The sequence below is a fragment of the Eleutherodactylus coqui genome, chromosome 2 (assembly GCF_035609145.1).
Source record: "Eleutherodactylus coqui strain aEleCoq1 chromosome 2, aEleCoq1.hap1, whole genome shotgun sequence".
NCBI lineage: Eukaryota > Metazoa > Chordata > Amphibia > Anura > Eleutherodactylidae > Eleutherodactylus > Eleutherodactylus coqui.
Window position 1 is genome coordinate 332,834,278 of NC_089838.1, and position 144,179 is coordinate 332,978,456.

The window sequence follows — 144,179 nt, forward strand, 5'->3', positions numbered from 1 at the left end:
GGAGTGGGGTTGTGACAGTGATTTGCCGCGCTGGGGGTTGGCTGTGGGGCTGTCACCGTAATTTTTCACACACGGTGTAATCCTGTCTGTGCAGGGAGGGGAGGAGGTGAGCTATGTCTGTTGTGAATGGTGGATCCTGTGTTATCTATATATAGGTATCACTGTACTTGTAGGGGGGAGGGGCAGGGGGTGCTGTTAGTGTACTTGTGTGTAGGCACTGTAGGGGGGGCACTGTGAAGGGGGACTCTGTGGGAGGGTACTGTGGAGAAAGCACTGTGGGGGAGGTCATGGGGGGGTTACTGTGGGGGGGCACTGTATAGGGACGCTGTGGATGGGGGGACTGTGGGGGGCATGTGGAGGGGGGCTACTTTGGAGGGCACTGGGAGGGCACTGTGGGGGGGGCATGTGTAGGGGGGTACTGTGGAGGGCACTTTGGGGGGGATACTGGGGGGGCACTATTGAGGGGGGACTGTGGAGAATGCTGTGGATGGGAGGAATGGGGGGGCATGTGGAGGGGGGCTACTTTGGAGGGCACTGTAGGGGTGACACTGGGAGGGCACTGTGGGTGGGACTGTGAGGGGGGGCATGTGTAGGGGGTACTGTGGAGGGCACTGTTTGTGGCACTGTAGGGGGGGGACTATGGGAGGATAATTAGGGGGGCACTGTGGGAGAGTGCACTGTGGGGGGGTCATTGTGAGGGGGGCTCATTTTGGGGGGGCACTGTGGGAGGGGCACTGTGGGGGCATGTGTGGGGAAATGTTTTGTTTTACTTTACTTTACTTTAGCTTGGTGGGGGGAGGGGCAGGGAGTGCTGTCACATTATAGTAGGGTTGGGGTGCTAATAACTAGTTGCCGCCGGGGTACTGACAACTAGTCGCTGCCGGGGTGCTGACAACTAGTCACCGGTCGGGGTCGGGGTGCTGACAACCGGTCGGGGTCGGGGTGCTGACAACCGGTCGGGGTCGGGGTGCTGACAACCGGTCGTGGTCGGTGTGCTGACAACCGGTCGGGGTCGGGGTACTGACAACCGGTCGAGGTCGGGGTGCTGACATCCGGTCCGGATCAGGGTGCTGACAACCAGTCGGAGTGCTGACAACCTGTCGGGGATTGGGTGCTGACAACCGGTCGGGGTGCGGACAACCGGTCGGGGTTGCGGTGCTGACAACCGGTTGGGGTGCTGACAACCGCTGTCGGTGGGTGGGTTCCCGGTCGGGGGGCTGTTAGTGTTACTTGTGGTGGGGGAAGGGTGTCTGTCAGTGTTACTTGTGGTGGGGGCGCCTGTGGAGTGGGTAGCCTTGCAGTGGGGGGGCTGCAGGAGAGTTCTCTCTCGGCTCTCCCCCGCCCCTCTCTATTCACTATACACAGTACTGCTGTTTACTCTCATGGTAGGATTTTATCCTGAACCATGAGTGTATAACAGACAGTCTTCCTTGGCCACGCCCCCTCTAAGTATAGTGTGCAGCAGGGGGCGGGGCCTGTGCGGGGAGAGACTGTATATCAGCTCAATAGAGGTGGCGTGTCGTGGGCGGGGCTAGGGAGGAGCTGAGGGAGGCCAGAAAATCCTGCCTTTTCATGCCTCTTACTGCTATCGGGAGCACGCACACAGAGGAGGGAGAGCGCAGAGCATTGTGGGAAGGCAGCACAGAGGCGCCATCTTTGAAAGCTGCAGTGAACATCAGATTCTAAAGTAAGAAACTGACATTCCAGCTGATCTGCCTGCTGGTTTGAGCCCCTGTATGCTGTGTGTTACCATGCTTACTGAAAGGCAAGCAGCATTTTTATAAAAAATGTTACTCTGTGTGGCCGGACCACCCCTTTAAGACTGTCTGATCACACAAAATATAAATACAAAGATGTTACCACATATCAATCAAGACCTGCATCCTGAGCTCCAATGCATGTTTCACCTCTGCTTTCTCAAGGGGGTCCCCAGTCAACTACAACTACTTTTACCCTGAAGTGCACCCCTCAGTTGTTAGTGGACATCGGAGTAGCTATATCAGTTTTAGAAGCATCTGATCTACCAACACAGTTAGGTTTGGGGCAGGGGCGTACCTAAGGGCTCAGGGGCCCGGGTGCAAAAGTTCAGCTCGGGCCCCCCCCCCCCCCCCTGGGCCTTCACCCCACACTCCCCCATACCCATACCTATATCGTGCTGCATACATGATCTGCCCCTTGGCGTAATCCTTCCAAACATGACGCATTTCCTGCACATGAACATTTGTTTGTAGCCCCGCAGGCCACTCTCACACACACCGCTTTTTACCACTATTAACGCGGTGTCCCGAGCGCCGTACTAACCGCGGTACAACACTACCAGAGATTTTAATGAGCTTACTTAAACCTGCGCTCGAACACGGTGTTTCTAACGCTGTGATTTTCGAGAGCTGTCTGTTCTATTTTTGCGTTGTCGTGGTTTTTAACACACCTCCTCACAACGATAGGGTGCAATAAAAAAGCGCTGTCAGACGCTGTAACCTGTGTTCGAAAGCGCTGCTCGAAATTCCGGTAAAAATGCCACGATTTCAAGCTGAAACACGTGTCTATTAGAGATGAGCGAATGTACTTGTCCGAACGTGATACTCGTTCGAGTATTAGCGTGTTCGGGATGCTCGTTACTCGTGACGAGCACCACGCGATGTTCGAGTTACTTTCACTTTCATCTCTGAGACGTTAGCGCGCTTTTCTGGCCAATAGAAAGACAGGGAAGGCATTACAACTTCCCCCTGCGACGTTCAAGCCCTATACCACCCCCCTGCTGTGAGTGGCTGGCGAGATCAGGTGTCACCCGAGTATATAAATCGGCCCCTCCCGCGGCTCGCCACAGATGCATTCTGACAGAGATCAGGGAAAGTGCTGTTGGTGCCGGAGCTGCTATAGGGAGAGTGTTAGGAGTATTTTAGGCTTCAAGAACCCCAATGGTCCTTCTTAGGGCCACATCTGACCGTGTGCAGTACTGTGGAGGCTGCTTTTTGCAGTGTTGCACATTTTTTTTTTTTGGTATATCGGCCGTGCAGAGCATTGCGCCCTGCAGTAATACTCCAGGGCCAGAAGTGGTGGTTAGGCAGGGACAGAAGACATATTGATTGAATATAGGCAGTGGGCCTTTGCAAAAACATTTGGGAAAAAAATCTATTTGGGTTGCCTGTGACTTTCCTCAGTGTACTGGGTCTCTGCTGGGTGTAGTAGTCCTCCTAATTCATACGCAGCCAGCTAAGTGTTACAGCAGGCTTGCGCAAAATTATTTCCTGGCGTTCCGTAAGCGAAGTCAGCCTCCAACCACAGGCCAATAAGCGGCACATTTAATTACAGCGTTCTGTTTCTGCACTACTGGTAATACACCATGCTACGGGGTAGGGGTAGGCCTATAGGACGTGGACGCGGGCGAGGACGCGGAGGCCCAAATCAGGGTGTGGGCACAGGCCGAGCCAGTGCGGTGGCCAGGGGTAGAGGCAGGGCCAGACCGAATAATCCACCAACTGTTTCCCAAAGCGCCCCCTCGTGCCATGCCACCCTGCAGAGGTCAAGGTGGTCTACGGTGTGGCAGTTTTTCACAGAGACGCCTGACGACCGACGAACAGTGGTGTGCAACCTTTGTCGCGCAAAGATCAGCTGGGGAGGCACCATCACCAGCATGCACAGGCATATGATGGCCAAGCACCCCACAAGGTGGGACGAAGGCCGTTCACCGCCTCCGGTTTGCACCACTGCCTCTCCCCCTGTGCCCCAACCTGCCACTGAGATCCAACCCCCCTCTGAGGACACAGGCACTACCGTCTCCTGGCCTGCACCCACACCCTCACCTCCGCTGTCCTCGGCCCCATCCAGCAATGTCTCTCAGCGCAGCGTCCAGACGTCGCTAGCGCCACTGTTTGAGCGCGAGCGCAAGTACGCCGCCACGCACCCGCACGCTCAAGCGTTAAACGTGCACATTGCCAAATTGATTAGCCTGGAGATGCTGCCGTATAGGCTTGTGGAAACGGAGGCTTTCAAAAGCATGATGGCGGCGGCGGCGGCCCCGCGCTACTCGGTTCCCAGTCGCCACTACTTTTCCCGATGTGCCGTCCCAGGCCTGCCTGACCACGTCTCCCGCAACATTGTACGCGCCCTCACCAACGGTTACTGCCAAGGTCCACTTAACAACGGACACGTGGACAAGCACAGGCGGGCAGGGCCACTATATCTCCCTGACGGCACATTGGGTGAATTTAGTGGAGGCTGGGACAGAGTCAGAGCCTGGGACCGCTCACGTCCTACCCACCCCCCGAATTGCGTGCCCCAGCTCGGTGGTGGTATCTGCGGCGGTGTATGCTTCCTCCACTAAACCACCCTCCTCCTCCTCCTACGCAACCTCTGTCTCGCAATCAAGATGTGTCAGCAGCAGCACATCGCCAGCAGTCGGTGTCGCGCGGCATGGCAGCACAGCGGTGGGCAAGCGTCAGCAGGCCGTGCTGAAACTACTCAGCTTAGGAGAGAAGAGGCAGACGGCCCACGAACTGCTGCAGGGTCTGACAGAGCAGACCGACCACTGGCTTGCGCCGCTGAGCCTCCAACCGGGCATGGTCGTGTGTGACAACGGCCGTAACCTGGTGGCGGCTCTGCAGCTCGGCAGCCTCACGCACGTGCAATGTCTGGCACATGTCTTTAATTTGGTGGTTCAGCGCTTTCTGAAAAGCTACCCACACTTGTCATACCTGCTCGGAAAGGTGCGCCGGGTCAGCGCACATTTCCGCAACTCCAAGACGGACGCTGCCACCCTGCGGACCCTGCAACATCGGTTTCATCTGCCAGTGCACCGATTGCTGTGCGACGTGCCCACACAGTGGAACTCTACGCTCCACATGTTGGCCAGGCTCTATGAGCAGCGTAGAGCTATTGCGGAATACCAACTCCAACATGGGTGGCGTAGTGGGAGTCAGCCTCCTCAATTATTTACAGAAGAGTGGGCCTGGTTGGCAGCCATCTGCCAGGTCCTTGGAAACTTTGAGGAGTCTACCCAGATGCTGAGCGGGGATGCTGCAATCATTAGCGTCACCATTCCTCTGCTATGCCTCTTGAGAAGTTCCCTGCAAAGCATAAAGGCAGACGCTTTGCACTCGGAAACAGAGGCGGGGGAAGACAGTATGTCGCTGGATAGTCAGAGCACCCTCATGTCTATATCTCAGCGCGTTGAGGAGGAGGAAGAGGGGGAGGAGCATGAGGAGGAGGGGGAAGAGACAACTTGGCCCACTGCTGAGGGTACACATGCTGCTTGCCTGTCATCCTTTCAGCGTGTATGGCCAGAGGAGGAGGAGGGGGAGGGGGAGGAGCATGAGGAGGAGGGGGAAGAGACAGCTTGGCCCACTGCTGAGGGTACACATGCTGCTTGCCTGTCATCCTTTCAGCGTGTATGGCCAGAGGAGGAGGAGGAGGAGGATCCTGAAAGTGATCTTCCTAGGGAGGACAGCCATGTGTTGCGTACAGGTACCCTGGCACACATGGCGGACTTCATGTTAGGATGCCTTTCTCGTGACCCTCGCGTTACACGCATTCTGGCCACTACGGATTACTGGGTGTACACACTGCTCGACCCACGGTATAAGGAGAACCTTTCCACTCTCATTCCCGAAGAGGAAAGGGGTTCGAGAATGATGCTATACCGCAAGGCGCTGGTGGACAAACTGATGGTAAACTTCCCATCCGACAGCGCTAGTGGCCGAAGGCGCATTTCCAAGGGCCAGGTAGCAGGGGAGGCGCAGAGATCAGGCAGCATGTACAGCGCAGGCAGGGAACCATTCTCCAAGGCCTTTGCCAGCTTTCTGGCTCCCCAGCAAGACTGTGTCACCGGTCCCCAGTCAAGGCTGAGTCGGCGGGAGCACTGTAAAAGGATGGTGAGGGAGTACGTAGCCGATCGCACGACCGTCCTCGGTGATGCCTCTGCCCCCTACAACTACTGGGTGTCGAAGCTGGACACGTGGCCTGAACTCGCGCTGTATGCCCTTGAGGCGCTTGCTTGTCCTGCGGCTAGCGTCTTGTCAGAGAGCGTGTTTAGTGTGGCTGGGGGAATAATCACGGATAAGCGTACCCACCTGTCAACCGACAGTGCCGACAGGCTTACACTCATCAAGATGAACAAAGCCTGGATTTCCCCAGACTTCTCTTCTTCACCAGCGGACAGCAGCGATACCTAAGCAATACGTAGGCTGCACCCGCGGATGGAAGCATCGTTCTCTATCACCATCAAAAACGGGGACCTTTTTGCTTCATCAATCTGTGTATAATATTCCTCCTCCTCCTCCTGCTCCTCCTCCTGAAACCTCACATAATCACGCCGAACGGGCAGTTTTTCTTAGGCCCACAAGGCTCAGTCATATAAGTTTTGTAAACAATTTTTATACGTTTCAGTGCTCATTAAAGCGTTGAAACTTTCACCTCAACCAATTTTTATTTTAACTGGGCTGCCTCCAGGCCTAGTTACCAATTAAGCCACATTAACCAAAGTACATTAGTACTGTTGGTACACCAATTTTTGGGGGCCCTTGCCTACAGTGTAATCAAATGAATTTTTAGCCCACCTGCATTACAGCTGACGTTACATCAGCTGTGTTGGGCACTGCAATGGGATATATTTATGTACCGCCGGTGGGTTCCAGGGAGCCACCCATGCTGTCGGTCCACACGGAGTTGTAACTGCATGTGTCCACTTCTAAAGAACCCCAATCTGACTGGGGCATGCAGTGTGGGCCAAAGCCCACCTGCATTAAGCACGACATTACCTCAGCTGTATTGGGCACTGCAATGGGATATATTTATGTACCGCCGGTGGCTTCCTGGCACCCATGCTGTCGGTCCACAGGGAGTTGTAACTGCATGTGTCCACTTCTAAAGAACCCGAGTCTGACTGGGGCATGCAGTGTGGGCCGAAGCCCACCTGCATTAAACATGACATTACCTCCGCTGTGATGGGCAATGCAATGGGATATATTTATGTACCGCCGGTGGGTTCCAGGGAGCCACCCATGCTGTCGGTCCACAGGGGCTTCACAATAGGGAGTTGTACCTGCCTGTGTCTATGAATTAAAAGCCCCGGTCAGGTTGGGGCATGCAGTGTGGGCCGAATCCCACCTGCATTTAATCTGACGTTAGCTCAGCTGTGATGGGCACTGCAGTGGGATACATTTATGTACAGCCGGTGGGTTCCAGGGAGCCACCCATGCTGTGGGTGCACACGGAATTCCCATTGCGGAGTTGTACCTGCCTGTGACTATTTATAAAAAAACGCGATCTGACTGGGGCATGCAGACACCTTGACTGAATGAATAGTGTGTGGCACATAGGTTCCCCATTGCTATGCCCACGTGTGCAGCTCCAGATGGAGGTGGCACAGGATTGGATTTCTCATTGCTTCTGTACAGCATTGTGGACTATCGCCCCGCCCCTTTTAAAGAGGGTCGCTGCCTAGCCGTTCCAACCCTCTGCAGTGTGTGCCTGCGGTTCCTCTGGCAGACGCACTTATAAATAGACATGAGGGTAGCGTGGCATGAGGGCAGCTGCAGGCTGGGCAGGGACAGTTTGGTGTGCGCTGTGGACACTGGGTCGTGCGGGGGGGGGGGGGGGGTTGGGCAGCATGTAACCCTGGAGAAGTGGAAGCGGAGTGTCATGCAGGCAGTGATTGTGCTTTGTTGGAGGTAGTGTGGTGCTTAGCTAAGTTATGCATTGCTAATGAGGGCTTTTCAGAAGTAAAAGTTGTTGGGAGGGGGGGGGGCACTCTTGCCGTTATTGTGGCTTAATAGTGGGACCTGGGAACTTGAGATGCAGCCCAACATGTAGCCCCTCGCCTGCCCTATCCGTTTCTGTGTCGTTCCCATCACTTTCTTGAATTCATCAGATTTTCACAAATGAAAACCTTAGCGAGCATCGGCGATATACAAAAATGCTCGGGTCGCCCATTGACTTCAATGTGGTTCGTTACTCAAAACGAACCCTCGAGCATCGCGAAAATTTCGTCCCGAGTAACGAGCACCCGAGCATTTTGGTGCTCGCTCATCTCTAGTGTCTATCTATCTACTATCTGTCTCATATCTATCTCCTATCTATCTCCTATCTATCTCCTATCTATCTCCTATCTGTCTCCTATCTATCTCCTATCTGTCTCCTATCTATCTCCTATCTATCTCCTATCTATCTCCTATCTATCTATCTATCTATCTCCTATCTATCTATCTATCTCATATCTATATCTTATCTATTTATCTATCTATCTATCCCATATCTATCTATATACTATCTATCTATCTATATGCCCCACAGGCCACTCCCACACGCCGCTTTTTACCACTATTAACGCGGTGTCCCAAGCGCCATACTAACCGCGGTACAACACTCCCAGAAATTTTAATGAGCTTTCTTAAACCTGCGCTCGAACACAGTGTTTCTAATGCTGTGATTTTCGAGAGCTGTCTGTTCTATTTTTGCGTTGTCGTGGTTTTTAACACACCTCCTCACAACGATAGGGTGCATTAAAAAGCGCTGTCAGACGCTGCAACCTGTGTTCGAAAGCGCTGCTCGAAATTCCAGTAGAAATGCCACGATTTCAAGCTGAAACACGTGTCTATCTATCTATCTATCTATCTATCTATCTATCTATCTATCTATCTATGTATCCCATATCTATCTATATACTATCTATGTATCCCATATCTATCTATATACTATCTATCTATTCATCCATCTATTTATTTACTATCTATCTATCTCATATCTATCTATATACTATCTATACACTATCTATCTATATACTATCTATCTCATATCTATCTATCTATATACTATCTATATACTATCTACCTATCTGCTATCTATATACCATCTATCCATTCATTCATCTATCTATATACTATCTATCTATATACTATCTATTCATCTATCTATATATCTCATATGAGATAGATAGTATATAGATAGCAGATAGATATGAGATAGATAGATAGTATATAGATAGATACGGGATAGATAGATAGATACGGGATAGATAGATAGTATATAGATAGATATGGGATAGATGGATAGATAGATAGATAGTATATAGATAGATAGTAGATAGATACATAGCAGATAGATAGTATATAGATAGATATGGGATAGATAGATAGTATATAGATAGCAGATAGATAGATAGTATATAGATAGCAGATAGATAGTATATAGATAGCAGATAGATAGATAGTATATAGATATATATGGGATAGATAGTATATAGATAGCAGATAGATAGATAGTATATATATATATGGGATAGATAGTATATAGATAGCAGATAGATAGATAGAAGATAGATAGTATATAGATATGGGATAGATAGATGAATAGCTAGATAGATAGTAGATAGATAGCAGATAGATAGATAGCAGATAGATAGTATACAGATAGCAGATAGATAGATAGTATAGATAGATAGATAGATAGATAGCAGATAGATAGATAGTATAGATAGATAGATAGATAGATAGATAGATAGATAGATAAAGGAGGGAGACAGACACACACATATGCACTTACCCAAGGGCCCAGTCCACTTCTCCTCCATGTGACAGCAGCAGGAGAGGCAAACTCAGAAGCTTCCCGTTCAGCAGGAAGCATGGGGCAGCACATGATCACAGTGCTCTGCCGCCCCATGTGACTTCTTCCCTCCTTCCCTGCCATCCCATGTGACTTCCTCCCTCCTCCCCTGCTGGCCCATGTGAGTTCCTCCCTCCTCTTCCCTGCTCTGCCGGGCCTTCCTCTCAGGCTGGCCATTCTGGCTGCCACATGATGAGAATTTTGCTGCAGTCAGAACGGTCAGCCATTAATGCACTAAATGTGCATGTTGGTATTGTGGAGGGCGGCCTCGGGGCCCCCTGAGCATAGGGGCCAGGTCGCCATGGCGACCCCAACACCCCCTGACGCTACGCCTATGGTTTGGGGGTATTTAAACACAGAGCTGTGTCTAGGGGGAGTGAGATTAAATTGCAAGAGACTAAATGACTATCTCCATATACGCATGTGAAAGTTGGACACTCAGGAAGGCAGATAGAAGGAAAATCAATGCTTTTGAAATATGGTGCTGGAGAAGAATGCTGCCTCTACCATGGACTGCAATGGTCATCAACAAGATGGCCCTAGAGCGTATCAAAGCAAAAATATCTCTAGAGGGCAAGATCAGCAAACACCGGTTCTCCTACTTTGGACATATCACGCGAGCCAATTTTCTAGAAACAACACTGATGCTCAACACAGCTAGTGGGTCATGAAGAAGAGAACGGCAAAGAACACACTGACTAGACACAATCAAGGCTGATACAAACATGCACATGGAAGAACTGAAGAAAGTGGCCAAGTATAGGAAAAGATGGAGAACGATGATCTATAAAGTGTTTGGAAGTTGGCCTTGACTGAATGGATAATCATCATCATCAAATGACTAACTGCCACATTACATAACATGCAGAAGCTAGTGGGATGGTTACTAGTCTCAGGGCACTATCCTGTTAGTCTTTTGAGGGCAGACATACTAACTACAGTACAAACAGTCATTGAATGTACTTCAAAAGGTATTACGATTACCAGTTTCTTAACAAATTACCAGTTAATCGCCATTTGTGTACTTCTTATGGTTTCAACTTGTAATGGCAGTTCTTCCCTGTGTTTGCAATAACATTTTGACAGGTACCAGAGTTATTGTGAGTCAGGAACAAGATATATATGGGACTACTAGCTGATATACAACTTAAACCGGTTGCACAGCCACCCAACATCAGACATAATGCACTTATTGCTGCTGAGGAACCCAGCATTAATGAACAAGCCCAGCCCTATTTATGTAAGAAGATTATAAAGGAATGTCATTCCCCTATACACCCCTGTATTTCCGGTCAAGAAAAGACTTACAAAGGGACAGCCTTAAACTTTCCACATGGTCCATGACCTGTGCTCGGTCAGTACTGTCACGTTTGTTAACACTCCACTGGTACCAAATTCCTTGGTTATGCACTGTGTGCTTACTCAAAAACATGGACACAAAAGTAGAAAGAAGAAACTCAGTGAAACAAGACCGTGTAATCCGGGAATTGCCAGTCCATCCTTAGGGCGCCCACCCACTGGCGTTTTTTTACCTGCGTTTTGCGTTTTTCCTGCACAGGCATAGAGATAACATGTGTTCCTGTCCACTGGCAGTTTTTTTGCGTTGCGTTTGCGTTTTTAACATAGGAACTGTCAGTTGCATATGTGTCCCTATTTTTCTCCTAATGCACCCATGAATGTCAATGGAAATTAACAGAAAAGCTGCGAAAACGCCGCGAAAAACGCGCGGAAAAATCGCGGGAAACGCCGCGAAAACTTGTAATGTTAAAATCGTGATCGCGCAAAATCGCGGTTTTGCGCGATCGCGATTTTAACATTACCAGTCCCATAGACCCCTGCAGAAAAAAAAAGCTGCGAATTTTGCAGTGAAAAAAAACTGTAGTGGGTAGTCACCCTTAGCGTGCATTCACACAAGCAAATACACAGCGCATAAAAACGCCCGTGCGTATATACGCGACAATCGTGCCTCATTATGTGAAATAATGTTGTACTCACGAGCGAAAATACGGCGTGTAAATACGTCGCTAACAGTAATCTAGCAGCAACGTAACGTAACCCACTGGCGGTGCATAAATAAATCCCATTGCAGTGCCCCGGATAGCAGAGCTAACATCAGATAAAATACAGGTGGGCTTCGGCCTACACTGCATGCCCCAGTCAGACTGGGTTTTTTTAATTAATAGTCACAGGCAGGTACAACTCCTATGGGAATTCTGTGTGCACCCACAGCATGGGTGGCTCCCTGGAACCCACCGGCGGTACAAAAATAAATCCCATTGCGGTGCCCTGGATAGCAGAGCTAATGTCAAATAAAATACAGGTGGGCTTCGGCCCACACTGAATGCCCCAGTCAGACTGGGTTTTTTTAATTAATAGTCACAGGCAGGTACAACACCCTGTGGGAAGTCTGTGTGGAGTGGACCCACAACATGGGTGGGTCCCAGGAAGCCACCGACGGTACATTAATAAATCCCATTGCAGTGTCCCGGACAGAAGAGCTAACGTCGGATAAAATACAGGTGGGCTTCGGCCCACACTGCATGCCCCAGTCATACTGGGTTTTTTTATAAATAGTCACAGGCAGGTACAACTCCGCAATGGAAATTCCGTGTGCACCCACAGCAAGGGTGGCTCCCTGGAACCCACCGGCAGTACATAAATAAATCCCATTGCAGTGCCCTGCACAGCTGAGCTGACGTCAGATAAAATACAGGTGGGCTTCGGCCCACACTGCATGCCCCAGTCAGACTGTTTTTTTTATAAATAGTCACCGGCAGGTACAACTCCCCTATGGGAATTCCGTGTGCAGTAAAAAGTAAAGCCACAGAACAAAAGTGGAAGCGACAACAGCTATGTGGAAAAGCTAGTATTTTCTGAGACAAGAGGGGCATTTGATAGCAATGAAAAGGATATTCTAGGAACTAAAAGTGGGCACTCCTCCTCATCTCAATCAGAAATATGGAAAGGCTTCATTCATATGTTTTCTGTTGACCATTGCAAAGTGTTAGCAATGCAAGTTTCTGGCTATACCACTCATCTTTGTCAGGAATTACCAAAGATGATCACAAGTAAAGGCCTCTTCAATCAGTCCAAAATCAGACCGGGAGTATGTGGCTCTCAGCTGGCGTGCTTCCACCAAGGATATGTGCCTGCTGCTACTCTGTCCCCAGCCCTGCAGGGATGCTGTGTTCGAGAGTCGGCTCTATTCCTACCTCAGCATGACACAACACCATGTAATTATTATCTGCACCAACAAGATGGAAGCCACAATTGCTCTACCGCTCGGCTGAATGCTTCAGCTAGGGATAATCGAATAGCACCCCGGTTGTATTTCTTTGGTTTTTGGAACTGTGCCCAGGATAAAGAGGGACGGGGGGGGGGGGGCTGCCGATTGAGGTGAAATTCTTGTACTGCCGCAAGAGGGACCAAAGCTTTACCATTTGCCAAGAATGTTTGCATTGTTGGAGGAGGAGGAGGAGGGGGGAGGGTTTAAAGGAGGTAGCATTACAAGGACAAGACAGCATGACCAGGACCCGCTATAGTCTGTGTGGGAACCACGTTAGCGGTCCCAGGTTCAGGCTGGGTTCCGGGATACCACCGTGGATTTTGTCTCCATGGGCAAAATCAAAGCTTCAGATACGAATAAGAGCCAATGGACAACAGTGAAGCCTCAGAACAAAAGTATGATATGAAGCTGGGGACCCCAAAAACTTTCCTCTCTCCTAATCCCTCAGCAGCCGGCTGCAATTCACCTGAACCAGGAACTCGGTCTGTGCCCACACCCTCACTTGGACCTCCGTGTCCTCGCCCACGGCCACGTCCTCTAGGCCTACCCCTACCCCTCAGCATGGTGGATTACGAATACAGCAGACACTGAGCGTTGGTAAAAATTAGGCGATTATTGGCCTGCACTTGGAGGCTGAAAGCGGTACTGTAATGCACACAGTAGGCCGAAAAAATAATACGCTTGCCTGCAGAAAGGCCAAGCTGGCAAAGTAAATCAGTCACGTTTTCTTTCCCTGCTACAATGACTGGATTAGCCTGGAAAAAGTTGCACAGCCCCAACCTGGCGTAGTTGCAGTTCCCACGGGACATAGACCTCGGCATACAGCTCCAGCAGTCGTAGGCAGGAAGCGGACTTTCACTGCACCGAGGACATAGGCCTCTGCACAAACCCTCAGCAATCGCGGGCCTACAGCGGACTCCAATCCTAGCGTAGCTGTGAACGTCTCATTAGGGCTGTTTTGCTCCTCTTGTTTGTCACAATGCAGTGCCCCAGGTAGTTGTGGTAACGTGAGATAAAATACAGGTTGGCTTCGGCCCACACTCCATGCCCTAGTCAGTCTGGGGTTTTTTTTGTATTTTTTTTTTTTGGTTATGCCCAGATACTTAGAACACCGCGGTGGGAAAACATAGTACACCCATACTATGCACTGACTCCTGTAATATTACTGTTGCAAAGGTATAAGCTGACCCCACTAACAGTTATGATGCAGAAGTCGTCTAGGGAGACCCCAGTAACATTTCAGTAGTAACAGTATACACAGACCCCTGTAACATTTCCGTAGCAGCAGTATAGGCATAGCCCAGTATTAGTGACTTTTAATTTGCAGCAGTATACACAGAGCCCAGTAACATTTCAGTAGCAGCAGCGTAGGCAGAGCCCAGTAACATTTCGGTAGTAACAGTATAGACAGACCCCAGTAACATTTCATTTACAGCAGTAAAGACAGACCCCAGTAACATTTCATTTGCAGCAATATAGACAGACCCCAGTAACATTTCTGTAGTAACAGTATAGACAGACCCCAGTAACATTTCATTTGCAGCAGTATACACAGACCCCAGTAACATTTCATTTGCAAGTGTATACACAGACCCCAGTAACATTTCAGTAGCTGCAGTCTAGGCAGACCCCAGTAACATTTCAGTAGTAACAGTATAGACAGACCCCAGTAACATTTCAGTAGTAACAGTATAGACAGACCCCAGTAACATTTCATTTACAGCAGTATAGACAGACCCCAGTAACATTTCATTTACAGCAGTATAGACAGAACCCAGTAACATTTCAGTAGTAACAGTATTGACAGACCTCAGTAACATTTCATTTGCAGCAGTATACACAGACCCTTGTAACATTTAATTTGCAGGTGTATAGACAGACCCCAGTAACATTTCAGTAGCTGCAGTCTAGGCAGACCCCAGTAACATTTCAGCGGTAACAGTATAGACAGACCCCAGTAACATTTCATTTACAGCAGTATAGACCGAGCCGAGTAACATTTCAGTAGCAGCAGTATACACAGACCCCAGTAACATTTCATTTGCAGCAGTATACACAGACCCTAGAAACATTTATGTAGTAACAGTATAGACAGACACCAGTAACATTTCAGTAGTAATAGTATAGACAGACCCCAGTAATATTTCATTTACAGCAGTATAGACAGAACCCACCAACATTTCAGAAGCAGCAGTGTAGGCAGAGCCCAGTGACATTTCAGTAGTTGGAGTATAGACAGACCCCAGTAACATTTCATTTACAGCAGTGTAGACATAACCCAGTAACATTTCATTAGTAATAGAGATGAGCGAACGTACTCGGATAAGCACTACTCATCCGAGTAATGTTCTTTATCCGAGTATCTCTCTGCTCGTCCTGAAAGATTCGGGGCGCTCCGCTGCTGACAGGTGAGTCGCAGCCGGGAGCGGGGCAAAGCGGGCGGGAGAGAAGGAGAGAAAGATCTCCCCTCCGTTCCTCCCCGCTCTCCCCTGCAGCTCCCCGCTCCGCAGCGCGTCCCGAATCTTTCAGGATGAGCACAGCGGTACTCGGATAAGGCACATTACTCGGACGAGTAGTGTTTATCCGAGTACGTTCGCTCATCTCTAATTAGTAACAGTATAGACAGACCCCAGTAACATTTCATTAGCAGCAGTGTAGGCAGAGCCCAGTGACATTTCAGTAGTTGAAGTATAGACAGACCCCAGTAACATTTCAGTTGCAGCAGTATAGACTGACCCCAGTAACATTTCAGTTGCAGCAGTATAGACAGACCCCAGTAACATTTCATTTACAGCAATATAGACAGAACCCAGTAACATTTCATTTGCAGCAGTATACACAGACCCCAGTAACATTTCATTTGCAGGTATAGACACAGACCCCAGTAACATTTCAGTAGCTGCCGTCTAGGCAGACTCCAGTAACATTTCAGTAGGAACAGTATAGACAGACCCCAGTAACATTTCAGTAGTAATAGTATAGACAGAGCCCAGTAACATTTCATTTACAGCAATATAGACAGACCCCAGTAACATTTCTGTTGCAGCAGTATTGACAGACCCCAGTAATAGAGATGAGCGAACGTACTCGCCCGAGCTTGATACTCGTTCGAGTATTAGCGTGTTGGAGATGCTCGTTACTCGTAACGAGTACCACGCGATGTTCGAGTTACTTTCAGTTTCCTCTCTGAGACGTTAGCGCGCTTTTCTGGCCAATTGAAAGACAGGGAAGGCATTACAACTTCCCCCTGTGTCGTTCAAGCCCTATACCACCCCCCTGCTGTGAGTGGCTGGGGAGATCAGGTGTCACCCGAGTATAAAAATCGGCCCCTCCCGCGGCTCGCCTCAGATGCGTTGTGAGATAGCTGAGGGACAGTGCTATAGTGTTGGAGCTGCTGTAGGGAGAGCGTTAGGAGTTAGTGTAGGCTTCAAGAACCCCAACGGTCCTTCTTAGGGCCACATCTAACAGTGTGCAGTAGTGTTGAGGCTGCTTTTAGCAGTGTTGCACTTTTTTTTTTTTTTTGCTATATCGGCCGTGCAGAGCATTGCGCCCTGCAGTAATACTACAGGGACAGAAGTGGTGGTTAGGCAGGGAGAGTGTTAGGAGTTAGTGTAGGCTTCAAGAACCCCAACGGTCCTTCTTAGGGCCACATCTAACAGTGTGCAGTAGTGTGGAGGCTGCTTTTAGCAGTGTTGCACTTTTTTTTTTTTTTTGCTATATCGGCCGTGCAGAGCATTGCGCCCTGCAGTAATACTACAGGGATAGAACTGTGTAGGCAGGGCCAGAAGACATATATTATCGATTGAATATACGCAGTGGTCCTTTAGAAAAAAATATTTGAAAAAAATCTATTTGGCCTGCCTGTCACTGTGCTCAGTGTTCTGGGTCCGTGTCTGCTGCGGGTTGTAGTTCTCAAAATAAATACGCAGCCAGGTAGGTGTTACAGCAGGCTTGCGCAAAATTCTTTCCTGCCTCTGAAATCACTGCTCTGTTGCACTTAATAACAGTGCAACACTGCAGTTCCGTGACACACATCAGGGACAGAATTGTGTAGGCAGGGCCAGAAGACATATATAGATTGAATATACGCAGTGGTCCTTTAGAAAAAAATATTTGAAAAAAACTATTTGGCCTGCCTGTCACTCTGCTCAGTGTTCTGGGTCTGTGTCTGCTGCGGGTTGTAGTTCTCAAAATAAATACGCAGCCAGCTAAGTGTTACAGCTGGCTTGCGCAAAATTCTTTCCTGCCTCTGAAATCACCGCTCTGTTGCACTTAATAACAGTGCAACACTGCAGTTCCGTGACACACATCAGGGACAGAATTGCGTAGGCAGGGCCAGAAGACATATATAGATTGAATATACGCAGTGGTCCTTTAGAAAAATTTTTTTGAAAAAAAACTATTTGGCCTGCCTGTCACTCTGCTCAGTGTTCTGGGTCTGTGTCTGCTGCGGGTTGTAGTTCTCAAAATAAATACGCAGCCAGCTAAGTGTTACAGCTGGCTTGCGCAAAATTATTTCCTGGCGTTCCGTAAGCGAACTCAGCCTACAACCACAGGGCAATAAGCGGCACATTAAATTACAGTGTTGTGTTTCTGCATTCCTGGTAATACAGCATGCTGAGGGGTAGGGGTAGGCCTAGAGGACGTGGGCGCGGCTGAGGACGCGGAGGCCCTAGTCCGGGTGTGGGCACAGGTCGAGCTCCTGATCCAGGTGTATCGCAGCCGACTGCTGCTGGATTAGGAGAGAGGCACGTTTCTGGCGTCCCCACATTCATAGCACATTTAATGGGTCCACGCGGTAGACCCTTATTAGAAAATGAGCAGTGTGAGCAGGTCCTGTCGTGGATGGCAGAAAGTGCTTCCAGCAACCTATCGTCCACCCAGAGTTCTGCGCCGTCCACTGCTGCAACTCAGAATCCTCTGGCTGCTGCTCCTCCTTCCTCCCAGCCTCCTCACTCCATGAAAATGAGACATTCTGAGGAGCGGGCAGACTCCCAGGAACTGTTCTCGGGCCCCTGCTCAGATTGGGCAGCAATGGTTCCTCTCCCACCAGAGGAGTTTATCGTGACTGATGCCCAACCATTGCGAAGTTCCCGGGGTCCGGGGGATGAGGCTGGGGACTTCCGGCAACTGTCTCAAGACCTTTCAGTGGGTGAGGAGGCCGATGACGATGAGACACAGTTGTTTATCAGTGAGGTAGTAGTAAGGGCATTAAGTCCGAGGGAGGAGCGCACCGAGGATTCTGAGGAAGAGCAGCAGGACGATGAGGTGACTGACCCCACCTGGTTTGCTACGCCTACTGAGGACAGGTCTTCAGAGGGGGAGGCAAGGGCAGCAGCAGGGCAGGTTGCAAGAGGCAGTGCGGTGGCCAGGGGTAGAGGCAGGGCCAGACCGAATAATCCACCAACTGTTTCCCAAAGCGCCCCCTCGCGCCATGCCACCCTGCAGAGGCCGAGGTGCTCAAAGGTCTGGCAGTTTTTCAATGAGAGTGTAGACGACCGACGAACAGTGGTGTGCAACCTTTGTCACGCCAAGATCAGCCGGGGAGCCACCACCAGCAGCCTCACCACCACCAGCATGCGCAGACATATGATGGCCAAGCACCCCACAAGGTGGGACGAAGGTTCACCGCCTCCGGTTTGCACCGCTGCCTCTCGCCCTGTGCCCCAACCTGCCACTGAGATCCAACCCCGCTCTGAGGACACAGGCACTACCGTCTCCTGGCCTGCACCCACACCCTCACCTCCGCTGTCCTCGGCCCCATCCACCAATGTCTCTCAGCGCACCGTCCAGCCGTTGCTAGCGCCACTGTTTGAGCGCAAGCGCAAGTACGCCGCCACGCACCCGCACGCTCAAGCGTTAACCGTCCACATAGCAAAATTTATCAGCCTGGAGATGCTGCCGTATAGGGTTGTGGAAACGGAGTCCTTCAAAAGTATCATGGAGGCGGCGGCCCCGCGCTACTCAGTTCCCAGTCGCCACTACTTTTCCCGATGTGCCGTCCCAGCCCTGCACGACCACGTCTCCCGCAACATTGTACGCGCCCTCACCAACGCAGTTACTGCCAAGGTCCACTTAACAACGGACACGTGGACAAGCACAGGCGGGCAGGGCCACTATATCTCCCTGATGGCACATTGGGTGAATTTAGTGGAGGCTGGGACAGAGTTAGAGCCTGGGACCGCTCACGTCCTACCCACCCCCAGAATTGCGGGCCACAGCTCGGTGCTGGTATCTGCGGCGGTGTATGCTTCCTCCACTAAACCACCCTCCTCCTCCTACGCAACCTCTGTCTCGCAATCAAGATGTGTCAGCAGCAGCACGTCTCCAGCAGTCGGTGTCGCGCGTCGTGGCAGCACAGCGGTGGGCAAGCGTCAGCAGGCCGTGCTGAAACTACTCAGCTTAGGAGATAAGAGGCACACGGCCCACGAACTGCTGCAGGGTCTGACAGAGCAGACCGACCGCTGGCTTGCGCCGCTGAGCCTCCAACCAGGCATGGTCGTGTGTGACAACGGCCGTAACCTGGTGGCAGCTCTGCAGCTCGGCAGCCTCACGCACGTGCCATGCCTGGCCCACGTCTTTAATTTGGTGGTTCAGTGCTTTCTGAAAAGCTACCCTCGCTTGTCAGACCTGCTCGGAAAGGTGCGCCGGCTCTGCGCACATTTCCGCAAGTCCCACACGGACGCTGCCACCCTGCGCACCCTGCAACATCGGTTTAATCTGCCAGTGCACCGACTGCTGTGCGACGTGCCCACACGGTGGAACTCTACGATCCACATGTTGGCCAGGCTCTATGAGCAGCGTAGAGCTATAGTGGAATACCAACTCCAACATGGGCGGCACAGTGGGAGTCAGCCTCCTCAATTATTTTCAGAAGAGTGGGCCTGGTTGGCAGACATCTACCAGGTCCTTGGAAACTTTGAGGAGTTTACCCAGGTGGTGAGTGGCGATGCTGCAATCATTAGCGTCACCATTCCTCTGCTATGTCTCTTGAGAAGTTCCCTGCAAAGCATAAAGGCAGACGCTTTGCACTCGGAAACAGAGCCGGGGGAAGACAGTATGTCGCTGGATAGTCAGAGCACCCTCCTGTCAATATATCTCAGCACGGTGAGGAGGAGGAGGAGGAGGAAGATGAGGAGGAGGGGGAAGACACAGTTTGGCCCACTGGTGAGGGTAGACATGCTGCTGGCCTGTCATCCTTTCAGCGTGTATGGCCTGAGGAGGAGGGGGAGGAGGAGGATCCTGAAAGTGATCTTCCTATTGAGGACAGCCATGTGTTGCGTACAGGTACCCTGGCACACATGGCTGACTTCATGTTAGGATGCCTTTCTCGTGACCCTCGCGTTACACGCATTCTGGCCACTACGGATTACTGGGTGTACACACTGCTCGACCCACGGTATAAGGAGAACCTTTCCACTCTCATACCCGAAGAGGAAAGGGGTTCGAGAGTGTTGCTATACCACAGGACCCTGGCGGACAAACTGATGGTAAAATTCCCATACGACAGCGGTAGTGGCCGAAGGCGCAGTTCCGAGGGCCAGGTAGCAGGGGAGGCGTGGAGATCAGGCAGGATGTACAGCACAGGCAGGCCAACATTTTTTAAGGCCCTTGACAGATTTATGGCTCCCCAGCAAGACTGTGTCACTGCTCCCCAGTCACGGCTGAGTCGGCGGGAGCACTGTAAAAGGATGGTGAGGGAGTACGTAGCCGATCGCACGACTGTCCTCCGTGACGCCTCTGCCCCCTACAACTACTGGGTGTGGAAGCTGGACACGTGGCCTGAACTCGCGCTGTATGCCCTGGAGGTGCTTGCTTGTCCTGCGGCTAACGTCTTGTCAGAGAGGGTGTTTAGTGCGGCTGGGGGAATCATCACAGATAAGCGTACCCGCCTGTCCACCGACAGTGCCGACAGGCTTACACTCATCAAGATGAACAAAGCCTGGATTTCCCCAGACTTCTCTTCTCCACCAGCGGACAGCAGCGATACCTAAGCAATACGTAGGCTGCACCTGCGGATGGAAGCATCGTTCTGTATCACCATCCAAAACGGTGACATTTCTGCTTCATCAATCTGTGTATAATATTCCTCCTCCTGCTCCTCCTCCTGAAACCTCACGTAATCACGCCGAACGGGCAATTTTTCTTTGGGCCACAAGGCTCCCTCATATAATTTTTCCAAACAATTTTTATACGTTTCAATGCTCTTACAAGCGATGAAACTTAAACTTGAACCAATTTTTCGTTAAACTGGGCTGCCTCCAGGCCTAGTTACCACTTAAGCCATATTAACCAAAGCGATTAATGGGTTTCACCTGCCCTCTTGGTTGGGCATGGCCAATTTTTTCTGAGGTACATTAGTACTGTTGCTACACCAATTTTTTTGGGCCCTCACCTACAGTGTAATCATAGTAATTTCTATGTTCTTCGCCTGCACTCATCGTACAGAAAGGTGTGTGGGGTTGGCCTACACTTTTGCTACATAAATGTAACTGGGGCCTTGTCTATACTGCAGCTACTGAAATGTGAAAGAGACTGTTATCTCCCTAAACTGCTGCAATGGGAATTGTTACTGGGGCTTGTCTTGAGTGCTACTATTACTGAAATGGAACTAAGACTGCGCTCCTCCTATAATGCTGCTTCGAAATTGTTACTGGGGCTTGTCTTGAGTGCTACTATTTCTGAAATGGAACTAAGACTGCGCTCCTCCTATACTGCTGCTTTGGAATTGTTACTGGGGCCTGTCTTGAGTGCTACTATTACTGAAATGGAACTAAGACTGCGCTCCCCCTATACTGCTGCTAGTGATATGTTAGTGGGGCCTGTCCCTAATACTACCGCTGAAATGTTAATAAATCTGGGCTCTGCCTATACCGCAGCTAATGGTATGTCACTGGGGTGTGGAAACAGAGGCTTCACAAAGACATGATGGCGGCCAGGCCATTTCCCACCAACGCTGTTACTGTTAAGGTGCATATAACCACGGACACGTGGAGAGGACACATAGTGCCTCCAAAACATCCCCCTCCTCCTCCAACAATGAAAACATTCTTGGCAAATACCTTTGCATTGGTCCGTCTGGTGGCAGTCCAAGAATTTCACCTTTAACGACACTACAAGAGAGCACCACCACCATCCCCCCGCCACGGCCCACTTAATCATGGCCACATTCCGAAAACCAACTACATAAAACCGCGCTACTAGGTCCGCAGTCACCACCACATTGCCACCAGCGAGGTTACTGTTAAGGTACATATTACCAGTCTGACTGGGGCATGCAGTGTGGGCCAAAGCCCACCTGTATTGTATCTGACGTTAGCTCTGCTGAGTAGGGCACTGCAATGGGATATATTTATGTACCGCCGGTGGGTTCCAGGGAGCCACCCATGCTGTAGGTGCACACGGAGTTTAACCTACATGTGTCCACTTCTAAAGAACCCCAGTCTGACTGGGGCATGCAGTGTGGGCCGAAGCCCACCTGCATTAAGCACGACATTACTACCTCAGCTGTGTTGGCAATGCAATGGGATATTTTTATGTACCGCCGGTGGCTTCCTGGCACCCACCCATGCTGTAGGTGCACACGGAGTTTAACCTACATGTGTCCACTTCTAAAGAACCCCAGTCTGACTGGGGCATGCAGTGTGGGCCGAAGCCCACCTGCATTAAGCACGACATTACTACCTCAGCTGTGTTGGGCAATGCAATGGGATATTTTTATGTACCGCCGGTGGGTTCCAGGGAGCCACCCATGCTGTAGGTGCACACGGAATTCCCATTGCGGAGTTGTACCTGCCTGTGACTATTTATAAAAAACCGCGGTCTGACTGGGGCGTGCAGACACCTTGACAGAATGAATAGTGTGTGGCACATAGGTTCCCCATTGCTATGCCCACGTGTGCAGCTCCAGATGGAGGTGGCACAGGATTGGATTTCTCATTGCTTCTGTACAGCATTGTGGACTATCGGCCCGCCCCTTTTATGGGGGGGGTCGCTGCCTAGCCATGCCAACCCTCTGCAGTGTGTGCCTGCTTTTCCTGTGGCAGACGCACTTATAAATAGACATGAGAGTGGCGTGGCATGAGGGCAGCTGAAGGCTGGGCAGGGACAGTTTGGTGTGCGCTGTGGACACTGGGTCGTGGGGGGGGGGTTTGGGCAGCATGTAACACAGGAGAAGTGGCAGCGGAGTGTCATGCAGGCAGTGATTGTGCTTTGTTGGAGGTAGTGTGGTGCTTAGCTAAGGTATGCCATGCTAATGAGGGCTTTTCAGAAGTAAAAGTTGTTGGGAGGGGGGGCACCCACTCTTGTCGCTACTGTGGCTTAATAGTGGGACCTGTGAACTTGAGATGCAGCCCAACATGTAGCCCCTCGCCTGCCCTATCCGTTGCTGTGTCGTTCCCATCACTTTCTTGAATTGCCCAGATTTTCACACATGAAAACCTTAGCGAGCATCGGCGAAATACAAAAATGCTCGGGTCGCCCGTTGACTTCAATGGGGTTCGTTATTCGAAACGAACCCTCGAGCATCGCGAAAAGTTCGTCCCGAGTAACGAGCACCCGAGCATTTTGGTGCTCGCTCATCTCTAGTGGAGACATATCGTGTATGTCCAGCAGAGGTTGACAAACCGGATATAAGGTTCCTATCATGCACGCCTCCAGAAGGGATTTTAAGGACCTATTTTTGTTTGTTTGTTTTTCCATAACACTCCATGATGGGATATCTGAGTCTCGTAGCCAGGCCATAGTTTGACTTAAGACAGTCGCTTGATAATATGCATGCAAGTTGGGGGCCCCCATTCCTCCCTGTTTACGGTGCTGGTATTAAATCTGAGCAGCCACTCTAGGCCTTTTTCCGCTCCAAATATAACTCATGAGCTGTGTTTGAAATTTCGATATAGTTGCTGCGGGATTGGATAACTTAATGTGCGGAAAAAATATAGGATTTTCGGCAGCAATAACATCTTATAAAGGACAATATGCCCTAACCAGGAATGTTCCATTTTCTTTAAGCGTTCTAGCTCATTTTGGAAAGCAAGATGGAGCGGGCCCAAGTTTATTGGTATGATGTTAGATAGAGCGTAGCACAGTTTTATGCCCAAATATGGTATCTCCGAGTGCCATTGGAAGGGGAACTCCCTCTGGATATCTGACCTTAATTGTTTGTCTATGTTAATGCTCAGTATTTGTGATTTATCCACATTTAGTTTATAATAGGAGACCTTGCTAAACAACTCTCTACACTTCATTGTTTTCCTCAAGGAATTCGTGGGATCTGACAGAAATAAAAGAACATCATCAGCGAATAATCCTATTTTATGTTGTCTGTCACCTAAATGTACTCCTCTGACTTCAGGAGAAATTCTTATTAGTTCCGCTAGAGGCTCCATTATCATGATAAAAAGTAAAGGGGAAAGAGGGCATCCTTGACGAGTCCCGTTTGTTATTTTGAATGGGGAGGACAATGCTCCCCCCACCAATACCCTTGCGGATGGAGATGAGTACAGGGCTCGAACAGCTTGTAGAAACCTGCTCGTTATTCCGAACTTTTGGAGAGTTGCAAAGGCAAACTCCCAGTGGAGTCTATCGAACGCCTTCTCCGCATCAGGGCAAGGAGGAGAGAAGGCGCCCGACTCGACCCCACCTTTGAGATTATATTCAAAGCCCTCCTCGTACCATCAGCTGCTTGTCTCCCTTTTATAAATCCCACTTGGTCTTTATGGATCACCTCCGGAAGAACCTTTAGGAGTCTTGTAGCTAAAATTTTTGAATACATTTTTGTGTCCGAATTGAGGAGGGAAATTGGTCTAAAATGAGAAGGGACAGTAGGGAATTTACCTGGTTTAGGAATCGTCGTGATTGTCGCCTGTAACATTTCTGTAGGTAAAGAACCATTTGTCATTGCATCATTTAGTATTTTTCCTAAATGCGTAGTTAGGTGGGAAGCAAATATTTTATAATATTCATTAGTGAAGCCGTCTGGCCCAGGAGATTTAAAGTTTTTAAGTTGGTTGATAGTTTTGGTTATTTCCGAGATAGATATGGGTTTATCTAGGTCCTGAGTTCTAGTACCTAGTGTGGAGAGGGACATTTTGTTTAAAAAAGCATCAATGATGGAGGAGTTAGGCTGGGGAACATCAGGATCCTCTCTCAAGTTGTATAATTTGGAATAGTAGATTTAAAATGCCTCAGCGATTTTTTTGGGGGTGGCAAATTTTGAGAGAGGGGTCATTAGTATCAACCAGGTACAGAATTTTAGTTTTTGCTCTTTTGGGTTTTGTGAGATTAGCCATTAATTTTGATGGTTTATCTATGTTAGAATAGAAATTGGCTTTATAATAGATAGTCTTTCTCATAATTTTCAAGAAGAGTTGTCCTGAGTTTACGTCTAAATATCATCAGGTTGTTTGTATATAGATTTTTTTCTGATGAAGTTTGTATTTCCTGTTCTAATTTTTTTATTTTATCTAAAAGTTCTTCTACTTGTTTTCTCTTCTCTTTTTGTGTTGGCTACTGATTTTTATTAGTATTCACCTTATGACTGCCTTGTGTGCATTCCAGATTATTGAATTTTTTATTTCTGGGTCTGAGTTTAAAATGAAATATTCGTCTATCGCGTCTCCAATTATTTTTTGTTTTTTTGGGGATTTAAGTAGGTTGACATCGTTACGCCATATCTTTAGGTTACTATGAGAAGTTCCAAGTTCGAGCTTCAATAGGATGGGAGAGTGATCTGACCAGGATGTTGTTCCTATATCTGAAGTTCAGACATGAGGGAGCATCCATCTATCTGCTAGAAAAAGATCTATCCTGGAAAACGTTTTGTGGCGTGGGGAAAAATATGTGAATTCTCTAGATAAAGAGTTTAGGCAGCAAAATGTGTCATATAAATTTTGTTTATGGAGCCAGGGGGTCAATGTGGGTGCTGTTCTACTACAGGCCGTGGAATCAATAGATTTGTCTGGGATGATGTTGAAATCTCCATAAATCAGTAATTTCCCCTGTCGATTATTTTCTATTTTTTTATAAATTTTGTTCAAAAAAGATATTTGTGCATTGTTGGGAGTGTAAATATTTACTGAAGTAATCATTTGTCCAGATAGATTTCCCACCAAAATGATAAATCTACCATGTGGGTCTAAAAACTGTTTATGAAATACAAAATCCGTATTTTCTCTGAAAGCAATGAGAACTCCAGCTTTCTTCTTTTTTGTATTTACTAAAAAAATCTGCGGAAATTTTTTGTTAGAAAACTTTGGACCTGTTGATTCTGTAAAATGGGTCTCTTGTACACATAGTATATCGGCATTAGTCTCCCTCGCTTCTCTCCAAATCCTTGCTCTTTTAAAAGGTGAATTTAGGCCCTTAGCATTTTGTGAAAGAATTATGACTGTCATTTTACATAATGCAAATATTTGCTAGTAATCTGAGTTAGTGGAATAGCGACAAAATTTCTAAGGTCAACATATATAACAAATAGCAGATACTTAATAGCTTGTTCTTCTTCTGTTGTCTCCGCTGTTAGACGAAGGTGCTCTTTATACCTGCAGAACCAAAACAAAAACAAAAAGAGAACAACAAAAGGACAACATCGAACAAGTAGCAGAGCAGGTTTTAACACCTGTATGTTCTTGAATGGGGAAAGAAAAGTTCGCCTGAAGTTTCTTCAGCCTATTTTTTTCTGTTGGTTTAAAGAAATACCAGCAGCAGTTAATTTGGCTATATATTGGTTAAGCATTGTAGATCTTAGGTTTGATCGTCAGGAGAGGTGCGAAACGCACGAGATGTTAGGCTTTGCTTCTTTTTTTGATGTGACGTTTTTGTGTTCGTTGGCTTCTCAACCATCTGGATTCCCCATTTTTGTAACAGGGATTCTCCCATTTTTGGTGATGAGATTACATGGAGCGAGTTATCTTTATGGACTAGTAGTTTGGTGGGAAATCCCCACCTATAAGAAATGTTCATTTCTCTTAGTGTAGTAGTAATTTTCGCAAAGGTCTTTCGGCTTTGAACAGTGAATGCAGAAAGGTCTGCAAATAGGTGAACCTCAGAGTATGGGCTAGGTAGAGTGTTTGTTTGATTTTCTTGCTGTATACATGAGTGCCTCCTTAATGTGGAAGAAATGCACTCTCGCTATAACATCGCGTGGAATCGCATCAGATAGAAATTTCGGTTTAGGCAGTCTATGAATTCTATCAATTATGCGTTCATTTTCAGAGGTATTTGGCAGGAGAGTCTCTATAAGTTTAGAGAGATAATCTTTTAGCTCAGATTGTCCAATATTTTCTGGAACACCTCTAAGTTTGATATTATTCCTCCTATTTCTATCCTCCAAATCCGCTAGTTTATGTTTAATAGATGTTACTTCTTCCTCCAAAGCATAGTGCGCATCAATTAGGTTGTTATGCGAGGTTGTGAATTCTGCCATTTTGCTTTCAATATGTTCAGTACGGTCGCCTATTTCTAGGAGCGATTGGCGGAATGAGGAGGACAGTTGTTTCATGTCATTTTGCAGCGTGTCTCTGAACGCTATAATCATATTCTTTATAAAGTCCTCTGAAGCAGGGGTATTGGATGTGGGGACATTATCAAATCTTCTTCTTCTTCAGAACTTAGTTGTGAAGAATGAGTTGTGGATAGTCTGGGTTTTTGTTTTTCTGGGCTATTGGATGGTGATTGAAGCAGAGGCGAGTTACTAGAAAATAGAGTAGCAGCCATTTTGTGTCTCCCTGAGTCTCCTACAGGCATCATTGTGGAGTTTTTATCCCTGTGTAAATTCTCTCCCTCCTCTCCTGTCACCCACAGCGCTGTTTTCCTCAAGGATTTTATAACCTTTTGGTTGCTTTATTTAAGCCGTTTGTTCAGCTTCCCTGAGGAGTTGAAGGAGGTGGGGGGGGGGGGTTGGGGAGAGCCTAGACGCCATGATTGGAAAGCTCCTGGTCAGTTCAGTGTCCCCCCCACTCCTCGTGCTTACCGCTTCTCTCGTCGGGCTCCTCTGCACTGACGGCTGCTGTATGGAGTTGCTTGCGGCCAGCGCTCCGGTCTCTGCAGCCGCTGTATCAGGTATCACCTCCGTCCTTCTTGCAGGTGCTGTGACAGTGGGAGATGACATGTTCCCAGAATGAGCGGTCCGCTCTCGGTCTTCAGGGCGCATCGGTAAGGAGTCCGATACCCTCTGCGGCGGTGCTTTGAAAACTTTTTTCTTTTAGGCATGATGCCTAGGAGGCTTGTAAGGTAGGGATTTGTGGATTTTATGCTGCTGGATGATTTTAAAGGTAGCTTTTTAGGCTAAAGAGAGACGGAGCTCAATCCGAGATGTCTGTCTTCTCTCTGTCAGGCCACGCCCCCAAACTGCTTCTTTTTGATACATGCCGCTTTCTAAAAATATAGCCTCTCTTATCTTTGCTACCAAATCTCCTGCTTTTGTAAGGGGCAGGCTGCAAAATCTATTTGACCACGAAGGATGAAGTGCTGCATCATACGGCATTTCTTCCACAACCACCCAATCTAAGCCCAAATGAAACTATTTGGGTTGAGTTTGACCGCAGGGTGAAGAAATAGCAGCCGACAACTGCTATGCACCCCTGGAACTCCTTCAAGTCTGTTGAAAAGCTATTCAAGGTGATTAACTCATGAAGCTGAATAAGAGAATGCAAGAGTTAATAAAGACATCCTTACTGCAAAAGGTAGCTACTTTGAAGAATCTAAAAAATAAAACATGTTCAGATTTGTTTAATTTCTATTTTGCTTACTACTTAATATAGTTTTCGTGAATCTACAATAAAAAAAATAAACAAGAAAAGGCATGGAATGAAAAAGTATGTCCAAACTTTTGACTGGTACTACATCAAGACAACTTCACAACGGGATTGGTCCCTAAAAGGCCGATCTTTGAAATGTTCCTCAAAATTTGAAGAACCATTGCTAAACTTAAAAGCCTTCTCAAATCCTGAAAAAATAAAATAAAAGGATAATTTAAAAATGATGCCAAAATAAAGTAGATATATAGAAAATTTTATTCATTAACTATTTTGTGTGTTATGGCTTTCTCAAGCAGAACATGACAAGTTTTAAATTGCAATTTAAAAAAAAAATTTCTCTTAATTTCAGATTTTTTAATAAATAAACACTATATATAGGACAAATATCACCGAGGGAACCACTAGTATTAAAATTTAACTTTTATTCGAAAATAAATTAAAATGCGTGAAGGCCTCGTTTTTTATTTTTATAATTAAACCTCTATTAAATTTGTGTGGTGTTCTCAATTGGGTTCATCAATTGCTTGTATATATATATATATATATATATATATATATATATCTCATCTAGGAGATTCTTTTATGATCAAGAGGGTATCTATCACTATTTAGAAGGTAACTAATAGCGTTTAACACTAATAGTGCCAATTAATGTCAGTGATACGTTATACCCCCAAGTCTGTCTCCTATTACAAGCAGAGATTGTTTTTCTAAAGAATCTGGTGATAAGATTTACATCCACTTAGTCACCATGTTAGATTTGGCTCATTGGGATTGCATAACAGATTCTTTTTGTAAGAACCAATTGGACAAATATAAAAATGGAAAAGAATCCAGCATCTGATGTATAGTGCTGAGTATTTTTCCTTGCAGCGGCAATATAAAACGCCGTCAGTGCTCTTTTAGATTTATGCCTTTATATATCAGAGTGATCAAACAAGTGGGTAAGGTGAGATTCCTCTTGATTATACAAGGATATCTCAGTACTTTAACCCCTTATAAGTGTTTGTCACCCACAATATCTGGGACGCATTAGGTTTTGATGGTTACATTTTTCAAGCCCATCAAAGACATATAGATGTCTAATGCTAACCCTAATCCCACTCTGACAGCCCCATCGACGCGTTTCTACAGCCCAGTTGAACACAGCCGTCAGGCTGTATGTGTCTGCACCTTAGACAAACCATCCTGATGACACAGTTATAAGAATTGAACTGTAGAAACGTGTCGATGGGGCTGTCAGAGTGGGATTAGGGTTAGCATTAGACATCTATATATCTTTGATGGGCTTGAAAAATTTAACCATCAAAACCTAATGCATCCCAGATATTGGTTCTTACAAAAAGAATCTGTTATGCAATCCCAATGAGCCAAATCTAACATGGTGACTAAGTGGATGTAAATCTTATCACCAGATTCTTTAGAAAAACAATCTATGCTTGTAATAGGAGACAGACTTGGGGGTATAACGTATCACTGACATTAATTGGCACTATTAGTGTTAAACGCTATTAGTTACCTTCTAAATAGTGATAGATACCCTCTTGATCATAAAAGAATCTCCTAGATGAGATATATATATATATATACATATATATATATATATATATATATATATATATATATATATATACAAGCAATTGATGAAACCAATTGAGAACACCACACAAATTTAATAGAGGTTTTATTATAAAAATAAAAAAACGAGGCCTTCACGCATTTTAATTTATTTTCGAATAAAAGTTAAATTTTAATACTAGTGGTTCCCTCGGTGATATTTGTCCTAGAATCCATTTTGGGAATTATTCTGTCACGGTGACAAAACACTATATATAGACTAAAATGTACCACTAATAAAGTATAAAGTGTCATGAAAAAACAATCTCAGAGTCACTACAATAAATAAAAACATTCCAAAGTTAATATCACATAAAGTAATACTGTATATCACATTTAAAAAAGGTGAGGAAGGTCAAAACTAGCTGTGGTGGCAAAAAATACCCTAAACCAGTTTATAATATTAACTCCTTTTTCTTTAGTTTTAATTAGTATATATTTTTTTCTATTTTCTGTTATGTAACCCTATAGTCAGGCATATGTGGTATATTTCCATACCATACAGCACTTGTAACTATCCACTTCTTTTAATTTACCAGATCACACTGTTATAAAGTCCTTGCTTTATAGCTTTCTTAATGTCCTTATTTCTCAGACTATATATAATGGGGTTAATTAAGGGAGTAAATACAGTATATAGCAGTGATAGAACTTTACTTATGGAGAGTGTTAGACCCTTTGATGGAACAACATAAACACTGAACATAGTCCAGTAGAATATTGAAACCACAATGAGGTGGGAGCTACAAGTGGAGAAGGCTTTCTGCCTACCAGTACTGGATGGGATTCTTAAAATTGCTAAAACAATATAAGAGTAAGAAGCTACAATGATTGTGGTTGGGAATATTACAATTGGAATGCCCATAAAATAAATCTCCAAATGGATAACAAAGGTGTCTGAACAGGCCAGATCTAGTAAGGGGACAATGTCACAGAATAAATGGTCAATAATATTGGGTCCACAAAAAATTAGCTTTGCAGTTTTTATAATATAAATCAAAATAATAGAAAATCCAAGCAACCAACAGGTTATAGTCAGAATCACACAATGTCCACTTGTCATTATTGTGGAGTAATGAAGGGGATTGCAGATGGCCACATATCTGTCATAAGCCATCACCGTAAGAAGAAAACATTCAAATGCTTCAGAGGCACATAAAAAATATAACTGAGTAATACAGCTAATAAATGTAATAGTCGCCCCATTGTTCAGCAGGATGTGGAGCATGTTGGGGACAATATCAGTGATCACCAAAATGTCACCAAAAGACAGTTGTGAGATGAAGAAGTACATTGGAGTGTGGAGGGTCTTGCTGGTGGACACCAGGGTGATGATCAGGAGATTCCCACATATTGTCCCGCAGTAAACCACCAGGAAAAGAAGGAACAGCGAATATCTTAAATATTGGCTGATTTGAAATCCTAAAAGGAAAAACTCAGTGATGGAAGTTAGATTGTTCTCCTGTGTGTAGAATGAATAATAGTTACACTACAATAAACCAAAAACAGCGAAATACAAAAGTTGGAGAGTTACAAATTCATTCTCTAGTCATAACTAAATCAATGTATTTTACTAAATGCAGCATATTGTTATCTACTTTACATTTTTAAATAAACAAATTACGAAGTAGTTGAACTCTCTAAAATTCCATGTTTTTGGATAATTTTGCATATATAGTAGAAAATTGAAATAGTAGTCTAAAAGAGTGAAAAACATTAAAAATCACTTAATGTCAATTATCAAACATTATCATCTGAAATTCAAATTTCTAATTAGACAATAATAAGAAAACTTTTGTCTATTTTTCAAATAATTTTTTTTCAAGAAAATTAGAGATGAATCTAAGAATGTTTCCTTATGTATTATTACTTAACGATTACTTACAATACTTACATCAGATATTTCTTTCTTCTTGATATTCATTTTCAAATATATGTATTCATTTTTGGGAATCCTAGTTCATTTCTGGAAAACATGTCCCAAATAGATAACATCACAGTTATGTTTTGTCATCCATAAAAACATGAAGATGAAACATAATTGGCTTAAATCTAGATATTTATATACTAAAGGGAAGGCAAGGTGTTAGATAAAACAAGTCTTGGGGGATCTTTTCTTATTGTCTCATGAGTCCCGTTTTTTTTAAGCAAATAAAGAATATGAATATGAAACTATATTTAACAGTTTGTTTTCAGGAATATCCAAATCTAAGGATTTGGTTTAAAAATTGTACAAATAATAACATCTAAAATGTAACTTTGGTTCAAAGAGTAAAACTTTTGCATATCAAATGTTATTTTTAGTGAAATGAGTATTTTTATTCTTCAATTTAACCATTTTATATTTGTATTGTTTTATTTCCTATATAACAGGGATGCAAAGTTTGGAGCCTGCAATACCATTTTATGTTCTCCCCACCATTGAGACACAGATATGGATCAAAAATAGGGATAGACAAATACTAATGGAGCAGCATGTAATGTAGTAGTGCACTGTGAGGCCTTAGTCAGACGGGCGTTTTTTCGTGCGATTTGCGCATGCGCATGCGTCCAGCGATTTTATAAAACCATTGCTTTGCAATGGTATCGGACACATGAGCGCTTTTTATGCGCTCGTCCGATAAATTATAGAACAGAAATCGCAGATCGCACCTATCTGCGATCTGCGATTCCTGTTCTCTTCTCTATATGCGCTCAATGGGGCCGGCGGCAGCAGCGCCGACCCCATTGAGAACATATAGAAGACAAATCATTCTTCTCTGCCACAGCTGTAACAGCTGTGACAGAGAAGAACGATGTTTGCCCATACAGCCGGCTCCATTGAAAGAAATGGGCTGCCGGACAGCGCTGGATGAATTGTCGGGAAGGGCTTAAATATATAAGCCCTTCCCTGCAATTCATCCAGAAATGTGTTAAAATAAAAAAAATATATATACTCACCTTGTCCCGGCAGCCGATGTTCAGCGCGGCCGGCCTGCAGTGGGTGTGACTCAAATCTGCCCCTGATTGGCTCAGCCTGAGCCAATCAGAGGCAGGTCTCACTCACACCCATTCATTAATTCATGAATGGATGAATGGGTGTGAGTGAGACCTGCCTCTGATTGGCTCAGCGCTGAGCCAATCAGGGGGCAGGTCTGACTCACACCCCCTTCACACCCACTGCAGGCCGGCCGCTCTGAACTCCGGCTGCCGAGACAAGGTGAGTATATATATATATATTTTTTTTATTTTAACACATTTCTGGATGAATTGCAGGGCAGGGCTTATATATTTAAGCCCTTCCCGACAATTCATCCCACACTCGCCCGCAGCGCATTGCTTTCAATGGAGCTGGCTGTATTGCCGGCTCCATTGAATGCAATGCGCTGAACAGCTCCGGCCCGTTTCTAATGAAACGCGGCTAGGAGCAGATTTTCGGGCGATTTTCGGGCACCGTTCACGCGATTTGCGGATGCGCATCCGTCATGCGATCCGCAAATAACGCGAAAAAAACGCCCGTCTGACTAAGGCCTAATCGTGAATTAACCTGCATGCTTGTTCTCGGATGTTAATAGCCCTTTAAGTTTTATTGTGGTTTAGAGGATTGGTTAATTGTGGCAATGTGTCCCTCTGACAAGAAGAGGTTGCATACCCTGCTATAGATTGTCCTTAATGGATATAATTGCACACTTTCTTCATAGTCATGGAATAGTTGACAGCCACATCAATGGCGTATTGACGTATCCACAAATTTGCTAGATGTTCCTATATGTCATCCTCATTTATATCACAAAATTTAAGAAAACTGTTAGGTTGTGCTGTTGGGACCTGTAGTTTTATGAGCCAGCTAATAACCTCTGGTCAGGTACCAGCTTCTCTGATTAGAGGATGCTGTTCATTTTACTCCTTCTATTTTATTCCCACACAGAACTGGGTGTTATGCATGCTAGTCTGAAGTGTTTCTCTCACCTTCCCTGAGGGCGGTCTGAAACCTAATTCCCCCGTCTGCATCCTTTGTGAATCCTCACTCCCTTCCCCTTTGACAAGTGCGGCCTGCAGATGTCTGATGTCACAGACTCTGTAGGTCAGCAAGGTGGTTGACTGTCTTTCCCCTTGGTATGAGGACTGTTGGACTAGCTATGTTTTTTATATGTATGCATGTAAGTTCAGAGTGGGATTCCTGTTCAGTGTGGGATGCATTACCATTATCTGGTATGTTAGTTTGAACAGTGGCTCTACGCGTTTCACCACCTGTCTTGTGGATCTTCATGAGATATGGATGCGGGGGTTAAGGCCGACTTAGATAATCAAAAGATTGTGGTCTGAGTCACCAAACCATAAAATGTTATGGGCGCAGCAACATTTATGAAGGGGTGGGGAACAATCTCTTTGTAAGATATATATAGATTTCTAGTCTGACAGCGATATCCACTGTCACCAGACGGACTATATACTCTTTAAATCCCTACCACCCCAGCGACCAAACCAGTTCCCCATATGAGTATAGTGACAGCTGATCACTATTGAGTGTTGGTCCCTGACCTATTTTCTCGTAGGGTGACTGCATAAATGTTGCTGCACCCATAACATTTTATGGTTTGGTGACATAGATCTCAATCTTTTGATTATCTCAGTCGGCCTTATCCCACACATCCATATCTCCTGACGATCCGCCACACAGGCGGTGAAACACGTAGAGCCTATAGCAATGCTCATTTGTCGACAATAATTAACCCCAATGCATTTCTATTCAGACCCTCTGCTCCTTATCTATTACACGCGGGATACTGATGTGCATTTGGTCTTCCTCTCATATCGCCATCTTTAGCCCTTGATGGGATTCTACTGGAGAGCTGTGTCTCTCCTAGTTTTTCTTAGTCTAAGTCTGTTTTTGTGTGTTTTTCACACAAATCTCTGTGTGCGGTGAATTAAGCCACAGTTGTCAGTGCTGTACAGTGGGGTAATTTATTTGGGCCTTGCTCTATTCTTAATCTGCCATGATGAGGAGTAGAAGTAAGGGTCGAGGACGCGGACGTCCAAGTGAGGGTGTGGGCACAGGCCGAGTTCCTGGGCATGGTGAATCACAGCCGGCTGCTGCAGGATTAGGAGAAAGGCAAGTTTCTGGGCTCCCCAGCTTCATATCACAATTTACAGGTCCACATGGTAGACCTTTATTACAAACAGAGCAGTGCGAGCAGGTCCTGTCTTGGATGACAGAAAACGCCTCCGGCAATATATCGGCCACCCAGTCTTCTACGCAGTCCACTACTCCCGGCCGAGGGACTGCAACTCTGAATCCTCTGGCTGCTCCGCCTTCCCTCCCAGCCTCCTCACTCCATGAAAATGACATATTCTGAGCAGGCAGACTTCCAGGAACTGTTCTTGGGTCCCTTCCATGAGTGGGAAAAAATGGTTCCTCTCTCAACTGAGGAGTTTGTCGTGACTGATACCCAACCTCTGGAAAGTTTCCGGAGTCCGGGTGATGAGGCTGGGGACTTCTGGCAACTGTCTCAAGAGCTTTTTGTGGATGAGGATGATGGGACACAGTTGTCTGTCAGTGAGGTAGTAGTAAGGGCAGTAAGTCCAAGGAAAAAGCACACAGAGGATTCGGAGGACTGACCCCACCTGGTTTGCTAAGCCTACTGAGGACAGGGCTTCAGAGGGGGAGGCAAGTGCAGCAGCAGGACAGGTTGGAAGAGGCAGTGGAGTGGCCAGGGGTAGAGGCAGGGCCAGAGCGAAGAGTCCCCCAACTGTTTCCCAAAGCACCCCCTCGCGGCAAGCCTCTGTGCAGAGGGCTAGGTGTTCAAAGGTCTGGATGTTTTTTAGTGAGAGCGCGGATGACCGATGAACAGTGGTGTGCAACCTGTGTTGCACCAAGATCAGCTGGGGAGCCACCACTACCAACCTCACCACCACCAGCATGCGCAGGCATATGATGGCCAAGCACCCCACAAGGTGGGACGAAGGCCATTCACCGCCTCCGGGTCACATCACTGCCTCTTCCCCTGTGCCCCAACCTGCCACACAGATCTAATCCCCCTCCCAGGACACAGGCACGAGCGCCTCCCGGCCTGCACCAACACTCTCACCTCCACTGTCCTCCACTCTATCCGGCAATGTCTCTCAGCGCAGCATTCAGCTGTCGCTAACACAAGCATTGCAGCAAAAGCCCAAATATGCCGCCACCCACCCGCACGCACAAGCTTTAAACGTGCACATTGCCAAATTTATCAGCCTGGAGATGCTGCCGTACAGGCTTGTGGAAACGGAGGCTTTCAAAAACATGATGGCGGCGCAGTCCCACACTACTCGGTCCCCATTCGCCACTATTTTTCCCGGTGTGCCGTCCCCGCCCTACACCAGCACGTCTCCCGCAACATAAATTGTGCCCTCACCAATGCAGTTACTGGGAGGGTCCACTTAACCACGGACACGTGGACAAGTACTGGCGGGCAGGGCCACTATATCTCCCTGACGGCACATTGGGTGAACTTGGTGGAGGCTGGGACCGAGTCAGAGCCTGGGACCGCTCATGTCCGACCCACACCCAAAATAGCGGGTCCTACCTCGGTGCTGGTATCTGCGGCGTTTTATGCCACCTCCTCCAAACCCTCCCCCTCCTCCTCCTCTGCCACATCTACGTCTCAATTAAGAAGTGTGAGCACGTCGCCAGCGGTCGGTAGTGCGCGGTGTGGCAGCACAGCGGTGGGCAAGCGTCAGCAAGCCATGCTGAAACTAATTAGTTTAGGTGACAAGAGGCATACGGCCCCCGAGCTGCTGCAGGGTCTGACAGAGCAGACCGACCTCTGGCTTTTGCCGCTGAGCCTCCAACTGGGCATGGTCGTGTGTGGCAACGGCCGTAACCTGGTGGCAGCTCTGCAACTCGGCAGCCTCACACACTTGTCATGCCTGGCTCACGTCTTCAATCTGGTCGTTCAGCAGTTTCTGAAAAACTACCCCCACTTGTCTGACCTGCGCCGCGTCAGCGCACATTTGCGTACTGCTACCCTGGCACACATGGCTGACTTCATGTTAGGCTGCCTTTCCCGTGACACTCGTGTTAGACCCATTCGTGCCATCACGGATTACTGGGTGTACAGCCTTCTCGACCCATGGTATAAGGAGAACCTTTCCACTCTTATTTCCGAAGAGGAAAGGGGTAAGAGAGTGATGCAATACCACAGGGCCCTGGTGGAAAAAGTGATGCTAAAATTCCCATCTGACAGCGCAAGCGGCAGAAGACGCAGTTTAGAGGGCCAAGTAGCAGGGAAGGAGCGGGGATCAGGCAGCATGTCTAGCGCAGGCAGGGGAACACTCTCCAAGGCCTTTAACAACTTTATGGCTCCATAGCATGACTGTGTCAACACTCCCCAGTCAAGGCTGAGTCGGAGGGAGCACTGTAAAAAGATGGTGAGGTAGTACGTAGCTGATCGTACCACCGTCCTCCGTGATGCCTCTGCTCCATACAACTATTGGGTGTCAAAGCTGGACACGTGGCACGAACTTGCGCTGTATGCCCTGGAGGTGCTTGCCGGCCCTGCCGCTAGCGTCTTGTGAGATGTTTAGTGCAGCTGGGGGAATCATCACGGATAAGCGTACCCGCCTGTCAACTGCCAATGCCGACATGCTTACTCTCATAAAGATGAACAAAGGATTTCCCTAGACTTCTCTTCTCCAGCGAAGGAAAATTATTACTCCTCCTCCTTCTACTCCTCCTCCTAAAACAGCATGTCATCACGCTGAACTGCCACCTTTTCTGCCGCCCAAAAGGCTCTGTTTAAAAGTGTTTTACAATTTTTCAAAGTTTTAAAAATATCGATACTTTAACAGACACCAATTTCTTTCACAGGGCTGCCTCCAGGCTCTGTTACAAATTAAGCAACAGCGAGCTGTATCTTTAAAAAGTGTTTATGGGTTTCACCTGCCCTTGCAGTTGAGCAATTTTTCAGGGGGGCACTGTACTCTTGGCACACCAATTTTTCTGGCCCTCGTCTATACTGTTATCTAACTAATTTTTCCGGCCTTCGCCTACACTCACGGTAACCAAATTTGTTTCAGGGGTTCGCCTATACTCTTGGTACACCAATGTGTCAGGGGTTCGCCTATACTCTTGCTACAGAAATGTTACACGGGTCTGCCTTTACTTTTGCTACTGAAATGTTACAGGGGTCAGCCTATACTTTTGCTACAGAAATGTTACTGGGGTCCGCCTGTAATTTTGCTACAGAAATGTTACTGGGGTCCGCCTATACTCTTGCTATAGAAATGTTACAGGGGTCTGCCTATACTTTTGCTACAGAAATTTTACTGGGGTCCGTCTATGCAATTTCAACTGAATGGTTTGAGGGGTTACGTTTTACTTTTGCAACAGAAATGTTACTTGAGGGCCGCCTATACTCTTGCTACAGAAATGTTACTGGGGTCAGTCTATACTCTTGCTACAGAAATGTTACTGGGGTCTGCCTATACCTTTTCTACTGAATGGTTTGAGGGGTTTGCCTATACTCTTGCTACGGAAATCTTACTGGGGTCCGCCTATACTCTTGCTACAGAAATGTTACAGGGGTCTGCCCATACCTTTGCTACAGAAATATTACTGGGGTCCGCTTATGTAGTTTCTACTGAATGGTTTGAGGGCTTCACCTATACTTTTGCTATTGAAATGTTACTGGGGTCCATCTATAGTCTTGCTACAGAAATGTTACTGGGGTCCGCCTATAGTCTTGCTACTGAAATCTTACTGGGGTCTGCCTCTACTTTTGCTACAGAAATGTTATTGGGGTCAGCCTATGCAGTTTCAACTTAAAGGTTTGAGGGCTTCACCTATACTTTTGCTACGGAAATGTTACAGGGGTCTGCCCATACCTTTGCTACAGAAATTTTACTGGAGTCCGCTTATGCAGTTTCTACTGAATAGTTTGAGGAATTCACCTTTACTATTGCTATGGAAATGTTACTGGGGTCCGCCATACTCTTGCTACAGAAATGTTACAGGGGTCTGCCTATACCTTTGCTACAGAAATGTTACTGGGGTCCGCCTATGCAGTCTCTACTGAATGGTTTGAGGGTTTCGCCTATACTTTTTTTACCAAAATGTTACTGGGTTCCGCCTATACTCTTGGTACACCAATATTTCAGGGGTTCGCCTTCACTCTTGCTACAAAAATGTTACAAGGGTCTGCCTATACTTTTGCTTCAGAAATGTTACTGGGGTCTGCCTTTGCTGTGGGTACACAAAGACTTCCCATTGTGGTGTTTTATCTATCTGGCACAAATACACTGACTGACTTGGGCAGAAATGTGGGCCAAGGCCCAGGTCCTTTGCGGGGTGAAACTCTGCCATGTTTGGGCACTTCGATTTCTTCCTGTGTAATACCATCTTTGTGGACCGACATAGGTGAGCCCAAGGAACTCAAAGACTTCCCATTGCGGTATTGAGCTATCTGACACCTACACAAAATGAAGTGTGTGGGGACCCATGGATTTCCCATAGCTATTTAAATCCCGGCACCTTGGGTCACACAAGTTGGAGGCTGGGACCGAGCCTGACCCTGGGCCCGTTCACAAACTTCCCACACAGAGTATTATGGCCTTATTATGCCACCTCATCCTCCTGCTTGGGGTCTGGGGATCAGCGCTGGGCAACCACAGTTATCTGAAACTTAGGTTTGGGCCAAACAAAAGGAGTGTTACTGCGTTAATGGAACGTTCATAGCTGCACAAGCATCCGAGTCCGCTTTATACCCACGATTAATGAGGGTGTGAGCCAAAGCCAAGGTCATTGGCAGGGTGAAACAGCCATGTTTGAGCGCTCTGATTTCTTTTTGTTTAATACCATCTTTAAGTTCCTTGGGCTAGCCTATGCTGTGGGTGCACAAAGACTTCCCATTGCGGTGTTTTATCTTTCTGGCACAAATACACTGACTGACTAGGTTTGAAATGTGGACCGAGGTCCTTAGTGGGGTAAAAATCTGCCATAGGCAAGCCCAAAGAACTCGAAGACTTCCCATTGCGGTGTTGAGCTATCTGACACCTACACAGAAAGAATTGTGTGGAGACACATGGATTTCCCATTGCTATGTAACTCGCGGCACTTTGGGTCACACAAGGTGGAGGCTGGGACCGAGCCTGACCCTGGGCCCGCTCACGTGCTTCCCACACACAGTATTGCTGCATTGTGAAGATGTGTAGAAGTGTTGGCACCTGAGTCCCCTTATGCCCATGTTTGCGGCTCCTGACAATTTTGTGACGGAGGTGGCACTGGATTGGAATGATGATCGTACGTCAATTTATTATCAATTCTCAACATCATTGTGGGCTATGGCTCACACTTTGGAAGAGGGTCTCTGCCTGGCCCTTCCAACCCTCTGCAGTGTGTGCCTCCGGTTCCTCCTCATCCAGTACGCACTTATAAATACACATGAGGGTGGTGTGGCTATGAAGCAAGTGTGTGGCATGAGGGCAGCTGAACTCTGCACAGGGTAACTTTTGTGTGCGCTGTGAACGCAGGGTCCTGCAGGGGGGTTGGACAGCAATGCCAGCATGTATCCCAGGAGAAGAAGCAGCAGTGTCACCCACAGGCAGTGATTGTCAATGGTTGCAGGTAGTGTGGTGCTTAGCTAAGATGGGCCAGCACGTGTGCCTTGCTAATGAGGGTTTGTCTGAAATAAATTGTTAGGGGGGTGACCACCAGACTCTTGCACCCATTTTGGCTTCATAGTGGAACCTGGGAGCCTCAGATGCAGCAATGCATGCTTTCCCTGCCCTTCCCTATCCGTTTATGTGGTGTTTCCATGACTTTCTGATGTTTTCTGGTGTTTGACAAGTCATCAGCTATGCGGAGCTCGGTCCCTTACAAAAATGCTCGAGTCCCCCATTGACTTCAATGGGGTTCGTTACTCGAAACGAACTCTCAAGGATTAAGAAAAGTTTGACTTGAGCAACGAGCACCCGAACATTTTGGTGCTCGCTCATTTCTACTCAGGTGTGCTTCAACTCAACATATCTTGAGATATAAACATAAAAAACATACAATAGATGCCATTCATCTGCTGTCTGTCACCGTAGACTCCTATGTTAAATAAAAATGTTTAACATATATTTTTTGCTGAATGGCTTTAATGCCTCAAATTGATGTTATCTGTCTGCCTTCCATTTCTCTTAGGCTCATATTTTAAAATAACATATTTTTTACTGGATAGCTAGAGATTACTTCTATTTTGTACCTTGAAGAACTTGTAGTACTTAACAGAATTCAAGGAAAGTTAAGAGAGAACAAATCTGTAACTAGGAGGTGTAGAGGAAGGGTAGTACCAAAGATGGGAGGTGGCACAGGAACAGGAGACACACACACTGCTGAGGGTTGAAATTGTGGGCGATATCCCACTATGCTAATGATAATTAATGATAAATTACCATATGATCAGAAGTGCAATCCCATGCCACCTCGATCACAATATTGTCTGGAGCCACAAATGCAGCCCAAAAGGGGGCTCAGATGCCAGTACTTCTACCCATCTCCACAATACAGCAACAAATTCTAAAACCAAAGATTGATTTGAAGCAGGAGGTGTCACAGAAGTACCTACCACAGGTCCATAGTGACACTGTGAACGTCCCATTAAATCAGTTACACTTCCTGTGAACGCTCCAATCCAGTATCTCCGAAAACTGTGGTAAAACACAATTTAACAACGCATTCTACTACTAAAGATTGGTTTGAAGCAGGAGGTGTCACAAAAGTTGCCACCACAGGTCTACAGTGAAACTCTCAATGTCTCATGAAATCAGTTACACTTCCTTTGATCGCTACAAGGACAGTATAAACAGTGAAGAAATTTGAGTGGCCAAAGCAAAACAATTAATTCTGTCTAGGTGTCAGATAGCGGGCCACTGTGCTGGGAAACATTTGTGGACTCTGTGGGCGTATCATGCCAGAACCAGCCCGTTTGCTGGACTGTAGTGGTGAACCCCTTCAAGATTAGAAGCGAGAACCTGGAGGCGGCCATCCGAAAAAAAAAAAAAAATTGACAGAGGCTTGAGGCAGCCCTGCTAGAAAAATAGCCTATGGGGCCCTCTGAAGAATTGGCTGTTCAGCATGCTGACAGGCAGATTTAGGTGGAGGATCAGAGAAGGATAGACCAAGCTACTTCTATCAACAGGACACACACACTTGGGCCTATTATGCAGATGCTTTCAGCAAAAAACAAATAAAGAATGAAAAATGAGCAGAGTTGTTAGTTCCTATATAGTCTGTGTACACCAGTAGCATTATACTGTATAGAACCAGTAACACTATGCAGTATACAGCCGGGATGCATGTGAATGCTTTGTGCGCACTACTGGTCGCAGGCAGTCAAACTGATGAAGCACAAAAGTGGAGTTGTTGTCCTATAAAGGAGTTCTGGGTTCCAATTATTCCATTCCCATGCCACCTCTGTCACAAAATTTCATGAGCCACAAACGTGGCCCAAAAGGGGACTCAGATGCCAGTACTTCTACACAACTCCACAATTCAACAACCCATTCTACAACAAAACATTTTTTTACCCAGAGTGCAGGTGAACCACAGAAACATTTGTTTACCAAGAGTATAGGCGAACCCCTGAAACATTTGTGTTCCAAGGGTATAGGCGACATTCTTCAGCGCTGTTATCTGTCTTCTAGTAAAAGAGGGAGACAGAACCTTGACTGCATAAATAAGCGGGGGTTTAATACTGGTGAACGTCTATTAACCAGTTCCCTGCCATAGACAGTCAGCCTTTTCTTTATATTTACATAGTTTGTCTCCATATTTTTAATCGGATTTAATAAAAGTTAGTTTTTAGATTCTTTTTCTGTGACAGACCAGAAACATTTGTATACCAAGAGTATAGGCGAACCCTGTAAAAAATTGTGTACTAAGAGTATAGGCAAACCCCTGAAACATTTGTGTACTAAGAGTATAGGCGAACCCTGTAAAAAATTGTGTACTAAGAGTATAGGCAAACCCCTGAAACATTTGTGTACCGAGAGTATAGGCGAACCCCTGAAAAATGCATTTACTAAGAGAATAGGCGACCCCCTGAACAATTTGTTTACTAAGAGTATAGGTGTACCCCTGAAAAATTTGTTTAAGCAGACTGCAGTTGAAATCCAGAATTTTTTTTAATTTAAATACAGCTGGTACTTGCTTAATTGCTAACAGAGCCTGGAGGCAGCCCTCGGAAGAATTGGCTGTTCTGCGTGCTGACATGCTGGTTTAGGAGGAGGAGGAAGATCAAAGAAGGATAGACCAAGCTACTTCCACTCTTTTTTGGGGTGATAGAGGGTACATGGTTTTCCTGTTCCAGCTTAAGGAATTTTTATGTTCTGCTGCTTTCCACTGATGGAAAAGAGAAGTCTGGGGAAATCCAGGCTTTGTTCATCTTATGAGTGTAAGCCTGTCGGCACTGTCGGTTGACAGGTGGGTATGCTTATCTGTGATAATCCCCCAGCACCACTAAACACCCTATCTGATAACACGCTATCGGCTGGGCAGGCCTGCACCTCCAAGGCGTACAGCGCAAGTTTGGGCCACATGTCCAGCTTTGACACCCAATAGTTGTATGGAGCAGAGGGATCACATAGGACGTTAATATAGTCGTTTATGTACTCCCTCACCATCTTTTTACAGTGTTCCCTCCTACTCAGCCTAGACTGGGGAGTGGTGACACAATCTGGCTGGGGAGCCATAAAACTGGCAAAGACCTTGGAGAGTGTTCCCCTGCCAGTGCTAGACATGCTGCCTGTTCCCCGCATCTCCCCTGCTAGTTGGCCCACTGAAGTACGTCTCCTACCACTAGCGTTGTCAGAAGGAAACTTTAACATCAGCTTTTCCAGCAGGGCCTTGTGGTATTGCATTCCTCTCACACTCCTTTCCTCTTCGGGAATGAGAATGGAAAAGTTCTCCTTATACCATGGGTCGAGAAGGGTGAACAAACCAAGTATTCCGTGTTGGCCAGAATGTGTCTAACACGAGGGTCACAGGAAAGGCTGCTTAACATGAAGTCAGCCATGTGCGCCAGAGTCCCAGTACGCAACGCATTGCTGTTCTCACTAGGAGGATGACTATCAGTCTCCTCCTTCTCCTCCTCCTCTTCAGCCCATACACGCTGAACAGATCCTCTGCAGTGTGGGCAGCAGTCTCTTCTCCCTCCTCCTCCTCCTTCAATACGCGCTGAGAAACACTCCGCCAGCCATGTTGCAGCTGGTATTCAACAATGGCTCTATGCTGCTCGTAAAGCCGGGCCAACATGTGCAGCGTTGAATTCCAGCATGTGGGTACGTCGCACAACAGTTGGTGCACTGGCAGCTGGAAGCGATGTTGCATTGTCATGAGGGTGGCAGCATCTGTGGGGGACTTTCTGAAATGTGGGCACATGCGACACACCTTGCTGAGCAGGTCAGACAAATAGGGGTAGTTTTTACGAAAGCGCTTAACAACCACATTGAACACATGGGCCAGTGTGTTAGTCTGCCAAGCTGCAGAGCCGCCACCAGGTTACGCCCATTGTCACACACGACCATGCCTGGATAGAGGTTCAGCGGCGAAAGCCACAGATTGGTCTGCTCCGTCAAACCCTGTAACAGCTCTTGGGCGGTATGCCTCTTGCCTCCCAAGCTGAGGAGTTTCAGCACGACCTGCTGGCGCTTCCCACGGCAGTGCTGCAGCGCCTCGAGATACTGACTGAAGGCGACGTGCTCACACATGGTAATTGAGAGGTGGAGGAGGTGGAAGAGGAGGGGGTGTTTGGAGAAAGTGGCATAATAGTCTGGAGAAACCATGACCGAAGAAGAACCCGCAATCCTCAGTGTGGGTAGCACGTGAGTGGACCCAGGGTCAGACTCGGTCCCAGCCTCCACAAGGTTAACCCAATGTGCCGTCAGGGACATGTAGTATCCCTGCCAGCCAGCACTTGTCCATGTGTTGGTGGTCAAGTGGACCTTCCCAGTAACCACATTGGTGAGGGCACAGTTTATGTTCCGGGAGACAAGCTAGTGTAGGGCAGGGACGGTGCAGCCGCCATCACCATCAGGTTGCGGAAAGCCTACATTTCTACTAGCCTATATGGCCGCATCTCCAGGCTGAAATATGCACGTTTAGCAAATGCGCATGCGGGTGTGTAACAGAATATTTCCGCTTGCATTCCAATGCTTGGGTTATCGACAGCTGAACGCTTCAGTGGGACACATTGGTGGATGCAGTGGAGGACCATGGAGGTGAGGGTGTATGTGCAGGCGGGAGACACAGCGCTTGTCTTCTGCATCCTCCCCTGGCAGCGCAAGGTGATCGCTCATCTTGAGATATCATCTTGCGCTGTAAATGACACAACGATGATCACTCAAAAGTCGCTTGAGCGACATCTTTTGAGCGATTATCATTGAGTCTAAACCAGCCTATAAGTGGGCCTTCTTTTGTTTTCAGTTACTATCACTGACCTACACCACTGTACACTATTTTGATGAATTTTGAGGAGAAGCATAGTATACCACAGATGTGTGGCTGTATTTTCATGCAATTTCAGAGCTTTGACTTAAATGGAAGTCGGAATTAATTTACTATGATTTTCATGAAATTTGCCCAATACCAACACAAAGTGATTATTCCACTAATCACTCATCATTAGTTATTCACACCTATTGGATGGCAGCATTCCTTCAAATCAATGTACAATTCTTTTAAAAAGTCTTTAAAACAATGATTGGGAATAGGAAACCAAGCCAGAAAACCACACACAAACAGCTATTTCAGGGTGTTCGCCTCTCATCAGAGTGCAGTAGGTTTCTGGCTTAGTTAGTGGGAGGCCTGTGGCGTGGGTCTGAAGGGGTGTCGTCTCTCCTTAAAGAGAGCACCCAGAAGGTGTGTGGAGACACCTATTAGGTGATTGGGTCGGGGGGAGCATCGTGAGAGACTTACAAGGCCATGCATGCTCCTCTGAGTAATATATGCAAATAAGGAAGATGGAAAAATACCTCTGAGGTGCCACCTATTGGATGGCAGCATTCCTTCAAATCAATGTACGACTTGACTTTCCATAGCCCTTCTGGGTGCTCTCTGTGGGGTATGGAGAGATCACATCCCCAACCCACTCACCTACTAGTTGTCCCTACAAACCTTCTGGGTGTTCTCCTTAAGTAGAGACAACAACCCTCCTGACCCTAGTTATTAACAGAAACTCATTTCCTTTGTCTCACTTACATTCTAGCTGTTCAGAGCCTTTCTTTAAGTCCGCACAGGCTGCCACTCCACCTGCTTCTTTCTTTCACTGTAGTGCTACCAAGAGAGGAGGAGGAGCAGCCTGCACTGACTGATAGAATAGTATGCCGAGCAGCTAGAATGTAAGTAAGCCCTGTGCTGCTGGACATTCAAGGAAAGGGGAGGCGATTGTGTCCATGCCCCATAATAGTCACATTGTCTACCCATGTTGGCAGCTCAACACTGGTCCTGTGTTGCTCTCTCATCCACAATACAGCCCCATCAGAGATTGCAATAGATAGCCAAATACACATTCTCAGCTATTTCTAACAGCTGTATTGAAGTGGTAACATGCATGCTCATCCACTACTCTAGTCAAGTTTCTCTACGCTGCAAGATGAAGGGTACAGTCGGGAGGAGAGAAGGACACTACCCGCTTGTTATCGATGGGGGTCTCAGTGGTGAGACATCCCTCACATCAGAGTTTTAGCACCTACTCTGTGGGCAGGTGATAAAATATAATTTTAGGACTGAGGAACTTTACATTACACTCAATGTCAAAAGCAATCCAGCACCTAGTAGGAGTTCTCATCTTGCTCCAAAATGTGGCATACAATTACATCTCAGTCAAATGATTATTTCTTGTGGTGGGATTAGATGAATGGTCTTGCTACCTGAAGCCCTAAAAATAGTTCCACCATTGGCCTATAAAAGGTTCTCAGAGGCTCCTTGTGTGTGGTGACCTCTTCTTCTGCTTGTGTAGAGCTTGTTGACCACTAGATTTCTCTTCAACACAGAGAAGAGATTTCACCCAGCCAACAGAGTTTGAGAGGGGGAGCATTGTTGAAATACCAGAAGCTGAATGTTTGAATTGACAAATTGCCCACCACCTAGGTCATTTTAACTAGATTGTTCGGAAGTGTTGCGACCAGTGGATACTTGAGGGCATACAAGATGACTGGGCTTTGGATGCCCCTGACAGATCATCGGTAAAGAGGATTGTCTGATCATCCGACACAAATGAGCAGCTCTGATTATTTTGTTGTCTGCCATCCAGGCACAGGTGATACTATCATTACAGGCCCTGTGTTTATCCGAACTATTTCCAGGTGCTTAGCTGAAAGAAATTAGGTCTCACAGTGCCTATTATGTGAATTGCTTTTGACACCCATCCACTACTATCACCTCCATTTGCAGTAGTCTGAAAGATGAAACTGGACTTCCATAGAGTAGAACTGGGTTGTCTTCAGCAACTACTCCAGGTTTAGTTTAGGCACTGATGGCCATGATCTCCACGTATGGATACCTTGTGGTGAGCAATCCTGCCTTTGCTGTAGAGCAACACACTGTCCCCACTGCTGGTGTGATGTTCTGGGGGAAGAACCATAGCAGAGGTACAAGGGAAAATGATATCTCAGTGATATTTATGGGACACACTGCAGCCACATGTGTTGTCTCTCATGGCGGCTTCCAATAGGCATTTAGAAACAGGATAATGCTTGGTTGAACACAGCAATGGTGTCACAGGAATGCCTAAACAACATTTTCACACTTTTGTGGCCTGCCGGTCCTTGGATTCATCAACAATAGAACATTTATGGGATTATCTGAGATGCCAATAGCTTTAATAGCTGATGAGTTTGCATAAACTAGAGACTTAGTTGCAGCAAATGTGGACCGATATACCACAGGATACCATATGGATCCTGCATGCCTCTATGCCCGCCTGTATCACATCTTGTATCTAAGCTAGAGGTTGCCCAACAGGGTACTAGAGCCTCCATGCCTACCCGTATCACATCTTGCATCCTAGCTAGAGGTGGCCCAACAGGGTACTAGAGACTCCATTCCCGCGCGTATCGCATCTTGTATCCAAGTTAGAGGCGGTACATCAGGGTACTAGAGCCTCTATGTCCGCCTGTATCACATCTTGTATCCAAGCTAGAGGTGATACAGCAGGGTACTAGAGCCTCCATGCCCGCCCATATCACATCTTGTATCAAAGTAAGAGGTGATACAGCAGGGTACTAGAGCCTCCATGCCTGCTCGTATCACATCTTTCATCCAAACTAGAGGCGGTATAACTGGGAAAGAGTTCAGCTTTCCGCGATAAATGATCACTTTGCTCTGATATTGTAATCACTTACTTATATCAATGTTACAATCACACAGAGAAAGTTTCATTTGATTCTGACAACTTATTTTGAAATGAGAGTAGTTTTCTAACAGCATTTAATTTTCCTTAACTTTTTTTTCTTGAAATAAAAGTTTTACTTTTTTTCTTTTTACTTTACTTTAATCTCTTGACATCAGTTAATCGTCTGGAGCTTTTCTCCTCAGTGATTCATAACACAGGAGACACACGAGGCAATGGCAATGCTTTTCAGAGTGTTTTTTTTCACAGCCTATTCCGTTCATTCGGTTTATCCAGTGTATATATAGATGCAGCTACTATGTGCCTGATCACCTCATAGAGGATCACTGCATTGGAAAGCTGCTACGTTCTATTCTACATCTGATCAATTACTTTATATTTTCTTTAATTTATACATAAGAAACTTTTCATGAAAATAGAAGAATGAAACCTGCATTCCCATCAACACAGAAATGATTTGGCAGGAGAATGGAAAAAGCTGATGCAGAGTAAGTTAATTCCTGTAGATTGTGAGAATATGTCACTCATTTCAGGAACATTGGTTTATTATCAGCATGCGCTCTCATATTTAGTCACATTGAATACATGCTATGAAATAAGCTGATTAATTAAATGTACAAATTCAATTAATAAACATACAAACTGCAATTAACCAAATACAATTAAGTTATGCTTATGCAAAGTACAGGCAAAAAACTGGAAGAAGGAAAGCTTCAATTACTGTTGTCTGCAGCACTTTCGGTTTCCTGCACTAATCATAGATCTAAGCAGCAGGTCCTTCACAATCATCTATTGATCACCTGTCAGTCAACAACAAAAAACATTTTTTTTAAATCCCAGAACACCTGTTTAAGATCAGTAGTGGAGATAAAGATCCATTCCTGATCATCAAGCCAGACACAGTTGTATTCTGGTCAGTATTTTGTGTCAGCATTTGGAGTAAAAACACAGAAGAGATGCAAATCATTCCATTAGAGTTTTTCTCTTTATTTTCCTCTTCTGGTTTTGCCTTACAAATACTGATGCATTATCCAGAGCAGTTCAACCAACGCTCCCGGTCGACCATTTCAGATTTCAATGAAACTTTGCACAAAGATAGACCCTGACTAGAGATGAGCGAGTATACTCGCTAAGGCACTACTCGCTCGAGTAATGTGCCTTAGCCGAGTATCTCCCCACTCGTCCTGAAAGATTCGGGGGCCGCCGCAGCTGACAGGTGAGTTGCGGCGGGGAGCGGGGCAGAGCGGGCGGGAGAGAGGGAGAGAGATCTCCCCTCCGTTCCTCTCCGCTCTCCCCCGCAGCTCCCCGCCCCGCGGCGGCCCCCGAATCTTTCGGAACGAGCGGGGAGATACTCGGCTAAGGCACATTACTCGAGCAAGTAGTACCTTAGCGAGTATACAAGCTCATCCCTAACCCTGACCCTAAACTAAGATAGCCAAAATATTATGCTTCAAAGTGCTTTGGTTCACGAGCTACAGGTCTTAATCTAGGGGGTTGTCATGTGATTACAGCGTGCAACCTGAAAAAAGTGGCGATTTCAATCTATTGCCAAGCCAGTTCCAATGACTCTAGAGCAATGAAACTTCACACTCTAGGAAAACTTTTGGTGCTGAATCCAGCTAAGCTCCTCAGACTGCCCCTCTTATCATCATTCTGCCACCATTGCATGTCAAAGTAGCTGAAAAATTCTATTGCGCAAAAAAACCGTCATATTTTAAGCAGTAATAACTCCTAATCAATGCAATCCAACTCAGGTATGAATTTATCAATGTGTACTCCATAGAAATGGTTCTCATTATTCCCATTATGGACCCAAAAGGATGCATAGCTCTTAAGATACAATGAGTCAAAAATGGCAAAAAAACACTTTTTTGCAAATTTTTCCCTTTTTCAAAGACGAAAATCGGAATGTACTCCATTTTTTTTTTTTTCATTTTTGTTCTATTTGGAAGAGAATTTTTTGCTCTACAAGATTCGATGTTTTTCATTTTGTTCTTAGACCTTCTAGATGGGAAAATATCAATGCCTGTGAAAGTCCTATGCACTCGCGGAGGTCAAATAATAAAATAAGTGTAAGTTTTGCATGGATGTATAATTAGTTTAGAAATCATGAGAAGGTAAATTATTTTTGGAATGAGACAACCTTTTGTGCTCAAGAAACTTATGTGATCAAAAATTGCCTGGCGAGTTCAGGTGAGCCCCAAGCTTTGGCCTAAGATGGTCAGAATATCATTGAGTGTTGCATAATGATTGTGGTATATTCCAGTGATCACTGGGCTTATTTAGCACTCTATCCATATTGGATACTAAGATTATCTAAGGCTAGCATTTGTGTAATAAATAACTAGTGCGCGAGTGCATAGGACTTTGACTGACATTGATATTTTCCCATCTAGAAGGTCTGGGAACAAAATGAAAAACATCGAATCTTGTAGAGCAAAAAATTATCTTCCAAATAGAACAAAAATGAAAAAAAATAAAATAAAAATGGAGTACATTCCGATTTTTGCCTCTGAGAAAAGCTAAAAATTTGCTTAAAAAAGTGTTTTGCCATTTTTGACTCATTGTATCTTAAGAGCTATGCATGCTTTTGGGTCCATAATGTGAATAATGAGAACCATTTCTATGGAGTACACATTGATAAATTCAGAGCTGAGTTGGATTGCATTGATTAGGAGTTATTACTGCTTAAAATATGAGTTTTATTTTGCGCGATAGAATTTTTCAGTTACTTTGACATACAATGGTAGCAGAATGATGATAAGAGGGGCAGTCTGAGGAGCTTAGCTGGATTCAGCACCAAAAGTTTTCCTAGAGTGTGAAGTTTCATTGCTCTAGAGTCATTGGAACTGGCTTGGCAATAGATTCAAATCGCCACTTTTTTTAGGTTGCGCGCTGTAATCACATGACAACCCCCTAGATTAAGACCTGTAGCTCGTGAACCAAAGCACTTTGAAGCCTAATATTCTGGCTATCTTAGTTTAGGGTCAGGGTCTATTTTTGTGCAAAGTTTCATTGAAATCTGAGATGGTCGACTGGGAGCTTTGGTTGAACTGACATGTAATGACCCCTATGTGAATGAGCCTAGCATGTTTGATGGCCGCTGCATACGGAGGTCATGCTGTAAACTTTCCATTTAGGTGTCAATATTAACCTCTTAACGATGCGGCCTTTTTTTTCCCCATTTTCGTCCCCCCCCATCCTTTTAAAAATTGTAACTCCTTCATCTATAAACATGGCTCTATGAGGGCTTGTTTTTTGTGAGACGAGTTGTATTTTTCAATGGTGCTATTTAATGTACCAAATAAGGCACTGAAAAGCTTTTAAAAAATTCTAAGTGGAGTAAAATGCAACCCCCCCCCCCCAAAAAAAAAAAAACCAGTATTCTGCCATCTTTAGGTGCATCTTATTTCTACGGCACACAAACTGCAACAGAAATGACATGATAACTTTATTCTATGGGTCAGTATGATTACTATGATACCAAACTTATATAGGGTTTTTTTTAACTGTACTTTTATTTTTTTTCAAGTGATTTAATTTAAAATTATTTTTTTTTTGCTGCCATCTGCGCGCAATATTTTTTTTAAATTTTTCTATAGACATAGATGTAAGGGGGCTCATTTGCAAGACATCCTGTAGTTTGTTGGTGCCATTGACTGCGTATGTCTTTTTGATCGCTTTTTATTGCATTTTTCGGTGGAGACAGTGTGACCAAAAAAGTGCATTTTTGGCATTTTTTTTCAGACAACGTTCACCCTGCGGGGTAAATAAGGCATTATTTTGATAGATCAGACTTTTATGGATGAGGCAATACCAAATATGTACTTTTGTTTAATGATTTAGATACTTTTCTTATAGATATGGCAAAAGGGGGGTGATTTAAACTTTTATTACTTTTTTTTTTTTTACAATTCATAATACTTTATTGATCTTTCTTTTTTACTTTTTTTTTAGTCCCCCTAAGGGACCACAACATGAGATGCTTTGATCACTCCTGCAGTAGGATGTAATTCTATAGCATTACATCATACTGCAATTGGGCAAACAGTCTGTCAAGCCACCCCACGGGGATAGATTGATAGGCCCCTGGCTGCCATTACACCCACATGACTCCCTGCGATCTCAGTATTTGGGGCATTTAAAGGGTTAATAGCGCCGATCAGCTGTGCGGCTTATTGCAGCTATTGCCCGTGGGAGTCAGCTATAATAAACAGCTGGCACCCATACTATATGAAGAGAGTTTATCATTTAGACCTGTTTTTCAACTTTATCTACAAAGTTTCCCCAACAGGTGATGTTTTCAGGATTTCTTTTTTCTTGCACATTTAACATAATTCTTTTTAGAGCCTCAGGATGTCTTCTCTATGGAATTATTAAAATCATGAGATAACCCTATTAATCCCTTTAAGGACCAAGCACCGTAAATTTATGATACTTAGTCTTGGGCTTTAATCTTGCCTGATCGCAGAAATACGTCACGGGATAAAAGCCCCTGCTCCTCCAATCAAGAAGAAGCAGGTCAGATTGTCAGCTGTAAGTCACAGCTCAGAACTCAGAGGAGAAGGGAGAAATGTTTTTTAACCACTTCCGCCTTCTTCTTTCCCTGGTACATAGCTCTCAATGAGCGCTATGTACTAAGAAGTGAAAGTATTTCTTCCACTTTGTGACCCGGCAATCACGTGACCCTGATCAGCTCTGACAGTGACTATTGTCACTACAAGGGGATATTTTACACTGTAACTGGGGCTCCTATGGATGCCCCAGCTACAGGGTAAAACTGTCACAAAAAAAAGACTATGTGAATGTCCCCCAGAGGTTTGTATGACGTCACGAGGCACATAGATGGAAAAAAAATAGTTTAAAAAAAATTACAGAAGAAAATAAAAATCTATATATATAAAGACGAAAGCCCTCACTGACTCACTCACTCACTCACTCACTCACTGACTGACTCGCCAAAAGTTCTCCAACTTCCCGATGTCGTAGAAACATGAAATTTGGCACAAGCATAGATTATCTCCAAAGTAGGAAAAGTAATTGGGTCCCAACTCAATAATTCAATTCTAGCGCAAAAGAATTGGCGTCAAAATTTTACGTACATAATCTAAATCTGTCACTTCCCAATGCCTTAGAAACTTAAAACTTGGCACGAGCATTGATTATGTCATAAATAGGAAAAGTTAATGGGTCCGAACTCAATTATTCAATAAAATGCGCAAAAGAATTAGCATGCAAATTTTATGTACGGAATCTAATTCTCTCACTTCCCGGTGTCATAGAAACTCGAAATTTGGCAGGAGCATTAATTATGTCATAAATAGGAAAAGCTAATGGGTCCCATTACGGAATGTATTTTTCTCACTTTCCGGTGTCATAGAAACAGGAAATTTGGCACGAGCATTGATTATATCATAAATAGGAAAAGCTAATGGGTCCCAACTCGATTATTCAATTCTATGCGCAAAAGAATTGGCGTCGAAATGTTACGTGCGGAATGTAATTTTCTAACTTTCCAGTGTCATAGAAATGGGAAATTTGGCACGAGCATTGATTATGTCATAAATAGGAAAAGCTAATGGGTCCCAACTCCATTATTCAATTCTATGCGCAAAAGAATTAGCGTCCAAATTTTACGTGCGGAATGTAATTTTCTCACTTTCCGGTGACATAGAAACGGGAAATTTGGCACGAGCATTGATTATGTCATAAATAGGAAAAGCTAATGGGTCCCAACTCCATTATTCAGTTCTATGCGCAAAAGAATTAGCATCCAAATTTTACGTACATAATCTAAATGTCTCACTTCCCAATGTCATAGAAACATGAAATTTGGCACAAGCATTGATTGTGTCCTAAGTATGAAAAGTTAATGGGTAACAACTCGATTATTGAATTCTAAGCGCAAAAGAATTAGTGTCCAAATTTTATGTATGCAATCTAATTCTCTCACTTCCTGATGTCATTTTATATGAAGGAAATGTCACATGATTGCCTCCACGTGGGGTTTCCTGGGTAACGCAGAGAACTATGCAAAATGGGGAACATACGTTTTTCCTCAGTATCTCCAATGTAACCACGACTTCATAAGATTTTCCGTGTGAACACCAGATAAACACCAGTACCAAATTAACTCGGGCGAAGCCGGGTATATCAGCTAGTATATACATAAAAAAGAAAATGACCCAAAGCAGACACCAACCAAAACTGTCACTGTTAGCGTTCTATAATTCAAAACCATACATAATCTATATCAAAACGTCTGATACAAAATGAGGAATCAATTCTCATACTTAATTTTAGCATACATATACTACAAAAAAAACCCACTATAAATATCTGAAAAATTAGCTTTTTACTCCCAATAAGGCCTCGCTTACACGAGCATGTATTTGTGCACGTTTATGTGCGCACATAAACACGCATCTTTTAGAACCATTGGTTTCCAATGGTGTGTTCACATGTCTGTGTTTTACAGGCGTGCAAATGTGTGCACCTGCAAAAGATAGTGTTACGATTGTGACCAAAGAAGGACTGGGTACACACACAGGTAGCCCACGGTAGTCACACGGGTTTCTGGCAAACTGACCCTATGCTACCGGGGAAGTTGACCTGGCCCTACCTAAGCGGGGACATTGCCCCAATAAGGGCAGCCCATTGGTCTTCGGATCTGGGCCCTAGCTGATCCTAGGAGCCACGCATCAGAACAGGATGCATTCACATGCCACATGACAGGGACTGAACAACAGGACACACAGAGCCAGGATACACAGCATACAGCAGCCACAATGCAACCACTAGTGACAGGTAGGAAGCTGAATATAAATGCGAGGTGTTAGTTTGTACATTGGCCAATGAACTTAAGCTGCAAGCCCCGGCAAGGCCCCTTGTATCTTGCAGTCCCTACACTAGCAAGCCACATCTGCTAGAGGGCCCTAAGGGCCAACCTAGCGCAAAAATAGCAAACAAACTCAGCAGACAAAACTGACACAAAATAAACGTACAAATGGACCTGAACCACAAGGCACAGATCGCACAGGAAGCTGCAACAAAACACAGATAGCAGGTCACACAGCAAACTTCAACAGACAAGGATTCATAACTGCTCACCCTGAACACCAGACAAACAGACAAGGAGCTAGGTTTATATGTGAGCACAGACCCAGGAGATTGGCTATCAGGAAGTACCACACCCAGACAGCTCAATCAATAAACCCTGTGAGAGCTGTGCTGCTAGGAAGCTTATTACTACAGATCCCAGCAGCACACGGAAAAGATAGGACATCTGTGCCTCTCATGCGCGCCGGCAAGGTCCGTGCTGCACGTAAATATTCTCTGCGGGGAGTTCCCTCATCACTGTACACTGTGATAGCACTGTCATAGTATTAAGTGACAAGGGGTTTCCCCGCTGGGAGTAAAGAATCCCCTGCCACAGCTGTGACAAAGGATCACAATGTTCTCCCATTGCTTTCAATGGGGCCGCTCAGCCAATCAGACACAGCCCTTTCAGGAGGTGGTGATTTTAAATCCCTGCCTGCTGAAAGAGATTCAGAGCAGTGATGAGAAACAAGTGCCTAGAAACGCCAAGCCCCGATAGTGGCGGAGAGGTGAGTATATGTTTTTTTTATTCTTTACACCAGCTAGGGTTGATTTTCAGGTAAGGGCTTATTTTTCAAGCCCTTCCCCAAAAATCACTGTGATGGTGCCTGCAGCCCATTGCTTTCAATGGACATAGAGCTTTGTTCACAAGTTTTTTTGCACATCTGTGCAGCGCTGCTTTTTGCGCAGTACTGATGCGTGCAAAACAACGCTCGTGTGAACGAGGCCTAAAACTTAAAAACGGATTAAAAATCAGTGAAAAAGATATTTTACAAATAGCCCAATATGTCACGTGGAAAAAACTGCTGCAAAAATAATTTTGGCAGCTGAAGGAAAAAAAAGGCAGTAAAATCACCACATGGGTAAAATCCCTAAAAAGTGTCTGGACCTTAAAGGGGTTGTCCCGCGCCGAAACGGGTTTTTTTTTTTTTCAACCCCCCCCCCCGTTCGGCGCGAGACAACCCCGATGCAGGGAGGTAAAGAAAGCTCACCGGAGCGCTTACCTTAATCCCCGCGCTCCGGTGACTTCTCTACTCACCGCTGAAGATGGCCTCTTCCTCCGTGGACCGCAGCTCTTCTGTGCGGTCCACTGCCGATTCCAGCCTCCTGATTGGCTGGAATCGGCACGTGACGGGGCGGAGCTACACGGAGCTACACGGAGCCCCATAGAAGACTGCAGAAGACCCGGACTGCGCAAGCGCGGCTAATTTGGCCATCGGAGGCCAAAAATTAGTCGGCTCCATGGAGACGAGGACGCCAGCAACGGAGCAGGTAAGTATAAAACTTTTTATAACTTCTGTATGGCTCATAATTAATGCACAATGTACATTACAAAGTGCATTATTATGGCCATACAGAAGTGTATAGACCCACTTGCTGCCTCGGGACATCTCCTTTAAGGTACAAAACAGCCTGGTTCTAAAGGTGTTAATGAACTTGAACCACACTTGCTTTAAAATTTTTTCGAAAAATATAGTTTTCTAATGGGAAACTTGTAAATTAAAAGCTGCGGTTACAAATTTGTATTGATTTTGATTTAATGAATACAGACAACCTTGTTGACCACTGTTGCTCTCCTTCTGCCCTCCTCATGTCTCTAGACTTGACCATAGGAATAATGAATTGTCCTGTGTGCTCTCTGATTATCGCCAGCTTTCTTATGTTTCCTACAGATTGGCTCTCTTCCTCGGGTTTTGTCTCCTGCTTATATATATGAAGCCAATCAATTTCTTCTTATTGATGCTATTATACATTGAATGATATATTTGCTCCACCTGCAGCCGTAATAAGCTACATCTACTCTTGGGACGTCGTCGTGTACATATCTCTACTGGTCTTTGTACTTCTCAGATCAATACTAAGAGAACTCATTCATTTTCATCATAAGGAACATGAACAGATCTGAGGTGAGTGTTATGAGAAACAAGGCAGCTCACACATCACGGTTGGTGGGAGCGATAGTGCAAGTCTGCAGCAACGTCCAGTAGCCCGCTTTAACAAACGGGATTTACAAAGTGCAAAATAAGATTCCAAAAGTGTTGGGAATTTCATATCTATGTGTAGCAGGTTTGTGTCTCTGATTTCATAGCCAATAAGATCCGTGTCATAATATGCATGTTACATATGTCTATTTAGTTGGAGATAACTGTAACAGAATTTAACTTGATTGTAGAGGGTCAAACGGCAAAGAAATTGGGGCGCGGGATGAGGGCGGAGCTAATTCCGGCTACTTAGCCCTGCCCTGTCCCACCTCCTCTCATTGCAAATAGAGCACTGCCTCCACCCCCTGCAGAGAGAGATGCCGTATGACGTCTGAATGCGCCCTCAGACTGAGAAATTTGTAGCAAAAGTTTTTGGTTTCTTTTAATAAGTGTTCGTATAGTGCATGTATCTGAAAGTTTTTTTTTATTCGTAGCACAAAATGTGAGAATATAAAAAAAATAAGTTAGAAAACCTCATTTTGAGGTGCATAATATAAATTGAATAATTAATATAAATCTATTTACATAAGGGCTTATTCACACAAGCGTATATCAGCCAACATTTTCACGGCAGTCCGATATATGCTACCATGTGATGCATAGGTTCGGCGTATATGCTGTCGGGCAGGGGGGGTGGCTTAGCTCTGCTAAACTGTCTCCCCCTTCCCTCCCCCTACCAGGCTTACATCCTCTCTCCTCCCCTCCGACTGTTTGCAATCTAAATAGGCAGGACAGGAGCAAAGCTAAGCTCCTGTCCTTTGTCTGAAGCTAGCATGGGTGGGGGAAGCGCTTAGCTCCGCCCCTGTCCCACACCCTCCTATTGCAAACAGTGGCAAGGGGCAGAGAAGAGAAGAAAATGGGAAGAGGTTTAGCAGTCACGCTACTAAACTCTCTCCCACCTCCCTTCTCAGGCCTCTGTCGCAGGCTTCATAGGAGTCAATGACAGTGGCAGTAGTCCGATCAGGAAGACAATTTTCTGCCTGGCGTAAAAGCATCCGGTCGGGCATTTTTACGTCGTGGGAATACTCCTGTGTGATGTGATGCATTGGAATCCAATGCATCAGATGGTAGCGTATATCGGCCAGTTGTGAAAACGGTGGCTGATATACGCTCATTAGAATAAGCCCTAAGGGTGGCTCCTCAAGAGCATGTGCGTACATAGGTGTGCACCCCTGTACACACAAAAACATGCATGTACGAAGGTCCGTCTATTGCCTTCAATGTAGCCTCGGCTGCTTCCGGCGGCTCCATTGAAGGCAATGATCTGCTGACACCCTGTAATTGTTTTTCAAGGAAAAGCTTTATATATAAGCTCTTCCCTAAAAAACAAGAATTTTAATGTAAAAAAAAAAAATGATAATGCACTAGAGATAAGCGATTACCAAAATGCTCGGGTCCTCGTTATTCGAGTCGAGCTTTTTGTAATATTTGAGTGTTCTATTACAGTAACAAATCTCTCTTTCTCTCTCTCTCCTCCCCCGCCAGCGACATACTGCTGTGGACATGCTGCTGGCACACCACAGCAGGAAGTGGTTATGCGGGGAGGGGTCGAACACGGCATGGTACTCGCTCGAGTAATGAGCACCATCGAGTATGCTAATACTCGGACGAGCATGTTTGCTGAACTCTATAATACAGCAGATGTTTCCTTCATCCCCCAAGGAAAAGCAATTCCCTGCAAATGTTTTTCAGGGAAGGGCTTTAAATATTCGTGCTAAAAAAAAATGTGTGACTGAGGCCTAACTGTGGATTGATGAATACTTAGGTCTTTACTAGAGATGAGCGAACGTACTCGTCCGAGCTTGATATTCGTGCGAATATTAGGGTGTTCGGGATGCTCGTTACTCGTAACGAGCACCACGCGGTGTTCTGGTTAATTTCAGTTTCCTCTCTGAGACGTCAGCGCGCTTTTCTGGCCAATTGAAAGACAGGGAAGGCATTACAACTTCCCCCTGTGACGTTCAAGCCCTATACCACCCCCCTGCAGTGAGTGGCTGGGAAGATCAGATGTCACCCGAGTATAAAAGTCGGCCCCTCCCGCGGCTCGCCACACATGCCTTGTGAGTTAGCTGAGGGACAGTGCTGCTGGTGCCTGAGCTGCTGTAGGGAGAGTGTTAGTAGTGAGTGTAGGCTTCAAGAACCCCAAAGGTCCTTCTTAGGGCCACATCTACCTGTGTGCAGGCTGCTGCTAGCAGTGGTTTTTTTTTTTTTCTTAAAATCGGCAGTGCAGAGCATTGCACCCGGCATTAGGGACAGAAGTGGTGCATAGGCAGGGAGAGTGTTAGGAGTGAGTGTAGCCTTCAAGAACCTCAACGGTCCTTTCTAGGGCCAAATTTAACCGTGTGCAGTACTGTGCTGGCTGCTGTTAGCAGTGTTGCATATTTTTTTTTTCTAAAAATCGTCTGTGCAGAGCATTGCACCCTCCATTGATACTACAGGGACAGAATTGTGTAGGCAGGGCCACAACACAGTTATTGTTCATTGAATATACGCAGTGGGGCCTTCCCTTTGCAAAAAAGCAAAAAAATTATATTTGGCCTGCCTGTGTCAGTCCTAAGGTCTCCGTGTACGTGTGTGCTGCGTGGAGAACGTACAAAAATCAGACGCAACCAGCTACGGTTTACTGCAGGCTTGCGCCATTGTCTTTCCTGACTGGCAAATACCTGCTCTGCTAGAGTTAATAACTCTGCTACACTAAAGTTGTGTGACACTTTTTCAGGGCCACACCACAGTTCTAAAAGTTATTGTTCATTGAATATACGCAGTGGGGCCTTCCCTTTGCAAAAAAGCGAAAAAATTATATTTGGCCTGCCTGTGTCAGTCCTAAGGTCTCCGTGTACGTGTGTGCTGCGTGGAGAACGTACAAAAATCAGACGCAACCAGCTACTGTTTACTGCAGGCTTGTGCCATTGTCTTTCCTGACTGGCAAATACCTGCTCTGCCAGAGTTAATAACTCTGCTACACTAAAGTTGTGTGACACTTTTTCAGGGCCACACCACAGTTATTAAACGTATTGTTCATTGAATATACGCAGTGGGGCCTTCCCTTTGCAAAAAAGCGAAAAAATTATATTTGGCCTGCAGGCTTGCGCCAATTTATTTCCTGCCTGGGAAATCAAATCACTGGTAATACAGCATGCTGAGGGGTAGGGGTAGGTCTAGAGGACGTGGACGCGGCCGAGGACGCGGAGGGCCAAGTGAGGGTGTGGGCACAGGCCGAGCTCCTGATCCAGGTGTGTCGCAGCCGACTGCTGCGCGATTAGGAGAGAGGCACGTTTCTGGCGTCCCCACATTCATCGCCCAATTAATGGGTCCACGCGGGAGACGTTTATTACAAAATGAGCAGTGTGAGCAGGTCCTGTCCTGGATGGCAGAAAGTGCTTTGAGCAACCTATCGTCCAGCCACAGTTCTGCGCCGTCCACTGCTGCAAATCCGAATCCTCTGTCTGCTGCTCCTCCTTCCTCCCAGCCTCCTCACTCCACTACAATGACACCTGCTCAGGAGCGGGAACACTCCCAGGAACTGTTCTCGGGCCCCTGCTCAGATTGGGCAGCAGTGGTTCCTCTCCCACCAGAGGAGTTTATCGTCACTGATGCCCAACCATTGGAAAGTTCCCGGGGTCCGGGGGATGAGGCTGGGGACTTCCACCAACTGTCTCAAGAACTTTCTGTGGGTGAGGAGGACGATGACGATGAGACACAGTTGTCTTGCAGTGAGGTCGTAGTAAGGGCAGTAAGTCCAAGGGAGCAGCGCACAGAGGATTCGGAGGAAGAGCAGCAGGACGATGAGGTGACTGACCCCACCTGGTGTGCAACGCCTACACAGGACAGGTCTTCAGAGGGGGAGGCACGGGCAGCAGCAGGGAAGGTTGCAAGAGGCAGTGCGGTGGCCAGGGGTAGAGGCAGGGCCAGACCGAATAATCCACCAAGTGTTTCCCAAAGCGCCCCCTCGCGCCATGCCACCCTGCAGAGGCCGAGGTGCTCTAAGGTCTGGCAGTTTTTCACCGAGACGCCTGACGACCGACGAACAGTGGTGTGCAACCTTTGTCGCGCCAAGATCAGCCGGGGAGCCACCACCAAAAGCATGACCACCACCAGCATGCGCAGACATATGATGGCCAAGCACCCCACAAGGTGGGTCGAAGGCCGTTCACCGCCTCCGGTTTGCACCGCTGCCTCTCCCCCTGTGCCCCAACCTGCCACTGAGATCCAACCCCCCTCTCAGGACACAGGCACGACCGTCTCATGGCCTGCACCCACACCCTCACCTCCGCTGTCCTCGGCCCCATCCAGCAATGTCTCGCACCGCACAGTCCAGCCGTCGCTAGCGCAACTGTTGGAGCGCAAGCGCAAGTACGCCGCCACGCACCCGCACGCTCAATCGTTAACCGTCCACATTGCCAAATTTATCAGCCTTGAGATGCTGCCGTATAGGGTTGTGGAAACGGAGTCCTTCAAAGCTATGATGGCGGCGGCGGCCCCGCGCTACTCAGTTCCCAGTCGCCACTACTTTTCCCGATGTGCCGTCCCAGCCCTGCACGACCACGTCTCCCGCAACATTGTACGCGCCCTCACCAATGCGGTTACTGCCAAGGTCCACTTAACTATGGACACGTGGACAAGCACAGGCGGGCAGGGCCACTACATCTCCCTGACGGCACATTGGGTGAATTTAGTGGAGGCTGGGACAGAGTCAGAGCCTGGGACCGCTCACGTCCTACCCACCCCCAGAATTGCGGGCCCCAGCTCGGTGGTGGTATCTGCGGCGGTGTATGCTTCTTCCACTAAAGCACCCTCCTCCTCCTCCTCCTCAACCTCTGTCTCGCAATCTAGATGTGTCAGCAGCAGCAGGACGTCGCCAGCAGTCGGTGTCGCGCGGCGTGGCAGCACAGCGGTGGGCAAGCGTCAGCAGGCCGTGCTGAAACTACTCAGCTTAGGAGATAGGAGGCACACGGCCCACGAACTGCTGCAGGGTCTGACAGAGCAGACCGACCGTTGGCTTGCGCCGCTGAGCCTCCAACCGGGCATGGTCATGTGTGACAACGGCCGTAACCTGGTGGCGGCTCTGCAGCTCGGCAGCCTCACGCACGTGCCATGCCTGGCCCACGTCTTTAATTTGGTGGTTCAGCGCTTTCTGAAAAGCTACCCACGCTTGTCAGACCTGCTCGTAAAGGCGCGCCGGCTCTGCGCACATTTCCGCAAGTCCCACACGGACGCTGCCACCCTGCAACATCGGTTTAATCTGCCAGTGCACCGACTGCTGTGCGACGTGCCCACACGGTGGAACTCTACGCTCCACATGTTGGCTAGGCTCTATGAGCAGCGTAGAGCTATAGTGGAATACCAACTCCAACATGGGCAGCGCAGTGGGAGTCAGCCTCCTCAATTCTTTTCAGAAGAGTGGGCCTGGTTGGCAGACATCTGCCAGGTCCTTCGAAACTTTGAGCAGTCTACCCAGGTGGTGAGCGGGGATGCTGCAATCATTAGCGTCACCATTCCTCTGCTATGCATCTTGAGAAGTTCCCTGCAAACCATAAAGGCAGCCGCTTTGCGCTCAGAAACCGAGCCGGGGGAAGACAGTATGTCGCTGGATAGTCAGAGCACCCTCCTGTCTATATCTCAGCGCGTTCAGGAAGAGGAGAAGGAGCATGAGGAGGATGAGGAGGAGGGGGAAGAGACAGCTTGGCCCACTGCTGACGGTACCCATGCTGCTTGCCTGTCATCATTTCAGCGTGTATGGCCTGAGGAGGAGGAGGAGGAGGCGGAGGAGGAGGAGGAGGAGGATCCTGAAAGTGATCTTCCTAGTGAAGACAGCCATGTGTTGCGTACAGCTACCCTGGCACACATGGCTGACTTCATGTTAGGATGCCTTTCTCGTGACCCTCGCATTCAACGCATTCTGGCCACTACGGATTACTGGGTGTACACACTGCTCGACCCACGCTATAAGGAGAACCTGCCCACTCTCATTCCCGAAGAGGAAAGGGGTTCGAGAGTGTTGCTATACCACAGGACCCTGGCGGACAAGCTGATGGTAAAATTCCCATCCGATAGCGGTAGTGGCAGAAGGCGCAGTTCCGAGGGCCAGGTAGCAGGGGAGGTGCGTAGTTCGAGCAGCATGTACAGCCCAGGCAGTGCAACAGTCTTTAAGGGCCTGGCCAGCTTTATGGCTCCCCAGCAAGACTGTGTCACGGCTCCCCAGTCAAGGCTGAGTCGGCGGGAGCACTGTAAAAGGATGGTGAGGGAGTACGTAGCCGATCGCATGACCGTCCTCGGTGATGCCTCTGCCCCCTACAACTACTGGGTGTCGAAGCTGGACACGTGGCCTGAACTAGCGCTGTATGCCCTGGAGGTGCTTGCTTGTCCTGCGGCTAGCGTCTTGTCGGAAAGGGTGTTTAGTGCGGCTGGGGGAATCATCACAGATAAGCGTACCCGCCTGTCAACCGACAGTGCCGACAGGCTAACACTCATCAAGATGAACAAAGCCTGGATTTCCCCAGACTTCTCTTCTCCACCAGCGGACAGCAGCGATACGTAAGCAATACGTAGGCTGCACTCGCGGATGGAAGCTACGTTCTCTCTCACCATCCAAAACGGGGACATTTCTGCTTCATCAATCTGTGTCTAATATTCCTCCTCCTCCTCCTGCTCCTCCTCCTGAAACCTCACGTAATCACGCTGAACGGGCAATTTTTCTTAGGGCCACAAGGCTCACTCATAATTTTTCTAAACAATTTTTATATGTTTCAATGCTCTTAAAAGCGTTGAAACTTTAACTTGAACCAATTTTTCGTTAAACTGGGCTGCCTCCAGGCCTAGTTACCACTTAAGCCACATTAACCAAAGCGATTAATGGGTTTCACCTGCCATCTTGGTTGGGCATGGCCAATTTTTACTGAGGTACATTAGTACTGTTGGTACACCAATTTTTTGGGGCCCTCACCTACAGTGTAATCATAGCAATTTGTATGTTCTTCGCCTGCACTCATGGTACAGAAGTGTGTGTGGGGTTGGCCTACACTTTAGCTACATAAATGTAACTTGGGCCTTGGCTATACTGCAGCTACTGAAATGGAACTAAGACTGCGCTCCCACTATACTGCTGCTTCGGAATTGTTACTGGGGCCTGTCTTGAGTGCTACTATTACTGACATGGAACGAAGACTGCGCTCCCGCTATACTGCTGCTTTGGAATTGTTACTGGGGCCTGTCTTGAGTGCTACTATTACTGATATGGAACGAAGACTGCGCTCCCGCTATACTGCTGCTTCGGAATTGTTACTGGGGCCTGTCTTGAGTGCTACTATTGCTGACATGGAATGAAGACTGCGCTCCCGCTATACTGCTGCTTCGGAATTGTTACTGGGGACTGTCTTGAGTGCTACTATTACTGACATGGAACGAAGACTGCGCTCCCGCTATACTGCTGCTTCGGAATTGTTACTGGGGCCTGTCTTGAGTGCTACTATTGCTGACATGGAACGAAGACTGCGCTCCCGCTATACTGCTGCTTCGGAATTGTTACTGGGGCCTGTCTTGAGTGCTACTATTGCTGACATGGAACGAAGACTGCGCTCCCGCTATAATGCTGCTAGTGATATGTTAGTGGGGCCTGTCCTAATGCTACGGCTGAAATGTTACGAATTCTGGGCTCTGCCTATACCACTGCTAATGGTATGTTTCTGGGGTGTGGAAACAGAGGCTTCCCAAAGACATGATGGCGGCGAGGCCATTTCCCACCAACGCGGTTACTGTTAAGCTGCATATAACCACGGACACGTGGAGAGGACACGTAGTGCCTCAAAAACATCCCCCTCCTCCTCCAACAGGGAAAACATTCTTGGCAAATGCCTTTGCATTGGTTTGTCTGGTGCCAGTCCAAGAATTTCACCTTTACCGACACTACAAGAGAGCCCCCCCACCATCCCCCCGCCACGGCCCACTTAATCCTGGCCACATTCCGAAAACCAACAAAATAAAACCGCGCTACTAGGTCCGCAGTCACCACCACATTACCACCAACGCGGTTACTGTTAAGGTGCATATAACCACAGACACGTGGAGAGGACACGTAGTGCCTCAAAAACATCCCCCTCCTCCTCCAACAGGGAAAACATTCTTGGCAAATGCCTTTGCATTGGTTCGTCTGGTGCCAGTCCAAGAATTTCACCTTTACCGACACTACAAGAGAGCCCCCCCCACCATCCCCCCGCCACGGCCCACTTAATCCTGGCCACATTCCGAAAACCAACAAAATAAAACCGCGCTACTAGGTCCGCAGTCACCACCACATTACCACCAACGCGGTTACTGTTAAGGTGCATATAACCACAGACACGTGGAGAGGACACGTAGTGCCTCAAAAACATCCCCCTCCTCCTCCAACAGGGAAAACATTCTTGGCAAATGCCTTTGCATTGGTTCGTCTGGTGGCAGTCCAAGAATTTCACCTTTACCGACACTACAAGAGAGCCCCCCCCACCACCCCCCCGCCACGGCCCACTTAATCCTGGCCACATTCCGAAAACGAACAAAATAAAACCGCGCTACTAGGTCCGCAGTCACCACCACATTACCACCAACGCGGTTACTGTTAAGGTGCATATAACCACAGACACATGGAGAGGACACGTAGTGCCTCAAAAACATCCCCCTCCTCCTCCAACAGGGAAAACATTCTTGGCAAATGCCTTTGCATTGGTTCGTCTGGTGCCAGTCCAAGAATTTCACCTTTACCGACACTACAAGAGAGCCCCCCCACCATCCCCCCGCCACGGCCCACTTAATCCTGGCCACATTCCGAAAACCAACAAAATAAAACCGCACTACTAGGTCCGCAGTCACCACCACATTACCACCAACGCGGTTACTGTTAAGGTACATATTACCAGTCTGACTGGGGCATGCAGACACCTTGACAGAATGAATAGTGTGTGGCACATAGGTTCCCCATTGCTATGCCCATGTGTGCAGCTCCTGATGGCGGTGGCACAGGATTCTATTTCTCATTGCTTCTGTACAGCATTGTGGGCTATCGCCCCGCCCCTTTTAAAGAGGGTCGCTGCCTAGCCGTGCCAACCCCTCTGCAGTGTGTGCCTGCAGTTCCTCCTCATGGCAGACGCACTTCTAAATAGACATGAGGGTGGTGTGGCATTAGGGCAGCTGAAGGCTGCGCAGGGACACTTTGGTGTGCGCTGTGGGGGGGAGGGGGGGCGGTTGGTCAGCATGTAACCCAGGAGAAGTGGCAGCGGAGTGTCATCCAGGCAGTGATTGTGCTTTGTTGTAGCTAGTGTGGTGCTTAGCAAAGGTATGCCATGCTAATGAGGGCTTTTCAGAAGTAAAAGTTTTTGGGAGGGGGGGGGGGGGCCCACTCTTGTCGCTATTGTGGCTTAATAGTGGGACCTGTGAACTTGAGATGCAGCCCAACACGTAGCCCCTCGCCTGCCCTATCCGTTGCTGTGTCGTTCCCATCACTTTCTTGAATTGCCCAGATTTTCACACATGAAAACCTTAGCGAGCATCGGCGAAATACAAAAATGCTCGGGTCGCCCATTGACTTCAATGGGGTTCGTTATTCGAAACGAACCCTCGAGCATCGCGAAAATTTCGTTCCGAGTAACGAGCACCCGAGCATTTTGGTGCTCGCTCATCTCTAGTCTTTACCTTTAGTAGCCTTTCAAAGATACATATGTATCCATAGCACAATTTCTGAGATCTTCTAAAAGTTGTTTGCATCAAGAACAGTTTACACTAACTAATCTTTCTTGAGAAGAACAGATTCGCCAGTAACCAGGCTTTATATACCTTTATTTAATGAGCAAAGCATACGTGAAACCTGCCCTTCCAATTTCATTTTGTTAAAGGGGTATGCCTATCTCTATTTTTCAAAACTGAAATGGAAAAGTCTTTTCATGGCTACCGGCCAGCCAGCTAGAGCATACAGAAAGAGCAAGCACTTAGCACAGCACTGTTTCTTCAGATTTTATTGAAGTAAGAGTTATGGAAACAGCATGGCACAGCATGATAGGTTGATTGTGCAACTCCCCAAGCTGTGCTGTGCTGTTTCCATAGCCCTCATTCACTTCAGGGTGAAGTCACACGACTGTATATCGGCTCGGCTTTCACGCAGGAACTGAGCTCCCGCCCCCCTCTCTGCCTCCTCTCTGCCCCTCTGCACTATCTGCAATGGAGAGAGGTGGGATAGGGGCGGGGGCTAATTCTCGGAACTTAGCCCTGCCCCTGCCCCGCCTCTTCCCATTGCAAATAGTGCAGAGAGGCAGAGAGGAGGCGGAGAGGGGGGGGGTTCAGTTCCTGCTCCTGGCTCTTCCATCCTCCCCCCCCCCCCGCACACGAGGACAACGTATATCGGCTCGGCGTAAAAACCGAACCGATATACGTTTGTGTGACTTCACCCTCAATGAGAGTTATGGAAACAGCTCTTGGCTGAAACACTCAGGTGGCCAGAAGAGTATGCTGGTTTTCCCCATCTTGGCCATAATATTCTAAAATTTGAATACGCCTTTAATTGGAACACTTTTGCCAATTTTCTCTTTAAGACGTCATTTAAATAAAGGCTTTTCTCCATGAACTGTGGATGATTACTTAATGTACTCAATGAAAACTGTAAACTGTACAATAGTCTGTGTGCTATAAGTTATCTTGCTCATCTATAATTGTGAGTTAGATAACAATTGGACCACATTTTATTATTAGACAATGTGGAAATCCAGATAATTCTAAAGGATGTTTCTTGCAACTGTATTCTAGTGATGTACAGCCATGTTATATGATACCTCCACCCTGTCCAAGGGCAACATCTGGATAGAATTTTTTTGTTCTATTCTTCATATTCTTATCATCCTCTAGAGCAGAAAGGACAGGTGTGTTGGCTCAGCTGTGATCACTGCTGCCCTGTAGTACTTGAGTTCTAGGTTCAAGCCTGATCAATAGTAACATCTGAATGGAGTTTTTCAACATCCATGCAGATGCTATCCTTAATGGGATTTGAATTTAGAACCCCAGAACTGAAAGGCAACAATGTTAACCACTGAACTACCATGTTTTGGAAATGTTCTGGAGGCCAAATTAGTGAGCCCAATTTTTTATTGACTTTAATAGAAAGCAGAATCAGAACAATCCAGTTCACGATTATTTTTAAAAATCATGTTATGTACTGACCCAAATATTTCAATAATTGCTCAACACTAGCAAGAAGAAGAAGATTAGTATAGATATCAGAACCCATGACTGAATCCATGTAACAGATATATTCTACATACACAAACACTGTGGGACACCAACCAATAGTTTATTGTAATCATGTTTGTTGTTACCTTAAATAAGCAGCCAACTAATTATTCACAATATTTATAGTTTTATTTTTGCTATTGATGTAGGAGAACAAGCTGAGTGCTGACACAGAGTTTTTCCTCCTGGGATTTCAAAGCAGACAACTTTCAAATATTTTCCTGTTCTGTCTCCTCCTGGTGGTTTACTGTGGGACAATATGTGGGAACCTCCTGATCATCACCCTGGTGTCCACCAGCAAGAACCTCCACACTCCAATGTACTTCTTCATCTCACAGCTGTCCATCAGTGACATCTTGCTATCCACAGATATTGTTCCCAACACACTTCACATTCTACTTAGTTATGGGGGGGCCATTACCTTTATATGTTGTATGACTCAATTTTATTTTTTCAGTGCCACAGTAATATTTGAATGTTTTCTCCTCACAGTAATGTCATATGACAGATATGTTGCCATTTGTAACCCCCTCCGTTACAACTCTATCATGACCAATGCTCACTGTGTCATATTGGCCACCACGTGTTGGGTGGTTAGTTTCTCCTTTGCATTGACTTACAGCTTAACAATATCAATGCTGACTTTTTGTGGACCAAAAATAATTGACAATTTTTTCTGTGATCTTGTTCCCTTAGTAGAAATTGCCTGTTCTGATACTTTCGCTATAGAGTTAGAGGACTATATAACATGTTTCCTGGCACTGTTCATCCCCATTACAATAATTATTATATCCTATATTCATATTATTGTCACCATTCTACGATTTCAGTCCAAAATTAGTAGACAAAAAGCCTTCTCCACCTGTAGCTCCCACCTCACTGTGGTCTCCATATTCTACATTACTCTATTGAGCGTTTACCTTTTTCCAAAAGGACAAACCTTAAACCTTAGCAAACTCCTATCTCTGCTATATACTGTGTTTACCCCGTTAATCAACCCCATTATATACAGTCTTAGGAATAAGGAAATAAAAAAATCTCTACAAGAAGTAATCACTAAATCTGTAATTTGTAACAACAGTATAGTAATCTACAGATAGTGTAGTGTTCATAGAAAGTATTTTCTCCTTTCTTAAAGGAGCAGTGTGCGTCCTCATCTAGTCCCCCACCAATGACGAGCCACTCCCTGCTATATTAGGTATCCTCCCCTCATGGACGATGCCTTAGCAATTGGTCTCATTTACCATTGGGGAAAACCTCCAGTTAGGGCTTATTCAGATGACTGTATTTACACATGTATTTTGATACGTAAAAAAAAATCACCCAAAAAATGTGACCATGCAGGCATTGGATTTCAATGGGTTCATTCATAGGACCAATTTTTGATGCATAAAAAAATTACACCTTAAAAAATAGCACCTACATGACCATTTTCAGTCATCTGTTTTATATGGCGAGTGAAAAGATAGGTTTTGCCCTATCTTTCAATGTGATATGCAGCAAGCATCCATAGACTTGTATGGGAGTAGGATAAAAGGGAGGGGGGGAGAGATACACTGCATACAATGTTGGCATGTACTTGCTTGCTTTCTCTTAGTGTTTAGATGTTAGTTTCAGCAGTCCACATGCATATTTGTGCGGGGCCAGTCATTTGAGATTGATTGGGACTGTCAGTTGGGCAACGCCTTAATTAAGATGGAACAAGTTCAAAATCCAACAAAGGGGCAGTGAAGGCAGAGGACTTACCTGGTGCAATCGGGGAGGCCTCAGACAGAGACCCACCTGCTCACATCTGAAGTCCTGGTATGCTCTGTATAGGTGTCCTTGTATCCCCCAGGGAATCTGTAATTGGAGAGCAGCAGGCAGACCCTCAATTAGTATCGTAATGTGCTGAAATCCCTTCGTAATGGCCCAGAATCTCAGCAAACATTGATGGAATCCAAAGCTGGAAGGTACTAATAGTAAAGAAGTTTTTAATCAATAGAAGTTAATCTTCCCCCATTTGTAAGTTCTTCTCTTTTTTACATAGGATACTTTTTTTTTCTTGTTTGAACACTGGGAAAAGAAGACAGCTTGCCCTAATTAAGCATTAATTGTCACTCTGAGCATTTTCTTCAGATCGTTGCTTGCCATCTCTTCTCCATATTTTTGAACATACACGCAGCAGCACCCCGTGTGAATGGCTAGAAATATGCATAAAAATGCATATAGTCATGTGAAGGAGGCCTTAGTTTGTAATCCTGGCTCTGACTCTTGCTTGTTTTTGATCTTTATGACTTCAGCTGTATTTTGGACTCTGCTACTGTCTGCTACCTGCCTTGACTTTCAGCTTAGACCTTGTTATTGTACCTGTGCTGCTAGCCCTGTCTTCAGCTTGTTTCTTCACCAAGCCTGAATTCAGAACTACAGGTGCTGTGCCTGTTCCCTTGGTAGAGCAGCCACTATTTGTATGTAATGGCTTGGAGACTCTGTTTCTCCCTTTCACAGATAAGAACATTAAATTATAAATTCTTTATTGGAAAAATATTAAAAAGTCCTTGGACGATGGACTATTAAGACAAGACACACAAATAAGCAACAGCGCGTAACGACCGTATCTCAGTGTATAGTACCTGGGATTTCCCACGAAGATGTATAAATGGAGTCCCTTGATATGTACTGTATATACACTGGTAGATACTTAGGTACTAGTCAATCACAAAGGGAATTCCTATAGAGAATATTGCAGCCTTAATACATAGGCCTACAAATAGCAGGATAGATTCAAGTATACATACTCTGATAAGTATATAGACCTTCAGGATTTGGTTAATGGACTCCCTTACAATGGAGTATGTCCAACCAAATACAACTTACACATCCCTCCGTATGTTCAATATAGTTTGTTCGGTTCAATGCATTTCAGTTAGACCTTGTTACTCTTCGGTTAGTCGTGTTCATTAATTGAAGGAAGGAACCCATATGGCCCTTTTACCCTCAATTTATAACCCATGGTAGATAACGTGGGATTCCAAAGACCATAGAGGATGTAAAGATAATTAACAACACCAGGATGACTAGTAAAGGTTTTAGCGAGAGTTAGTAACACCTTGATGACTAGTATAGTTATTCTTGTCACATTAGTCTAAGGTTATATTCAGAAGCTTCTGCGAAGTGTAGGGCTAGGAAATAGTATTACGTAATTTTTATGAAAGGGGTTTAGGGATACCACTACCTATGATGATTGCAATAGCCCCCAATGGAGCCCCCAATTATGTTGCTCTTCATATGAGCTAGAGACAACCCAAATGAGCTAAAAGCAAAAGGTGCTTGGATAGCATTACCCAGCATCCATTAAGCAGAAACAGACTCTGTGTCAAAGCCAGAATCAAAACTAGAGGGGTTAAGAATAAAAACTGGGGTTCCCCAGGTGCTGCCACTTCAGGTAGCCCACAATCAAACTGGTATGCGGTAATGTGGATCCACATCCGTCTGCCCGAAACAGGAATATTGTATACTCATAGTAATTTGAAAGAGAATTTGCATTTCTACCTATTATATTCAATAATGATTGTGTGGAACTGGAAACATTTTAAAGAAGTGTGATTAACCAATTAGATAATGAGCCAAATTAATGGAATAATTTAACCAAAGAAGAATTTTTAGCTTTAAGGGTTCTTTTACATACAACGAGTGCCGAGGAGCAAGCATCACTGGATTGCTGACAGCACAGCCAGCAGGGATGTAGGGTGGCTAGAGGAGAGTTCTCTCCCCGCTTTGCCCTGCCCCTCTCCATTCACTGTAAGCATCGGCCGTTCAGTGCAGACCAACTGCTATTTTCACTGAACAATGGTCGGTCATCTTTTAAGCTGCTTAAAAGTGAAAGACTGAATGATTTTTGTCCAGTTGTTCACTTTCTGCCTGCTTTTACACAGAACGATAATCGACTTGTATAAAAGGGCCTTAAGAAACCTAGAGATAGATAAAAGATAGTAGATAAGCCTACAGATAAGGGGGGTGCAGAGAAGGATCCTACTGATGAACTATGAGGATTGTAGAAAAGAAGTGTATATTTAGCTTTCTGCTACTAGTATTTATAAAGTAATCCTCTGAATACATTTATAAAACAACTAGAGGTGATATTGATCAAAGCAGGAAAATGGAAAGATTATTAATACTATGATACGATAAAGATGTCAGGGAGGCGTTACCCGTGTTGGCTTGGAGCTATCAAATCTTCGTATAATTACTCTAAATAAGAATTAGAGTGCTAAGAAAAATGAATGAATAAATCAATTGGACTCACCCGGTGTCTGGCGAGCACCCCTGTACAGAGGTCTCACCAGCACCTCCCCATCCTCGTCGGCTTTTAAATAATCTGGCGTGTCCGTACGGCTGCTGGGCTCCTGTGTCCTGCTGGCTAGCAGGACCCACTCGAAGTATCTTCGTATAGGGACTTAGTAAAAAGAAAAGGCCCGCGCCCTTTGGGACCTGAACACCAGAGTCAGGCTATAGACACCACTAGTTTCAAAACTTTATTCTAAAAAATCCTCTGTGCAACGCGTTTCATCGTTCTACACAACGACTTTATCAAGCACCTGAATTCATGAATGGGTGTGAGTGAGGGCTGGCCTCTGATTGGTCAGGCTGTGACCATTCAGAGGCATCTTATTCAGCAGGCGGGGATTTTAAATCCCCGGCTGCTGAATACTACTCACAGCTGTTCAGAGCAGTTCAGGAGAACTGCAGCCTGCCGCGCTGAACTCCGTCTGCCGGCACCAGGTGAGTATATATATATTTTTTATTTTTACACATTTCTGGATGAATTGCAGGAAAGGGCTTATATATTTAACCCCTTTCCGACAATTCATCCCGCGATCGCCGGCAGCCCATTGCATTCAGTGGAGTCGGCTGTATTGCCGGTGCCATTGAATTCAATGGGCAAACATCGTTCTTCTCTGTCACAGCTGTTACAGCTGTGGCAGAGAAGAAGGATTTGTCTTCTATATGTTCTCAATGGGGTTGGCGCTGCTGCCGCCGGCCCCATTGAGCGCATATAGAAATGATTTCTCAGGGAAGAAAGTTAAAGTAACCCGAACATCCGAACATCGTGTGGTGTTCGTTACGAATAACGAACATCCCGAACACCCTAATATTCACCCGAGCATCAAGCTCGGACGAGTACGTTCGCTCATCTCTATTAATGATGCCTGAGCCAGTCTGACCCTTTCCTTTCTGATTCCAAGTGGGGATCAGACCAGATTCATATTTTAAAAAAAAATCCTACATATAAACCTAAGATGTGATGTTCTGTTTTAAGAAATCGTCCAAGACTCTTTGGAAGCCATCACTAGTTACTACAGTGTCCAGCTCCTGAGGTCACTAATGCACAGATTCACATCTATTATGGTAAGGAAGCTTTGCTGCCCCTGATATTGAACCTTTTTTTTCTCTTGTTGGCGCTAGCACCTTCTTATCTGTTCAGAGGATCTGCATGTGGCAGGTTTTTATCATATTCTTTTATACAGGACATTTATATAGAGAATTGTCATGTTTAGATATTGTCAGGTTATGCTGCTAGGATCTGTTGTTCTCCAGGGTTCCAGGAGCACACCTTCACAGGTGAGGGATAATTGAATTGGCTGCGTGTGGAGTTCCTCCTGCCAGCCAATCCTCACAGGTCTGCTGCATATACACCAGCCCCTCTGCAAGAGGAAGCTGATATTCCTTCACTCTAGGGTTCATTGTCCTGCATGCCTGTATATATGTTATGTTGTGTGAACAGTGTCTTGTCCAGTGTATGTGCAGGTGGCCAGACATTAGGCGAGGGCAGTCCTGTTCTGTTTTGTTCTGTCCTGCATGCTAGCCTAGTGTGTTCGTGTGTGAACTGTGTCCTGTGCTGCTGGATCATGTATCATCTCTAGGCTAGTGTGGCCCTTATGATACAACACAGGGCCACCTTTATTGAGGCGATCACTCTGCTTGCAGGCCCAAATAGAATTTTTTTCCCAAATTTTTTTGGAAAAGACCACTGCCTATATAGACTGTATATGTCTTCTGTCCCTGCCTCACCACTACTGGCCCTGGAGTATGTAAAATTACTGCAGACTGTTTCACTGTGGACAGGAATACAGCGGTGATGTGACGGTCAACGCAGAGCCAGGAAAGAATTTTGCGCAAGCCTGCTGTAACACGTAGCTGGCTGCGTATGAATTAGGACAACTACCCCCAGCAGAGACGCAGTACACTCAGGACGGTCACAGGCAGCCCAAATACAATTTTTTTCCCAAATGTTTTTGGAAAAGCCCACTGCCTATATAGACTGTATATGTCTTCTGTCCCTTCCTCACCACTACTGGCCCTGGACTATGTAAAATTACTGCAGGACGCAATGCTCTGGACGCAATGCTCTGCACGGCCGATATACAAAAAAAATAAAAAATGTGCAACACTGCGAAAAGCAGCCTCCACACTACTGCACACGGTCAGATGTGGCCCTAAGAAGGACCGTTGGGGTTCTTGAAGCCTACAATCACTCCTAACACTCTCCCTATAGCAACTCCAGCAAGACAGCACTTTCCCTGAACAATGTCAGAACGCATCTGTGGCGAGCCGCGGGAGGGGCCGATTTTTATACTCGGGTGACACCTGATCTCCCCAGCCACTCACTGCAGGGGGGTGGTATAGGGCTTGAACGTTGCAGGGGGAAGTTGTAATGCCTTCCCTGTCTTTCTATTGGCCAGAAAAGCGCGCTAACGTCTCAGAGATGTAAGTGAAAGTAACCCGAACATCGCGTGGTGCTCGTTACGAATAACGAGCATCTCAAACACGCTAATACTTGAACGAGTATCAAGCTCGGACGAGTACGTTCGCTCATCTCTAATCTGCAGATCCCATTATTAGAATTTACCTCCACCAAATGTTTCCTGTAGTGCTGGTAAGATTTGAAAACCATTTTTCTCTGCAAAAAAGTTTGTTTTCATCAATATATCTGGGATCTCTTGCATGCACAGCCCTCTTTAGGTCTTGCCACAGCATTTCCTTAGGGTTAACTCCTTAGTGACAAAGCCAAATTTTGAAAATCTGTCACGTGTCACTTTAACATAGAATAACTCTGTAAAGGATTTGCATATCCAAGTGATCCTGACATTGTTTTTTCAACACATATTATACTTTATTTAGATGGTAAAAATAGATGATAGAATTTGTATATATTTATTAAAAGTGCCAAAATCATGAAAATGTGGGGGAAAAAAATCATTTTTCCTATTTTCAATTGCAATATCTCAAATATGTGCAAACATTCTGTACAAAGTTTTGAAAACATATATATTTCCATCTGTTTACTTTATTCTTGAAGCACATTGGAAAAACTTTTCTTTTAACCATTTAGAAGACGTACCATTTTGAGGAAAATTTTGTTTTCCTAATCCAAGCCAAGATTACAAAGGTGTCAGAATGATAGATACCCCCACAAATGACCCCATTTTAAAAACTACACCTGTTAACATATTCACTGAGGGGTGTTTTGACCCTACAGTTTCTTTGCATGAGTTAATGTAATTTAGAGGAGAAAAAAAGGAAATTTAATAGGTTTGCAAATATGTAATTTTAAAGGCATTTAAAGTTTTTTTCTATAGGGGACATGATAATGAGAATCTGTACCCTGAAGGGATACCTCTGTTTCTCCTGTGTTCAGAATCATACCCATTGTGGTCCTAATATTATATCTGTATGCACAACAGGACCCACAACAAAAGGAGCAGCCAGTGGCCTTCAGAACAGACATTTTGCTTGAAGGTGCTTTAGGCTCCATTGTCCACTTGTAGAGCCCTTGAGCGACCAAAACTATATAGAACTGCCACAAATGACCCCATTTTGAAAAATAGACCCCTTAACAAATTCATCTAGGGGTGTACTTTATATTTTTCCGCCACAGTTTTTGAATGAATCTAAGCAAAGCAGAAGGAAAAAAATTCAGATTTTTATTTTTTTGGGCAATTGCGTTATTTTAAAATCAGTTTTTGTACAGCACACATAGGAATGAAGACTTTCACCCCAAAATGAATACCCCTGTTAGTCCCATGTTCAGAAACATACCAATTGTGGCCCTAATCTTATGTGCGTATTCACAATGGGGCCCAAAGCGAAAGGAGCATTAAACTTGTTTTTAACTTTTACATAATCACCATTATCCGCTGGATAACAGCAATCACATGATCAGGGACCGCTCACTGCGGCCCTCGGTCACTACTCCAGGCTCTTAGCTATCTTTAATAGCCAGGAGCAAGGAGACTTTGAATTTCCTGGGCCCTCCCCAGTTTCTGTGCTTATGTCTAACATTTTGGTCATAGGTGCATGTGCCGAAGTTGGGGACAGGTCCACGAGTAAAGATTCCATCAGTAAGTAATTTCACCTGCCCTCATGGATAAGATCCGTGATGAGAGGGGAAATGTAAACTTTTTTTTTTACTTTTACGGGATCGCCCTCATCCATTGAAAAGTGGCAATCACGTAACGAGGGACTGCATACATCATACCATGAAATCTTCAGGCTCTTGGCTACGTTTGGAAGACAGGAGCAGGGAGATTTTAAATTACCCTGGCAATCCAAGGCTTTTGTGCATGCGTCCGCCATTTTGGCAGAAGACAGGGTAAGGTCCAGAGAAACATTTGTGGGCCTTAGGTATAGAATTTCATCTCCCCTCACAGATAAGATGAAACTTAAACTGTTTTTTTTTTACACTTTTTTCTTACTTTAAATGATCACCATTATTTATTGAATGACAATGATCATGTGACCAGGAAATGCATACAGCAGTCTATGGTGATATCTCTCTGCTCTCGGCCACAAATGATACCCGGAAGCCAAGAAATTGTTAATTTCCCAGGCAACGAGCCCTTATATGCACACGCCTGACATAAATACCGGGAGCGCATGTGCAGAAGGCGATGTGAGGTCCTGGAAGAACCAGGACATCGCAGAGGACGGAGATGAATACTTTCAGCTCCCCTCATGGATCCAATGACTTTTTTCATGCATATATTTTCCAATTTCTTTTCTCTGCTGTTTTATTATACAAATCAATGTTTATTTGGATTTTTACATTTTATCCAGAATCAACAGACAACATCACAGAATTTAGATTAATAGCAAACATAAAGAAAAAAAAAACCAGACTTATAACATGGCTTCATAAAGGAACCATACAAGGAACACACAGGGGAAAACACAAGGGGGAGGAGTGGGGAAGTGGAGGAGGAGAAATGGAAAGGAGGAGAGCCCTTCCAAGGCTCACTAGGAAATCTACTGGGGCAGTGCTCCACCTAGGTATGAACGGGGGTGGGGGAGGGACCATTAAGTTGAAAGTCATTCAACTCATCAGCCAATCCAAGAGGAGTAGAGCATCTTACAGAGTAAATCCATGTCTAACCTCGCTGAACCCAAAGACAGGTAACCTGTACCAAATAAACTCACACCAAGCCGGGTATAATGGCTAGTAAACATATAAACCACAAAAGCAAAATGCAAAAATTAAATGGGTAAATTGAGGAAATACAGTTTAAAAGTCCATTCACTTAGAATTGCAAATAACTTTGACATTTGTGTTACTTTACTAAACCTAACCAATGGAACATCTTATATGCTATCTATACATATTTTTAAACCTCATTTGATTTAGATGTTTTTATAGACAAGCTCCTAATTATATTGAATATTTATATTCCTTAATTGGCTTTCTCAAAGGGGACTCATGAGATGATGGCAAAAAACATCCCAAGGCCTCTTTAATTTGCCACCATGTCTTTGCTTTAGTGAATAAATATCTGGATCTAGACCCATTATGGTTCATATTCATGAGTTTGGTGACCACAAAGCATGATTTTGATGTTAGTTGTTTCCTCTGGGACATTCCTTCAGAAAAGAATTGGAATTCATAAAAAACAATACAGAAATTTGAAAATGAAAACCCAGAACAAAGAAATATCTAATGTTAGATTAGCAATCATCTATCTAATAATACATAAGGATATCTCTTTAAAATCCTGTCAAATTGTCTGAAATGTATAGCACTGAAAAATAGGCAAATGTGTTCCTATCATTAAGTATCTAATCAGAAATTTAATTTTAAAAATGAAAAGTTTATTTGCTGGAATTAATTGATTTTGTACGGTTCTTTTTCTATTTTAGGCTGCTATTTCATGTTTCCAGCCAATATGTACACATACTGTACTTGTCTAAAAAGTAATTTTTTTTACAATTTATATTACTAATTTTAGAGAGTGACAATTGCTGGATTGTTTGCTTTTTAGAATAACATAAATCTTATCAATATATATAGTAAAGTTTGCTAATATATTTGCCTGGAACCTGAATCTCTAACTATTGTATGTTGTTGTTTTTACCTTATTACAACATAACATATTTGTTATTTGCACAGGAGAACAATCTGACTGCAGTCACTGAGTTTTTCCTCTTAGGCCTCATGTCCACGGGGAAAATCAGGCCCGCTACGGATTCTCCATAGAGAATCTGCAGCGGGTCCCTCCTGCCCCGCGGACATGAGCGCTGAAAATAAGAATAAATCAGAATTAACTCACCTCTCGCACGCTCCGGATCCTTCCTTCGCTGCCGCGTCATCTTCTCTGCGTCGCGGCCGGATCTTCTTTCTTCGGCCCAGCGGATGCGCAGGATGACGTCGGTGACGTGCCCTGTGCATGCGCCGGCCCGAAGCAAAATGATCTGGCCGCGACTGAGAGAAGATGGCGCCGCGGCGAAGAGAAGAAACGGAGCGGGTGAGTAAAATCTGATTTTTGTCTCCCGTGGATCCGGACGGCTTCCATAGGCTTCAATAGAAGCCCGCGGGAGCCGTCCCTGCGGGAGACCCGCATGAAAATGGAGCATGGTCCAGATTTTTTCATGCTCCATTTTTTTTAAAATCACTTATTGACGATCCGCGGGTATTTATCTTCCCCTCGGGTGGTCAATGCATCCCTATGGGATGCGGATCCGCAGGCAGGAGAAGAGTTAAAATCTGCTGCGGATTTTAATTCTTCTTTTGCCCGTGGACATGAGGCCTTAGGATTTCAAAGCCACCAATGTTTAAGAATTTTCCTGTTCTGTCTGTTTCTGGTAGTTTTCTGTATGACAATATGTGGGAACCTCCTGATCATCATCCTGGTGTCCACCAGCAAGAACCTCCACACTCCAATGTACTTCTTCATCTCACAACTGTCCATCAGTGACATGTTAGTGATCACAGATATTGCCCCGAACATGCTCCTACTGAACAATGGGGGGGCCATTACTTTTATTGGTTGTATCAACCAGTTGTATTTTTTATGTGCCCCAGAGGTATTTGAATGTTTCCTTCTCACAGTGATGTCTTATGACAGATATGTGGCCATCTGTATTCCCCTTCACTACTCCACTATCATGAAGGTTGGCAATTGTTTGATATTGTCTATAATTTGTTGGTTGTTTGGTTTTTCTGTTGTTTTGTTTTATATCACAAAAATAGCACAACTCATTTTTTGTGAATCAAATATTATTGACCATTTTTTCTGTGATTTTCTTCCCTTACTAGAACTTGCCTGTTCTGATGCCTTTATTATCCACTTGGTGATTTATGTAATAAGCATTCCAGCTGTAATAATCCCAATCTCAGTCATTGTAGTGTCTTATACTTACATAGTTTCAAGAATCTTAAAAATCGCATCCAGTAGCGGTAGACATAAAGCCTTCTCCACCTGTAGCTCCCACCTCATTGTGGTCTCCATATTCTACTGGACTCTCTTTAGTATGCATGTTGTCCCAACAAAAGGTCTAACGCTTTCAATGAGTAAAATCCTATCACTCCTATATACTGTCTTTACTCCTTTGGTAAACCCCATAATATACAGTCTGAGGAATAAAGACATTAGGAAAGCTGTACATCAAACAGTAAATAAGCGGGTTATCTAGTAAGCTAGCATTAAGAGGGTCTTCACAAAGGTTTTTATTGAGTTTTCCAAATTGGTTAAAATAATAAAATGATTATGGCGTATATATGTGTAAGAGCTTATGACTAATTAATATTGTACTTTTATTGTCTTATAACCACGATGAAGAGCTTAGAAACCATAATGCATTTACAGTTGGATTTACCAATTTTACAAATGCAGTACCTACAATAATGATTATCATCAATAGGACATGCCTGATTTGTCTGAATGTTTTGGAACACTAGAAGACTACAAGCGCATAGCAAAAGTAGATATAGTTGTAAGACAAAGTTGGAATTCCCTTGATTTCTGTATTGATTACTAATTACATGTGGTCTAACTATTATCTAAGACACAATTATAGAGAAACAGAATGTATCTACAATAAAAAGACACAAAAGGTTGTATTGTTCATGCCATTTACTGAGTAAATTAAGTGAAAACTTGAACTCAACCTAAAGATTTTCATTTAGTTGCAATGATCAATTCACCAAATGTTTTGTGTAGCTCCAATAAGATTTGTACACCACTGAAGAGAAATTTTGAAACATTCTTGCCTGCAAATGTGTTTCACATTATCAATGTTTCCAAACAGAGAAGAAAGAGGGGCGCTACAGATAAGAGTATATGACTCAAAGCCTAAGTGAGTGTAAGTATATTGTGTCATAGTGTAAGATCACTAACTTCGGAAGAGTCACTTTTAAAATTACTTCTTATCTATGTATATGTATAAAGACAAAAGCTCTCACTGACTCACTCTCTGACTGACTCAAAACTAATTCTGCAACTTCCCGATGTTGTAGAAACATGAAATTTGGCAAAAGCATGATTATGTCCAAAATAGAAAAAGGAAAGGGGTCCCAACTCAATTATTCAATTCTAGCACAAAAGAACTAGCGTCCAAATTTTACGTACGTAATCTAATTCTCTCACTTCCCGATGTCACAGAAACTTGAAATTTGGCACGAGCATTGATTATGTCATAAATAGGAAAAGCTGTCCTCAGGATGCAATCTCCCTCCCATCCTCATCCTTACCCTTTTCCACTCCCCCCCAGTCTTTCCTCCCCCACACACCTCAAATCCCTCTCCTCCCTCCCCACCCACTCCACCTATCACCCTCTATACTCTGCACTCAGCTAGCTCTTATTTTCTACTCTTCAATTCTGATATTCTTGTCTTTTACTTAAGACAGTTAATATAGAATATGTTTATTTGATGCTCTGACCAACTGATGCTCAACTTGAACCTCAATACACAGCATGCAAGAGGTATGACTACTAATGTGGAACTGATATTTGATGAGCATTTCTCTCTTTCTCCCTTCCTTTTGTCTGTACATGTTTCCTGTAGCAGTTCTTCAATGTATGGAATATATATAAAAAAAAATTCAATAAAAATTTGATTAAAAAAAAAATAGGAAAAACCTAATGGGTCTCGACTCTATTATTCAATTCTAAGTGCAAAATAATTAGTGTTCAAATTTTATGTACGAAATCTAATTCTCTCACTTCCCGATTCAACAAATAATTACACAAATTTTTACCGCACAAATGTGAAATTTTTCATGACCATTCTTTGTATACTAAATATTGGAAATTTAAAGGGTTGCAACTTGATTATTCAATCCTATGCATAAAAGTAAGTGACCCCCTATGTAGTGTAACTAATAACACACATCTGTACTGCACAAACTTGAAATTTGGCATGACCCTTCCCATGTTATGTAACTAATAACATATCTGTACCCCGCAATATATGAGACAGTTATCTTCTCAGCAAAACAAAACGCATTTAGAAATATGAGTATATACTGACAGGAATAAAACTGACTGTCGTATGTATTGGAAGGCTGTAAAGTACAAAAGGAAGTGGACATGGACTGCTGGGATGGAGTATGCCTTTAAGTATAACAAGGGGCTGCAACCTTCAGTCTGAGTAGGAAATTTTTAAAAAATGGGTGTTATCTTTCAGGGTAAAAATGAGCAGCGTGTGTGAGGAGGCACATTCTGTGGGGTGACATTTTCACATACAGTCTGAGATAAATCTCTCTCCTATCTGCCTATACACTGAGAGGAATCTATCTGATCTGTGTGTTATGAGCAACGTGTGAGAGGTGGACATTCTGTGGGGTGACATTTTCACTATCCTGTTGAGTTTCATAATACAATGGAGCCGCCAGGAACCACCTTACTCTCAAGGTCGGAGCACCCATAATGTTGTTACAGAATTTGAACCCTCCAAAACTGTGTAATGGAACAAGGCTGCAAATAAAGACATTGCGGCCGAATGTTATAGAGGCGTCTGTGTTCACAGGCTGTGGTGAAGGTGAAATAGTGTTTATTCCACGGATACCTAGAATCCCTTCTGACTACATTTTTGAATTTAAGTGGCTTCAATTTCCCATTAAATTATGTTTCGCCATGACTATTAACAAATCGCAGGGGCAGTCACTGACAAAGGCAAGTATAGATGTGAGACAGGGCTGTTTCTCGCATGGACTGTTCTATGTGGCGTGTTCCCAAGTCGGCCAGCCAAGTAACCTGTTCATACTGGCTCCTGGGGGTGAAACAGCCAACATAGTGTACAAAGAGGCCCTCACCACTTAATACCATTATTTGTTTTCTATTTGTAAAATTTATGAAGAATGAGAAGTTTTAAATGTTTCTTTTAAGCAAAGTTTTAACCTTACCTATGATGAGAGTTAGATTCCGAAGTTTAGTATTTTACATTCATATTTGTTATTTACAGCAAAAAACTACCTTTTTAGTTTTAACGAGGAATTATTATTTCCTTTTAAAATTCAATTGTTTTCTTATTTGTTTTTCACAAATCTTTTTAATTTTATTTTTTACTAGCTTACGCGTTGCTGCGAAGACAGACAGACATACATTCATTCGTTTTTATATATCTAGATAACAACCAATCACAGCGCAGCTTTCATGTTACCTCAGTGGTATAATATACAACAACCAATAACAGCGCAGCTTTCATGTTACCTTAGCAGTATAAAATATAACAACCAATCACAGCGCAGCTTTCATGTTACCTCAGCAGTAAGAGAAATAACAACCAATCACAGCACAACTTTTATTCTGCCTCAGCAATATAAAAAGTAGCAACCAATCACAGCGCAGCTTTCATGTTACGTCTGCGGTATTATATATAGCAACCAATCACAGCGCAGCTTTCATGTTACCTCAGTGGTATAATATATAACAACGAATCGCAGTGCAGCTTTCATGCAACCTCAGTAGTATAAGAAGTAGCCACCAATCACAGCACAGCTTTCATGTTACCTCAGCAGTATAAGAAATAGCAACCAATCACAACACAGCTTTCATTTTACCTCAGCATTTTCAATATCCAGCAATTGTCTTGCGAACGTTCGGCGGATGCATCATTTTCTGGTTGAACACACATCCCGTTGCTCGTAATGCATTTTGCTTTCGTGCATGAGATGGAAATCAAACGATCTTTGTCTGGGGGGCATAACTGTCGACAATGCTCGCACGTGCGCCACCTATCGTAGGATAGTTGTACTATGCCAGTAATCTTCCCAGGAGTGTACTCAGCAACTTCCCAAAGTCTCATGGCAATTGGATGAATGGTGTAGTAATGCATAAAGGACAGACAGACAGACATAAATTCATTTATATATATCAGGAAGTGAGAAAATTACATTCCGTACGTAAAATTTGGACGCTAATTGTTTTGCGCTTAGAATTGAATAATCGACTTGGGACCCATTAACTTTTCCTATTTATGACATAATCAATGCTGCTGCCAAATTTCAAGTTTCTATGTGAGAAAATTGGATTCCGTACGTAAAATTTGGACGCTAATTCTTTTGCGCATAGAATCGAATAATCGAGTTGGGACCCATTAGCTTTTCCTATTTATGACATATTCAATGCCCGTGCCAAATTTCCTGTTTCTATGTGAGAAAATTACATTCCGTACGTAAAATTTGGACGCTAATTGTTTTGCGCTTAGAATTGAATAATCGAGTTGGGACCCATTAGCTTTTCCTATTTATGACATATTCAATGCTCGTGCCAAATTTCAAGTTTCTATGTGAGAAAATTGGATTCCGTACGTAAAATTTGGACGCTAATTCTTTTGCGCATAGAATCGAATAATCGAGTTGGGAACCGTTAGCTTTTCCTATTTATGACATATTCAATGCTCGTGCCAAATTTCAAGTTTCTATGTGAGAAAATTGGATTCCGTACGTAAAATATGGACGCTAATTCTTTTGCGCATAGAATCGAATAATCGAGTTGGGACCCATTAGCTTTTCCTATTTATGACATATTCAATGCACGTGCCAAATTTAATGTTTCTATGTGAGAAAATGACATTCCGTACGTAAAATTTGGACGCTAATTCTTTTGCGCATAGAATTGAATAATCGAGTTGGGACCTATTAGCTTTTCCTATTTATGACATAATCAATGCTCGTGCCAAATTTCAAGTTTCTATGACACTGGAAAGTGAGAAAATGACATTCCGTACGTAAAATTTGGACGCTAATTCTTTTGCGCATAGAATTGAATAATCGAGTTGGGACCTATTAGCTTTTCCTATTTATGACATAATCAATGCTCGTGCCAAATTTCAAGTTTCTATGACACTGGAAAGTGAGAAAATTAGATTCCGTACGTAAAATTTGGATACTAATTCTTTTGCGCATAGAATTAAATAATCGAGTTGGGACCCATTAACCTTTCCTATTTATGACATAATCAATGCTTGTGCCAAATTTTAAGTTTCCATGACATTGGGAAGCGAGAAAATTAGATTCTGTACGTAAAATTTGGACGCTAATTCTTTGGCGCTTAGAATTGAATAATCGAGTTGGGACCCATTACCTTTTCCTATTTATGACATAATCAATGCTCGTGCCAAATTTCATGTTTCTACGACATTGGGAAGTGAGAGAATTAGTGGCAATGATGGAAATCGAACGATCTACGTGGGGGGGGGGGTCGTAAATGTCGACGACGCTCGCACGCGCGCCATTTATTGTAGCATAAATGTACTATGCCTATAATCTTCCCAGGAGTGTACTCAACAACTTCCCAAAGTTTCATGGCGATCGGATGAATGGTGTAGTAATGCATAAAGGACAAACACACAGACAGACAGACAGACACGCAGACAGACACGCACGCATACATTCAATTTTATATATATAGATTTTATATGAAGGAAACGTCGCATGGTTACCTCCACGTGGGGTTTCCTGGGTAACGCAGAGAACTATGCAAAATGGTGAACATATGTTTTTCCTCAGTATCTCTAAAGTAACTACGACTTCATAAGATTTTCCGTGTGAACACCAGATAAACACCAGCACCAAATTAACTCGGGCGAAGCCGGGTATATCAGCTAGCTGAAAATATATGTATGTTTTTTTTAAATCTAATCTGTCTGCACAATCCTCATACAGAATGGGCTCCATGATAGTGGCAATGCCATCCAGTGTACATCTTGTGCAATGTATGCAATCCTTGAACAACCGTTTGAGGGTACATACTGCTGTACAAGATGAGAGCATATTGCACATTTGGAAGACCAGATCCTGAATTTAGATGCACAGCTTGCATGACTGAGATCCATTAGCAACATGGAAAGCAGTTTTCTGCTTACTGAAGTGGCATTTATGGTAGAAGTGGGGGTGGATGGCAGAAGGGAAGAGAGGAAAGTCCGGAACTGGACACCTCAACAAGTTTGCAGAGTTGGCAGAAGAGGGAGATACCATCATAGAATTAGCCCTGCTGGTGCAGGATATGTCCTCTGACCACCAGAGGTATGTCAACTACAGTAAGAAAGGGAATAGGAATTCTAGGGCAGGTTAGGGAAGGTGCAGCTATGCTGGGGGAGAAGGTTGCTAGAAGGTTGGAAGAGTGTTTAGACTAGGTACTGGGGGGGAGGAAATCAGAGGGAAAGAAGAGAAAATAGTATAGAGAGTGACTTTGGACTAGGTAGTAGAAATGGGGCAGATGAGTGGGAGGGGCTAGCATAGTTTGGACTGGCAGAAAAGTTAATAGGGATACACTTAAAATAAAAATATAACGCAAACCTTTTAAATTGTATGGTGCCTAATTCTAGAAGTCTGACCAATAAAGCAGACTAAGAGTGACTTCACACGATTGTGTGCATGTGCCGTACATAGGTGCGCATAAAGTTATGCACCCACCTACGTGCACAAACACGCATCAATACAGGTCTGTGTCTCTTGCCTTCAGTGGGGCGGCAGCTGCTGCCGACAGCCCCACTGCAAGCAATGGGCTGCCGGCAACCCCTGCAGTGATTTTCAGGGAAGGGCTTGAGATATAAACCCTTCCTTGAAAATCATCCCTGTTTGAGTAAGAAATATATAAATTAAAAAAAGGGCAGGAAGTAAAGACTTCCCTGCCACAGCTGTCACAGATGTGATAGCTGGGGCAAACGATTTCTTCATCTCTGTGGGGAGTAAATAATCCCCCAACACAGCTGCGACAGCTGTGGCAGAGGATCACAATGTTTTTCCATTGCTTTCAATGGGACTGGAACTTCTGCAGTCCCATTGAAAGCAATGGGCTTCTGGCAAGCTCCGCAGGGATTTTTGGGGAAGAGCTTTAAATATAAGTATTAGAGATGAGCGAACGTACTCGTCCGAGCTTGATATTCGTGCGAATATTAGCGTGTTCGGGATGCTCGTTACTCGTAACGAGTACCACGCGGTGTTCCGGTTACTTTCAGTTTCCTCTCTGAGACGTTAGCGCTCTTTTCTGGCCAATTGAAAGACAGGGAAGGCATTACAACTCCCCCCTGCGACGTTCCAGCCCTATACCACCCCCCTGCTGTGAGTGGCTGGGGAGATCTGATGTCACCCGAGTATAAAAATCGGCCCCTCCCGCGGCTCGGCTCAGATGCCTTGTGAGTTAGCTGAGGGAAAGTGCTATCGTGCTGGAGTTGCTGTAGGGAGAGCGTTAGGAGTTAGTGTAGGCTTCAAGAACCCCAACGGTCCTTCTCAGGGCCACATCTAATAGTGTGCAGTACTGTGTTAGCACTGTATTTTATTTTATTTTTTCAAAATTGGATCTGCAGAGCATTGCGCCCTGCAATAGGGACAGAAGTGGTGGTTAGGCAGGGAGAGTGTTAGCAGTGAGTGTATGCTTCAAGAACCCCAACGGTCCTTTCTAGGGCCACATCTATCCGTGTGCAGTACTGTCCAGGCTGCTGTTAGCAGTGTTGCATTTTTTTTTTTTTTTTCTCAAAACCGGCTGTGCAGACCATTGCACCCGGCATTAATACTACAGGGATAGAATTGTGTAGGCAGGGCCAGAAGACATACATTATTCATTGAATACACGCAGTGTGGCTTTTCCTTTGAAAAACAAGGGAAAAAATTCTATTTCGCCTGCCTCTGACAGTCCTCAGGGCTCTGGGTATGTGTGTGCTGCGTGCAGAACGTTAAAAAAAATCAGACGCAGCCAGCTACGTTTTACTGCAGGCTTGCGCCAATTTTTTTCCTGCATGGGAAATCCCTGATCTGCTGGAGCCAATAACTTTGCATCACTGCAGTTCTTTGACACATTTGCAGGGCCACAACACAGTTATTAAACTTAGTAGTATTCATTGAATACACGCAGTGTGGCTTGTCCTTTGAAAAACAAGGGAAAAAAATTCTATTTTGGCTGCAGGCTTGCGCCATTTTTTTTCCTGCCTGGGAAATCAAATCACTGGTAATACACCATGCTGAGGGGTAGGGGTAGGCCTATAGGACATGGACGCGGGCGAGGACGCGGAGGCCCAAGTCAGGGTGTGGGCACAGGCCGAGCCAGTGCGGTGGCCAGGGGTAGAGGCAGGGCCAGACCGAATAATCCACCAACCGTTTCCCAAAGCGCCCCCTCGCGCCATGCCACCCTGCAGAGGTCAAGGTACTCTACGGTGTGGCAGTTTTTCACAGAGATGCCTGACAACCGACGAACAGTGGTGTGCAACCTTTGTCGCGCCAAGATCAGCTGGGGAGGCACCACCAACAGCATGCGCAGGCATATGATGGCCAAGCACCCCACAAGGTGGGACGATGCCGTTCACCGCCTCCGGTTTGCACCACTGCCTCTCCCCCTGTGCCCCAACCTGCCACTGAGATCCAACCCCCCTCTGAGGACACAGGCAGTACCGTCTCCTGGCCTGCACCCACACCCTCACCTCCGCTGTCCTCGGCCCCATCCAGCAATGTCTCTCAGCGTAGCGTCCAGACGTCGCTAGCGCCACAGTTTGAGCACAAGCGCAAGTACGACGCCACACACCCGCACGCTCAAGCGTTAAACGTGCATATTGCAAAATTGATCAGCCTAGAGATGCTGCCGTATAGGCTTGTGGAAACGGAGGCTTTCAAAAGCATGATGGCGGCGGCGGCCCCGCGCTACTCGGTTCCCAGTCGCCACTACTTTTCCCGATGTGCCGTCCCAGGCCTGCACGGCCACGTCTCCCGCAACATTGTACGCGCCCTCACCAACGCGGTTACTGCCAAGGTCCACTTAACAACAGACATGTGGACAAGCACAGGCGGGCAGGGCCACTATATCTCCCTGACGGCACATTGGGTGAATTTAGTGGAGGCTGGGACAGAGTCAGAGCCTGGGACCGCTCACGTCCTACCCACCCCCCGAATTGCGTGCCCCAGCTCGGTGGTGGTATCTGCGGGGGTGTATGCTTCCTCCACTAAACCACCCTCCTCCTCCTCCTACGCAACCTCTGTCTCGCAATCAAGATGTGTCAGCAGCAGCACGTCGCCAGCAGTCGGTGTCACGCGGCGTGGCAGCACAGCGGTGGGCAAGCGTCAGCAGGCCGTGCTGAAACTACTCAGCTTAGGAGAGAAGAGGCACACGGCCCACGAACTGCTGCAGGGTCTGACAGAGCAGACCGACCGCTGGCTTGCGCCGCTGAGCCTCCAACCGGGCATGGTCGTGTGTGACAACGGCCGTAAGCTGGTGGCGGCTCTGCAGCTCGGCAGCCTCACGCACGTGCCATGCCTGGCCCATGTCTTTAATTTGGTGGTTCAGCGCTTTCTGAAAAGCTACCCCCACTTGTCATACCTGCTCGGAAAGGTGCGCCGGATCTGCGCACATTTCCGCAAATCACACACGCACGCTGCACCCTGCGGACCCTGCAACATCGGTTTAATCTGCCAGTGCACCGACTGCTGTGCGACGTGCCCACACAGTGGAACTCTACGCTCCACATGTTGACCAGACTCTATGAGCAGCGTAGAGCTATAGTGAAATACCAACTCCAACTTGCGCGGCGCAGTGGGAGTCAGCTTCCTCAATTATTTACAGAAGAGTGGGCCCGGTTGGCAGCCATCTGCCAGGTCCTTGGAAAATTTGAGGAGTCTACCCAGGTGGTGAGCGGCGATGCTGCAATCATTAGCGTCACCATTCCTCTGCTATGCATCTTGAGAAGTTCCCTGCAAAGCATAAAGGCAGACGCTTTGCGCTCGGAAACAGAGCCGGGGGAAGACAGTATGTCGCTGGATAGTCAGAGCACCCTCCTGTCTATATCTCAGCGCGTTCAGGAGGAGGAGCATGAGGAGGATGAGGAGGAGGGTGAAGAGACAGCTTGGCCCACTGCTGACGGCACCCATGCTGCTTGACTGTCATCCTTTCAGCGTGTATGGCCTGAGGAGGAGGAAGAGGAGGAGGAGGAGGAGGATCCTGAAAGTGATCTTCCTAGTGAAGACAGCCATGTGTTGCGTACAGGTACCCTGGCACACATGGCTGACTTCATGTTAGGATGCCTTTCTCGTGACCCTCGCGTTACACGCATTCTGGCCACTACGGACTACTGGGTGTACACACTGCTCGATCCACGGTATAAGGAGAGCCTTTGCACTCTCATTCCCGAAGAGGAAAGGGGTTCCAGAATGATGCTATACCACAGGGCGCTGGTGGACAAACTGATGGTAAACTTTCCATCCGACAGCGCTAGTGGCAGAAGGCGCAGTTCCGAGGGCCAGGTAGCAGGGGAGGCGCAGAGATCAGGCAGCATGTACAGCGCAGGCAGGGGAACATTCTCCAAGGCCTTTGCCAGCTTTATGGCTCCCCAGCAAGACTGTGTCACCGCTCCCCAGTCAAGGCTGAGTCGGCGGGAGCACTGTAAAAGGATGGTGAGGGAGTACGTAGCCGATCGCACGACCGTCCTCCGTGACGCCTCTGCCACCTACAACTACTGGGTGTCGAAGCTGGACACGTGGCCTGAACTCGCGCTGTATGCCCTGGAGGTGCTTGCTTGTCCTGTGGCTAGCGTCTTGTCAGAGAGGGTGTTTAGTGTGGCTGGGGGAATCATCACGGATAAGCGTACCCACCTGTCAACCGACAGTGCCGACAGGCTTACACTCATCAAGATGAACAAAGCCTGGATTTCCCCAGACTTCTCTTCTCCACCAGCGGACAGCAGCGATACCTAAGCAATACGTAGGCTGCACCCGCGGATGGAAGCATCGTTCTCTCTCACCATCCAAAACGGGGACATTTGTGCTTCATCAATCTGTGTATAATATTCCTCCTCCGCCTCCTGCTCCTCCTCCTGAAACCTCACGTAATCACGCAGAACGGGCAATTTTTCTTAGGGCCACAAGGCTCACTCATATAATTTTTCTAAACAATTTTTATACGTTTCAATGCTCTTAAAAGCGTTGAAACTTTAACTTGAACCAATTTTTCGTTAAACTGGGCTGCCTCCAGGCCTAGTTACCACTTAAGCCACATTAACCAAAGCGATTAATGGGTTTCACCTGCCCTCTTGGTTGGCCATGGCCAATTTTTTGGATGTACATTAGTACTGTTGATACAGCAATTTTTGTGGGCCCTCGCCTACAGTGTAATCAAATGAATTTTTAGCCCACCTGCATTACAGCTGACGTTACATCCGCTGTGTTGGGCAATGCAATGGGATATATTTATGTACCGCCGGTGGCTTCCTGGCACCCACCCATGCTGTGGGTCCACAGAGAATTATAAATGCATCTGAAACCACATCTAAAGAACCCCAGTCTGACTGGGGCATGCAGTGTGGGCCGAAGCCCACCTGCATTAAGCACGACATTACTACCTCAGCTGTGTTGGGCAATGCAATGGGATATTTTTATGTACCGCCGGTGGGTTCCAGGGAGCCACCCATGCTGTCGGTCCACAGGGACTTCACAATAGGGAGTTGTACCTGCCTGTGTCTATGAATTAAAAACCGCGGTCTGACTGGGGCATGCAGACACCTTGACAGAATGAATAGTGTGTGGCACATAGGTTCCCCATTGCTATGCCCACGTGTGCAGCTCCTGATGGCGGTGGCACATGATTATATTTCTCATTGCTTCTGTACAGCATTGTGGGCTATCGCCCCGCCCCTTTTAAAGAGGGTCGCTGCCTAGCCGTGCCAACCCTCTGCAGTGTGTGCCTGCTTTTCCTCTGGCAGACGCACTTATAAATAGACATGAGTGTGGCGTGGCATGAGGGCAGCTGAAGGCTGGGCAGGGACAGTTTGGTGTGCGCTGTGGACACTGGGTCGTGGGGGGGGGTGGTTGGTCAGCATGTAACCCAGGAGAAGTGGCAGCGGAGTGTCATGCAGGCAGTGATTGTGCTTTGTTGGAGGTAGTGTGGTGCTTAGCTAAGGTATGCCATGCTAATGAGGGCTTTTCAGAAGTAAAAGTTGTTGGGGGGGGGGGGGGCCCACTCTTGCCGGTATTGTGGCTTAATAGTGGGACCTGTGAACTTGAGATGCAGCCCAACATGTAGCCCCTCGCCTGCCCTATCCGTTGCTGTGTCGTTCGCATCACTTTCTTGAATTGCCCAGATTTTCACACATGAAAACCTTAGCGAGCATCGGCGAAATACAAAAATGCTCGGGTCGCCCATGGACTTCAATGGGGTTCGTTACTCGAAACGAACCCTCGAGCATCGCGAAAATTTCGTCCCGAGTAACGAGCACCCGAGCATTTTGGTGCTCGCTCATCTCTAATAAGTATACATAGATACATATACATACTACACGTTTCTCTCTTACTTTAATTTATGCATTCCTACTATCTCACAAGTTGTAAAACAATTTCATGGACAAGGATAAGGTGTGTTCAAGAGGGTAATTTTCACAAAGTCACAGTTTATTATTCATGGACTGATGTTTGTGATTCAATTGGGTCTGTGTATTTACTGTTCAACCGTAACCCTAGGTCCACACAGTATTACTTGATCATTATACCCCAAACACACTCCATTTCTCCTGTAGAACTGACAGTGGGTTTAACAGTGCTTGCATAATCAGATCGACGACCACTAACAAGAGGTTATTGCTGCAGATACACACCAATCCACTACATGCATAACCTGTAATTTCGGTCACGCATACCCAATTCTATATCAGTACAGCAGGTAAGTTCTCCCTAAATTAGTGCACCATAAGTGATAGGGTTATTTAATATGAATGGTGTTGATCTGAGAGCAATATGCAGGTAGATATATGAAGCATGTGACAGATACAGGACACCTGCTCACTGTTAATTGCTGCTATTTCTCATATAACAGCTCTCGCCCATAATAAACATCATAAAGAAGGCCCGTGTATCTGTAGACAAAAGCAGACATGATGAATTTTTGATGAAGAAACCGAGACAGGAGGAGGATAGTAGTATATGTATAATAGGTACGTTTGATGAGTGCTCGAGGGAGGTCAGAAAAATCATTACTAAGTATTAGGGGATACTATCCAAGGACATGGATTTATCAGATTGCATAGTGGAGAGACCCCTGATCATCTATAGGAGAGGTAGAAATATAAAAGATCGGATTGTACATAGTCATCTACAACCAACGTCTCCCCCACCAACTTGGTTAACCATGAAGCCCGTGAAGGGCTTATATCCATGCTCAGGCTGCAAAGCCCGTAGGTACATGATAAAAGGATCTACATTTAGAAGTTTGGTAACTGGTAGGGCATATGATATTAGAGACTTTGTGAATTGTAGGATTAGTGGGGTTGTATATTTGGCGCCATGCCCCTGCCCTCTTGATAACATTGGAAAGATGACCCAACAGCTGTGAAGAAGATTATTGGCGCAAATCAGAAATATCAATTACAAGGAACAGAAGAGTCTGGTGACTTATATCAGAGAATGTCATGATGATGACGCGGATGTGGTGGTATTGAATCTATACAGAGTAATGGAGGAGTGGTGATGGAGGTGTGGTGATCTAGATCGGAAGCTCCTGCATAAGGTATGCGCATGGATTTATAGAATGCAATCCTGCTCACCAAGTGGCTTAAATGAAGGCATATCATTTGTGTAGAAGATCTATGTGTGGATCTGGTGCAACTATATCAGAATATCAAACACTAATCGTCATCAAATGTAATGAGATCTCAACGTCCCCATTGATAATGAAAGGTCTCTCTCAGGTCAGATTTACTACCAAGTGTATGCATCTTATGCATATGTGCATATGGGTTGACTGAATTTGTGTACCTTTACCTATACTGTACTGTATTGATTAATGTCAAATCTTCTCATACAAACCGTGAGGGCAGGCATAATTGTGTCCGTTGAGGCCATGATTGGTTATTAATTATACCTGAGTGGACTGAGAATAAATGGATCTATTTCATTTTATCTTTATCAAGACTATAAGTTTAGAAAAATAATGTATAAATAACCCCGGCACTCCTGTGCGTTTACTCAGTACGGATGATAATTGATGAAGAGGCACTTACATGCACAGAGTGGCCCATATGGGTAACGAGCCTCCTCTGTAGAAGTCCGGGAAGGCACGTCTCAACCTTGTTTTCAGTAGTCCGGGGTCTAGAGAACAGCACCAAGATGGATGACAGGGCCCAACTAAGGGGATAGCCATTTTGGACTTAATGCTAACCAACAGAACTGACAGAATAACAAGGGTGCAGGCTGGGGAGCACCTGGAAAATAGTTAACTTATAAATATAATATAAAATAATACATTTAAACACTTGTCTCTACAAAGAGAGTTTTATATGGGAAATACAAAATGACTAAACTTTAGGAAGGCTTCCAAGTTAAATCAGCATATAGATCTCCCTCACCGAGGGGACAAAAGGTTTCAATAATGACTTATGAAAAACCCTATGAACCCTCCATGTAGCTGGCAAATCAAGTTCATTAGCAAGCGGGTTTACCACATGCGTGATGTCAAAGGGACCCACGTAACGCGGCGCCAGTTTCAAAGATGAAACCTTCAATTTGAGATTTCTAGAAGACAAATATACCTTCTGTCCCATCCTGTAAGGCTCAGAAACTGACAGACTCCTCCCACTACACAACTGCATACGAGCCCCCATTGCTTCCAGGTTCTTCTGTACTTCTTTCCATACCCCCTGCAGCATATCTGTGGCGACATCAGCTGCAGGACAGGCAGACAGAGTAGAAATAGCCTTAAGGAAATAAGGATGCTGAGCATATAATAATAAAAATACTAATCTTTATTTGTATAGCGCCAACTTATTCTGCAGCACTTTCAGGCATGGATAAATGCAAAACAATACAACAATTACAATATAAGGTACATTGGGTTAGACACAAATGGGTTGAGGGTGGTACAGGAGGTGCAGGGGGTGGGGAACACAGGCAATAGGAAATTTCATGTACAGATCATTTATTAGAAAGCTAACAGGGTGGGGCACCATAGGGAGCGGCGAGGGACTAGGTCAGGAGATTTGGTATGCTTCCCTGAAGAGGTGCGTTTTTAATGTCTGAAATTTTGTGCATCGGGAATTGTCCAGATGCCTTGGGGTAGAGCATTCCAGAGGATGGGTGCTGCTCTGGTGAACTGCTGTAGGCGAGATTGTGAGGTTCGTATTACAGGGGTGTTTAGTCTGAGTGTGTTAGCCGATCGGAGTGAGCGGGCTGGGTGTGTACTGACAGTAGGGAGGCAATGTATGGTGGTGCAGCGCCATGCAGAGCTTTGTGAGTGAGGTAGAGGAGTTTAAATTTAGTTCTCGATGGATGGGCAGCCAATGCAGCGACTGCCATAATGCAGAGGCATCTGAATAACGACTGGATAGAAAAATGAGTCTAGCTGCTGCATTTTGTATGAATTGGAGTGGAGCGAGTCTAGTGCAGGGGAGGCCAATGAGTAGCGAGTTGCAGTAGTCAAGCCGAGAGTGGATGAGGGCAACCATGAGTGTCTTTAGCGTGTCCGTGGTTAGGAACGGACGTATTTTAGCAATATTTCTGAGGTGCATGTGGCATGTTTGGGCCAGAGATTGAATATGGGGGGAAAAGGAGATGTCAGAGTCCAGTTGCATATACGCAAAGAAATGGAGATACCCCAGTGGAAGAACAAGTACGGTTGTTTAGCGCAAATTCTGCCCACTGATGAGCCTTTTCGCTAGCAAACAACCATAAATATTGCACTAAATCCTGGTTCTTACACTCAGTCTGACCATTGGTTTGTGGGTGAAATGCTGACGAGAAGGAAAGCGATGTTCCCAGGTTTCTACAGAAGGCTCGCCAAAATTGGGCAACAAACTGAACACTGCAATCAGACACAATGTTATCGGCAACCCCATATAGACAAATGATTTCTGTTACAAAAATCTTGGAAAATTCTGTCGCAAAAGGTAGCTTCTTTAACGCCATGAAATGTGCCATTTTTGAGAAACGGTCTACAACAACTAGGTTAGTGGTGGTAGAACGGTGGTAAAATCTACTGATAAATGCGGCCACAGACAAAAAGGCACCGATAACGGTTCAGGAAAGCGTACCAAATCTCCTTACCTAGTCCCCTGCCCCACCCTATGGTTCCCCACGCCGTTTGCCTTTTAATAATTGTTCTGCACATGAAATTCTCTATTCCCTGTGTTCCCTATGCCTTGGTCCTCCCCCCACCCTTTGCCCCTCCTGTATCATCCCAACTAATTTGTGTAAAACCCAATGCACCTCACATTGTAATTGTTGTATTGTTTTGCATTTATTCATGCCTGAAAGCACCGCAGAATAAGTTGGCGCTATACGAATAAAGATTATTATTATTAGAGGCCTCTCTGGACAGCGACGAGGTTTACTACGTGCACAGACAGAGCATCCCTTAACAAAGCCGCAGATCTCCTGAGACATGCCTGGCCACCAGTAGTGTGTAGTACAAAGATCCAGAGTACCCTGGATGACCTGCGAGAACAGATGTGTGATACTCTTCAATGACTCTGGCACAAACCATCTGCCCTCCAGCACCCACGAAGGAGCGTCTTGCTGAGGAACAAGATCAGATTCTACAGCTGCCACCACCACCCCAGGTGCCAAGATATTTTTGGGAGCCACTGTCTCACTTTCCGGTGAACCGAAACTCTGTGAGAAGGCATCCGCCTTCATGTAACGACGAGGTTAAACCTGGCGAAAAACAACGCCCACCTGGCCTTACGAGCTGTGAGTCCCTTAGCATTGGTGAGACATACCAAGTTTTTATGATTGGTATACATGGTAATGGGATGACTTGCCCCCTCAAGATGGTGACGACACTCTTCTAGAGACCCCTTAATCGCCAGTGACTCACGATTACCCACGAAGTAGTTACGTTCCGCTGAACTGAACTTTCAAGAGAAGAACGCACATGGACTATACCCAGACCTCCCGCTGACTTCCTGAGACAATACAGTCCCCGCCTCCACCTCAGACGAATCGACCTCAATGAAGAAAGGTTGCCGTGCATCAGGTTGTACTAGCATCGGGGCAGCAGTACATGCCCTTTTGAGACAACTAAAAGCCTCTAGGGCCTCTGGCGACCATCTTACCAAGTCGGCACCCTTCTTGGTAAGATTGGCCGGGGGTTGAGCAATAACAGAATAATTCCTAATGAATTTACGGTAAAAATGTGCGAAACCTAAAAACCGCTGGAGAGCTTTCAGGTTATCTGGTTTGATCCATTGGGATATTGCTGCCACTTTATCATACTCCATTTGAATCTCCATGGGTGAAATCATATAACTAAGGAAAGACACTTGTTTAGTACCAAAAATGCATTTCTCCAACTCCAAAAGTTGGTTCTCACGCAAACGATTCACAACCAACCTCAGGTGCCACATATCTGAATCTTTAACGCTGAGAATTCAGTCATCAGAGGTCTGACAACACTTAAACTAATCAAATTGGCAGCTGCACCTGAATCAATAAAAGCTTGACCAGACCGAGTAAAATTCCAGAAGCCAATTTGACAAGGCACCAACAACTTACGGAGTACCTATGATCCTAGGCGATCCTCCCAAAAATCGCCTAGGATCTGAAGTTTTCCCCCAGTTCGGACTGATGTTATAGACTAGAGATGAGCGAGCACCAAAATGCTCGGGTGCTCGTTACTCGGGATGAAATTATCGCGATGCTCGAGGGTTCGTTTCGAATAACGAACCCCATTGAAGTCAATGGGCGACCCGAGCATTTTTGTATATCGCCGATGCTCGCTAAGGTTTCCATTTGTGAAAATCTGGGCAATTCAAGAAAGTGATGGGAACGACACAGCAACGGATAGGGCAGGCGAGGGGCTACATGTTGGGCTGCATCTCAAGTTCACAGGTCCCACTATTAAGCCACAATAGCGGCAAGAGTGCCCCCCCCCCAACAACTTTTACTTCTGAAAAGCCCTCATTAGCAATGCATACCTTAGCTAAGCACCACACTACCTCCAACAAAGCACAATCACTGCCTGCATGACACTCCGCTGCCACTTCTCCTGGGTTACATGCTGCCCAACCGCCCCCCCCCCCCCCCGCACAACGACGCAGTGTCCACAGCGCACACCAAAGTGTCCCTGCGCAGCCTTCAGCTGCACTCATGCCAAGCCACCCTCATGTCTATTTATAAGTGCGTCGGCAATGAGGAGGAACCGCAGGCGCACACTGCAGAGGGTTGGCACGGCTAGGCAGCGACCCTCTTTAAAAGGGGCGGGGCGATAGCCCACAATGCTGTACAGAAGCAATGAGAAATATAATCCTGTGCCACCGCCATCAGGAGCTGCACACGTGGGCATAGCAATGGGAAACCTATGTGCCACACACTATTCATTCTGTCAAGGTGTCTGCATGCCCCAGTCAGACCGCGTTTTTTTATAAATAGTCACAGGCAGGTACAACTCCGCAATGGGAATTCCGTGTGCACCCACAGCATGGGTGGCTCCCTGGAACCCACCAGCTGTACATAAATGTATCCGATTGCAGTGGCCTGGACAGCAGAGCTAACGTCAGATTAAATGCAGGTGGACTTCGGCCCACACTGCATGCCCCAACCTGACCGGGCTTTTTAATTCATAGACACAGGCAGGTACAACTCCCTATTGTGAAGTCCCTGTGGACCGACAGCATGGGTGGGTGCCAGGAAGCCACCGGCGGTACATAAATATATCCCATAGCATTGCCCATCACAGCTGAGGTAATGTCATGTTAAATGCAGGTGGGCTTCGGCCCACACTGCATGCCCCAGTCAGACTGGGTTTCTTTAGACTTGGACACATGTAGTTACAACTCCGTGTGGACCCACAGCATGGGTGGCTCCCTGGAACCCACCGGCGGTACATAAATATATCGCATTGCAGTGCCCAGCACAGCTGATGTAACGTCAGCTGTAATGCAGGTGGGCAAAAAATTAATTGGATTACACTGTAGGCGAGGGCCCCAAAAAATTGGTGAATTGGTTAATGTGGCTTAATTGGTAACTAGGCCTGGAGGCAGCCCAGTTAAAATAAAAATTGGTTCAGGTGCAAGTTTCAACGCTTTAATGAGCATTGAAACGTATAAAAATTGTTTACAAAAATTATATGACTGAGCCTTGTGGGCCTAAGAAAAATTGCCCGTCCGGCGTGATTACGTGAGGTTTCAGGAGGAGGAGCAGGAGGAGGAGGAATATTATACACAGATTGATGAAGCTAAAAGGTCCACGTTTTTGATGGTGATAGAGAACAATGCTTCCATCCGTGGGTGCAGCCTACGTATTGCTTAGGTATCGCTGCTGTCCGCTGGTGAAGAAGAGAAGTCTGGGGAAATCCAGGCTTTGTTCATCTTGATGAGTGTAAGCCTGTCGGCACTGTCGGTTGACAGGCGGGTACGCTTATCCGTGATGATTCCCCCAGACGCACTAAACACCCTCTCTGACAAGACGCTAGCCGCAGGGCAAGCAAGCACCTCCAGGGCATACAGCGCGAGTTCAGGCCACGTGTCCAGCTTCGACACCCAGTAGTTGTAGGGGGCAGAGGCGTCACGGAGGACGGTCGTGCGATCGGCTACGTACTCCCTCACCATCCTTTTACAGTGCTCCCGCCAACTTAGCCTTGACTGGGGAGCGGTGACACAGTCTTGCTGGGGAGCCATAAAGCTGGCAAAGGCCTTGGAGAATGTTTCCCCGCCTGCGCTGTACATGCTGCCTGATCTCTGCGCCTCCCCTGCTACTTGACCCTCGGAACTGCGCCTTCTGCCACTAGCGCTGTCGGATGGGAAGTTTACCATCAGTTTGTCCTCCAGCGCCCTGTGGTATAGCATCATTCTCGAACCCCTTTTCTCTTCGGGAATGAGAGTGGAAAGGTTCTCCTTATACTGTGGGTCGAGCAGTGTATACACCCAGTAATCCGTAGTGGCCAGAATGCGTGTAACACGAGGGTCTCGAGAAAGGCATCCTAACATGAAGTCAGCCATGTGTGCCAGGGTACCTGTACGCAACACATGGCTGTCCTCACTAGGAAGATCACTTTCAGGATCCTCCTCCTCCTCCTCCTCCTCTGGCCATACATGCTGAAAGGATGACAGGATGACTCCATCTTGGAGTTGCGGAAATGTGCGCTGACCCGGCGCACCTTTCCGAGCAGGTATGACAAGTGGGGGTAGCTTTTCAGAAAGCGCTGAACCACCAAATTAAAGACATGGGCCAGACATGGCACGTGCGTGAGGCTGCCGAGCTGCAGAGCCGCCACCAGTTTACGGCCGTTGTCACACACGACCATGCCCGGTTGGAGGCTCAGCAGCGCAAGCCAGCGGTCGGTCTGCTCTGTCAGACCCTGCAGCAGTTCGTGGGCCGTGTGCCTCTTCTCTCCTAAGCTGAGTAGTTTCAGCACAGCCTGCTGACGCTTGCCCACCGCTGTGCTGCCACGCCGCGCGACACCGACTGCTGGCGACGTGCTGCTGCTGCTGCTGACACATCTTGATTGCGAGACAGAGGTTGTGTTGGAGGAGGAGGAGGAGGGTGGTTTAGTGGAGGAAGCATACACCGCAGCAGATACCAGCACCGAGCTGGCGCCCGCAATTCTGGGGGTGGGTAGGACGTGAGCGGTCCCAGGCTCTGACTCTGTCCCAGCCTCCTCTAAATTCACCCAATGTGCCGTCAGGGAGATATAGTGGCCCTGCCCGCCTGTGCTTGTCCACGTGTCCGTTGTTAAGTGAACCTTGACAGTAACCGCGTTGGTGAGGGCGCGTACAATGTTGCGGGAGACGTGGTCGTGCAGGGCTGGGACGGCACATCGGGAAAAGTAGTGGCAACTGGGAACCGAGTAGCGCGAGGCCGCCGCCGCCATCATGCTTTTGAAAGCCTCCGTTTCCACAAGCCTATACGGCAGCATCTCCAGGCTGATCAATTTGGCAAGTTGCACGTTTAACGCTTGAGCGTGCGGGTGCATGGCGGCGTACTTGCGCTCAAACAGTGGCGCTAGCGACGTCTGGACGCTGCGCTGAGAGACATTGCTGGATGGGGCCGAGGACAGCGGAGGTGAGGGTGTGGGTGCAGGCCAGGAGACGGTAGTGCCTGTGTCCTCAGAGAGGGGTTGGATCTCAGTGGCAGGTTGGGGCACAGGGGGAGAGGCAGTGGTGAAAACCGGAGGCGGTGAACGGCCTTCGTCCCACCTTGTGGGGTGCTTGGCCATCATATGCCTGCGCATGCTGGTGGTGGTTGCTCCCCAGCTGATCTTGGCGCGACAAAGGTTGCACACCACTGTTCGGTCGTCAGGCGTCTCTGTGAAAAACTGCCACACCGTAGAGCACCTTGACCTCTGCAGGGTGGCATGGCGTGAGGGGGCGCTTTGGGAAACAGTTGGTGGATTATTCGGTCTGGCCCTGCCTCTACCCCTGGCCACCGCACTGGCTCGGCCTGTGCCCACACCCTGACTTTGGACTCCGCGTCCTCGCCCGCGTCCACGTCCTATAGGCCTGCCCCTACCCCTCAGTATGGTGTATTACCAGCAGTGCAGAAACAGAACGCTGTAATTAAATGTGCCGCTTATTGGCCTGTGGTTGGAGGCTCACTTCGCTTACCGAACGCACAGCAGAACCAGGAAATAATTTTGCGCAAGCCTGCTGTAACACTTTGCTGGCTGCGTATGAATTAGGAGGACAACTACACCCAGCACAGACCCAGTACACTGAGGACAGTCACAGGCAGCCCAAATAGATTTTTTTTCCCAAATGTTTTTGGAAAGGCCCACTGCCTATATTCAATAAATATGTCTTCTGTCCCTGCCTCACCACCACTACTGGCCCTGGAGTATGTATAATTACTGCAGGGCGCAATGCTCTGCACGGCCGATATACAAAAAAAAAAAAAGTGCAACACTGCAAAAAGCAGCCTGCACACTACTGCACACGGTTAGATGTGGCCCTAAGAAGGACCGTTGGGGTTCTTGAAGCCTAAAATACTCCTAACACTCTCCCTATAGCAGCTCCGGCACCAACAGCACTTTCCCTCCTCTATGTCAGAATGCATCTGTGGCGAGCCGCGGGAGAGGCCGATTTTTATACTCGGGTGACACCTGATCTCGCCAGCCACTCACTGCAGGGGGGTGGTATAGGGCTTGAACGTCGCAGGGGGGAGTTGTAATGCCTTCCCTGTCTTTCTATTGGCCAGAAAAGCACGCTAACGTCTCAGAGATGAAAGTGAAAGTAACTCGAACATCGCGTGGTACTCGTCATGAGTAACGAGCATCTCGAACACGCTAATACTCGAACGAGTATCAAGCTCGGACGAGTACGTTCGCTCATCTCTATTATAGACGCTTCAGAGGACAGGTCGCTACACGATGTCTAGCTTTTCCACAATAGAGGCAGAGACAATGAGTCATCTGGAACTGTCGCCGTTCCTCTAGAGTTAGCTAGTCCACTTCCATAGGCTCAGCACCAGGAGTTGGCATGGGAGAAGTGTGAGCAGGTCTGCTGGATTCCCTAGCCTTACGGGCCTGACATTCCTCTTTTCTAGATCTCAGCCTCCTGTCATCTTTGACCGCCAATTCCATTGAACGTCACAGGATCTGGATGAAAAATGAGTAGATTCTTGACAGCGTCAGAAAGACCCAACGAAACACATCTTTAAGGGCGCTATTGTTCCAAGAGGTTTCACCTGCATGCAGTCTAAGTTTAGAGCAATAGTCCTCTACACACTGCTGCCCCTGGCATAGAGACATGAGATACCGCCAACCCCGCATGGTCATGCTCATCAAACATAACTCCAAGTTCCTGAAAAAACAAATCAACTGACTGCAGGAAAGCCAAACTCTTGGGTAAGAAGTAGGCACATGTCTGGCGGGGACCCCGAAGTAAGGACATAATCAATTCAACTTTGGGATACTGAGCCGGAGGAGCGGGGCCGCATTCGAAAATACATTCTACATGCCTGCTGAAAAACAAAAAACTTGCTCCTCTCCCCTGAAAATACCTCAGGAAGCTGACACTTGGGCCCAGGAATAGAAGGGGTTGCAAAGACATGCACAAACTCCCGCTGCTCCTGGGCCACCATACGACCGGACAGGTCATCGATCACGACCACTAAATCCTGCAACTGACTTGTGAGGGTACTCATGGCCTCCATTGGAGAGTCAGTTATTATGTGATAGGGAAATTCAATGTTCCGTCAATATGCTGTGAGGATCCAAATCAGAGGTGGTTATGGCAGCCGCCGTGAGAAAGCAGTGACACAGACTGGTCTATGTGCAAAGCAAACTCCCTTTATTACATATGTCACAACTTATATAGTAACGGGGGGCGTGGCCTGACTGAGAGAGAAGACGGACGTCTCTGGCTGATCTCTGTCCCTATCCAGCCTGAAAAGCTAAAAAAATAGCCTACCAGCAGCAAAAATATAATCAACTACTTACCTCCTAAACCTTGGGATACCATGCCTAAGAGGAAGGTTTTCAAGCCGCCGCCAAAGAGGGTCTCGGACTTCTTCCCAGTAAGATCTGAAGACCGGGAGCAACCCGCGCTCCCTATGAAAATGCCTTCCCCCACTGTCTCCACAGCGAACAGAGAGGCAAGAACGACACCTGTCACAACCGCTGCAGACTCCGGGGCTCCGGACATAAACGGCGATCTTATACAGCTGACAGCACAGAGGAGCTTGCCGAGCGGAGTGGTAAGCAAGGGGAGAGGGGGGAGAACTGACACTGCACAGTCCCCGACTGACATGGCGCCTCAGCGCTCTCCAACCCCCCCATCACCAACATCACAGAGCAGAGCTCCGGACACAGACAGCGACCTAAAGCAGCCGACAGTGCAGAAGACCATGCCGAGCGGTAAGTGAGGGGAGAGGGGGGAGAACTGACACAACTTATATAGTAACATGACGCAGGGCGGGCTTTATGCCTGCTAAACTTGTTTTCGCATAAACATACATTGTTGCTTAGAGATGTTATCTTAGATTGTGCAACTTTTCACATTCTAATTAGAGATGAGCGAACGTATTCGTCCGAGCTTGATACTCGTTCGAGTATTAGCGTGTTCGAGATGTTCGTTACTCGTAACGAGTACCACGCGATGTTCGAGTTACTTTTAGTTTCCTCTCTGAGACGTTAGCGCGCTTTTCTGGCCAATTGAAAGACAGGGAAGGCATTACAACTTCCCCCTGCGTCGTTCAAGCCCTATACCACCCCCCTGCTGTGAGTGGCTGGGGAGATCAGGTGTCACCCGAGTATAAAAATCGGCCCCTCCCGCGGCTCGCCTCAGATAGCTGAAGGACAGTGCTATAGTGTTGGAGCTGCTGTAGGGAGAGCTTTAGGAGTTAGTGTAGGCTTCAAGAACCCCAACGGTCCTTCTTAGGGCCACATCTAACAGTGTGCAGTAGTGTGGAGGCTGCTTTTAGCAGTGTTGCACATTTTTTTTTTTTTTGCTATATCGGCCGTGCAGAGCATTGCGCCCTGCAGTAATACTCCAGGGACAGAATTGTGTAGGCAGGGCCAGAAGCCATATATTATAGATTGAATATACGCAGTGGTCCTTTTGCAAAAAAATCTTTGAAAAACAAATATTTGGCCTGCCTGTCACTCTGCTCAGTGTTCTGGGTCTGTGTCTGCTGCGGGTTGTAGTTCTCCAAATAAATACGCAGCCAGCTAAGTGTTACAGCAGGCTTGCGCAAAATTATTTCCTGGCTCTGAAATCACCGCTCTGTTGCACTTAATAACAGTGCAACACTGCAGTTCCGTCACACACATCAGGGACAGAATTGTGTAGGCAGGGACAGAAGACATCTTAAAGATTGAATATACGCAGTGGTCCTTGTGCAAAAAAAGATTAGAAAAAAATCTATTTGGCCTGCCTGTCACTCTGCTCAGTGTTCTGGGTCCGTGTGTGCTGGGGGTAAAATTTCTCCAAATAAATACGCAGCCAGCTAAGTGTTACAGCAGGCTTGCACAAAATTATTTCCTGCCTCTGAAATCACCGGTCTGTTGCAGTTAATAACACTGCAACACTGCAGTTCCGTGACACACTGCAGGGACAGAATTGTGTAGGCAGGGACAGAAGACATATACTATTGAGTGAATATACGCAGTGGTCCTTTTGAAAAAAATCTTGAAAAAAAATCTATTTGGCCTGCCTGTCACTGTGCCCAGTGTTCTGGGTCTCTGCTGGGGGTAGTAGTTCTCCAAATTCATACGCAGCCAGCTAAGTGTTACAGCAGGCTTGCGGCAAATTATTTCCTGGGGTTCCGTAAACGAAGTCAGCCTCCAACCACAGGCCAATAAGCGGCACATTTAATTACAGCGTTCTGTTTCTGCACTACTGCTAATACACCATGCTGAGGGGTAGGGGTAGGCCTATAGGATGTGGAAGCGGGCGAGGACGCGGAGGCCCAAGTCAGGGTGTGGGCACAGGCCGAGCCAGTGCGGTGGCCAGGGGTAGAGGCAGGGCCAGACCGAATAATCCATCAACTGGTTCCCAAAGCGCCCCCTCGCGCCATGCCACCCTGCAGAGGTCAAGGTGCTCTACGGTGTGGCAGTTTTTCACAGAGACGCCTGACGACCGACGAACAGTGGTGTGCAACCTTTGTTGCGCCAAGATCAGCTGGGGAGGCACCACCAGCAGCATGCGCAGGCATATGATGGCCAAGCACCCCACAAGGTGGGACGATGCCCGTTCACCGCCTCCGGTTTGCACCACTGCCTCTCCCCCTGTGCCCCAACCTGCCACTGAGATCCAACCCCCCTCTGAGGACACAGGCAGTACCGTCTCCTGGCCTGCACCCACACCCTCACCTCCGCTGTCCTCGGCCCCATCCAGCAATGTCTCTCAGCGTAGCGTCCAGACGTCGCTAGCGCCACAGTTTGAGCGCAAAGGGCAAGTACGACGCCACGCACCCGCACGCTCAAGCGTTAAACGTGCACATTGCAAAATTGATCAGCCTAGAGATGCTGCCGTATAGGCTTGTGGAAACGGAGGCTTTCAAAAGCATGATGGCGGCGGCGGCCCCACGCTACTCGGTTCCCAGTCGCCACTACTTTTCCCGATGTGCCGTCCTAGCCCTGCACGACCACGTCTCCCGCAACATTGTACGCGCCCTCACCAACACGGTTACTGCCAAGGTCCACTTAACAACAGACACGTGGACAAGCACAGGCGGGCAGGGCCACTATATCTCCCTGACGGCACATTGGGTGAATTTAGTGGAGGCTGGGACAGAGTCAGAGCCTGGGACCGCTCACGTCTTACCCACCCCCCGAATTGCGTGCCCCAGCTCGGTGGTGGTATCTGCGGGGGTGTATGCTTCCTCCACTAAACCCTCCTCCTCCTCCTCCTACGCAACCTCTGTCTCGCAATCAAGATGTGTCAGCAGCAGCACGTCGCCAGCAGTCGGTGTCACGCGGCGTGGCAGCACAGCGGTGGCCAAGCGTCAGCAGGCCGTGCTGAAACTACTCAGCTTAGGAGAGAAGAGCCACATGGCCCACGAACTGCTGCAGGGTCTGACAGAGCAGACCGACCGCTGGCTTGCGCCGCTGAGCCTCCAATCGGGCATGGTCGTGTGTGACAACGGCCGTAACCTGGTGGCGGCTCTGCAGCTCGGCAGCCTCACGCACGTGCCATGCTTGGCCCATGTCTTTAATTTGGTGGTTCAGCGCTTTCTGAAAAGCTACCCACTTGTCATACCTGCTCGGAAAGGTGCTCCAGCTCTGCGCACATTTCCGCAAATCCCACACGCACGCTGCCACCCTGCGGACCCTGCAACATCGGTTTAATCTGCCAGTGCACCGACTGCTGTGCGACGTGCCCACACAGTGGAACTCTACGCTCCACATGTTGGCCAGACTCTATGAGCAGCGTAGAGCTATAGTGGAATACCAACTCCAACTTGCGCGCCGCAGTGGGAGTCAGCCTCCTGAATTATTTACAGAAGAGTGGGCCTGGTTGGCAACCATCTGCCAGGTCCTTGGAAAATTTGAGGAGTCTACCCAGATGGTGAGCGGGGATGCTGCAATCATTAGCGTCACCATTCCTCTGCTATGCCTCTTGAGAAGTTCCCTGCAAAGCATAAAGGCAGACGCTTTGGAATCAGAAACGGAGGCGGGGGAAGACAGTATGTCGCTGGATAGTCAGAGCAACCTCATGTCTATATCTCAGCACGTTGAGGAGGAGGAGGAGGAGCATGAGGAGGAGGGGGAAGAGACAGCTTGGCCCACTGCTGAGGGGACAGATGCTGCTTGCCTGTCATCCTTTCAGCGTGTATGGCCAGAGGACGAGAAGGAGGAGGAGGAGGAGGGGGAAGAGACAGCTTGGCCCACTGCTGAGGGTACAGATGCAGCTTGCCTGTCATCCTTTCAGCGTGTATGGCCAGAGGAGGAGGAGGAGGAGGAGGAGGAGGATCCTGAAAGTGATCTTCCGAGTGAGGACAGCCATGTGTTGCGTACAGGTACCCTGGCACACATGGCTGACTTCATGTTAGGATGCCTTTCTCGTGACCCTCGCGTTACACGCATTCTGGCCACTACGGATTACTGGGTGTACACACTGCTCGATCCATGGTATAAGGAGAGCCTTTGCACTCTCATTCCCGAAGAGGAAAGGGGTTCGAGAATGATGCTATACCACAGGGTGCTGGTGGACAAACTGATGGTAAACTTCCCATCCGACAGCGCTAGTGGCCGAAGGCGCATTTCCGCGGCCCAGGTAGCAGGGGAGGCGCAGAGATCAGGCAGCATGTACAGCGCAGGCAGGGGAACACTCTCTAAGGCCTTTGACAGCTTTATGGCTCCCCAGCAAGACTGTGTCACCGGTCCCCAGTCAAGGCTGAGTTGGCGGGAGCACTGTAAAAGGATGGTTAGGGAGTACGTAGCCGATTGCAGCACCGTCCTCGGTGACGCCTCTGCCCCCTACAACTACTGGGTGTTGAAGCTGGACACGTGGCCTGAACTCGTGCTGTATGCCCTGGAGGTGCTTGCTTGTCCTGCGGCTACCGTCTTGTCAGAGAGTGTGTTTAGTGTGGCTGGGGGAATCATCACGGATAAGCGTACCCACCTGTCAACCGACAGTGCCGGCAGGCTTACACTCATCAAGATGAACAAAGCCTGGATTTCACCAGACTTCTCTTCTCCACCAGCGGACAGCAGCGATACCTAAGCAATACGTAGGCTGCACCCGCGGATGGAAGCATCATTCTCTATCACCATCCAAAACGGGGACCTTTTTGCTTCATCAATCTGTGTATAATATTCCTCCTCCTCCTCCTGCTCCTCCTCCTGAAACCTCACGTAATCACGCCGAACGTGCAATTTTTCTTAGGCCCACAAGGCTCAGTCATATAATTTTTCTAAACAATTTTTATACGTTTCAATGCTCATTAAAGCGTTGAAACTTTCACGTCAACCAATTTTTATTTTAACTGGGCTGCCTCCAGGCCTAGTTACCAATTAAGCCACATTAACCAAAGCCATTAATGGGTTTCACCTGCCCTCTCGGTTGGCCATGGGCAATTTTTCTCAGGTACATTAGTACTGTTGGTACACCAATTTTTGTGGGCCCTCGCCTACAGTGTAATCCAATAAATTTTTGGCCCACCTGCATTACAGCTGACATAACATCAGCTGTGATGGGCACTGCAATGGGATATATTTATGTACCGCCGGTGGGTTCCAGGGAGCCATCCATGCTGTGGGTCCACAGGGAGTTGTAACTACATGTGTCCACTTCTAAAGAACCCCAGTCTGACTGGGGCATGCAGTGTGGGCCGAAGCCCACCTGCATTAAGCACGACATTACTACCTCAGCTGTGTTGGGCAATGCAATGGGATATTTTTATGTACCGCCGGTGGCTTCCTGGCACCCACCCATGCTGTCGGTCCACAGGGAGTTGTAAATGCATCTGTTTCCACTTCTAAAGAACCCCAGTCTGACTGGGGCATGCAGTGTGGGCCGAAGCCCACCTGCATTAAGCACGACATTACTACCTCAGCTGTGTTGGGCAATGCAATGGGATATTTTTATGTACCGCCAGTGGGTTCCAGGGAGCCACCCATGCTGTGGGTCCACAGGGAGTTGTAAATGCATCTGTGTCCACTTCTAAAGAACCCCAGTCTGACTGGGGCATGCAGTGTGGGCCGAAGCCCACCTGCATTAAGCACGACATTACTACCTCAGCTGTGTTGGGCAATGCAATGGGATATTTTTATGTACCGCCGGTGGGTTCCAGGGAGCCACCCATGCTGTGGGTGCACACGGAATTCCCATTGCGGAGTTGTACCTGCCTGTGACTATTTATAAAAAAACGCGGTCTGACTGGGGCGTGCAGACACCTTGACAGAATGAATAGTGTGTGGCACATAGGTTCCCCATTGCTATGCCCACGTGTGCAGCTCCAGATGGAGGTGGCACAGGATTGGATTTCTCATTGCTTCTGTACAGCATTGTGGACTATCGCCCCGCCCCTTTTAAAGAGGGTCGCTGCCTAGCCGTGCCAACCCTCTGTAGTGTGTGCCTGCGGTTCCTCTGGCAGACGCACTTATAAATAGACATGAGTGTGGCGTGGCATGAGGGCAGCTGAAGGCTGCACAGGAACAATTTGGTGTGCGCTGTGGACACTGGGTCGTGCGGGGGGGGGGGGGGGGTTGGGAAACATGTAACCCAGGAGAAGTGGTAGCGGAGTGTCATGCAGGCAGTGATTGTGCTTTGTTGGAGGTAGTGTGGTGCTTAGCTAAGGTATCCATTGCTAATGAGGGCTTTTCAGAAGTAAAAGTTGTTGGGAGGGGGGGGGGGGCACTCTTGCCGCTATTGTGGCTTAATAGTGGGACCTGGGAACTTGAGATGCAGCCCAACATGTAGCCCCTCGCCTGCCCTATCCGTTGCTGTGTCGTTCCTATCACTTTGTAGAATTGCCCAGATTTTCACAAATGAAAACCTTAGCGAGCATCGGCGATATACAAAAATGCTTGGGTCGCCCATTGACTTCAATGGGGTTCGTTACTCGAAACGAACCCTCGAGCATCGTGAAAAATTTGTCTCGAGTAACGAGCACCCGAGCATTTTGGTGCTCGCTCATCTCTAATTCTAATATTACATTGCATTAGCAATTCCTGTTAAACAAGATATGCGGTTAGTAAATTTTGCTGAGTTGTACTGAGTTGTAGAATATGCCCAGAAAATCCTGTTTAGCTGTGTCAAGAAGTGGTAGACCTTCACATATACAAAATCAAATCATATTCAGACCTGAGACCTTCACATTATGTTATGGTATTCTACCCATGATAAGCCAGCCCGGATGCCCTACATCTCACCCACAACTCCTGTCCCTGTCTGCTTGCCTCCCCTCCAGGCTAACCCCAGGCAGGAAACTGGGTGGTGGTCCCTACTCTCACTAGGGACCAAAAAAGGGACGCTGGCATACCTGGATGAAAAGAGTTTAATACCGAAAGGAAAGGCAGATGTTAATAACCAACATGAACAATACGAAGCAGAACTGAGGCTGATGGAAAAACCTGGTGAATAATAGCAAAGTATAGCAGACAAGATGACAGAAACAGGAGACTAACAGAGGAAAACTAGCTAGCATACTGAGGAAAACCAATAACTGGCAGTGATTGGAAATCTCTGCCCGACCTTTAGACAAAAGCCTCTGCCCAGGGGCGTAAAGAGAGAGAGCTTGTGCATGGCAGCTGCACTCATAGGTGTGCACACACAGCCCCACGCGCTACCAGCAGCACGCCGGCTAGGCATCCGAGCCCCCGGCCGCCGGACAACAAGCTGGGGGGCGCGCCTCTACCCGCAGGACCCCACACACCGCTGCCCTGGGAAGACCAGCAATTGTCGCGTGTGGACAAAAGGTTGCATAAGGCACTTCCCTTTGGGGGCTCCAATGATTGCCAATGTTTGGATATTAAGTTGGTGGCTGACATGTTATTTGACTTAGATATTCTTAAAAACAAGCTGGTGATTAAACTTCTATATTTATATTTTTAATTAGCTTTTTTTAAAGATGACTCATGAGACAAAGGCAAAATATCCCCCAAGACTGGTTTGCCAGGCACCCTGTCTTTTCTTCAGTATATAAATACGTAGACGGAATCCCATTATGTTTCATATCCATGTATCTGACAACCACACAACATGACTGCCATCTATATCCTCTGGGACATTTCTTCAGAAAAGAATTGAGATTCATAACCAGTGATTCAGAAATTTGAAAATGAATTTGAAGAAGAAAGAAATATCTGATGTAATTACTGCTAGTAACTTCTATGTAATATTATATAATGTCCACTTAAGATTCTTCTCAAATGGTTGTGCAAAATGTATCAATTTAAAAAATAGGCAACTGTTACTTTAGAAATTTCACTTTCAAAAGGAACAGTTTGGTCATCAACATTAACATCTTTAATATGCTTGACTTTTTAGGGTCTTTGTTGCAGTTTTGTAGCCAATACATAAAGAAAGCTAATTTTTAAATTCTAATTTCCTTATATTAATCATTTTAAAGTGGAGGAACTGTTTATTTCATATCACAAATATGACATAATTTTAAGTAAAATGCATAAACATTTATCTCATGAATCTACTGTGTAAACGTCTAGCTATGGTATACAGGTATTTTTGGTTTATTGTAGCTGCTATGCTATTTGTTCTATATGCAGGTGAACAATATGACTGCGGCCACCGAATTTTTTCTCTTAGGATTTCAAAGCAATCAAAATTTAAGACTTTCCCTGTTCTGTATTTTCCTTGTAATTTACTGTGGGACCATATGTGGGAATCTCCTAATCATCACCCTGGTGTCCACCAGCAAGAATCTCCAAACTCCAATGTACTTCTTCATCTCCCAACTGTCCATCAGTGATATCTTGGTCATCACAGATGTTGTCCCCAATTTACTCTACCTCTTACTGAATAATGGAGGGACCATTACTTTTAGTGATTGTATCACTCAGTTGTATTTTTTATGTGCTCCAGAAGTATTTGAATGTTTCCTCCTCACAGTTATGTCTTATGACAGATATGTGGCCATCTGTAATCCCCTTCGTTACTCCATCATAATGACAAGTGGCCATTGTGTGATTCTGACTATAACCTGTTGGTTGCTTGGTTTTTCTGCTGTTTTGATTTATATCATAAAAATGGCAAAACTAATATTTTGTGGACCACATGTCATTGACCATTTATTTTGTGACATTGTTCCCTTACTAGACCTGTCCTGTTCAGATACCTTTATCATCCATTTGGAGATTTATTTACTAACCATTCCATTTGTCCTCTTTCCAACTGCAATGATTTTCTTGTCTTATACTTACATAGTTTTAGCAATCTTAAAGATCTCATCCAATACTGGCAGCCTTAAAGCCTTCTCCACCTGTAGCTCCCACCTCATTGTGGTTGTCATATTCTACTGGTCTCTGTTCTGTGTTTATGTTGTCCCAACAAAAGGCCAAACTGTCACAATAGGTAAAATCCTATCACTGCTCTATACTGTATTTACTCCTTTAATTAACCCAATTATATACAGTCTGAGAAATAAAGATATTATGAAAGCCATTCAGGAAAAAATTAGTAGGCATATGAGCTGATACATTTTCAATAATGGGTCTGCATATGTGTTGTACGGTGATATTTTTAAGTTGATTGGCTAAAACAATTAAATGGCAGGGAAAATAGAGGTTCGCCTTCAGAGGTATGGAAAACTTTCGCCTTTATTAATAGTGCCTCCGCATTCAATAAAACCAGGAATGCATTTCGGCCAGCGTCGGACCTTGATCACCCTTGATAGGGTAATCAAGGTCCGACGCTGGCCGAAATGCGTTCCTGGTTTTATTGAATGCTGAGATACTATTAATAAAGACGAAAGTTTTCCATACCTCTGAAGGCGAGCCTCTTTTTTGCTGAACTTTTCATTTGAATTTCGTGGTGGACTGCATGACTTGCCAACAGGTTGGATACACAGCCGGAGTATAAGGATCGGGTGAAAACAAGAGAGGGTGAGCACAAATGTTTTTTTGTCTTCGGCAGGGAAAATAGCTATGCTGGCTACCAAGAGAGTATGATGATTTTATAATGTGGCGGTGTAATAACTAAAATGAAGAGCTCTTTAGAAACAATAAGGTGTTCAATGATGTAATTACTAATTCTTTAGATACAATAAAAACCTGTAATTTACAAACAACCTTTAAAAAGTAAAACTGAAAAGAAATTGTTTTAGCGTTGCAATACACAGGGGTACAAAGAGGAAGCTGCTGCTCCTACCCCTCTGTAGTGGCTGGTGATATGTCAATATATAATAAATATAAGCCCTCCACAGGTAAATACTAGAAGGAGTGTAGATTTTGCCAAGATTGTTAAAGCGGTTTTCCAGGGAAATACTATTGATGACCTATCCTTAGGATACGTCATGGGGTCTACTACTTGGGACTCTAACCAATCAGTAGATTGGAGTGGAAGCTGCTCCTATGACTACTCTTTGTTGGCCAGTGCTGGTAATTGCAGGCTGGGGTCTCATTGAAATCAATAGGAGCTGACAGCAGGTGCTCGATCAGCTGATCAATTGGAGTTCCGAGCGGCGGACACCAACCAATCAACTATTGTTGACCTAGCCTGAGGATAAATCATCAATAGTTTTTCTCTGGAAAATCCCTTTAAGCTGAGTTAAATGAAAAAAAAGTCCAGGAATGCTGGGTTTTGCTCAGAAAATTTAGTTTGTAGAGCCTTTCTTTAAATGCATCATAGGGAGTTGATTTTATTAGAATGATGGGTAGGTTGGTAGTATGACTCACCTGTTACATCCGTACAGGCCATGGAACAAGGACCTACATGGACACATCTCAAACAAGGACTGAAGGGGAAGGATGGGGATAGAGGACCATGCATACATACTGAACACCATAACAAACTGAACTTCAAATGGGACTTGCAAGCAGACATCAAACAACAACTGACAAACACCAAAACATTTACCTAGAATATTAAAACACATAAGCAGATGGAATAGTTAAAGTACATACAAGGTATTGATTTGTATTTTGGCCAATATACATAAGCGCATGAGCTCACGGCAAGAGTCTTCCTGAGCACCTATTTTAACAAGACAATTTAATCCCCAGGGAGTCCTGCCTGTAAGCAGAGCAATCGTCCCAATAAGGACAGCATCATGCTGCAACCTAGAGGCCTAGATAGCTATTAATGGTGTAAGGTCTTTGCCCTTTTTTCTGCTTCCGTCCAGCACTGAGAGGGTTAATCAGAACTGAAAGGGTTAATCAGCTCTCTGCCTCTCAGTTCACCTGTGGGGTTAATTAGGTATTACTCCCCTATTTAAAGTGAGCTGATGCACTTCCTGGTTGCCTTTGAATTGGTGTTTTTTAGTTCATGACAATCAGCCTTCATTGGTCATTCTGTTCTATGTCAGTTCTGCCCGCTTTCTGGGTTCTGTCTTGCAGTCTGACTTCTGTCTTATCTGTGTCCTGTCCGCCTCTCTGCCTAGTGTTTGTTTTCTGACCTTCTGTTCTGTCTCAGGCATCTTGCATATCTGCGTATGTTAATTTTCTGTCAGTTTCATGTCAGTTTGTTTTTGCTCTGTCCTGCATCTGCCTGCTGCCAGTTCCATCTAGTTCCATGTATTACCCCTTTAGGGACAGACAGATCCAAAGGTTCCAGCGCATGGGCCGCCCTTATTGGGGCAATCACCTTGCTCATAGATAGAGTACTGAATTCTCCCTGCAGTCAAGGGTCAGTCTCCCTTTTTTCTGAGTTCTGTCTATGCTTTCTCAGTTCTGCCTCTATTCCTGTATCTGAGTTTGTTCTGAATTCCTGTCTTCAGTCTGCCTGTCATAGGAGTCAGCTAGCAACCACTCCAGGACTGTCATCAGCTTTGGTGGGTTGGTCTAGTGGATCAACATTTTCCATAAATACGTTAAATCCCTAACAGATGGTAAATGACATGCTAGCTGAACAGAACACTGTTAACACCAACATACAAGGGGATCCAACCCAGAATATCATGCATTCAGCAACACTAAGCAAAACATGTATGACTTCAAACACCAGGGTTCTGATAGAAAATGAGAAAGGTAAATGACTAGCACTCTCTAGCAAGAGGGGCTGTCATTTATATGCAGCAGGCCAGTGGTCATTGGCTTGGAGCAATACACACCCAGACAGTTCAATTATCCCACACCTGTGGAAGTTTGCTCCTCAAAACCCATAGAGCTACCGGTCCCAGGAGCCCAACATGACATTTTGTCACTGCCAAACTGCACTTCTAAAGCATACATTGTGACAATTAGTGGATGATGCAGGCACTTTGTTGTTAGAGGCAACAGCATAATAATCTGTTGGTGTTGAAGGCTGAATCTTCTTATGCCTTGGATGAAGTTTGTTCTATTATGCATTCATAGTCAAGTGCCATGAAGGGGTTGTCAATTACCTGGTACAGTCAAATGCACAGCAGCAACTGGCAAATGCCCAACAGCTGCAAGCATTAAAAGAGCAATGCCAAGTCTGGTAGGAAATGTTGGAGCCACAATTCCTGGCTCAGTGGGAAACCTCCCGAATAATGATGGAGCAATTGCTCTATCAAAAGAGGCAGTTGTGTTATGTCTCAAGAGATGGCATAAAGCCCTGGGGATTTTAAGTGTAAAGGCCCATTTAGACTGAATGAATGTCGGGCAAATGATGCCCAACACATGTCCCCGCACATACTCGCTTCCATGCTGCTGCATGGGACTATGCAAAGGTGTCAGCTGAAATAGTTGCTCATCTAGGGGTCAAGTCTGCTGTCCACAGTAGAATGGTACACAACTGGACATAGAATGTTGACAAACCTGCTGGGTCACAGATGCTTGACCCTATTCATCTGGTTAGAACGTGGCTGGAATCAGAGACCTGAACACCTACGCAGGTCATGGAATGGGTTCTTATTGATCACTACATATATGCTGTTCCTGTTGAGCCTCAATGCTGTGTTAGTCATGAAGACCCAAAAAAAGCAAACCAATTGGTTGACCTTGTGGAAGGTTCATTGCAACTGAACATTATCTCCATGGCATTCCCATTGCAAAGTAATCCCCTACCAGCACTATCTTTTCCATTGATAAGAGACTTTCATTTGTTGGAAAGGTGCAGAGGGAATAAAAAATAAAAAAAAACTCTGGAGGTTTTACATGAGAAGGAAACCCATAATGACCCAAAAGGACAATCAGCACTAGAAAAGATTCAGAAATAGTTCATTGTTGGAGGTGCCAGGACTTGGGCCATGCAAGTTGCCTGTTGAACTCAGAGCCCATGGAGTGTGATGTTAACTGGCATAAATCTTTACTTACAGAACCTATTTGTGTTGCAAAACCAGGACTAAAGACTGAGCCATAAGTATGCAATATAATTGTAAAAGACTTTCCTGTTAAGACCCTATTGGACTATGGTAGTCTTTGGTCGATACAACCCTGGTAGCCAGAGACGATCTACTAGGTAGATCTGCATCCACAGTGTCACTAAAGTGTCTCATATTAAACCCTTGTTACAATAGAGCCAGTCTGTAAACTGTGACATAGGAAGTTGGTGTGGTGAAAAATGTAATGCACAATATGGTATTAATGTGTGACTTTCTTTTGTTTTGCGAGTTGTGGGGAAAAATAAAATCTCTTAAAAAAAGTTCAACAAGGTGCCTCCCACAGAAAGTGTTGCAAATGATGAACCTCCTCTTTTTCAGGATAAACCTGAACTAAAGGTTTCATATGATAAGTTTGGTACTGCACAGCAAACTATTATAGTCATAAACTGAGTACCACAAGAACCAGATGCTGTGGTAGATATAAGCCCCTGTGACACATCTTTGCAACCCATTGGTATCCCTTTGTATTATTGAGGTTGTTTTAGAGAGAATTGACATGGACTTGGTGGGTCCTGTAGTTAAAATCTAGCTGAGATTTCAACACATTTTATAAAATATAACATGTCTTCTTACCCATTCATTTGCTACTTTTTGCAACTTGTTTCATGTTATTAAGTTCTGATCTTCAGGTGGTCTTCACTGTTTTTATGCTGCCCTACTGTTTTCGCTTTGCAGGTGGTACACTGTAAGCCTACCATTCTGCCAGTAGTTCACTGCCCTGTACTTTCTTTCCCTCATTTCTCATGCTCTGTCTCTAGTACAATCAGCAGGGAGCCAATGACTGAATGCCCAGCCTTTTGCTGTAATGAGATAATTGTATAGGTCAAGCATTTAGAGACATTATGGCCAAATGGTTGGTAAAGCCAATGTGATGCACTACCACCCCCACCCCCCCTACACACACAGACACACACATTACAAACATAGCGCCTCCCCATAGCTAAGAAAACATCACAACATTCTAGTAACTAGAGAAACTCAATACCGTATAACATTCAGTTTATTGCAGAGGGGCTGGAGAGAAAACCCCTAGTGGTAGCCACTTTAAACCTGATTTACAGTGGTAAAACAAAACAAAAAAAACTAAAGCATATCATAAGATTGATGAAACACACACAGGCTGTTGCAGAAGTTGTTTGAAAGATGAGTGCCCCTTTAAATCAGCAAGAGAACATCAGTATATTCTGGTCATACTCATTTGCTTGAAGCTTTCCTTTTAAAAAATGCTGCTTCTTAAAGTATCTCACTGGAATTGTTTTATATGTAACTTAGGCAGTAATGCTTAGAGAAATCCTTACTTACCAAGGCACACTTTATGAAAGACCTTTACAAAGCTCTGCATTATGTTTATCATTATTTACATCACATTGGGAGATCTCAGACACAGTACAGCATATCACCAGATTACTATATAAGTAGGTGTATTTGTCTATGTATACCAGGCTTAATAAAGGGGTCTATGTACCCCGAAATGCGTTGCCCTGTATAAAATTCTGTTTTCTAGTACTTCTGTAAAGAATAAAGAAAAGACAAGGACACATTGGTGTCTGTATTATATTGGAAGTGAACTTGGATTGGGAGCCGGTTACCTGAACCACACGGGGATTGAACTTGCAACCTTCAGGTCGTAGACGAGAGCATGCACTCTGCACTACACAAGGCTCAGTGTATGATTGTAAATGGATCTGGATAAATTGGAGGCTTGGACATAAAACTGTAAAAGAGGTTTAACACTAAAAAATGTGGGGTACTGCTCATAGGCTGGGAAAATACATGTCACCATTGCACACTAAATAGGAAACCACCAGGGAACACTGACATGGAAAAGGACATGGTGATTGGAACTAACGGTAAACTTAACTGGAGCAACCAGTGTCAAGCAGCTGCTGTCAAGGCACATAAAATCATTGAGTGCATCAAAAGATGTCTAGAGGTACATGATGAGAACTTTGTTCTTCCTCTTTACAGACAATACATAGAATATAGTGTACAATTTGGGGCACCGGCACTCAAGAAGGACATATCAGAGTTTCAGTGAGTGTAAATGTAATGGGTAGACTACAATACCCAGAGAGGTTATCAAAATTGGTTTTATTTAGTTTGGATAAAAAGACAGTGAGGGGCAACCTAATAACTATGTCTAAATTTATCATGGGGGACAATACTGGTCAACATTGTGTTACTACTACAAAAATGAAATTTTACTGGTGCTGCATGCTTTTAAATAGAAGTTTTACAAAACTGCTCAAAAGATCAGCATAAGTGAGAGATCATTGAAAGCAGTGTGTCTGTCACTATACCATGCTGTCAGGAACTGGGTAATGATAAGGGTCCTAAAAGGTGACCTTTAAATATAAGCCCTGAAACCTAACAGTAAATATGACAACTGACAGAATGCAAATAGGAAAAACAGCCTGGTGATAAAATCTCTTATTTGCAAAAAGTGTGGCTGCAACATCTAGACTAAATGGATGTCCATAGAATTTTGGCTATATCATGATTCAAAGCAAAATAACCCATAGTGATAGAGTTAAAAGAAAAAAAAAAAAATCACAGAAAGCAGCTATATACTTACTGATACAAGAGGGCCGGCATATACACCACCTATCCCCCAACATGTAGACAGACAGACTGCTAAAAGGAAGAACAAGTAACACATGTGAAATACACTGATGAAACAGTCACTCATAAGCCCTCCTTATATTGAGGCGGTAGATGCTTAGTGCTTATTCATGCACCAAAAAGTAGATACCGGCTGTCAGACCACACGGTACGTGTAGTACACCATGTAGGATTACAACCTAATAGTGACGTCATATTTGAATCTAGCTGGCTGCCCTGCACCCCACAGGTGAACCACACCAGCGCTGGCACACTGGGCCCTCAAGCCTTCAAAGCCGCATTGCATGTTATTGATAAATACGAGGTATTAGATGATATATACAGTTTATTCTACTAATGTCTAAAAAATGCAATGTGAATGCACATGTCCTGTTATAAGTATATCTTTTTTGGACAGTGTTGGGGCTCAGTGATTAGCACCAATGTTTAGCAGCACTGGGGTTTTGGGTTCGGAGTCTGGTGTCTTGGAAAATTGACCCTAATGTGCATGTATTTGGGATACGGAATTTGGATTTATGGTTCTTGATGAGATGCACATTTGAAAGTAGAATAAATCAGTTTGTGAGCCTGAGACCATTCCATGTCTGTAATTCTTTTCCCTTCCATGTCTTTTTCACAGCTCAGGTATTGCCTTTTCATAGCTTTTTGGCATGTTATTGTTGAACAAAGACATTCCTTTCTGTTTACGGGAACCTAATTTCTAACAATTTACAAATGTTGTAATGGGGTATTTGATATGTTAATTGTACAGCAGAGAACAAAAGTGTTCCACCTGTGTCATGTGGCTCTAAAGCAGAGGATACGTCTACTTGTATCCAATGGGCTAGATCACGGTGAACTATGTGCAGTTCCAGTGCTTGAATTTCAAAAGAGATTGAGATTCAAGTATCTGATTTCCCATTTAGCAAAACTTTCCAAGCTCAAATAGTTTTGTCTTACAGATGTATTCAAAAGATGTTTGGTTTTGTTAAGGCAACTAGAGGAGATTGGGAATTTCTGTAGGTTTGAAACCACTGCTACTCCATTGTCTGCCGTTGCTTATCCATTCCCTCAGAAATGAGTTTCCGTGGAATAGTTTTTCTGAGGTACAACAGAGGTAGACTTCTAAAATAAAATAGAGTTTTGAGAAGAATTAAAAGGATATTCTCACTTGTGATTTTCATGACATGTCAACAGGATATGCCATGAAAGTCTGGTACATGGGGGTTCCACCTCTGGGACCTGTGCCTATCTCTAGTTCTGACTCCCGTCCAAGCTGAATGCGTGGCCAGGGGTAGGAGGTAGCTACAAAAACAGAAGAGCTAGCTGTATAGGGGATATCACAAGCTGCTGTAGCTAATCACAGAGCACAGCAATCAAGTGAGGCAAGTGTATGATCTGTTATTTTTTTTCCACTCATGGGGAGTCTACTTAGATAGAAATTAAAAGGTGTCTCTGACAAAAACACATTTTCAGAGCCTGCCTCTGTCACACTCTGTAGGTTTCCTCTCTGTAATCCAGCCATTTCCCTACAGTGTACCCCCCTGTCTTATGCTTCTCAACCATTATCTCGAGAGTGTGATTTTCTACTTCATAGAATAATAGAATGGTAGAGTTGGAAGGGACCTCCAGGGTCATCGGGTCCAACCCCCTGCTCATCTCGAGAGTGTGATTTTCTACTTCATAGAATAATAGAATGGTAGAGTTGGAAGGGACCTCCAGGGTCATCGGGTCCAACCCCCTGCTCAGTGCTTGGGATTTACTTAATCATCCCAGACAGATATTTGTCCAGCCTTTCTTTGAACACTTCCATTGAAGGAGAACTCACTACCTCCCGTGCTAACCAGTTCCACTCATTGATAACCCTCACCGTCAGAAAGTTTTCTCTAATATCTAATCTGTGTCTCCTCCCTTTCAGTTTCATGCAATTGCTTCTATTCTTTCCTTGTGCAAATGAGAATAGGGCTGATCCCTCTGCACTGTGACAGCCCTTCAGATATTTGTAGACCACTATTAAGTCTCCTCTCAGCCTTCTCTTCTACATGCTAAACATTCCCAGATCCTTTAACCATTCCTCATAGGACATGATTTGCAGACCGCTCACCATCTTGGTAACTCTTCTCTGAACTTGCTCCAGTTTGTCTATGTCTTTTTTAAAGTAGGGTGCCCAGAACTGGACACAGTATTCCAGATGAGGTCTGACTAAGTAAGAGTAGAGGGGAATAATGACCTCACGTGATCTAGACTCTATGTTTCTCTTCATACATCCCAGAATTGAGATTGTCTTTTTATACCCAAGTCTTTTTCACATGTGCTGCTGCTTAGCCCAATTCCTCCCATTCTGTATGTGCTTTTTTCATTTTTCTTGCCCAGATGTAGGACTTTGCATTTCTCCTTGTTAAATACCATACTGTTAGTCGCCGCCCACTGTTCAAGCTGCTCTAGATCTTTTTGAATACTCTCTCTCTTTCCTAGTGTTAGCTAATCCTCCTAGCTTTGTGTCATCAGCAAATTTGATCAGTTTCCCCTCAATTCCTTCCTCCAGATCATTTATAAAAATGTTGACCACACTGGGCCTAGGACAGAGCCTTGTGGTGCCCCACTTGACACATTCTTCCACTTCGATGTGCAGCCATTTACGACCACTCTAAGTACGATCACTCAGCCAGTTGTGAATCCACCTAACAGTCGCCTTGTCAATCCCATATTTAGTCATTTTTTTCAATACGTATGGTATGAGATACTTTGTCAAATGCTTTACTAATGTCAATAAAAACTATATCTACCGCATTTCCCTGATCAACTGAGTTAGTGATATTATCATAGAAGGAAATTACTTTCCATTTCACATCTATGCCATGAGGCATCAGCACAGCATTAGCTAAGGCTATACCATTTTTGTCTGCTGGGGGTACAGTTTAATTATTATTACCTTATATTTTCACCTAAATAAGCTACAGACCATAAGTACAGAGTTAGGAGGATAAGCTCTATTATACCTGTGATTTAGGAGCTGTGTGAAGATTAGTAACTATAATAGGAGTGTCTCTGTCCCCCTTTAGGTAGTTTATGTGGTAGGTCTATGTTAAAGGGTCACACGGAATGAGAAAATGAATCTATAACCCTAAGTAGATATGAGCTCATCAGAATTCAGATTACATGACCATAACTGAATAACTGTGACAGGAGTGTATATGTAGGCAGTTCATGTGCTAGGTGCATGTAATAGTACCATACAAACTGAGAAACTGCATTAATTTGAGAACACATAGCCCTATGGCAATCTGAGCTGGTTAAAGAGGAGATCACATGACCATCTGAGGAAAAAGATGCCAGGAGTTTCAGACAGAAAGAATAACTAACCAAGGTAACATATGATAAAGAACTGGAAATTCTAATACAAAACAAAAACCTTATCATAAAAAGTTCAGATGAAGGTGGAAATGTTGTCAAAATGGACGCCGCACTGAACTCTTTTCTCATACATAAAATGTTGGACAACGACAAGATCTACAGGAAACTAAAAGAAGATCCAACGAAAGAATGCATCAAAAAATTAAATAATCTTTTGAAAGAAGGACAGTGCTTGGGAGCCACAACTCACAAAGAAGCTGTTCTTTTATCCCCAGAACACCCAATAATGGCTGTATTTTATGGATTACCCCAAATCCATAAAAACTATTTTCCCTCCCCCTCTGCGCCCAATAGTTTCAGGTATTGCCTCTCCCTGTGAGCACTTGAACAAATAGATGGACCATGCCCTGCAGCATTTGGTGTGCCACATACCAGGACCTCGTATTGATAGCAAAAGTGTTATATAACAATGTAGATATTTCAAATGGGAACGGGAATGTGAGTGGCTTGCCTGCGATGTTGTGGATCTTTATTCTTGTACACCACACCATGTAGCCACACAAGAAATTAATCACTGTCAGGAACCTAATAGATTTGTAAAGATTTTTAGCTTAAAGGAGATGTCCCGCGCCGAAACGGGTTTTTTTTTTTTTAAACCCCCCCCCCCGTTCGGCGCGAGACAACCCCGATGCAGGGGTTAAAAAAACCACCCGCACAGCGCTTACCTGAATCCCGGCGGTCCGGCGTCTTCATACTCACCTGCTGAAGATGGCCGCCGGGATCCTCTGTCTTCGTGGACCGCAGCTCTTCTGTGCGGTCCACTGCCGATTCCAGCCTCCTGATTGTCTGGAATCGGCACGTGACGGGGCGGAGCTACACGGAGCCGCTCTCTGGCACGAGCGGCTCCATAGAAGACTGCTGAAGACCTGGACTGCGCAAGCGCGGCTAATTTGGCCATCGGAGGCCAAAAATTAGTCGGCACCATGGAGACGAGGACGCTAGCAACGGAGCAGGTAAGTAAAAAACTTTTTATAACTTCTGTATGGCTCATAATTAATGCACAATGTACATTACAAAGTGCATTATTATGGCCATACAGAAGTGTATAGACCCACTTGCTGCCTCGGGACAACCCCTTTAAAACGTAGATTTTATTTAGAATACTCAAAGATAAAATACACACATATAACACTACTCCATAATATTGACGTACACAAACTTACACATAACACATGTCCTTGATCTCCCTATTTCCCTATAGAACTGTGGATATATATTAGCCTGCATTCGCCACCAGATACATTATTCTTTAATGCTATCAAGTACAACTAGTCAATGGTTTGATAGCACTCTAATTACAAGTGCGATTACTTGAAGGGAACTGATCAAGGAGAGATATTTTTTGGACTGGTTTGATTAGAAATCAATCAAATTTCATCTTTATTATTGTTACTCATACTGCAAAACGTATCACAGTCTTGTGGGATAGACTCGTGATATCCCGAGTCCTTACCCTTTAACTGTCACTAAAAAGCGACTAATTGTGGAGATCCCCACGCTTTACTAGCGGAGACCAATGATCACTTGTGGGTCTAATTTTATTGACCCTGATGTACTGGATCTAAATAGAAAGGATCGACGCGTTTCTTTAGTCTGATGCTATAAATGGACTAATTCATCAGGATCCAGAATTCTCTTATTATCAAAGAAGATTGAATGTTACACTTAATAGTTACAAAGTTGCAGTATAGGGATTACATGAGCCTCAAAGCTTCAATGATAGAGGAACCCCGCATCTGGTTAATTTCTTATACCGGGGTAACAGTTGAAAACAAGTGTCTCAACCTGCATGCTACCATACGTAGCTGCCTAATAGTGTGATATTTGTGGTCATATATAACCCCCCTGTTTGATGACAGCACATAACCCCCTATTTGATGACAGCACGAGAGCACCTGAAAATAATATAGGTTGTGTTTAGGGCAAGATTACTGCACAACCCCTATTCGATACTTCAGTCTTGCGGCGTGACTGACGGCCCTGGTTATAGTGATACTTGTATACTGATGCACCAACAGGTATCCACCCAGCTGACCAGACCTAGTACAAACGCCCCAATATTTCTTTTTTAAACCAAGTGCTCAAAAGCGCTGCATAGTGTGTGCATATGCGCGCTCTTTCAGGTGCTCTCGTGCTGTCATCAAGTCTGTACTTGAGTATAGGGGCAGTATTGGTCAGGCAGGGGCAGTGGTAGTGTAGAATCCTGTCTACAAGAACCCCAACGGTTCTTCTTAGGGCAACCTGTGACCGTGTGCATTTAACTCCGTGGTTGCTGGGAGTTGTAGTACCTCTGCATTGCACAGCCTAGCCTGCGTGCAGCCTTCATTTAAATATTTTTCTGTCTGCACTTTGCGTTGCGTCAGCTCAGTCTGCCTCTAAGTGTACTCCAAGAAACCAAATTTTCTACAAAGCTCTGTGTTATACGTGTGCTTTCTCATAAGTGCACGGTGTGCCCGACGCCCATAGATTGAAAGTGCAATACACACTGCATAGCCTCAGCCTGCATTGCATAGAAAAAAAATGGAGATTTAAAAAAGAAATCCTTTTTACAGCTACCGGTGACCCAGTGCATTTGCCTGCGTGGCCTGTGGGACTTCACGTCCATCCATACTGCATAGTGCACAGCAAGGCCTAAGTGCAGCCTTCCTTATTATTTATATCTGGCTTCATTTTGCTTTATATTACCGCTGGCAACAACCAACTGCGCGGTAATAATTCATAAACATTTTTATACCGCTCTGTCTCTGCTCAATTCTTAATCCAGCATGCTGAGGGGTAGGGGTAAGGGCGGAGGACGCGGACGCGGAGTCCCAAGTGAGGGTGTGGGCATAGGACGAGTTCCTGGTCCAGGTGAATCGCAGCCGGCTGCTGCGGGAGTAGGAGAGAGGACAGTTTCTGGGGTCCCCAGCTTCATATCACAATTTTTGGGTCCACGTCGTAGACCTTTATTAAAAAATGAGCTGTGTGAACAAGTCCTGTCGTGGATGGCAGAAAGTGCATCCAGCAATCTATCGACAACCCAGTCTTCTACGCCGTCCACTACTGCAACTCTGAATCCTCTGGCTGCTGCTCCTCCTTCCTCCCAGCCTCCTTACTCCATGAAAATGACACATTCTGAGGAGCAGGCAGACTCCCAGGAACTGTTCTCGGGCCCCTGCCCAGATTGGGCAGCAATGGTTCCTCTCCCACCGGAGGAGTTTGTCGTGACCGATGCCCAACCTGTGGAAAGTTCCCGGGGTCCAGGGGATGAGGCTGGGGACTTCCGGCAACTGTCTCAAGAGCTTTCAGTGGGTGAGGAGGAGGATGATGACGATGAGACAAAGTTGTCTATCAGTGAGGTAGTAGTAAGGGCAGTAATGGCGAGGGAGAAGCGCACAGAGGATTCGGAGGAAAAGCCGTTGGACGATGAGGTGACTGACTGCACCTGGGGTGATAAGCCAACTGAGGACAGGTCTTCAGAGGGGGAGGCAATTGCAGCCGCAGGACAGATTGGAAGAGGCAGTGGGGTGGCCAGGGGTAGAGGCAGGGCAAGAGCGAATAATCCACCAGCTGTTTCCAAAAGCACCCCCTCACGCCAAGCCACCGTGCAGAGGCCAAGGTGCTCTAAGATGTGGCAGTTTTTCACTGAGACGGCGGACGACCGATGAACAGGGGTGTGCAACCTTTGTCGCGCCAACATCAGCCGGGGAGCCACCACCACCAGCCTCACCACCACCAGCATGCGCAGGCATATGATGGCCAAGCACCCCACAAGGTGGGACGAAGGCCGTTCACCGCCTCCAGCTAGCGCCACTGCCTCTCCCCCTGGGCCCCAACCTGCCACTGAGATCCAACCCACCTCTCACGACACAGGCACAACCGTCTCCTGGCCTGGACCCACACCCTCACCTCCGCTTTCCCCATCCACCAATGTCTCTCAGCGCAGCGTCCAGCTGTCGCTAAGAGAATCGTTGGAGCGAAAGCGCAAATACGCGCCACCCACCCGCACGCTCAAGCTTTAAATGTCCACATAGCCAAATTGATCAGCCTGGAGATGCTCCCCTACAGGCTGGTGGAAACTGAGGTGTTCAAAAACATGATGGCGGCGGCCCCGCGCTACTCTGTCCCCAGTCGCCACTATTTTTCACGGTGTGCCGTCCCAGCCCTGCACGACCACGTCTCACGCAACATTGTACGCGCCCTCACCAACTCGATTACTGGCAAGGTCCACTTAACAACGGACACGTGGACAAGCACAGGCGGGCAGGGCCACTATATCTCCCTGACGGCACATTGGGTGAATTTAGTGGAGGCTGGGACCGAGTCAGAGCCTGGGACCGCTCATGTACTACCCACTCCCAGAATTGCGGGCCCGAGATCGGTGCTGGTATCTGCGGCAGTGTATGCCACCTCCACTAAACCTTCCTCCTCCTCCTATGCAACCTCTACCTCGCAATCAAGACTTGTCAGCAGCAGCACGTCGCCAGCAGTCGGTGTCGCGCAGCGCGGCAGCACAGCGGTGGGCAAGCGTCAGCAGGCCGTGCTGAAACTACTCAGCTTGGGAGAGAAGAGGCACACGGCCCACGAACTGTTGCACAGTCTGACAGAGCAGACCGACCACTGGCTTTCACCACTGAGCCTCCAACCGGGCATGGTCGTGTGTGACAACGGCCGGAACCTGGTGGCAGCTCTGCAGCTCGGCAGCCTCACGCACGTGCCATGCCTGGCCCACGTCTTTAATTTGGTGGTTCAGCGCTTTCTGAAAGGTTACCCACACTTGTCAGACCTCCTCGGCAAGGTGCGCCGACTCTGCGCACATTTCCGCAAGTCCAACACAGACGTTGCCACCCTGCGCACCCTGCAACATCGGTTTAATCTGCCAGTGCACCGACTGCTTTGCGACATGCCCACACGGTGGAACTGTATGCTTCACATTTTGTCCCGGCTGTATGAGCAGCGTAGAGCTATAGTGGAATACCAACTCCAACATGGGCGGTGAAGTGGGAGTCAGCCTCCTCAATTCTTTACAGAGGAGTGGGCCTGGATGGCAGATATCTGCCAGGTCCTTGGAAACTTTGAGGAGGCCACCCTGATGGTGAGCGGCGATGCTGCAATCATTAGCGTCACCATTCCCCTGCTATGCCTGTTGAGAAGTTCCCTGCAAAGCATAAAGGCTGATGATATCTCAGCGCGTGCAGGAGGAGGGGGAGGAGCCTGAAGAGGAAGAGACAGCTGGGCCCACTGCAGAGGGTACCCATGCTGCTTGCCTCTCTTCCATTCAGCGTGTATGGCCTGAGGAGGAGGAGGAGGAGGAGAAGGATACTCAAAGTGATCTTCCTAGTGAGGACAGCCATATGTTGCATACAGGTACCCTGGCACACATGGCTGACTTTATGTTAGCATGCCTTTCTCGTGACCCTCGTGTTAGACGCATTCTGGCCACTACGGATTACTGGGTGTACACACTGCTTGACCCACGGTATAAGGAGAACCTTTCCCCTCTCATTCCCGAAGAGGAAAGGGGTTTGAGAGTGATGCAAAACCACAGGGCCCTGGTCGACAAACTGATGGTAAACTTCCCATCTGACAGCACTAGTGGCAGAAGGTGCAGTTCAGAGGGCCAAGTAGAAGGGGAGGCGCGGAGATCAGGCAGCATGTTCAGCGCAGGCAGGGAAACACTCTCAAAGGCCTTTGCCAGCTTTATGGCTCCCCAGCAAGACTGTCTCACACCTCCCCAGTCCAGGCTGAGTCGGAGGGAGCACTGTAAGAAGATGGTGAGGGAGTACGCAGCCGATCGTACCACTGTCTCCGTGACGCCTCTGCTCTGTACAACTACTGGGTGTCAAAGCTGGACACGTGGCCCGAACTCGCGCTGTATACCCTGGAGGTGTTGGCTTGCCCTGCGGCTAGCATCTTGTCAGAGAGGGTGTTTAGTGCAGCTGGGGGAATCATCACGGACAAGCGTACCCGCCTGACAACTGACAGTGCCGACAGGCTTACACTCATAAAGATGAACAAAGCCTGGATTTCCCCAGACTTCTTTTCTCCACCAGCGGACAGCAGCGCTACCTAAAGAACTTTGTCAATCTGTGTATGATATTCGTCCTCCTCCTCCGGCTCCTCCTCCTGAAACCCCTCGTAATCACCGTGAACGGGCAATTTTTCTGTGGGCCAAAAGGCTCATATAACTTTTCTAAATAATATTTATCTGTTTCAATTCTCATTACAGCATTGAAACTTCCACCTGAACAAATTGTTTTTTAGACTGGGCTGCCTCCAGGCCTAGTTAAAAATTAAGCCACAGTATGCTAAGCGATTAATGGTTTCACCTGCCCTCTGCGTTGGGCATGGGCAATTTTTCTGGGGTACATTTGTACTGTCGGTACAACAATTTTTCGGGCCCTCGCCTACAATGTAATCCAAGAACTTTTTATGGCCTTCACCTGCACTCATGGTACACCACTGTCTCTGGTGTTGGCCTACACTTTTGCTACAGAAATGTAACTCTGTTCTGCCTACCTATACTTCTGCCACAGTAATGCTACAGGGGTCTGACTATACTTCAGCAACAGAAATGTTACTTCGGTCTGCCAATACTTCTGCTCCTGAAATGTTACCTTGGTCGGTGTATACTGTTACTACTGTAATTTTACTAATACTGGGCTCTGCCCATAATGCTTCAACAGGAATGCTACTGGGGCATGTCTATACTGCTATAACAGAAATGTAACTAATAGTGGGCTCTGCCCATACTGCTTCTACGTTAATGTTACTGGGGCCTGTCTATACTGCTACTACTGAAATCTTACCAATACTATGCTCTCCCTACACTGATGCCAGGGAAATGTTTATCTGCTGCTTTGCCTATACTGCTTCAACGTAACTGTTACTGGGGTCTGACTATACTGCTACTACTGAAATGTTACAAATACTATGCTCTCCCTACACTGCTGCCAGGGAAATGTGAATCTGCTGCTTTGCCCATACTGCTTCTATGTAACTGTTACTGGGGTCTGACTATACTGCTACTACTGAAATGTTACAAATACTTTGCTCTCCCTACACTGCTGCCAGGGAAACGTTTATCTGCTGCTTTGCCCATACTGCTTTAACGTTACTGTTACTGGGGTCTGACTATACTGCAACTACTAAAAAATGTTTAAAATGCTGTGCTCTCCCTACATTGCTGCAAGGGAAATGTGAATCTGCTGCTTTGCCCATACTGCTTCTACGTTAATGTTACTGGGGTCTCTCTGCACTGCTGGAACTGAAATGTGACTGGGGCATGTCGCAACTGATACTACTGAAATGTTACTGGGGTCTGTCAATACTGCTGGAACTGAAATGTTACTGGGGTCTGTCTACACTGCTGGAACTGAAATGTTACTGGGGTCTGTCTAGACTTATACTACTGAACTGTTACTACGGTCTGTCTATACTTATACTACTGAAATGTTACTGGGGTCTGGGTATACTGCTGCAAATGAAATGTTAGTGGGGTCTGTCCTCACTGCTGCCAATGAAATGTTACAGGCGTCTGTCCATACTCTTACCGCTGAAATGTTACTAATTCTCGGCTCTGCCTATTCTTCTGCCACTGCTATGTTACAGGGTTGTGGAAACGGAGGCTTCCCAAAGACATGATGGTGGCGAGGCTGCGCTACTAGGTTCCACAGGCGCGACAATTTTTCAGCGACGTGGTCACTGGGAAGGTGCATATAACCACGGACACGGGGACAGGACACGTACTGCCTCAAAAAACATCCCCGTCCTCCTCCTCCAACAATGAAAACATTCTTGGCAAATGCTTTCGCAGTGGTCCATCTGGCGGAAGTTGAAGAATTTCACCCCCACCACGGCCCACTTAATCCTGGCCACATTCCGAAAACCAACGTAATAAAACCGTGCTAATAGGTCCACTGTCGCGGCCACTATCCCACCAACGCGGTTACTGGTAAGGTGCATATAACCACGGACACAGGGACAGGACACGTACTGCCTCAAAAACATCCCCCTCCTCCTCCAGCAATGAAAACATTCTTGGCCGAAGCCCACCTGCATATAATCTGACGTTACCTCAGCTGTGCTGGGCAATGCAATGGGATTTATTTATGTACCGCCGGTGGCTTCCTGGGACCCACCCATGCTGTCGGTTTACACGGAGTTGTAACTGCATGTGTCTACTTATAAAGAACCCCAGTCTGACTGGGGCATGCAGTGTGGGCCGAAGCCCACCTGCATTTAATCTGACTTTACCTCAGCTATGCTGAGCAATGCAATGGGATTTATTTATGTACCGCCGGTGGCTTCCTGGGACCCACCCATGCTGTCGGTCCACTCGGAGTTGTAACTGCATGTATCTACTTATAAAGAACCCCAGTCTGACTGGGGCATGCAGTGTGGGCCGAAGCCCACCTGTATTTAATCTGACGTTAGCTCTGTTGTCCAGGGCACTGCAATGGGATGTATTTATGTATCGCCGGTGGGTTCCAGGGAGCCACCCATGCTGTGGGTCCACAGGGACTTCACATAGGGGAGTTGTTCCTGCCTGTGTCTATGTATTAAAAACCACAGTCAGACTGGGGCATGCAGTGTGGGCCGAAGCCCACCTGCATTTACTCTGACGTTACCTCAGCTGTGCTGGGCAATGAATTGGGATTTATTGATGTACCGCAGGTGGCTTCCTGGGACCCACCCATGCTGTGGGTGCACACAGAATTCCCATTGCGGAGTTGTACATGCCTGTGACTACTTATAGAAAACCCCAGTCTGACTGGGGCATGCAGTGTGGGCCGAAGCCCACCTGTATTTCATCTGACGTTAGCTCTACTATCCGGGGCACTGCATTGGGACAAACTTCAGGAGCAATACAGCGCTAATGAGACGTGCACAGCTACGCTAGCATTGGAGTCCGCTGTAGGCCTACGATTGCTGAGGGTTTGTGCAGAGGCCTATGTCCTGGGTGCAGTAAAAGTCCGCTTCCTGCCTAGGATTGCAGAAGCTGTGGGCCGAGGCCTATGTCGTGGACACGGTGCAAGTCTGCCATGTTTGGCCGCTCAGATCAATTTTTGGTTCATGTCTTGGGTTTCCTAGGACCCACCTATGCTGTTGGTGCAAACTTAGTTCCCATTGCGGTGTTTGACCTGTCTGGCACAAAGACACTGACTGACTTGGGTAGAGGGCAGAGCGCTGACGGCTTTCCCTTTGCAGTGTGGATTGAGCTATGTGACACCTTGACAGAATGAATACTGTGTGGCACATTTATTCCCCACTGCTATGCCCACGTTTGCAGCTCCTGACGGAGGTGGCACAGGATTGGATGTCTTATTGCTTCTGTACAGCATTGTGGGCTATCCCCCGCCCCTTTTAAAGAGGGTCGCTGCCTGGCCCTGCCAACCCTCTGCAGTGTGTGCCTCCGGTTCCTCCTCATGGCAGACGCACTTATAAATAGACATGAGGGTGGTGTGGCTATGAGGCCAGTGTGTGGCATGAGGGCAGCTGAAGGCTGCGCAGGGTCACTTTCGTGTGCGCTGTGGACGCAGGCTCGTGCGGGGGGGGGGGGGGGGCAGCATGTAACCCTAGGAGAAGAGGCAGCGGTGTGTCCCGCAGGCAGTGCTTGTGCTTAGTTGGAGGTATTGTGGTGCTTAGCTAAGGTGTGCCTTGCTAATGAGGGTTTGTCCGAAGTAAAAATTGTAAGGGGGGGGGGGGGGGCCCACTCTTGCCACTATTGTGGCTTAATAGTGGGACCTGGGAACCTGAGATGCAGCCCAGCATGTTGCCCCTCGCCTGCTCTATTCGTTTCTGTGTCGTTTCCATCACTTTCTTGGGTTTTCCAGATTTTCACCAATGAAAACCTTAGCGGAGCATGGGTGATATACAAAATTGCTTGAGCCGCCCATTGACTTCAATGGGGTTCGTTACTCGAAACGAACCCTCGAGCATCGCAGAAAGTTCGACTCGAGCAACGAGCACCCGAGCATTTTGGTGCTCGCTCATCTGTAATATTTATCAAATTTGCGACTAAAATAAAATTCAACATGTTACAAAATTTAACAAAACATCTCAGAATTACTGGGAACAAAAGTGTTCCAAAGTTATTAGCGTATAAAGTGCAAGTCTGAATTGAAACATAGGGCTATTGGAAAGGCAATAATGTTCTACATCGTCAAAGAATTAATCAATCTGTCTATTCCTGATGGAGAACATTCATTACATCCAGTTCTTTAGTGTAAACTCAGGAGAACCTGCCATAAACATCTCTGTAGAATAATTGTAAAGGCACCTTGTATTAATATTGTGTATAAATACTGGTAGTCAGTGGATGGTTCATGATATCATCACCTATCTGTGGTGTACACTTCGTCGTGCACAAACCTAACTTTGGACACAAATCCTCAATACCCAGTTAAGAGCAGATGATGGTGACTGTTAGTTTTCTCAAGGACATCTTATTTAAGGTGATTTGAGGCTGAAATCAATTGATTTTTTAATTATTTTTTAGCTTATCAGTTCACTGCATCTGGCATAAGAATACTAATTTATTAATCTGCTTCACCTGTATGTAATTTATTCTCTGAAACATCTTTCGTGATTTTCTTATAATTGTGTGACAAACTACATAATTTGTATCTATAACTGTGTGATAGGCAACCAATCTTTATTTTCTCATAGCTTCAATTAAAACTTAACTTTTATTGTTTGAGTTAAGACCTTGTACTAAATGTGAGAATATGTGCAGTTTGAATATCAACACTAAACAAAGTATAGTATTCTTACATGTACGATACAAAAATTTGGCAGGAGCATTGATTATGTCCAAAAGAGGAAAAGCTAATGGGTCCCAACTCGATTATTCAATTCTATGCGCCAAAGATTTAGCGTCCAAATTTTATGTGCGGAATGTAATTTTCTCACTTTCCGTTGTCATAGAAACTTGAAATTTGGCACGAGCATTGATTATGTCATATATAGGAAAAGTTAATGGGTCCCAACTCGATTATTCAATTCTATGCACCAAAGAATTAGCATCCAAATTTTACGTACGGAATGTAGTTTTTTTTTACTTTCCGGTGTCATAGAGACGTGAAATTTGGCAGGAGCATTGATTATGTCATAAATGCGAAAAGCTAATGGGTCCCAACTCGATTATTCAATTCTATGCCAAAAGAATTAGCGTCCAAATTTTACGTACGGAATCTAATTTTCTCACTTCCCGATGTCATAGAAACATGAAATTTGGCACGAGCATTGATTATGTCATAAATAGGAAACGCTAATGGGTCCCAACTCGATTATTCAATTCTAAGCGCAAAAGAATTAGCGTCCAAATTTTATGTACAGAATCTAATTCTCTCACTTCTCGATGTCATAGAAACATGAAATTTGGCACGGGCATTGATTATGTCATAAATAGGAAAAGTTAATGGGTCCCAACTCGATTATTCAATTGTAAGTGCAAAAGAATTAGCGTCCAAATTTTACGTACGGAATCTAATTCTCTCACTTCCTGATGTCATTTTATATAAAGGAAACATCACATGGTTACCTCCACGTGGTGTTTCCTGGTAACGCAAAGAACCATGCAAAATGGTGAACATATTTTTTTTCTCTGTATCGCGACTTCATAAGATTTTCCGTGTGAACACCAGATAAAGACGAGTACAAAATTAACTCGGGCGAAGCCGGGTATATCAGCTAGTATATATATATATACATATATATATATATATATATATATATATATATATATATATTTTTTTTTTTTGCCTAAGCTTATATAAGAAACACAAGACAAGATAATAAATGATATAAAGCATATAAACCTTTTTATGCAAAGCAATGATGACTGAATGTATTTCCTTAGAGGTAACCATGGTTAACTCAAGCAGGACAATGACTTCAAGCACCGACTTCCCTTCTTTTATAGCAACCAATCTTCTCTAATAATTCAACAGAAATGACAGAGCGACATCAGCTGCTTTGTCTTCATTAATATTTTTCCTAAACAACACTATCATGTTGTGATTGCATTAATTTTCATGCAAGGAATGACAACCCTTTTTTGCAATTCATCTGATCACTCTTCATAACAATTTAGAGGTAACACAAATTGTCACTATAAAAACTGAGGCAGAAAACTTTGTGAAAACCAATATTTGTGTCAGTCTCAAAACTTTGACCATGACTGTATATTTGGATATAAAGAGTTTACACTACTATGACTCCTTTGTAAATGACTCTTATCTGAGCTGCAATGAAAAAAAAGCACGTGGAAGGCTTCAGTCAATCCAGATAGTCATACATCCATAATAGGGGTTATTACTAATTATTTGTTATTTATGGGACCCTACACTGAGCATAGAACCTGTATAGTACTAATCTCTTTCTTGGATCTATGTCTAGAAACACTCAGTATTTGAACTAGCATTATTATATACTAGTTAAAACATTTATTTGGGCATTTCTGTCACTTTGTTAGGAGCTACTGATTAATTCTTTCTTTGATTTAGAAGTAATGTTTTGATGTCTACTTAGTTTTACTAATTTTGCCTTTTTTTCCCTCTAAATGCAGAACAATCTGACTGTCATCACTGAGTTTTTCCTCTTAGGATTTCAAGGTAGCCAATGTTTAAGAATTTCCTTGTTCTGTCTTCTCCTGATTATTTACTGCGGGACAATATGTGGGAACCTCCTAATCATCACCTTGGTGTCTACCACAAAGAACCTCCACACTCCAATGTACTACTTCATCTCACACCTTTCCATCAGTGACATCTTGTTGACTACAGATATTGTCCCTAACATGCTCCACATCCTACTGAATAATGGCGGGACCATTACTTTTATGGGCTGCATTATTCAGCATTATTTTTTTGGTGTTGCAGAAACTTTAGAATGTCTTCTTCTCACAGTGATGTCTTATGACAGATACGTGGCCATCTGTGTTCCCCTACGTTATACTACTATCATGACATGGACCCGTTGTGTGAAATTGACTGTCATGTGTTGGTTGGTCAGTTTTACTATTATACTGTCCTACACTATATCCATACTAGTGTTAGATTTCTGTGGGACAAATGTTATTGACCATTTTTACTGCGATCTTCTTCCTTTATTGGAAATTTCTTGCTCAGATACCTTTTTTATTCAACTGGAGATGTATGTACTAAGTATACCAGCCATCTTCATACCAACTATAATCATCATTACATCTTATGTCAACATTGTCTCTGCCATCTTAAGTATTCCATCCAGTACTGGCATGCATAAAGCCTTCTCCACCTGTAGCTCTCACCTCATTGTGGTATCCATATTCTACTGGAGTATGTTCAGTGTTTATGTTTTCCCAACAAGAGGTCGAACACTCACCCTCAGTAAAGTCCTATCATTGCTTTATACTGTATTCACTCCTTTTATTAACCCCATTATATACAGTTTAAGAAACAAAGACATTAAGAAAGCCTACAGTAGACAATATGAAAAGTATTTTTCCAACTTTAAATGAATTGACATATGTGAGGGAAACTACTGTGTTTTAGGATCTGACATGGCATTAACATCTGTTATTTTCTCTCTTTCTCATGATACACATACAGTATGTACACCTGCAATAATATTCACCTCCTTTATTTCTTGATTTTTTTTTAGTGGTTTACACCATTTGATTTACACAAAATATTGAAGGGTACAAGACATTTCTTCCTATAACGTAGTCAATATTTAAGGCAAAAGACAGAGAACTTTAATGAGTATAAGTATTTACTCCTTGAAAGTCAATACTTTACATAGCCACTAGAGATGAGCGAACGCGTTCGTCCGAGCTTGATATTCGTGCGAATATTAGGGTGTTCGGGATGTTCGTTATTCGTAACGAACACCATGCGGTGTTCTGGTTACTTTCACTTCCTTCCCTGAGACGTTAGCGCGCTTTTCTGGCCAATTGAAAGACAGGGAAGGCATTACAACTTCCCCCTGCAACGTTTAAGCCCTATACCACCCCCCTGCTGTGAGTGGCTGGCGAGATCAGGTGTTCGCCTAATATAAAAGTCGGCCCCTCCCGCGGCTCGCCTCAGATGCGGTGTGAGTTAGATGAGGGACAGTGCTGTTTATACCGGAGCTGCTGTAGGGAAAGAATTGGTAGTTAGTGTAGGCTTCAAGACCCCCCAAAGGTCCTTATTAGGGCCACTGATAGCTGTGTGTTGGCTGCTGTTAGCAGTGGGATTTTTTTTTTTCTCAAAATCGCCTCTGCAGACCGTTGCACCTGGCATTAGGGACAGAAGTGCTGCATAGGCAGGGAGAGTGTTAGGAGTGAGTGTAGCCTTCAAGAACCTCAACGGTCCTTTCTAGGGCCATATTTATCCGTGTGCAGTACTGTCCAGGCTGCTGTTGGCTGTGCTGCATTTTTTTTGGGCTTCTCAAAATCGCCTCTGCAGAGCATTCCACCCTCCATTGATACTGCAGGGAAAGAATTGTATAGGCAGGGCCACAACACAGTTATTATTCATAGAATATACGCAGTGCTGCCTGTTGGTGGGAAAAAACTGAAAACAAATCTATTTGTCCAGCCTCTGTCCGTCCTAACGCCTGTGGACACGTGTGAGCTGCGTGAAAAACATTGCTAAATCATACGCACCCAGCTACGCTTTACTGCTGGCTTCGCCATTTGCTTTCCTTAATTGGGAAAAAAAATACCTGCTCTGCCAGAGTTATAATAACTCTGCTACCCTCACGTTCTGTGACACATAAGCAGGGACACAGCACAGTTATTAAACTTCTCATGTTCATTGAATATACGCAGTGCTGCCTGTTGGTGGGAAAAAACTGAAAACAAATCTATTTGTCCAGCCTCTGTCCGTCCTTACGCCTGTGGAGACGTGTGAGCTGCGTGAAAAACATTGCTAAATCATACGCACCCAGCTACGCTTTACTGCTGGCTTCGCCATTTGCTTTCCTTAATTGGGAAAAAAAATACCTGCTCTGCCAGAGTTATAATAACTCTGCTACCCTCACGTTCTGTGACACATAAGCAGGGACGCAGCACAGTTATTAAACTTCTCATGTTCATTGAATATACGCAGTGCTGCCTGTTGGTGGGAAAAAACTGAAAACAAATCTATTTGTCCAGCCTCTGTCCGTCCTTACGGGCGGTGGAGACGTGTGAGCTGCGTGAAGAACAGTGCTAAATCATACGCACCCAGCTACGCTTTACTGCTGGCTTCGCCATTTGCTGTCCTTAATTGGGAAAAAAAATACCTGCTCTGCCAGAGTTATAATAACTCTGCTACCCTCACGTTCTGTGACACATAAGCAGGGACACAGCACAGTTATTAAACTTCTCATGTTCATTGAATATACGCAGTGCTGCCTGTTGGTGGGAAAAAACTGAAAACAAATCTATTTGTCCAGCCTCTGTCCGTCCTTACGCCTGTGGAGACGTGTGAGCTGCGTGAAGAACAGTGCTAAATCATACGCACCCAGCTACGCTTTACTGCTGGCTTCGCCATTTGCTGTCCTTAATTGGGAAAAAAAATACCTGCTCTGCCAGAGTTATAATAACTCTGCTACCCTCACGTTCTGTGACACATAAGCAGGGACACAGCACAGTTATTAAACTTCTCATGTTCATTGAATATACGCAGTGCTGCCTGTTGGTGGGAAAAAACTGAAAACAAATCTATTTGTCCAGCCTCTGTCCGTCCTTACGCCTGTGGAGACGTGTGAGCTGCGTGAAGAACAGTGCTAAATCATACGCACCCAGCTACGCTTTACTGCTGGCTTCGCCATTTGCTTTCCTTAATTGGGAAAAAAATACCTGCTCTCCAAGAGTTATAATAACTCTGCTACCCTCACGTTCTGTGACACATAAGCAGGGACACAGCACAGTTATTAAACTTAGATAATTCATTCACTAGAGGCAGTGGGGCCTTTCGTTTTCCAAAAAGGGCAAAAATTATATTTGGCCTGCAGTCTTGCGCCAATTTATTTCCTGCCTGTGAAATCAAATCACTGGTAATACAGCATGCTGAGGGGTAGGGGTAGGCCTAGAGGACGTGGACGCGGCCGAGGACGCGGAGGGCCAAGTCAGGGTGTGGGCACAGGCCAAGCTCCTGATCCAGGTGTGTCGCAGCCGACTACTGCGCGATTAGGAGAGAGGCACGTTTCTGGCGTCCCCACATTCATCGCCCAATTAATGGGTCCACGCGGGAGACGGTTATTAGAAAATGAGCAGTGTGAGCAGGTCCTGTCCTGGATGGCAGAAAGTGCTTCGAGCAACCTATCGTCTACCCGCAGTTCTGCGCCGTCCACTGCTGCCAATCCGAATCCTCTGTCTGCTGCTCCTCCTTCCTCCCAGCCTCCTCACTCCACTACAATAACACCTGCTCAGGAGCGGGAGCACTCCCAGGAACTGTTCTCGGGCCCCTGCTTAGATTGGGCAGCAGCGGTTCCTCTCCCACCAGAGGAGTTTATCGTCACTGATGCCCAACCATTCGAAAGTTCCCGGGGTCCTGGGGAAGAGGCTGGGGACTTCCGCCAACTGTCTCAACAACTTTCTGTGGGTCAGGAGGACGATGACGATCAGACACAGTTGTCTTGCAGTGAGGTAGTAGTAAGGGCAGTAAGTCCCAGGGAGCAGCGCACAGAGGATTCGGAGGAAGAGCAGCAGGACGATGAGGTGACTGACCCCACCTGGTGTGCAACGCTTACTCAGGAGGACAGGTCTTCAGAGGGGGAGTCAAGGGCATCAGCAGGGCAGGTTGCAAGAGGCAGTGCGGTGTCCAGGGCCAGGGGTAGAGGCAGGGCCAGACCGAATAATCCACCAAGTGTTTCCCAAAGCGCCCCCTCGCGCCATGCCACCCTGCGGAGGCCGAGGTGCTCTAAGGTCTGGCAGTTTTTCACAGAGACGCCTGACGACCGACGAACAGTGGTGTGCAACCTTTGTCGCGCAAAGCTCAGCCGGGGAGCCAACACCAACAGCCTCACCACCACCACCATGCGCAGACATATGATGGCCAAGCACCCCGCAAGGTGGGACAAAGGCCGTTCACCGCCTCCGGTTTGCACCCCTGCCTCTCCCCCTGTGCCCCAACCTGCCACTGAGATGCAACCCCCCTCTCAGGACACAGGCACTACCGCCTCATGGCCTGCACCCACACCCTCATCTCCGCTGTCCTCGGCCCCATCCAGCAGTGTAGTTCAGCGCACCGTTCAGCCGTCGCTTGCGCAAGTGTTCGAGCGCAAGCGCAAGTACGCCGCCACGCACCCGCACGCTCAAACGTTAACCGTCCGCATAGCAAAATTCATCAGCCTTGAGATGCTGCCGTATAGGGTTGTGGACACTGAGTCCTTCAAAAGTATCATGGAGGCGGCGGCCCCGCGCTACTCAGTTCCCAGTCGCCACTACTTTTCCCGATGTGCCGTCCCAGCCCTGCACGACCACGTCTCCCGCAACATTGTGCGCGCCCTCACCAACGCGGTTACTGCCACGGTCCACTTAACTACGGACACGTGGACAAGCACAGGCGGGCAGGGCCACTACATCTCCCTGACGGCACATTGGGTGAATTTAGTGGAGGCTGGGACAGAGTCAGAGCCTGGGACCGCTCACGTCCTACCCACCCCCAGAATTGCGGGCCCCAGCTCGGTGCTGGTATCTGCGGAGGTGTATGCTTCCTCCACTAAAGCACCCTCCTCCTCCTCCTCCTCTGTCTCACAATCAAGATGTGTTAGCAGCAGCATGTCGCCAGCAGTCGGTGTCGCGCGGTGTGGCAGCACAGCGGTGGGCAAGCGTCAGCAGGCCGTGCTGAAACTACTCAGCTTAGGCGATAAGAGGCACACGGCCCACGAACTGCTGCAGGGTCTGACACAGCAGACCGACCGCTGGCTTGCGCCGCTGAGCCTCCAACCGGGCATGGTCGTGTGTGACAACGGGCGTAACCTGGTGGCGGCTCTGCAGCTCGGCAGCCTCACGCACGTGCCATGCCTGGCCCACGTCTTTAATTTGGTGGTTCAGCGCTTTCTGAAAAGCTACCCACGCTTGTCAGACCTGCTCGTAAAGGCGCGCCGGCTCTGCGCACATTTCCGCAAGTCCCACACGGACGCTGCCACCCTGCGCACCCTGCAACATCACTTTAAGCTGCCAGTGCACCGACTGCTGTGCGACGTGCCCACACGGTGGAACTCTACGCTCCACATGTTGGCCAGGCTCTATGAACAACGTAGAGCTATAGTCGAATACCAACTCCAACATGGGCGGCGCAGTGGGAGTCAGCCTCCTCAATTCCTTTCAGAAGAGTGGGCCTGGTTGGCAGACATCTGCCATGTCCTTGGTAATTTTGAGGAGTCTACCCAGGTGGTGAGCGGCGATGCTACAATCATTAGCGTCACCATTTCTCTGCTATGCATCTTGAGAAATTCCCTGCAAACCATAAAGGCAGCTGCTTTGCGCTCGGAAACGGGGGCGGGGGAAGACAGTATGCCGCTGGATAGTCAGGGCACCCTCCTGTCTATTTCTCAGCGCGTACAGGAGGAGGAGGAGGAGCATGAGGAGGATGAGGAGGAGGGGGAAGAGACAGCTTGGGCCGCTGCTGACGGTACACCGGCTGATTGCCTGTCATCCTTTCAGCGTGTATGGCCTGAGGAGGAGGAGGAGGAGGAGGAGGATCCTGAAAGTGATCTTCCTAGTGAGGACAGCCATGTGTTGCGTACTGGTACCCTGGCACACATGGCTGACTTCATGTTAGGATGCCTTTCTCGTGACCCTCGCGTTACACGCATTCTGGCCACTACGGATTACTGGGTGTACACACTGCTCGACCCACGGTATAAGGAGAACCTTTCCACTCTCATACCCGAAGAGGAAAGGGGTTCGAGAGTGATGCTATACCACAGGACCCTGGCGGACAAGCTGATGGTAAAATTCCCAGCCGACAGCGCTAGTGGCAGAAGGCGCAGTTCCGAGGGCCATGTTGCAGGGTATGTGCGTAGATCGAGCAGCATGTACATCCCAGGCAGTGCAACAGTCTTTAAGGGCCTGGCCAGCTTTATGGCTCCCCACCAAGACTGTGTCACCGCTCCCCAGTCACGGCTGAGTCGGCGGGAGCACTGTAAAAGGATGGTGAGGGAGTACGTAGCGGATCGCACGACCATCCTTGGTGACGCCTCTGCCCCCTACAACTACTGGGTGTCGAAGCTGGACACGTGGCCTGAACTAGCCCTGTATGCCCTTGAGGTGCTTGCTTGTCCTGCGGCTAGCGTCTTGTCGGAAAGGGTGTTTAGTGCGGCTGGGGGAATCATCACAGATAAGCGTAGCCGCTTGTCAACCGACAGTGCCGACAGGCTAACACTCATCAAGATGAACAAAGGCTGGATTTCCCCAGACTTCTGTTCTCCACCAGCGGACAGCAGCGATACGTAAGCAATACGTAGGCTGCACCCGCGGATGGAAGCTACGTTCTCTCTCACCATCCAAAACGGGGACATTTCTGCTTCATCAATCTGTGTCTAATATTCCTCCTCCTCCTCCTCCTGCTCCTCCTCCTGAAACCTCACGTAATCACGCTGAACGGGCAATTTTTCTTAGGGCCACAAGGCTCACTCAAATAATTTTTCAGAACAATTTTTATAAGTTTCAATTAGCTTAAAAGCGTTGGAACTTTAACTTGAACCAATTTTTCGTTACACTGGGCTGCCTCCAGGCCTAGTTACCACTTAAGCCACATTAACCAAAGCGATTCACCTGCCATCTTGGTTGGGCATGGCCAATTTTTACTGAGGTACATTTGTACTGTTGGTACACCAATTTTTTGGGGCCCTCACCTACAGTGTAATCATAGTAATTTCTATGTTCTTCGCCTGCACTCATGGTACAGAAAGGTGTGTGGGGTTGGCCTACACTTTAGCTACATAAATGTCACTTGTGCCTTGGCTATACTAAGGCTACTGAAATGGAACTAAGACTGCGCTCCCGCTATACTGCTGCTTCAGAATTGTTACTGGGGCCTGTCTTGAGTGCTACTATTGCTTACATGGAACGAAGACTGCGCTCCCGCTATACTGCTGCTTCAGAATTGTTACTGGGGCCTGTCTTGAGTGCTACTATTGCTTACATGGAACGAAGACTGCGCTCCCGCTATACTGCTGCTTCAGAATTGTTACTGGGGCCTGTCTTGAGTGCTACTATTGCTTACATGGAACGAAGACTGCGCTCCCGCTATACTGCTGCTTCAGAATTGTTACTGGGGCCTGTCTTGAGTGCTACTATTGCTTACATGGAACGGACACGTGGAGAGGACACGTAGTGCCTCAAAAACATCCCCCTCCTCCTCCAACAGGGAAAACATTGTTGGCAAATGCCTTTGCATTGGTTCGTCTGGTGGCAGTCCAAGAATTTCACCTTTACCGACACTACAAGAGAGCCCCCCCACCATCCCCCCGCCACGGCCCACTTAATCCTGGCCACATTCCGAAAACCAACAAAATACAACCGTGGTACTAGGTCCGCAGTCACCACCACATTACCACCAACGCGGTTACTGTTAAGGTGCATATAACCACGGACACGTGGAGAGGACACGTAGTGCCTCAAAAACATCCCCCTCCTCCTCCAACAGGGAAAACATAGTTGGCAAATGCCTTTGCATTGGTTCGTCTGGTGGCAGTCCAAGAATTTCACCTTTACCGACACTACAAGAGAGCCCCCCCACCATCCCCCCGCCACGGCCCACTTAATCCTGGCCACATTCCGAAAACCAACAAAATACAACCGTGGTACTAGGTCCGCAGTCACCACCACATTACCACCAACGCAGTTACTGTTAAGGTGCATATAACCAGTCTGACTGGGGCATGCAGACACCTTGACAGAATGAATAGTGTGTGGCACATAGGTTCCCCATTGCTATGCCCACGTGTGCAGCTCCTGATGGCGGTGGCACAGGATTGTATTTCTCATTGCTTCTGTACAGCATTGTGGGCTATCGCCCCGCCCCTATTAAAGAGGGTCGCTACCTAGCCGTGCCAACCCTGTGCAGTGTGTGCCTGCGGTCCCTCGTCGTGGCAGACGCACTTCTAAATAGACATGAGGGTGGTGTGGCATAAGGGCAGCTGAAGGCTGCGCAGGGACAGTTTGGTGTGCGCTGTGGGGGGGAGGGGGTGCGGTTGGGCAGCATGTAACTCAGGAGAAGTGTCAGTGGAGT

General features: G+C 46.2%; 3 protein-coding genes across 3 annotated transcripts; 2 read left to right on the plus strand and 1 right to left on the minus strand.

The window, feature by feature from the left end:
• Nucleotides 1-26,273: 26,273 nt before the first annotated feature.
• Nucleotides 26,274-103,728, minus strand: LOC136610347 (olfactory receptor 6B9-like). Its single transcript, XM_066589580.1, has 3 exons — nucleotides 103,585-103,728; nucleotides 30,795-31,747; nucleotides 26,274-26,424 (listed from the first exon to the last, which is right to left on the minus strand). The coding sequence occupies exons 1-3, from the start codon at nucleotides 103,726-103,728 to the stop codon at nucleotides 26,274-26,276; spliced, it is 1,248 nt and encodes a 415-aa protein (XP_066445677.1).
• A 315-nt stretch (nucleotides 103,729-104,043) lies between these two features.
• LOC136610348 (olfactory receptor 10A7-like) lies at nucleotides 104,044-113,182 on the plus strand. Its single transcript, XM_066589581.1, has 2 exons — nucleotides 104,044-104,280; nucleotides 112,256-113,182. The coding sequence occupies exons 1-2, from the start codon at nucleotides 104,044-104,046 to the stop codon at nucleotides 113,180-113,182; spliced, it is 1,164 nt and encodes a 387-aa protein (XP_066445678.1).
• A 22,368-nt stretch (nucleotides 113,183-135,550) lies between these two features.
• Nucleotides 135,551-136,489, plus strand: LOC136610349 (olfactory receptor 5G3-like). Its single transcript, XM_066589582.1, has one exon. The coding sequence runs from the start codon at nucleotides 135,551-135,553 to the stop codon at nucleotides 136,487-136,489; it is 939 nt and encodes a 312-aa protein (XP_066445679.1).
• Nucleotides 136,490-144,179: the final 7,690 nt, after the last annotated feature.

Coding starts and splice junctions, on each gene's coding strand:
- LOC136610347 (XM_066589580.1), bottom strand. CDS start 103,728: ATGAGTACCCTCACAAGTCAGTTGCAGGATTTAGTGGTCGTGATCGAT. Junction 31,748..103,584: donor CCAAGTGTCAGCTTCCTGAG/GTATTTTCAGGG, acceptor GGTTTATTGTAG/TGTAACTATTATTCATTCTA. Junction 26,425..30,794: donor CTTTATAACAGTGTGATCTG/GTAAATTAAAAG, acceptor TTGGTTCTGCAG/GTATAAAGAGCACCTTCGTC.
- LOC136610349 (XM_066589582.1), top strand. CDS start 135,551: ATGCAGAACAATCTGACTGTCATCACTGAGTTTTTCCTCTTAGGATTT.
- LOC136610348 (XM_066589581.1), top strand. CDS start 104,044: ATGCCTAAGAGGAAGGTTTTCAAGCCGCCGCCAAAGAGGGTCTCGGAC. Junction 104,281..112,255: donor GGAGCTTGCCGAGCGGAGTG/GTAAGCAAGGGG, acceptor TTCTATATGCAG/GTGAACAATATGACTGCGGC.